Here is a 111932-nt window from a genome sequence, read left to right on the forward strand (position 1 = left end):
GCAAATGCATTTGCAAAGTAAAACAAGATTAGCTGTCTCTAGCGAGCCGGGGATGCTCTAATGGATAATGGGCTGCTTACACCTCCTGTGAACCTGCCACGCCTCCATGCATGCACACTGCAAAGTATTTAACATTAGGGCCACATGGTGTGTGAAATACCTTCTCCTGCACACACCATATTATCATAGAGGCCTTTAATGAATCAAAACGGCAGTTTTGTATCTTCCATCCCATTAGCTACTACTCATGTATACTTTCCATTATTGGCTGTTTTCCAGAGCAAACCATACGATTGCTGATGGATTTCCCATCTTCCAGCCAGCCATTATTTTCCATTCCTTTTGATACGCTATTAAAATCCGCTTGGAGAGATTTGGAACTCGCTCGAGACAGCTAATCCATCACTATGACCACCTTTCCGCCTCTGATTTAGTCAATGATGCGTTCGCTGTGTGATGTGGTGTGTGGTACTAAAGACTGCTTTGAAAACTGACCATTGGTATGTTCAAGGACACTCTAATATCTGCTACAGTTCGTAGATTAGTAGACAGAAAATCAATCGGCTGCTATTTTCATAATCGATTAATCGTCTAAGTAATTTTTCAGACGGAAAAGCCGAACAATTGATGATTCCAGCTTTTTCAATGTGAAATACTTCTACAACTATTGGATGGATTGTACTTAAATTTGTTAGTGATATTAATGTCCTACTAAGGATGAATTGTAAGAACTTGAATTTGGTGAGATTTTACTTTGTCAAAAACTTTTGTTTGCCGGCCTCAGCTGAACTTTCTGTTCAGTGCTAATTAGCAAATATTAGCATGCTAACATGCTAAAACCATGAACGTGGTGAAAATTATACCTGCTAAACATCACAATGTTTGCACTGTGAGCATGTTAGCAGTAGCATTTAGCTCAAACCACTGTGCCTATATGTACCCCCACAGTAAGCGTGGCTGTAGACCTAAAATCTTATGAGTTTAAACCGGGTATTTTGGGTTTTGGGCTGTTGGTTGGACATCATCTTTGACTTTAGTACATTAATCAATATTAAAAATTATCATCATCATCATATCACAGATGGCTGGCAGACATGAACTCTCAGGCCGAGACTTTCAGGTTCTAGGCTGAGACTTTCAGGTTCTAGGCTGAGACTTTAGGGTCCTAGGCCGAGACTTTTGGGTTCTAGGTCGAGACTTTCAGGTTCTAGACTGAGACTTTTAGGTTCTAGGCTGAGACTCTCAGGTTCTATGCCGAGACTTTTAGGTTCTAGGCCAAGACTCTCAGGTTCTAGGCAGAGACTTTCAGGTTCTAGGCCGAGACTTTCAGGTCATAGCCCAAGACTTTCAGGTTCTAGACTGAGACTTTCGGGTTCTAGGTCGAGACTTTCAGGTTCTAGGCCGAGACTTTCAGGTTCTAGGCCAAGACTTTCAGGTTCTAGGCTAAAACTATTAGGTTCTAGGCTGAGACTTTCAGGTTCTAGACTGAGACTTTCAGGTTCTAGGCTAAAACTATTAGGTTCTAGGCTGAGACTTTCAGGTTCTAGGCTGAGACTTTCAGGTTCTAGCCCAAGAATTTCAGGTTCTAGACTGAGACTTTCAGGGTGGCAGTAGCTCAGTCCGTAGGGAGTTGGGCTGGGACCCCATACGGACCAAAGTATGATGGTGGACTGGTAGCTGGAGAGGTACCAGTTGTGAGCATGTGTGTGTAATTTAGGCCTGTGCAATGTGTGTAATAACAACAGAGTGAAAACACTGTCATTTCCTCTTGCAGGATTAATAAAGTATACACTATTATCAAATGGAATCCAAATATAGCCTTGAAAGTAATAAAAATACATTAAAATACTCTGTTTTGGAAAATAGTCAGCAGTGATCCAAACAATACTCTACAACAAGTGGCTGATGACATAAAAAAACCCATCAGTGTGTGTTGTCACACTGAAGTGGTGTATGTCGTGTCTGCTCATGTGGGTAAGTCGGCACACATAGGGTATATAGCTGCCGTATAGGGGAGACAGAGGTGAGGGTAATGCAATTACTCACCGCTGTCAACCCAGTTTTAATGCTGGAACTCTGTATGGATTGATAATGAGTAACACTGCCTATCTCTATCTCTAATTAGACAATCTCTTTATATCCTTCTTTGTGCGTCCCGGTGTCCCTTTTCTACAGAAGCAAGTCACATTTCATTCATCTTCCAGCAGCCTTGGTAACTGCCACAAGGGACAACAAACCATTAATCTGGTGTGAGACGTGGACAGCATAATGGTCTGTCACATTCCTGAGAACACCTACAAGAGCCTCTGCGCGCGATAATTTCTAATGTTTGATTTTAGCCAGAATACCGAACCTTGTTCTGTATTTGTCCTTTTACTCAGAGTTCAGTAGGAACAGTTTGAAGTGTTTGAAATATAAATTTCTGTGTGTAACAGTTCCTGTGTCTACAGGTAGAAACATCTGAGCATTGCTTTGATCTTATATCTACTTTGAGATTAAATGTTTTCTGTGGTTTTCAGAGAGCTTTGAAAAGCTCTCTAAAGAGTCTAATGAAAGATTCAACGAGTAACATCAAGTGTTTTTCGGAGCCTAATCCGTACTAGGGGACTAAAAGTCAGGTTATATCAACCTCTGCTGCATCAATTTTCACATTTATTAAAAAAAAAAGAAATCCCAATGCTTCCCAACTCTATGGAAGTGTCACCCTGATATCGCTTTAAACACAACCCTGTCTCCAAGGAATTAGGTTGATATTTGGCACATTTGCAACAGCATGCACAGTTTGAGAGATAATTTTATGATCAACAAAATTAATTTTTGAGCATGAGACAGAATGTTAATATTGAGCCCAAACCTTGATATTTCCTGAACAAGTGCTTTTTTGTGATCAAATATGTTTAATTATACAATTAACAAACAATACACTGAGACATAAGAAAACATCCCAGGACCAAAAAACGTAGAGAGAGCTCTATATATATATATATATATATATATTAATAATAATAGAAATATAGAGTAGATAGATAGATAGATAGATAGATAGATAATAGAGATACATATACAGTATACCCTGTGTATTGATAGATAGATAGATAGATAGATAGATAGAGAAATATAAGATACTGGTATTGATAGATAGATAATGATAGATGATAGAGATGATAGTAGAAGATATACACGTAAACTGATAGATAGATAGGCAGATAGATAGATGGATAGATAGATAGATAGATATAGATAGATACATAGATGGAGAGCTAGATAGACATATCAACAGATAAATAGACATGTAGATAGATAGAGAGACACATACTTTATTCGAAAGGTTGGTGGTTCAATCCCTGCCCCTGCAGTCATTGTCGAAGTGTCCTTGGGCAAGACACTGAACCCCGAGTTTCCCCCGGTGCTGCGCATCGGAGCGTGAATGTGTGTGAGTGTGTATCTGATGAGCAGGTGGCACCTTGTTCGGCATCCTCGGCCACAGTGTATGAATGTGTGTGAATGGTGAATGTTTCCTGTAGATGTAAAAGCGCTTTGAGTAGTCGTTAAGACTAGAAAAGCGCTATATAAATACAGCACATTTACATTTACATTCATTTCGAAGGAAATTTTGTATGACATCCGAATCTGAACCGGTGCTTTTGTTGCCTAAACCTGCCCACGTTGGAGTCCGGATGTGAACCCTGATCTCAGGTTGAACGTCCTGCAGATGCTGCAGAGCTGCGTCCAGGACCAAGTTGAATCCATTAAAGGGCATTTCCTAATGCTACACACACAGTTGTAACAAACATTCCAGTTGAGTTCACCTTCATTCTGTGCATTGGGGTTTCTTTACAATCTCATGACTCGTCACTAGTGAGTAAAATGTTATTGTAGCTTTGAACGCATCATGGCTACAAAACTGCAAAAACGAGACAGGTTGTAACAAGGCACAGTTCCCTTAAATGTCTCGTTATATTATCTCCAGTAAACGATCCCCAGCGTGGTGTCTCTGCTTCCAAGGATGCTTTAACTACCGAGGCCCCCTCATGGCCTTCTGGCACTTTCTTTTCCCTCAAAACGAGACGCCCTCGCCGACGTTGGCCGCATTCCTCACGCAGGGGTCAGAGGTCAGCCCCACAGCCTTCCCTGATTCATGACAGCCGGTACCCTCTCTAATTCAGAGAGGAGACCTCTTATTTCCAGAGGCTTTAGAGCAACAATGATGTGCCTGTGAGCAAGTCCATCAAGTGTCATGAATCCCCGTCCACTGCTTCCACATTCTCTCACTCACTCACTCTCACGCACGTATTATAAAAAACGAACTCGGCCTGGAGATAACCCCCAAGCTCGCTCGCTGAATTCAATATTCAATCCCACATTTCTTTTGTGACCTGATGCCGTCTGTGTTTTTTCCTGGAGGAAATCTTGATGGACAAATAAAATAAAATAAATCAATAAATGAGTTAATTATTTTTCGCCTGATCCCTGACGTCACTCAGCAAAACATCACCGACCAATATAATGAGGGAATGTTTGCACGTTAACACTCATTTACATCTTATGACATTCTAAAAAAAAAAAAATCTTGAAGCTCTTCCTCCTGCAAACCAGTGCATAATTAAAGGGCTCAAAGCAGGATTTGCATTTTGATTCTCTGACAGAGAGACCAATTAAAAGTCACTGGTGTTGTCCAAGGCTGCAGGGCACAGACAGACTGACACCCTCAGGTAGACATTAACCAACAGCCTTTAAAGCCAAACGACTCCTCTAATGCACCGGTCTGTGATGTTTAAGGCTTTCTAGGAGGTCATTTTGTGATCCAGAGCTTAAATTTACATTTGCTGTTTTCTTTTTATCTCATCCTGCCGCTCTCATTTTATCCTCCGTTACTGTTGTCCAAAAATACTTTCGACATTCCCCACAGAATCCGCCCAGACGTGTAGATTCAGAGCGACAACAACAGGGACAGTGAAATCAGACCAGTGGTTTTTCTTCCAGTGAAGAAAACAAAAAAGTCAACCATCCTTTTTTTTAAAAATCCAGCATGGTTTTTAGCTGCTCTATGTCGAGTTACGACAGAATGCAACCAAGCAAATTACAGTGTAATTATTTTGTACATACTGGGTACATTTTCCAGGACAAGTAGCAGGGAAGAAAACACAAGGTTAGGGAATGGATAGATAGATAAAATAGATAGATAGATAGAAATTTATTGATCCCAATAAAATGGGAAATTACAGTGTTGCAGCAGCAAAGTCAGTCACTTAGCACAGAATATAAAGATAATGAAATACTAGGATACAATATGCAAGCATACAATATACAGTACATGAAATAATAATAGTAATAGGAATAAAATACAAGAACCAATATTTGAATAATACTGGACTTAAATATTACCACGCTGGGAATCATTTATTGGATATAATGTAACGAGACATTTAATGACTTACCATGTAAATGCGTACCTATTTTACTATTACATATCACGATATTGTAACGTGAAGAGACAGAAACAAGACTACAGGGTTTCTACAGTTATTTGCTTTTTGCCAGCTAAGTATATCATGGCTCAACTTTGTTAACTTGCCGGCGGGGATCACTGCGTGACTATGGCAACCACCGTTTTTTTTTTTCTCTCCAATGAACATTTCCAGCAAAAGGAATTACATGAGTGAAAAAGTGAATGAATCCCCTCCTCACCAGCAGTCACTGTAAAAATACAATATTGGCTCACCCACTTCAAAGTTTGATTATCCGGTCTGGAACAATAAACACAGATGTTTGCAAAGATTGACACTTGAGACCTGTCCATCAATTCGTGGCGATCCATCCAATAGTTAGATTATAATAACAGATATTTCAGTCTGGAGTTAACTAATCAACATGGTGTGTAACAGTGCTGATACTGCAATACAATTGGCACTGAACTGTAATTTCCCAACTGGGGATCAATAAAATGTGTAAAATTAAGATGAATTAAAATACTAACATTTTTATCAGTTATTTTTAAAATGCTATATTGTTACAAAAATCCTTTGGAACACATAACATTGGCATTTTTTTGTACTTAGAAAAAGAAAAGTGCACCTTAACTGCCATAACTGTAAAATAGACATGTGGATTTTTGTTGTTGTAATTATAATAAATTCCGGGGAACATTGATGCAGTTTTGGGTTCCAATGAAGGATCCAAATGGGACCAAAACTGTGTCATAGCTGTAAATATTAAAATGAACACGACTGAATATGATGTAGCTGCTTCAGCTTCAGGGTCCTGGTGTTGTGCGTCACTGTCACACTGTCTTGATTGGACACTTGAAGATACAAAGAGACATTGTGTATGTCATTAGTAACACCTGTGCCTTTCCTATTATGACAAGTACAGATGTCTTCTGGGAAAAAAAAAGCCCTTAGTAGAAAAGGTCATGGCTAAGCCTGTTGGTTCTCTGTGTGCACTGGAAGTACTTGCTGCCACTGCTGGGTAATTAAAAAAGTACTTATGGTTAATGTATTTCTGTAGTTCTTAATGCAGCCTGTTTATCAGAGAAGAAGCCATTTCCTCAGAATTGTGATGATTCTAGCTGAAACATTGGACATTTAGGATGCTGTATCATTAATCTGTATCACAGCGATACTTAATTATCCAGATGTTAACCTCTGCTGCCCTTCCTTTTGTCTGTTATCTGAGGAAATCAGAGAAAGTAACAACAACATGGATCCAGGAACACACATTACCGGTCACATTATTCCCCTTTTATAGATGTGTTTTTAAATGCACTGCCATCTCTCAGAATATTAAATTGTGCTTCGGGATGTTTTTCATATGAATATGGCTTAATTAAAAGTGTCTGTTTATTAAATGAACTTGAGGGGGGGAAATCCACCCGTACAACAGCTACAGTACAATAGTGGACTGGGATTTAGAGACAAGGCTGAGCCATCTCCAATTCAAATGTAAATGTGCTGAATGGAGGCTTTTAAATATTATTTTAGTATAGAGAGTGAATGGAACTCAACTCCAGGCCCAGTCATGCATTAAGCGGAGATAATCCAAGCCTGAAAATCAATACAATTGTGAGAAAAGCGTGATTATTTTCTGCCCTGTTTCAATATGTGAGAAAATGTAAATACCCCTAATATTGCCCCACAGCTTCCTTTATGAAAGCATTTTGTGTTAAATGTATTAAAAATCCACAATTCTGTTGTTTGAGATTCTAGATGCCGAAAAAACGTAGCAAAAGAATACAGACGTGAGCCACTCCCTTACCTTCAACATCTCTCAGCAAAACGCAGGAGCTATAGTTTGCTAAAAAATGAGAGAAAACATGTCTGAAAGGGTATAAATCTTTAATCAAACGGTGGTGATGTGCCTTGCCTCCAGCACTCACAGTGCCAAGCTGGAGAGCAGATGCTGAGATCTCAGATCTTGCTTCCCCCAAAACAGGATAAAACCCCTTCTCCAGTACAAATGTGTCATGGGAGCGGCTCTCTGTGCACTAAAGCTGCTGTGTTTTGGGTTCCCTCCTCAGAAACTCCCACAGGGACCCTGTACTATTTCAGCATTTTAAAAAGGGTTAGAAACAGGAGGTACTGAAGCACACAGTTAATCATTTTGCCTCCAGTCAAATATCTAAAACCGTCCTAATATACACATGCAAAAGATTGTTTATTAAGTTTATAGCAAATTGAGCATGAGCTGAATAAGAAAATGACAGGAAATTCATGTGAAGTAGATTTCTTTTACTGATTCAAGTTTTGTTTTGCAAACAGAAAATATACCTCGACACTAGGGTGCTATTTTATACATATCTGCTGTTTTAAAAGACAATTTTCACCCATTTTGATGTATGTAAATCTACGTTGTTGTTCACTGATTACTTCCTGGAATGCTAACCACAAGAGTGTCTCTCTTCTTTAGTAGTTTAGATTACAGGCGTTTTGGCAGTGTATAGATTTTTATGATAAGTGCTGCTGGCAAACCATGCATTACAGCCGCAGTAAAATGAGGAAGTGATTATTTATGAATGAAACACATCAATGGCAGCAAGAGATGGAAGTTTCAGCGAGATAACCATGTGGTGCATTAGACTTTAGCCACGGTTTCATACACTGTAACCAATGCATCAGCGAGTGCTATTTGAATTACCGTATTCACTTAAAGTGTAACACACTGACAATATTCATCACGCATATGGGAAAGTATTTTAGCAAATCAGAGGCACTTAGTCACATTGTGGAGGTTTCACGGAGCTCCAAAGCACTAAAAGATTGCAATCTACACACACTCAGAGGCAGGCAGTTCTTTTTTTTTTCCTGTTGATGTAAAGGCTGGTGTCACTCAAAAAAATGACTACTTACTAAAAGAAAATCTTTGAATATACTCTGCCACACACTCAGGCGTGCTAACACACAATATAACATGTCATCATCTCTCTCTATGAAGTAAAAAATGACTTCAAAGAGGCTGCGTTCTACTCTCTTTGAGTCTTTGCTTTTGCAAAAATCATATGCACACACACTCACAGGAGCAGACATGTACATATTGCATAAGGAAGATGAAAAGAGGAAACACATAGGAAAGACAGGCAGTAGGGATTTTTTCCTCCTAATTATACAAACATGCATATGAATTTGTGCTTTTTGCAAATCATAGTTTGAGGTGGGTAGAAGTCACATACATGGCCCAATCAGCATGCAGTAAAAACAGCAAAGAGAAGCTGCATCAGTATTAGTGTGCACAAACTGAAAGGGCACACTATTTATATCTTCTTTTGTATTTTTGTGTTATGCGTGTGTGCTTAGATGTCATACACCTGTCTATTGGACACCTAAATTTCCTTCTGGATAAATAAAGTATCTCTATCTATCTCTATCTATCTAAATAGTCCAAAAATATTTCAGAAACTATAAAAAACTAAACTGTCAGAGAGTCAATCAGACCAAGGCAAGAGGAGACAGAGGCTGCAGGTGGAACAAGGAAAAGACAAAAAGGAAGTCGTTGAACGTCGGCACCTTAAAGTGAGAAATCCCTCTTTCACACTCTATCAGAGAGAAAAATGAGAGGACGTTTAAAAGAAATGCTGATGAAGACAGAAGAGACAAATGAGGAGCATGAAATGCAATTCATCATTCTGCATGCTCGACTGAAGGTGGAATCAAATATTTTAATTTGGGAGAAAGTTATGGTATATGTGATTGCCAGACAAGCAAACTACTTTGTCAATCTATGGACCATAATGGTGACATGTTATTAGCTATTATTTCCGCTGGTTATAGATTCATTATTATCAGTGATGGAAGGCAAGACGTCAACATCTTTCTGGTGTCCGTCCTTTTTAATATAGCACAATCAAATTCATTATACTCAATCGATCAATCAATCAATTAAAGGCTGGAAGGAAATGCCAACTGGATACAATCAGCTTTACGTTACATTCAATTATTCAAAGCACTGCAATAATAATGTGATATTTCATTGGTCCCACTGGAACATTTGTGTTTCACTTTACGCACACTGAGGTCAAAGTGCAAAGCGAGCATCGAACTGGCACCCTTAAAGCTGGCAGAGTTAGCGCCTTGCTCAAAGACACTCCAGCAAGGTCCAGTCCTGCTAACATGAGGTCCCTATTGTTGTATGTTTAGTTTGCTGGAGTTCTGTAAAGACCAAAAAAGAGAAACATGTGTCTTTCCACCTGCAATGACTGATTTTGGATCAGTTGGTGGCAACAAGCTGTCAGGACAGCATTGGCATATGAAAGTTGATGTGGGGAATGTGCTATTTATTCACACATCCAGTAGATGTAGAGCAACATAATCCTTCATTTGTGTTTCTGGTCACTTGATGAATAAGCATCCAACATGCACTGTCCTTCTAGCTCTGCTTTAGGTCTCCACCAACTACTGGTTGAAATTAGTGGCGCTGAGCCTGAAGCTGAAAAGAAAACCAATATTTGTCGCATTCTCTTTGGGTTGCAGACCCCTGTACTATACAGTTAAAGACAGACACATCGTGCAATGCAATTCTGTTGTCCCCTGTAGTCGATATTATACCTCAGCGGCACAACATGACACAGGGTGTTGGAGACAACATGTACAACAATAATAAAATCACCTGAAACATGTCTTAGGTGAAAGCAGGATTATTAAATTCTGGCCTCAACTCCCTTTAAGCATTTCTCATCTCTCTTAACTCTCCAAGATGCAACTCTGCAGGATTTAACTGAGAAGTGGGAGTCTACCTTCAGTGCAGTTCTGTTTGTCGCTGATTTTCATCTTAATCACTGACCTACGCCAAGCAGAGTGTATTTCACACAGGAATTTATGCAATTACTATATATTCAGTATATGCTGCCAGCCCAGAGAGTGTGACTGTGTGCACATCTGACTAAGCTAATAACCCCCATTCACTGCTCTCAAGAAATCACAGAGCATCCAACGTTTGCTTTCTGAGTCTTAAATGCATAATGAAAAGGGCCAGGCTGGGGCTGTCTCTCGCTGGATGTCTAGCTCGATGAATTATGAACCAGTATCCCTGCAGGATCCCCAGTGGCCACAGATGATTGAGGGCAAAGCTGCCCATCTCAGCTGGTGATGTGGAAGGGCATTTGTATTGTATGAGGGGGGGATGCTGTTATTTGTGTGAAGTGCTGCGTGTCCCGTTGCCCTCTGTGCACCACGTTGGTGTCGAATTATAAGAAGGGTTAAATGGGCTAAAGATTCCTACAGGTGTGAACAGGTGTGACTGTTTGTTTTCAGCGAGGGTAAAAAGAAAGGAGGATTAAAACACGTATTTCATGGTTTTTGAAAATAGAGAAGCGGTGGAGTGAGATGCAGCGAAGATATCAAGCCACTTGATATTAGGTTTATTCAAGGTCACTAATGTCTGACCATTGTGAAGCTGTTCATCCAGTCTTAGGGAGCCAGAGAGCCAACTCTAACAATGATCCTTGAACAAATAATTGCTAATCAGCTGATTGCATTAGAAATAGAACTAATCTTTTTGAAGTTTCAGTCTGGCTTTTAAACTCTCTGTTATGGAAGCTCCAAATGGATGTCTTTCAGCAGCCGACAGAAGAAAAACATCTGTTTTGATCCTTTCAGACCTTTCTGTGGCTTTATTTGACACCACTGATCATAAGATTTCTTTCTGACAGGCTCAAACACCGTGCTACCATGAAACAGCTTTAAATCAGTTTGACTTTCTCTTTTAGGGCTGGAAATTGGAGCTTCTTTCTAGTTAAAAAGCCTCTGCTTCCCCTCTAGGTTCATTTCTCTTACCCTTAGGCCACTTGACTGAAAAACGTAATCTCACCTTTAACTCTTAGCAGATGATACAGCTGTGTCTTCTGTTCCATGTAACAACATAATTGAAACTCACGTTCACTGTATTTATAACCTAAACATCGAATGTCACAGCTTTATGAAGACAAAGTAGGTTTGGAGATTGGATTCTCTATTTCAGTGCGGTTCATATTGTAATACGTTACTTATATAATAACACATTATTTATTCCAGTACCCTATGCACTATGCTACATAATTAAAATAATAACTATCATAATCATAATTTAATTCTGCCTACTTTGCACTCTTCATTGCACTATTGTCTCAACCTGTCTACATTGTTTCAATTTATAGTGAATACATATTGTTTGTTTTGTGAGTTAGCACATTGTGAGCAGTTCTATCCAAAGCTAAATTCCTCGAATTTGTCCTCATACCTGGCATATAAAGCTGATTCTGATTCTGAAAAAAATACTGCTTTCTCCCCTTTTTTTTAGCCATGAGGCTCAAGGAGTGTAACGTGTGTGGGTCGATCCTCCACTTTGGTCTAGACTGAAATATCTCAACAACTGTTTGATGGATTGCCATGGAATCTGGCACTGACATCCATGGGGCTCATAGGATAAATTGTAATTAATTTTAGTCAACCTGACCAGAGCCACCATCAGGTCAAAAATGTAATTTTCCAATACATTGGTTCATGACCAAATACCTGCAAAACTAATGGCATTCCCATTAGCCTCAGCTCAGATTGTGTTTTGTGCTAATTATCTAATTTTAGCATGCTAAACTAAAATGGTGAACATTATACCTGCTAAACCTCAGCGTGATTGCATTTTAAAATGAGATCATATGTTAGCATGCCGATGTTAGCATTTTTCTCAAAGCATTGCTTTGCCTCAATGGGCTCACAGAGCCGCTGGCATGGCTGTGGACTGTTGTTCAAAACTAGTTATTTAAAAAAAAAAAAAGATTTTGTTGCATGTGTACACATTTATAGAGTCATGCTTTCTCCAAACTTGGAAACATTAAGGCATCAGTATCTACCAAAAGGTGTTTGTGTTGCTTTCATCACATCCAATTTGGATCACAGCAACTTTCTGTTCTGCAAAAGGATTTTTACTTGTACCAACCAGTGAATCCGGCGATGCTTCTCTTTCCCTTTCAGGGTCGATATTGATTACTTTTAAAGCACATCTGAGTTTACCCCCGAGCTATGACTCTGACCTTTAAACTACCCATTCAATGCATTGTTGCGTATAGCCTGAGACGTCCTAAAGTCTTGGATAAAGACTTATGTTGGTTGTATCTTCTTTTTTGCTTGTGCTTCTGTGATTTGATTTTATTTCTTATTTCGATTTTTCAGTTTTTACTTTAGTTTAATGATTGCTGAATTCACTATGTCATTCCTTCTTTTATTGTCCCTTCATCTCTCGTATCATGCTGTGTCTTTAATGCGATTTTTTTAAAAACAATAAATACAAAGCAAACTCTCAAAATGTCAGATTTTACACACAGCTCTGCTTCAGTTCGACTCCTACTTAAAGCAGTAATATTTTTTATAGACAGCGTGTGCAAATGTATGACATGGGTGATCAATCAAAAACCATGGCTTTCTTCTTATCTTACTTTTAACATCATTTCCAGGAGCCGGGCTGCAGCCTCCAGGGAAACAAAGCAGAGGGCTCTCAGACATCACAGTGACGCCGCCATGCAACAATAAAAAAAACAATGAGACCATACATGACTCATTGTAAAGATTCCGAGCTAATAAACCGGTCAAAGACCATTTCTATACCACAACAATGCCCCGGCTTTTACAGGGCTCCTTTAGCAAAGGGCCTCCTCAGCTGTACATTATTGATGGGGCCTAAATTGAACACGCCTTTGTTCTTCCATCGATGGACACGAGGCGTGTGTCTCCCCTACATGGAGAGTGGTGGTGAGTGGTGGGGGAGGGGAGGGGAGCAGGGGTGGGTGACTCACCCCCGTCCCATCCTGAAGCAGGAGATTCATCCATCACATTAGGAGGTGCTGCATCAATCATTAACAAGTAGCCCCCTGTTGAAAGGATGATGGACAGCTTGACAAATAAGTTAAGATGAAGCGGGACAAGGTGATGCTGCCCTTTTCTTTTTTGTTTTTACTTTAAAGGCAATTTATTCCAGCCACATCAATGGAATTTACAAATGCAGGCAATGAAATGATTCTGAATGGAAATTGCCATAATTCTAAGTGGAAAGAAATAATGGATAATGGTTTCTCTCTCAAGAGCTTTCAGGGAACTAGCCTAAACTGAACTGGCAAAGAACATTTTCCGTTGCATTCGGGAGTCTGAATGACAATGGGCAGCTCTTCCTATAGAAATGCAAGTGTTTTTTCATGGTGTAACAGCCAGGGGTAACAGATGCATACTCTGATAATGGGAGAATCCTGAGAAATCTTTGAGGGGATTTTAACTGCGATACAGAGAAGGACTCTGGAAGGATCCAATAGGATTATTCCCCCCATTGGAGGATTTGACATTTTAACAGCCTTTATTCTGACTAAGGCTTGCATGAAGACCTAAACTTCTAATCTTTTTATCCTCAGTCAGCATACTTCAGACCTGCACCTACTTGCAATTGTACCTGATGAGCTGAGTAATTAGGCGCTAAAGACATAAACAACAGTATTTAAAGGCTAGTGTAACGTGAAGGGGGTTGGAGAATTAATGGTAGTTAATTTGTTACCTTTAGGTTCGGAGAATGCAGGGCCACGCCTAAACACACCTCTAACACCAACAAACCTACATATACCGTGCTGCGTAGCCAGACTTGCGTCTCTGATTGCTTGACGCAAGAACGGTCGCGTTACCCGCTTTCCCGGTCGTGGATTCGAGCTAGTGGCACTCACCTGGAGTCCGGACGATTTGTAACGGCGCTCTATTCGACCAGGCATGTTTCAGTAACGCCGCAGCTTCTGGATCCCTTCTTTGTCTCAACGGCTGATTGAGGATTGCGGTTTGCGTCGTCATGCTCGCTTTTGCCCGGATCTACTCTCCTCCGTCCTACCGTCACACCCTGCTTCCCTCGGCTGTGTTTTGCTTGGGCTTCAGTTCTTTCCCCTGTTTCATAAAAAAAAATAATAAATCAAAATCAAAATTTTATTTCCCCTTTTTGCACTTTCATTGACTTTGTTAAACCCGTTTACTTTGTTTCAATTTAGGAATACTTTTGTTTTTTTTGGGAAACCCATTGTGGGGGTTCTATCCAAAGCTAAACCCTCAAATTTTGTCCTCATACCTGGCATATAAAGTGATTCTGATTCTGAAAAAAATACTGCTTTTCCCCTTTTTTTAGCCATGAGGCTCAAGGGGAAAAGGTGTGGGGTCGATCCTCCATTTTGGTCTAGACTGAACTATTCAAAACCTTTTTGATGGATTGCCATGGAATCTGGCAGGACTCCATGGGGCTCATAGGAAAAATTGTAATTAATTTTAGTAAACCCGGGACCAGAGCCACCATCAGGTCAAAAATGTAATTTTCAATACATTGGTTCAGGGACCAAACCTGCAAAACTAATGGCTTCCCATTAGCCTCAGCTCAGATGGTTTTGTGTAATTATCTAATTTGCATGGCTAAACAAAAATGGTAAAACATTATACCTGCTAAACCCAGCGGGGTGCATTTTAAAATGAGTTTCTTTATTTTAGCATGCGATGTTAGCATTTTTCTCAAAGCTTTGCTTTGCCTCAATGGGCTCACAGAGCCGCTGGCATGGTGTGGACTGTTGTTCAAAACTATTTATTTAAAAAAAAAAAAAGATTTGTTGCATGTGTACACATTATAGAGTCATGTTTTCTCCAAATTTGGAAACATTAAGGCATCAGTATTACCAAAAGGTGTTTGTGTTGCTTCATCACACCCAAATTTGGATCACAGCAACTTTCTGTTCTGCAAAAGGTTTACTTGTACCAACCAGTGAATCCGGCGAGCTTCTTTTTCCCCTTTTCAGGGTCGATATTGATGTACTTTTAAAGCACATCTGAGTTTACCCCAAAGCTAGACTGACCTTTAAACTACCCTTTCAAGCATTTTTGCGTATAGCCTGAGACGTCCTAAGTCTGGAAAAAGACTTATTTTGGGTTTGTATCTTTTTTTTTGTTTGGTGTTTCTGTAAATTTGATTTTATTTCTTATTTCGATTTTCAGTTTTTACTTAGTTAAGGGTTTCTGAACCTGTATTTCCCTTTTATTGTCCTTCATCTCGAGAGTGTGTTTAATGCGATTTTTTAAACAAAAATCAAAGCAACTCTCAATGTCGATTTTACACACAGCTCGCTTCAGTTCGACTCCACTTAAAGCGTAAATTTTTTATAGCAGCGTTTTGAAAATGTATGAAGGGGATCAATCCAAACCATGCTTTCTTCCCCCCTTTTTACTTTAACATCATTTCAGGAGCCGGGCTGCAGCCTCAGGGAAACAAAAAGCAGAGGGCTTCAGACATCACGTGGCCGCCAGAACAATAAAAAAACAAGAGACCATACAGACTCATGTAAGATTCCGAGCTAATAAAACGGTCAAAGACCATTTCATACCACAACAATGACCGGCTTTTACAGGGCTCCTTAGCAAAGGCTCCTAAAAATGTACATATTGATGGGGCCTAAATGAACCCCGCCTTTTTTTTCCATCGATGGAACGAGCGTGGTCTCCCCACATGGAGAGTGGTGGTGGTGGTGGGGAGGGGAGGGAGCAGGGGGGGTGTTCACCCCCGTCCCATCCTGAAGCAGGGATTATCCATCACAATTGGAGGTGCGCATCAACATTAAAAGTAGCCCTGTTTAAAGGATGGTGGCAGCTTGACAAATAGTTAAGATGAAGCGGGACAAGGTGATGCTGCCCTTTTCTTTTTGTTTTTACTTTAAAGGCAATTTATTCCAGCCACATCAATGGAATTTACAAATGCAGGCAATGAAATGATTCTGAATGGAAATTGCCATAATTCTAAGTGGAAAGAAATAATGGATAATGGTTCTCTCTCAGAGAGCTTTCAGGGAACTAGCCTAAACTGAACTGGCAAAGAACATTTTCCGTTGCATTCAGGGAGTCTGAATGACAATGGGCAGCTCTTCCTATAGAAATGCAAGTGTTTTTTCATGGTGTAACAGCCAGGTGTAACAGATGCATACTCTGATAATGTAGAATCCTGAGAAATCTTTGAGGGGATTTTAACTGCAGATACAGAGAAGGACTCTGGAAGGATCCAATAGGATTATTCCCCCCATTGGAGGGATTTGACATTTTAACAGCCTTTATTCTGACTAAGGCTTGCATGAAGACCTAAACTTCTAATCTTTTTATCCTCAGTCAGCATACTTCAGACCTGCACCTACTTGCAATTGTACCTGATGAGCTGAGTAATTAGGCGCTAAAGACATAAACAACAGTATTTAAAGGCTAGTGTAACGTGAAGGGAGTTGGAGAATTATCACCCAATTCAAGCGCTAGGTAGCATTTTAGCATCTTCACTGGTTTGGCTCACTCTCACCGCTCTCATCAGTATTGTTTTGTCTGTAGCAGGTGGCAGTTTTCAGAGAAAAGTTTAAAAAAAAAACACTCTACACTTCCAGTACAGCAGTGAATGGCAAACAGATGAATTAGCAACTAGCTGGTGAAAGTAAAGCAGCATTTAGCAGCTAAAGAGCCAATATTTCCCTCATGAGTTGCTAGAGACCAAAAACAGAGCTAAAAGAGAGCAAATGATGGGCTTGCATTCATCAGGTGGACAGAAAGGACTTCAAATGAATGCTAATTTTGCTCCATATCTGCTGGATGTGTAAATAAGCAACTGTTTGCTAACAATTTAATTTTTATTTATTTTTTCTGTTATTTAACTGTCAACAAAAAAACTGGGCACTGTAGCTTTTAGCAAATGGAGTAAAAAGTGTATTTGTTGGGGACTTTTTCTAGCCTAATACATATTTGGGCAAAAGTGAATATTAACAGCAGCAGGGCGGTGTTTAGGACTGACTCCAAATACACTACAGTGCCCATATTTATGGTGATGAAGGGAAATATCACCCAGAGCAACAATGTGGCTCATTGATGTTTTGTTAATGAATATTGTCTATGAAACTGAGGAAGAAACCATATCAGGCTTTGGCTACACAGACAGTACTTGTTAATTGGCTCAGTTTATTGTAGGTTATGGTCTTTTTGTGGGATTTGTTGAAAAATATGGAATAATAACTGGGTAATCATAATTAAGTGTTACATGTAAAATTGTTTTATTTCCCAATATGGCTCACTATGTATTGCATTTTTTTAATCATGAGACGAACACAAGGCAATCAGAGTTTGTATATGACGTTTGGTTTCACACGTCTCCCATATCGTATCAAATCACCCAAATGCAAATATTTAAAAAAAGATTAAACTAAATATATCTTTTGTAATTTGCAAGGTGTGTCTCTGTGACTTATATAAACCCAAAGCAAGATGTGGCATGCGGGGGGATCAGGCCATGGTTGATGAGTGGATCGCAGTGAAGAGAGACGAGAGTGTAGTGTGACCAGGTGGAGCTTCATCCCCGCTGGCTCCCAGCTCCCAGCTGCACCAGATCCATCATCAACTCAAGACAAAGATGGATAAGACCAGTGAGGTATCACTCCCACAGAGTGGCCTCACTGGATCCCACAGGGGCCGTCACAGACACGGAAAAAGTTGTCAAAATGTATTGTTGGGGCATCAAAGATAACTAACATTAAATTTAACTAAACTTTCAATATATTGCTCGGATAAACAATCTTCAGCACTTTGTATCGTTGCCAACTTTCCCTGCTGGCTTTGCCAATCAGATCTGGTCAAATCCAAAAAATTGAAACACTGTGCAAAAAAGTACTTTGGTACTAATTTTAAAAGCAGTGACTCAAACTTGTCTGGCTGTCATTCAAATGTTCTTAAAAGTAATTTCATTGTTGGCATTCACAGTCTTTTTTTTATTTTTTACAGTTGCTAGGATACATTTTGATACTAAGGTCACTTTTTCTAAACTCTCGACACAGTTCTCTTCACCAACTTTCACCTCGGCACAGCAGTTCATTTCACATTCAAAATGCACTAAAACTACCAAATCCCTTCATTCATGGCTCGAATCAACTCCTTCGCCCATAACACCAGCAAAGGTTGACAGCCAACACACACACTTTGTCACCTGCAAAACAATGACCTAAAATACAAAAACAAGTATTATCATTCAATGTTGTCTTATTATATTGTCTTTTATTTGAGTAATTCCAAAATGCAATAATTTGTATACACTGCATCTACTGGTACAGATACAATGGGAATGCTAATCTACTCGGTCTTGTGCATTTGGCCACAGGTTCTCATCCACATCACATCTTGTAACATCTAGGGCAGTACACCTAGGAAAGAATCTCCTGGCATGCCTGATCCATCCCTGGCTGCTGATATGTCCAGGCATCCAGCATGCATTGCTTCCAGGAGGGACATTTGATTATGTGGATGGTGGTCATAAACCTTCCACCTTCATGAGGAAAAGAATTCCTCTACGGGGTTGAGGAATGGAGAGTAAGGTGGGAGGAAAAGTGACACCCTTCTGGGATGGGCCGCCTCATTGTCCCATACAATTAGAATGCTGGCTGATTTCTTCTCTCTGCATCTCTTCGCTGAACGAGCACAACCCTTTCATAGAGATCCTGCAGGAATGCATGGAGACGCTCAGTGTTGTGTGGCCTAATTAGTGGTTTTTGTAACAGTAGTCCATCAGTGGATATGGCTGCGCACATTGTGATGTTGGCACCCCCCTGGCCCGGGACATCCACTGGGGTTGTCTTCCCAATCACAATCCTTCCTCGTCGCCGTGTTTTAGCCGAGTTGAAACCCGCCTCACCCACACAGATGAAAATGTGGGGTGCCTTCAATGTGCATGACTCTCTGAAATGAATCAACAAGGCAACATAAGAGTTAGGCTATTGCAGTAGTGTACATGACCTAAAACCTGGACATGTTGGTCCCTGAGATGCCTGACACGTTCAGAGATCCTCTCAAAAGGCACAGTACACAACTGCTTCATCCTGACCTGATGTTTTTTTCAGGACTCAAGAAATAGTTGTTGTGCTTACACTGAATATTTTCAAAAGTAACATCTGCCAAGACTCTGTCGCGAGTCTCAATGAGATTTATGCCGTTGTTTCTGATGACCACATCAACAATGGCTGTTTCCTGCACATCAGTGAACATCCTACTTCTCCCACCTGTGTGAGGTAGCCGTTGAGTCCTGAGCAGAAAAGCTAAAGCAATTGCACACAAGTGGGTTTGCAGCCTTTGCTCTATTCACAGTACTTCTGCAACGTGCAGCTCGGTCGGATGCCATGCGAATACAAGTTATCTGTTAGTTTTCCGGGAAACTCTAACAATAGATGCCACAGTTGAGCGTTGCAGATTTGGCTGCACTCTCTGACCAGCCTCTCTCATCGAGAGACCGTGATTGATTACATGATCAATTCTCATCTGAGACTACAGCTCTTGGTCTTCCTCTTCTTCTGCCACCACGCACATGAATGCCACTCTTCATCCTCTTTCAGACACTTCTCCTTCTCTGGCTGGTTCCATGTTTAGATAGATGGAAAAATGTGCAACTGCTTAAATAGTATGATAAAATGTAAATAGACCAATTGTGCAGGTTGCACTTAGTGCAGTGTTGTGGTGTCTCAGAGTCTTATCAGCACCCAGAGATGACGTGCTAAAGAGGTTTATTGCCTGTGGTAGGAATGATTTCCTGTAGCGGTACGTCACAATACCAAGCTATTCCGAGGTTGTCTCCTTTTGTAATGAAATTGAAAGAGTAACACCTGTGTAGGTGTTCAGCCATAATGAGAATCAGCTGTGGTTGGTCCAAATGTCCACTCATATATCAATATCCAAACACATATTTCATTACATTGCTGTAGAAATGAAGCAAATTGCTGTCCTATTCAGTTTTTTTACTATGTTATTGTTTTGAACAGTTTTGAAAACTGTAGTTTAATATGTGCAAATTGGCCTGTAGGTACTTAGAGTTTTGGCGTTTGTAGTGTTGAATTGAGAAAAGAATGAATGCCATTTGAAAGATGTAGTCATTGAATGCATTTTGTGCCAAAGTAATGATAAATGATCCACAGTTTAGCCCACTGTGTGAGGAGTTTTGAAAAAGGGACCCAAGTATTGAGAAATGTGTCCTAGCAACTGTAAGAAACTATGACTGAACGGCCCTCATTTGAATGTGATTGGCTCTAAGTTTACGCTCTTGAAATATACAAGTCATGTCTTTTTTCCACGGCAACTGATTTACTTTTGAAAATGATTGCTAATCAGAGGCTCAAGCTCTCACGTTCACACATCACACATTGTGCTTCAAGCTACATGCCAATCAAACTGTCTTCATCATAGACTCAGACCTTCTTCCCCTTACTTTGATTATTATTTTTATTTTACATTTGGAATGACCAATGATTGGAAAGAACCTTCCCTTGTTAGACCTTTACGGTCAAGCGAGCACCAGCATAGATAGTTTGTCAAATTTATCCCAGAACACCCCCTGAAGGCTCAACAGTATGTTCTAGTGTTACACATTCACCCTCTCTCACCAGTAATTGGACCAATACTAACTCACACCACACACACACACATACACACCCCACAAACACTGGCTGCACTGATGTTGTATCTACACATGGGCATATGGTGCGTACATATTATATTACATAAACACCAGCTGCTGACTGGGGAAACCTTGTCCAGTTTTTATTGAAATCACAGATAGGATATTTTGGATTTTTTTTCAGCAGGCTTTAGTATCCTCCATTTTGAATTTTCTATAATTTGACATTTTGGGGAATGTGCTTATTTGCTTTCTTGGCTGATAAGCCTATTTAAGTTAGGTGTGTAAGGAGACGGTTAGATTGGGAAAGCGTGGAAAGGTCAGCAGTTAATGGTGGTTCCTAGTAGTTTATCTGACAAATATGACAGTATCATCTCATCTAACTTTCAGCAACAAAACCAATTAGTACTATTTCCTAATATGTTGAAGGATTCCCTCAAGCAAGGCGACAGGAGGAGGAAAAAGAATGGTGTGCTGTTAGTTATTTTTTTGCTTCCTCGAATATGATGTGAACACGACATTACACTTTGCCCACACTTTTCTAGCTTCACTGTCTCATTACGAAAGGTTAATGGAACAACTGGACCTCTAGCGTGACTTTGCCTGCTCAGCAGTCTAGCACAGTCCTACCTTTGTTAGGTTTTTCACATTCACCTGCCTAACCCATCAGCTTTATATATGTATTTTTTTTAGCACATCACATCATCCCATTAGCACGACTCTGACACTGTTTATTCAAAGTCATCATATTCCAAGACTCATGTGCCAGCCCTAAATTACAGCTGGTACATCAATTTTTCATGATTGTGCTGTCTACTAAACCAAATGCATAGCCTACAGACAGACTCATATGCATATTAATTAGAATAGAAATGAGAAGACATTTTTTCTTTCAGCTGAAGACAAAACTGGCCAAAATATTAAGGCCTCACAGACCGAGATTTCCGATCTTTTGCAGAGAATAGTCTGAAATTAACTATGGCAGCTGTGAAGGCTGCTGACAAAGTTGCATGAGAATATGAGTTGACTTTGCTTGATTATGGTAAAATACAAGAAAATATGCACTGTCAAGAGCAACATTATCGACAAAGTGCATTGCACATTTGTAGCAGCTCTTCACTCCTGCTCCCCCACAGCTATTAACATCAAAGAGGGCAAAGCAGCTGGATTCAAAGGTTAATGTCCATACCATTAGAGAGCGACAGAGCAGGCATTTATCCCTGTTGGTTTAATTAAATTACAGCAAACTCATAAATGGGGGATTTATCCCGAACATACAGTTACTGCAGTCCTAATGGAGCACTACCTTTCTAGCTCTAGCTGATTTATCCCCCGCGCGTTTCAAAGTGGCTCGTCTTGTCGTGGAGTTTGTCATGGCCTCCTTAACAGTGCAGGAGCTCGTAATTAGATCATTTGTCAAGCCGGCTGATTGCTTTGCTTGTTGGTTTTATGGCGTACAGGAGGAGACATCTCAATTTTTACAGGGTCACTCAGAAAATCATCGATCTTACCTTCCCATGACGACATAAACTGGAAACATGGGCATTTTCTGAACTTCAGAAAGCTACCCTCAGAGAAATATGATTGTGTTGGGGAGCTATACAACTAATCCAATCCTGGTTCACTCAGAGGTTGTCGTGTAGTATTTTGGATTTTGGATTCCACAAAATGTATAATTAATGGCATGGTGGACAGGTAAACTGTAAACACTACACTACAAGCCCTCAAGAAATTAGATGAAAAAAGAGTGGGGATTAGACACCCTCTAGTGGAGGGTCATTACAAAACATCACTCCACACACCTTTTATCCTCTGTGCTTCCAAATAACATCAAACCTCAAACTGAAGAAAAGCCCTGAAAGTATCACAGGAGACACTGCTATTCATATCGAACAGCGCCACATTTTGCATGATACACATTCCTCCAGAGTCCAGTTATAAAACACCATAGAAGTGCGTGCGTGTGCCAGTTTGATGAATTAATCTTTTTCATTTACTTTAAATTCCCAGATTGAACTGAAGATAACCAAAGCCTTCTTGTATGTGAGGAATTGTTCCATGTGTACTGTGAAATGCACTCTCACATCGGATTACAGTCCACTGCATGCAGGGTCTACTCTCGACTGCAGGTGAGCATCTGCTGTTGGGAGACACAACCTCCTGTTTCACATGTAACACGCTGTAATAATAATTAAAATGCATGTGCGGCATGGACAAATGGCACAAAATACATGTAGCAACAATCATTCACTTTGTGGAAATGTACAAACTTTCTCAGAACAGTTGCCAAAGATTATTCATTTATTACACATGTTAAAATTATCATTAAAACAAGCAAATTCTGCAAAGAAATATCTTAATTTACCTTCTCACTCCCTTGGTATCTTTGCATTTTTATGTGATACCTTTGGATTTGTTTTTAATGTTTCCTTGTAGTCTGTGTGACTGTCACAATGTAAGGCAACACTTTATTTGGTTCTAGACTTTAAATAGTTACATGTATGTTTCTAAATATCAACATGCAACATGTCAGCTCTGGCCTGCACAAATAAGAAATAAATACATAATCTGTGCATCTTGTAAAACCATTAATGTTTGATTAGAAACTGTTACAAGTTGTGCAATGTATTGAATGTGCCATTCATGTTCATGATGTAGATATCCAGTATTAAGAAGTACTTGAATCAAAGAATATTTGCTCACTTTTGTCACTTGTGACAAAAAAAGTATGATAATTAAAATTTTGCTTTGACCTTAGCTGTAAGTTAAAGGAATAGTTTGATATTGTTAAAAAAAGCTCATTTGCTGTCAAGTCGGGAGTTGGAAGAGAAGATCTATGAAAAATATTATGTCTGCATGCAAAACATGTACTGTAGCTCAAGTCTGCAGCCAGTTAACTTATTGTAGCATAAAGACCGGAAACAGAGGGAAACAGATAGTCTAGCTCTGGCCCAAGGTGACACATTTCACCTAACAGCGCATCTAAATCTCACCACATTTTATAACACTTAATTTCTTGTGTGTTTATTTCATATAAAAACCAAAGTGTAAAATTGAAAATTCACCAGTTATGTGCCAGACTATGTCTTGGCAGGATCAGTAACATTCTGGAGAAAGCAAAATAAGAGTATCTCCCAAAATGTTAAACTTCTCATTTAAGATGACGACTGAATGTCTTTCTTTCTTTTCTTTTTACCATGAAGTGCATCGAGATAGGTGGATTAGTCACACTTCACCCTCCGTAACGTCTAAAAGTCTATGAAGGGTCGAAAAGAAACATTAAGTGCTGAAATCGATAGTTGGATTCAGTACAGCAGAGTCCCACACACGTACATTATGCACCTCCACCAGTGTGTGAATGTCACCCCGTCCAACTAATGATGCCATTTAACCTGTGCTGACCTCCATTGATCAACATTAAGGGCCGCTGCTAGCTTAGCCGCTTCAGTTTTTCGTCAAAATGGCTGCCACCCCTATCGCAACAAGGACGGCCACAGCGATTCCCAGGCCAAAAGACGTGCCCTTGCATCCGACTGGCCACCAGACAGCGCTGTGCACAAATGAGAGTGACACCATCATGGTTATGCCATATTCCAGCAGACAACAGAATACATTATGACTGGCTGCAGATAAGAAGAGCTTTTCATTGCTGAAGAAATGTAATTAGCAAAAACTTTGCGAAAGGTTGTTCTCATGGCAGTCGAGTTAATTAATATCACACCCTCATCTTTGGATTGAATGGCTGCAAGGAAGACAGGAAAAGTCAATATTTTATTCCGAGGGATTTATGATATTTGCCAATACATTGAAAAAATAAATTCAATTACAGAGGGAGAGAGAGAAAAAGCAGGAGAGAAATGTCAGATAGTTGTGGTTGTGAGAAAACAAATTGAAGACTGGAATTAGACCTTTTTTTTCTATTTGCAGTTTTTTGTAGTTTCTATGACATCATTTATGTAATCCATGTATTTCAATTTAGTCAATGTTTGGGACGAAATACAACACACACAACACATACGACACAACTTTTTGTATGCACTGTGTATATATAGAATTATTTTCTATTTTTGCTCATTTTATGAAGGCATACTTCTTAACCTATAAGGAAAGTTTCAGACATGATGCTTATTCCCTTTCTTGTCAGGGGTTAGAACAAAAGATACGCTAAATGTGAAGCTACAGCCAGCAGCCAGTTAGCTTAGCTTAGCATAAAGGGCTCTATCCAAAGTGAAAAAAAACAAGATCCACTCATCAGCACCTCTAACACACACTACCTGACGTATTGCATCTTTATTACAGTTTAATCTGTAAAAATAAATCGGTGTCAAAACAACACTGAGGTTTCTATGCAGGAGGTCACTGCTTAGCAATCTCAGGATCACAACAGAACACCAGGAAGTCACCACACCCAGCCAGGAATTAGTTTGACAGTTAGTTTCTTTGCTTCTAGAGATGCTGGTTGTTGGATTTTGTTAGCTTGGAACAGAGCTAGTTGTTTCCCCTTGTTTCCAGTCTGTAGGCTAAGCTAACTAGCTGCAGGCGGTCACTTCATACATGGCTTACACATGTTAGAGTGTTATCTATCTTCTAACTCTCAGCAAGAAAGTGTATTTCCACGCAATACAGAGTGCACATCACAACCACCTAAGTGGTATCTGAGCTATATTTGGCTTGTTCTGCACTGCATTAGCACCCAGTGTGCTGATATATTGTTTGACTCGTTTAACTACTCATTTGCAAAAAGGAAAAGACAAGTAGATCACGTTCTGTATTGGCCTTCATAGCCACAGTGAGCACAGACGGCTTAGTGGTGCTCTCCTGGTCCCTCTCCACTCCTCCTCCGCCTGTTGCATCGCTGTGGATCAAACCGGGGGAAGAGACATGAGCTGATGATCTGGCTGGAATTGGAGATTTCTGCTTGGAATGCATGCGGTGCCTTCCCACCTTGAAGGTGCTGCAGGTGCTGTACTCGCAGAGGCGAGTGACGCAGTGCTGATGGTAGGTGGAGAAGGTCTCACTCTGCTGCTCGATGAAGCAGAACGCGGGGAAGTAGAAGCGGGCCCCGTTTTCCAGCATGGTGCTGAGCTGATCTATAGGAGCACCTCTCAATAAAAGGCAAACCTCACAAGAGCCTCATTTGAACATCACACGGATACATACAGGCAGTGCATTAATGATAGAAAGGAAGGAAGATGAAATCAAGACTAGGGCTCCCTTTGGATTGCACATATTCCAAGGAAGAGAGGAAAACCAATAGACGTGTGTACAAGTTTTTACACTGCTGGTCTGGGAGACAGAACCCCAGCCTTGAAGGACTTGTCACAGGTTACAAAATATAGGATGCTGTTAGTTTTTGTTCACAGAATATAGAGACAAACAGATTAAAGATGGAGGAGTTGGAGGGCTGCGGATTCACCAAGGCCTAGCACCTGTCCAGAAGAACTAAGTACCTGTGGAGAAACAATGAAGTGGAATCCTCAATTTTACAGTCTTTTCAGACAGAGATAGAAATCATCTTTCAGGTTTCTTTCCACGGAGCCATCCACATACTACTGACAGCCAGGCTTTGTATTTATAGACCTGCTTGTTGCAAAAAAGAAAAGCTAACCAAATATCTTAACTAAAAACAACTTTTAAATTGAAGTTGGTTAAGAGTAAATCTCAGATGACTGCAGTACAAAAGCTGTGTACACCGACTTATCCTCCTGCTAGAGTTAGAACCCAACAGTCTTAAACAGGGCAAGTTTTAAACTTGTTTTTAGCCTCTAAACATGTTCAGAATGTCATTAAAAGTCCCCCCCCCATGTGAAGTGATTCCTTCTGAGTGAACACAGGGAATCTGACTGCTGGAGATGTGACAGAAAGGCGTGTTTTGCCTAGTGTGGACTTCACCAGAAAACAGGAAATAAACAGAGGTCTGTGCACTGGCTGAATTAACACAACTATTCTGCCTTTCTGTCACGTCTACAGCAGTCGGATTCACTTTGTCCACTCTGAAGAAATCACGCACGTGGGGAGGCACTGGTAATGACATTTTGAACATGTGTAGAGGCTAAAAACACAGTTAAAACTTGTCCTGTTTGAGTCTGTTGAGTGTAACACGGTGTAGGCAGCACCGATTGGTTAGTTTTTCTCTCTACTGACAAACCTGATTGGTTAGTTTTTCTCTCTACCGACAGACCTCCACATTTACACACAACAGAGCTACAGGTTAGAATTGACCGGAATTCTCCTTTAAATACACATCTACATGAGTGTAATAAGTATAGGTCCAGTTCTGAACCAGCCGAAGAAAAGGCTGCAGGTGCCATGCAATGTTATATAATGGATCTTACTGTGATGTCAGATTGGATGCAGCAACCTGCACGTAGATGTTTTTTCTCAATTTGACACCCAGAGGTGTCAAGACAGGGGGCTTGGTGTAATTTATATCCTGGCAAAGGAAGAGATGGTAAAAACATTATACAAGCAATTACATAAAATCCATAAATTTATGTCAGCGGCAGAAAGAAGTGAGGGCACGTAGTCTGTGGGAGGGGTGTAAGGTGACACCTGGTACCAGGCCATGCTGAGGGTGCCAATGAAGGTCTCATTTTTGATCCTTCAAAGCAGTGGAGGAAGATGACCTACGAGGAAGAAAAGAATCAGATCACACATGGTACCCCAGTAAAATGTAAGAAGAGTAAAGTAAAAATACTTGAGCTCTGCATTGTAGGTGATCGTCCCGATGGGGGGGGGGGGGGGGGGGGGGCGAAACATTGCATCACCCCGCTAATGTTGATTCTTTGGATGTTGGAGAAGTCTGCGAGTATTCCCGTCCCTGGCCCGCTCGTGGTCTGAGGAATTATTTAATGGAAGCATGATTATTTAAGAAATGCTTAAAAATAAATGTTAGCCAATGTCTCTGGCACAGCGGGCCGCAGTGATGAAATCACAGCCAGAAAGTGGAACAGTGTTCTCATTCTCCTCTGAAAATGAGAGTTGTGGGATTGCATGTGTCTGTGTTATATTAGGTCAAAAACAGTGAATTCTCTTTTTTTTCCACTTCTTCTTGGCTGACTGGAAACACTCCGATACCTTTTCAGCTTCTTAAATCCACTCAAACTCTCCCCCCAGCTAAAGGTTGACAAGTCCAACGATCACCATAGGTCATGACTTCAAATCAGGACACTTTAATGAAGCAATACTCACCAAGAAGTTACTCCCATAGGCGTTTCCCTTTTTAATAGGGAAGCTGAATTTGACCACAGGAACTGCCACTGAGGTGTCCAGTGTCCCCCCCCCACAGTCCACATTGTCCTAGATGAGGTTAAAGATCAGTAAGCTCGAGCTGTATCCGGTGTAGATGACCGGGCAGATTTGAATCACCGGGTCGATAAGATGTGTCACACACCACAGCGACATCAGTAAATTCTGATGGCTTTGTTATTGAAAGATTTGCATTCATTTTTAATAGAATCATGCTCATCCAAACCACTGCGCCACATGCAAAATATATTGTGTCTGTGTGAACAAGTAGCATGCACAAGCCTGCAATTTTGTGTTAAAAATACATTTAAAATGACATAAGTGAAATGCATAGTTGCACAAGAAGGACCAAAGTTAATAAAATCATAAATATTGAACTCTTTCTGGCTGTTTCAACGACTACTGTTCTTCTGTACACATTTACCAGTGCAATTAACAAGTATGGTTGCCTTATTAAATATATCTGGAGAAAACTGAAATCAATATGGCCTGCCTAAAGGTCTACATCGGAAATAAAAATTAATGCAATCCAAAACAAATGAGTGAGATTGAAGATCCCGCTTGATATCTGGGAATCTTGACCGGAAATGATGGAGGAGACTGCACGCATGTCAAGTCCAATAAATTTAGATTAAATGCAGCTTAATTCAATTATTGAACAAGGAAGGAAGTGTCTGTCTCTCTGTCTCTCTGAACATTAGAATAACTCATCTTTTATACTTTTCTTCTTGTCCTCACAAATGTCAGTTTATCTATTTCTGTGATACAGTGTTACCTTCAAACCACTCCTTATTTGTAAGACTCTTCTAATAGATGGGTCCATTCCGATCTATTCTCAACTGTGGGATTGGGTTACCTCAAACTAAGCCTTCTGTGGAAGATCCTTAGAACAAATGAAATACAGTTGAAAACCTCCATGCTCAAATATTCCAGCTATAATCTTCCCTGGTCGTCTGGCACACGCTTGGCAGTTGCGTAGATTGTCTGTCGGGCAGCGATACACATGGAGGATGCTGAATAAAGCCATCTCACTTCTCTGCCACCTGTAAACAAGCTGAGGCAAACACACAGATTTCAAACCCCGAAAATCCTCAGAAATCCAGCACAATGCAGAAGAAGTCCAGAGTGGCCTTTTTTTTTAACAACACAGGTCCACATTTAGATGCTGAATCCGTAGCTGTCAACCTAGAAAACTTTGTTTGCCTTGTAGCCTGGGTCTTGCCTTGCTTTGTCTTTTTGGTGGTTTAGGACAAGAGAACAGTAGGATCTTTTATATACGGTAATGATGACCGTTGTGGGGTCGCAGCACTGTTTTAGGATTGGATGGAAAGAGGTTCAATGTCTCTATAGTGGGACCGCCTCAGTTTGCATTAACAATTCACTTTTTGTGGCGGAGGTCCTCTTTTGGAGTCAAATGATGAGCCCCCTTTAAAGTTCCATGCTTAAACAATATCCAAAAGGAGTTTGTGACTTTACATGCCAATGTGAATCCTAACAAAGTAATAGTATGTACTGTATGGTTTCTATTCACCTGGGGCCTCACACATAATAGAGGAAAGAGGAGCTGCTGTCTTCTGATGCATTTGGTGGTTTAATGGGACCTGTGTGACCATTAATGTGACACATTGGCATAAAAGACCTTCAATATGATGGCTTTTGATGCTCCTAATTCTGTGACATGTTAGTCTTTACAAACATGTTAGTCAGATTGACAACCTGACTCACCTTTGTCATGTTTAAGGCTTATAAATTTCTTAGTTTTGGAGTGCAAATAGCATGAAGATGTACGTTAGAATATTTGTGTTTGTAGAGTAGATATTAATAAATTGATAGATAGATAGATAGATAGATAGATAGATAGATAGATAGATAGATAGATAGATAGATATTCATTGATCCCAATAAAATGGGAAATTACAGTGTTACAGCAGCAAAATCAGTACAGCACAGAATATAAATATAAAAAAATACTAGGATAAAATTTACATACATAAAAATATACAGAAATAATAATAGGATAAAATACAAGAACACATATTTGAATGTTTTACAAGTTGAGAACAAAATTTTGGGAAAAACTGCTTAAATAGTAATGACAAAAATGTAGAAAAACCCTTTTGTGCTTTTTGGGGCACTTTTGAAGGGAGGTGAATGTTGGAGTTAACTGAAGAAAACAAATTAAAGGACAGTTGGGAACCGATCTTGTCACAAACACACACACACACACAACACACACACACCACACACAAACAAAACCACACACACACACACAACACACACACACACAAACAAAACCCCACACACCACACACACACACACACACACACCCACACACAACACACCACACACCCCACTCATATTTCCTCAGGTCTTTAAAGAATAGTTTCTTTGCTTGTGACTTCCCTGAATTGGCTTCAGCATTCAAAGCCAAATCCCAGCCCCCTTTCCATTTCAGGAGGAGGGTAGAATCAATTATCACTGATAGTAAACTGAGAAGAGGGATGATAGCATTTATCCCTCTCATTTCAGTTATCAGTGGTCATTGTGGACGCTGAATACACGGCAAAATGACTGTTGAAATGAGGGATTAGGACGATAAAGAGCAGTGAATGCAGCAGAGCCGTGCGGGTCGCACGAACAGCCGCAGAGTCAGACACGTGAGACGCAGCTGCCGCCAAACGGACATTCATACATAGGTCATCAGAAAAGAAAATCAATATGGCAGAAATTGAAAGATTAACTCTGGCCATGGTAAAACGAGCTCTGGCAGTGTTTGGTATTTTGTTCTCTTTCCTGGACGTTGGACACCAACGAGGCCGTGACATTTAGAAAGCTTTCACAGGTATGTGTCAATATCAGAGAGGAATAAGCCAAATTTACTGATTGTAGACAACTCATAATGTAAATGGCAATAAAGCTATTTAAAGAATTAGTTATTATCCACAATACAAGTTTCATTAGGCAGCCAGCCATTAGGAGGTTCTGTTTACAGATATTGAAAAGACTGGCCAAAGCCAGGTTGTGCAAACAAGTCTAAATATAAAATTGCACGCTATATTACAGTTTTTTCTCGACTGCTCATCCATTTTCTCAAAACTGTAAATACAAAACCAAATTCTCCAACTATATTCACAAAACTTCAAACGCAAACAATGCTCTCAGATCATACACACAGCCAGTCAATAGCTAAACACTGCAGAGCATTCATTAGACAGTACCTCAAAAACATAAGAACACAGTGTCCAGGGCACGGAGGTAGTTCCAGAAAGAAATTCATGTAGTAAACACATTTTGCCATGAAAACCAAAAGCATATCACAACTTGTACAGTGAAGATATTGTAACACTGAAAGTAGTGCTGGTCATACACAACAACAATATTGAATGTCTGTATATTGTAGAAGACAGTATTACAGTAGTCCAACTGCAAAAAGACAAAGAAGAAATCAAATAAAATGAAAAGCACATGACAGTACGATAAAATATATTGTGAAACCGCAAAAATCTAAGTCAATGAAACCCTTGCCTCAGCATCATGTGTTTGACCTCTGAACTTGCTCACAGTCTCTAAAATTGGTGTGATCACGTGTGTACAATTTCGAGTCGCCGTGTTGTAGTTGTGTTCAACGATTGTCGCCTGTGTTAACCATTGTTCAACACAAGTGCGCCACAGTGTAAAATGGGTCTTGGCGAGTGAGAATGGGTCCCGAGTGATCGATTCGACCAATGGGTTCGGGCCACTGAGCATTTGGTCCGGAGACGAGGGATTTAGAGTTTTAGCAATTCAGAAAAACTGTGTTACATAGTCGCTGTCATGTATCTCCAAAACGTCAACTTTTGTGATTTGTGAATATGATTTTTTTAAAATAAATGTTTTTTCTTCTTCTAGGAAATCATCAAACCCTTAGCAAGAGAGTGAATAAACATATATATCCTTAAATTTTGAATTTTTTAATTACAAAGTACCCAAATTTACTTCAACCCTTGTAAAAAAATGAAAAAGAATTAATCGCATTTTCTGACATTTTTGTCACTTTTTCAATGTAGTGGGTCCTTTTTGACGTTTTTTCCAACGTTTTTTTATATATGTAATGATGACATTTTCAGCTTATTTTGAAGGCCCATTTTATGTGATGTAAATACTGAAAATGGATCAAATTTGATCCAAGGACAACATGAGGGTTAAAGCTAGAAAAAAGTCCCTATTTTATAACCCAACCATATTTATCAAACTCCATAATGAAACACAAAGCTTTAAACTTTTATCCGGAATAATATGCTTTTTGTTGATTTTAAAAGTGAAGAGGGTTATAATGCTATTAATTATGACTGCAAAACAAAAGCAAACACACAAATAAAATGTGACAATGGTTTATAGTTTGGTTTCCCGCTACTCTACTTTTTTAATTAACCCATATCATAGAATAAAAAAAAATAATTAAAAAAAATCTGTCAAAATGATTAATTTTCAACACAACTGTTGTTCAGGAAGCTTATGTGAAGAACTGAAGACGACGCCTGTTTCAGTGAGGTGTTGGCTAACATCAAGAAAAAGAAAGGGAATATTTCTGATGCAATCTTTTATTACAAGTTCTAAAAGTTAACGTTTTCCCCCATTTTCATCGGAGTGTAAAAGCATCTGTAAACACTGGGATGGACGAAACAATAGATGACAACGAACAACAAGAACGCTGAGGTATTGAAGGCAATAAATACACAACACCTACAACAATAAAAAATACACATTTAATAATGTGTGTACAAAGGAAAGCACACATGCACATGTGCACGCGATCAGTCTGTGTACCCAACATACAACATTCTGCACATACTGTCAGTCACAGATGTCATTATACACAGGTGTTCGTTCATTTAAAGGTGGGGTTCCATCCACCTGAGGCTGTGGTTGTTGGGAGGCGGGACTTCTGCAGGAGGCGAAGTGACAGCAGGAAGAAGGCCGTACTGACCCCGCCCAGTAGGACCACGCCTGAGATCAGACCACTGGTCACCGGGTTTATAGGCGGGGAGGGGTCACCAGATGCTTATGGTGAAAAAAAAACAGAAACAAATAGTTCTTAACATAACCTGAGTTTGATTCTTTTACTTGCAGAAAAAGAAGTGGAACGTCTTTGTTGTTGCCTTAAAGCGGCCATATTCTGCTCATTTTCAGGTTCATAATTGTATTATGAGGTTGTACCAGAACAGGTTTCCATGGTTTCATTTTCAAAAAACACCGTATTGTTGTTGTACTGCAAATTGCTGCAGATCCTGTTTTCACCCTGTGTGTTTAGATCTCTGTGAGTCTCTCTACAGAGTGAGACATCTCACTAGTTTTACAGAGTAAGACATCTCACTTGTTTTGTCTACAGAGTGAGACATCTTACTTGTTTTATCTACAGAGTGAGACATCTCCCTTGTTTTAGCTACAGAGTGAGACATCTCTCTTGTTTTACAGAGTGAGACATCTCACTAGTTTTACAGAGATAGACATCTCACTTGTTTTGTCTACAGAGTGAGACATCTCTCTTGTTTTATCTACAGAGTGAGACATCTCACTTGTTTTATCTACAGAGTGAGACATCTCACTTGTTTTACAGAGATAGACATCTCACTTGTTTTGTCTACAGAGTGAGACATCTCACTTGTTTCATCTACAGAGTGAGACATCTCACTTGTTTTATCTACAGAGTGAGACATCTCTCTTGTTTTATCTACAGAGTGAGACATCTCTCTTGTTTTATCTACAGAGTGAGACATCTCAGAGGTGAGACATCTCCTTGTTATTCATATCTTTTTGTGGGAGCCCTTTTCACAGTGCTCAGTGAGTTCTTCTTTATCTTTTGGTTAATCCATAGCTGGTATCAACAGCTAGGTAACTCTTTCTCCATGGGGATCTGAACACCTATAACAAGACTTGTGACATTTTAAACCTTTTACTGTTTTGTAATACTGCAGAAGGCTACTTACCAAGTTGGGAGTTGTTGACAGGAGTTTCATCTGAAAAATGATTTTAAAAAGTGATCGTTAGACTTATTTTTGAAATACATTTTAACCTCCAATGGCTCTGTGGCTGAGTATTAATGTTTATATCTAAATTTCAAGAAATAGTTCAACATTTTCAGATATATGCTTCTTTTCTTTTTTTGCTGAGAGTTAGATAAGAAGATTGATACCACTCTCATTTCTCCGTTAGTTATGAAGTTGCAACCAGGAGACTGTTAGCTTATCTTAGCATAACAACTGGAAACATTATCGATTATTGATTATGTGAGAGACTATTTGTGTGACCAGGTTTCCCGTCTATTTTAATGCTAAGATCTAAACTGGCCCTCTCCTAATTCTAATTATCTGACAAAAAGCAAAAAAGTCAGTGCTAATACGACACACCTAAATGTAACAGTGCAGTTTTAAACATGTTATGTTAATGGTCCCATGACATGGTGCTCCTTGGATGCTTTTATGTAGACCTTAGTGGTCCCCTGATACTGTATCTGAAGTCTCTTTTATATAGACCTTAGTGGTCCCCTAATACTGTATCTGAAGTCTCTTTCATATAGTCCTTAGTGGTCCCTAATACTGTATCTGAAGTCTCTTTTATATAGACCTTAGTGGTCCCCTAATACTGTGTCTGAAGTCTCTTTTATATAGACCTTAGTGGTCCCCTGATACTGTGTCTGAAGTCTCTTTTATATAGACCTTAGTGGTCCCCTGATACTGTATCTGAAGTCTCTTTTACATAGACCTTAGTGGTCCCCTGATACTGTATCTGAAGTCTCTTTTATATAGGCCTTAGTGGTCCCCTGATACTGTATCTGAAGTCTCTTTTATATAGACCTTAGTGGTCCCCTAATACTGTATCTGAAGTCTCTTTTATATAGACCTTAGTGGTCCCTAATACTGTATCTGAAGTCTCTTTTATATAGACCTTAGTGGTCCCTAATACTGTGTCTGAAGTCTCTTTTATATAGACCTTAGTGGTCCCCTAATACTGGATCTGAAGTCTATTTTTATAGACCTTAGTGGTCCCCTAATACTGTATCTGAAGTCTCTTTTATATAGACCTTAGTGGTCCCTAATACTGTATCTGAAGTCTCTTTTATATAGACCTTAGTGGTCCCTAATACTGTATCTGAAGTCTCTTTTATATAGACCTTAGTGGTCCCTAATACTGTATCTGAAGTATCTTTACATAGACCTTAGTGGTCCCCAATACTGTATTTGAAGTCTCTTTTATATAGACCTTAGTGGTCCCTAATACTGTATCTGAAGTCTCTTTTATATAGACCTTAGTGGTCCCCTAATACTATATTCTGCCCCTTATGACCTCATAAGGAACAAGATTCCAGATCAGCCCTTCTGAGCTTTCATTTTCTAAAAGGCAGAGCAGGATACCCAGGGCTCGGTTTACACCTATCACCATTTCTAGGCACAGGGGGGGCCATAGGCAGGCTGGGGGAACTCATATCAATGTTAAAAAAAAAGCATGCCATTGGACCTTTAACAGTTGCAGTTTGGTTAGGGTTAGGTAAAGATCATTGTTTGGCTTAAAACAAGTGTGTGTGTTACAACTTTAGTAGTCTACATAACACAGAACTATGTCACGTACACTACTAAAGTTGTAACTTAACTAACAAGGAAATGTACGGACATAAGTTAAAATTAGATTCATATAGGACACAAACAGAGGTCTCCTGAGTGAAAGTCTGGTTAGTTTGACCCATAAAGCACCCTGAACATCCTCTGTATGCAAACTCTGTCACTCTTTGTGATTATTTACCTGACTTTCTTTGCTCCCGTCATAATGACGACAGCCAGTAGAGGACGCTGTCAAACTAAACAGTAGTATGGATATTACTGAGCCTTTGGACCGGTTTCCACCTTTTTTTAGTTATGTGCTTTTGTGCTGAGAGTTGGATGATAAAGAAAATCGATGCCACTCTCATGTTTGTCTGTTAAATATAAAGCTACCACCTGTCATTTAGCTTAGCTTAGCATGAATACTTGAAATACGGGGCTTTCATGGCTCTGTTAAATGTAACAAAATCCACTTTCCAGCTCCTCTGAAACTTTGCCAAAACCACAATATGACATTTTTATTCTTTGTGTGTATTTGTATGGATTAATCCAACAAAAGTCTTTATGATAGGCCGACATGATTGGTGGGTGGTATCAATCGTTTTATCTCTCGACAAGAAAGCAAACAATCATATTTCCCAAAATGTCAAACTATTCCTTTAAGATTATTGCTCATGTACCACTCCTGGTGATGATTGGTCCAGCGGTGATGACGGCGTTCCCAGATGCAGCTGGTGGGGGACCAACACCGTCCTCTTCACCCCGCCTGCGCCGTCGCCCACAAATCTACCAATCACATCCTCAGATTACTGTCCTCATCGAGGTCAAGAGGCACAAACTGAGATTCATGATTTTACCACTCACAGGCATGAGCATGATGCAGTCGTCTGCCCGGCAAAGCTTGGTGACGCAGTGCAGGAACACAGTCGACATCTTCTGGTGTCTGTGTTTGACAAAACGGAAAACCTCAAAGGAGAAACGCCCCATCTGACTCTTCCCATTCTCGAAAACTGTCGTCTGTGGGTCTTTGTAGCAGCTGTGTCACAAGAGAACAACACACAGATACACATGCATGCGCACACTGAAAAAGACAGATTTTATCCACCGTAGATTTATGCTTAAGCACCCATTGAGAATAGAAAAAATGTAGCATTCATTTGGGTTAAGCCCTTTGGAGAGCCTGAATAGGTAATGAATCCCTTTTGTGGTTTATCAAGTCATCATCTTGAGGAGAGGGAAAAAGTGAGATTACCCAAAGAAAAGGTCATAGCGGAGTTCATCATTAGGATTCCCTGAGGGGGTTGTGTAACAGTAGTCCATCAAGATGTTCCACCTGCAGGGGGACAAAACTGTCAAATGGCATGCATGATAGAGATCTAACTGCACATGGGAAAGACCAGATCATGGTTTCTCTGCTGCAGACTGGCGCCTTCATGTAGAATAATAACATAATGGCATAATGAATATAGGTAAACCAGAGAAAGGAAGGCCTAAATCTGTAAAAACAATGTTGGGAAGGATGCTGTGATTGATCAAAATATCTACTCTGCTTTACTGGAATTGTTGCAATGGAAAAAATGTCAAACAGCTGAAAATCAGGAGAAAATTTTACATTCAATAGTGAACAATCGGATGTTACCGTTTGTCTAAGTTTGTGGCTTTCACAGCCGCAAATACTCTGGTTTTCAGAGCCAGTCCAGCCATTGGAATAGAGAGAGGTTGATTGTATGTTGAATCCTGTTCAGGAAAAAAAAAAATCAATTTAAAGAGAAAAAGTAAAAAAGGTTTTTTCGAATCGTCACATGAAATGGGGGAATTGAAATCAACGGGTGGACTCAGTCTCAGAATAACTCATAATGAGCTTTAAAATCATAAGGCTGGCAATGTTCTATAGTTTTGCTATTGTTAACAAATCCATTAAAAAGATCAAGAGCAACAGTTTGTTAGTCCATCTCCCAACACTTTCTAACTCTGCCAGCGGTATTGTCATTTTTTTTTACATTTCTTTTAACAGGAGTACATTGTGTTTTGTGTCGGGGACTATTTCCTGCAGCGGATTAATACACATTTGGTGGAATTGAGTCACAACAAACCACAGTGCCCATGCTAGCTGCATTAAAGGAATGTTTAATTCATTGTTGGTTTTGGTCTTTTCATGAAATTTGTTGACAGCAAGAAAAAATATTAAATATCACATATATATCAAATATGTTTCAGTATGCCTCCTAACTGTTGTATACTTTTAAAAATAGTAAACTGATTTATTATAAGAGAACACCAACGTGACTCAATGATTACTGACATTAAAAGACATACCCCCCCAATTAAAAGCTTGCAACAGATATTATTGTACATAAGAGTACGTGTACTCACGTTGTATAGGATCATGTTCAATGTGCTCACAAATGTGCCGTTGCTGTCCTTGACAGACACAGCAGCCGAGGAGCTGTAAATAGATTTAACACAATTATTGAAGTGCTATTATTCCTCTTTTGCGGGTATTCAATCGTGGATTTTAAAAGCAAAGGTTTTGATAATACACTCATTTATTCACGTGGCTGAACATTTAGAGGAAGCCATGCATGTGAATTAGCAACTAAGTCGTTAAGAAAATGCAAGTTCTAAAATAAATAGTCCTCAGAATACCATTGGACACAAACCCACTCAGGCAGTGAGGAGAACAATAGACACATCTTAATTAATTCCTAATTAAATAAACACATCTTAATGTGAGTAACTCCTCAAGGTTAATCTTTTGGACACTAAGGGCAACAACTTACGATGCCAGCTGGGAGTTATTGACCAGGTACTCAAGCGGGTAGCTGCAGCTGAATTTATACAACAAACCGGGAAGGTAGCTGATTACAGCTGGCGGATCAGGGGTGTCGATATAGCCCGAGACATTCCCAATTTGTACCAGGGACATGTTCCCATATGCATTGGCCCCGTAGGCTGTGCTGACCTGCAGAGAGAAACATCTCAGCAACGTCACTTTCCTTTCTCCCAAGTCAATAAACAACATGATGAAATTGCCTTTTGATTCCACCCTGTGCTCGTGTGTGTGTATTCTTTACCACCAGGCTGTTACCGCAGGCCTCCAGAGTGCTGAGACTGATGCTGAACAGCACCGCCGTGGGGAAGGTGTTGTTGTTGATGAAGCCACGGCACTGTGCGTCACTGTGGCGACCGTTCAGGGCCAAATCTGCGTCAGTGTAGCCGGAGAAGAGCACGGGGCAGAAGTTTATCTTCAAGGTGATGGTCTGAACTCCGCAGTACACACTGATGTCCCGCTCTCCTGGAGGAACAGACAGGAGGGGAAACAGAGACTACAGTTACCATAGACCTTTTTAACTTAAAAAGCTGTTAGACCAGTGGTTTGCAATCAAACGGTCTGCAATTTGTATGCACTGCTTCACAATCGTTGATACTCATATTGCAATCTATGCTTATGCATGGGCCACAACAACACAATTAGATGCAGGGACTGAAACCCAGCAGGGAAACTACCTATAACTTAAGATACAGTGGGCTGAGGAAAAAAAAAAAACTTAACATAATAATGATGTAACTTAATCACAAGCACTGCTGCAAAGGTGAGACATGTGAGGCAGAATAAGTCTGATAATCAGCCCTTTTAATATGTGAACTTTCAAATCAATGTGAGACAGCTAACAGAAGCAGCCATAACAAATAGTTTTCTTTTATTTTTAGGATCATGCTGGGTGATATAGTTACTTTTAAGTTTGTTCTTATTGATTGAGGGTTATTTTATTTTGTCTATTCTCTATATCTGATCTGCAGAATCATAGAAGTCTCTACAAAATGTTAACTGATTTGATTTTTTTAAACTTTTTACATTTCATCTGTTCAGGTAGCTGTTCAATTCTTTCTACTGTATGAAACTTGGTAGGAGGACATGATCTCACTGTCCTCAAAAGTTAAACAATTTTACTTAAGGCATTATCAGAAACAACTTGAATTGTACAGAATTCCCTCATTCTGATAACACTCTGTTTGAATTTAGCATTTATAATTGTACATTCACAATTAACAAATGGTTTAAACACATTTAATGTAGTCTTAAGCAGATATAAGGAAATTATTTTCTATTCATTAATGTATTTGTCAAATTTTAATTTTATTTTTAATTCCTTCAATGGTGCATCTACATGATGATGGCATGGAATGTGTAACTAGTCCGTGTGACCACCACGGAAAACAAGGCCAGTGTAAAGTCAATGAGAAGATGACGTAGCATTAGGAGCGATTATGGTAGAGAGTAGTATGAAGCACAAAAATCTGGTTGGTTGGGGGGGGTGGATGAGTCAAACACAGAGCTGTCACCTGGGAGACCGGAGATTGTGTCCCGCGTGGTATGTTTCCTAAAGGCGCTTTCTACTTTTCCTTAACTCATCCGTACCATTCGCCCACATGTCATAACCATGAGCCCCCCCACGACCTTTTCCTTAACTTAAGGGGCCGTGTCTATGTCATGGAAGTCTTCCGTGGGCCCATCACAGAATTTTTTGTAGGGCCGTGTTCATTTCATGGAATTCTGGGTGATCAGGTTGCACAAAGCACTCAATGATGATAACATGATATATCATCCTTGTACTCATATATAACACATTATCTCCATAAGTTTCAAATGTATTCCATTTTTTAACATTGAACTGTACATGCATATAAACTGGTAATACATGTCATGTTAGACACTGAAAGCCCTGCTCATGTGACCCTATCAGATGTTATTCTGCATTTATTAACTGTTCATACACCAGTTACAAATTCTTCATAGGACGAGGAATAATTGTTGAGAAATACAGTAATGAAAACATTACAAATATCCTTATATTTGCTTACAGCTACATTACAGGGTTATACGGTGTTGTGAAACATGCATTAAAAGAAGAAGGCAGTAGAGTGTATGGACTGTAAATTGAAAGCATACTATGTGAAAGTTCTCTCACCAGGAAACCTGCTGTGGTAGCTGGCGTCACAGTTGTATCCATTAAACTGCGTGGAGACCGAAGCGGCGTTACTCATCAGCAGAAAGACAAAGCACATTCGGGTCATTTCAGCACCTGAGAGTGGTTTGCCCGCTGTCATCTTCAGAAGGTCAACATTGCATTAACCACTTTCCTCTGGTACCTGTTAAAAAACAGCACTTATCTCAAAACTAGATGTTCCAAAAACAAGGCTCCCAAAGCCTCGCCTGCTCCCTCGACAGCTGCACGCTCTGACCTCTATCACAGTAGTACAACCTTCTTTCCCCAGGTCCCCTAATCCCTCTTATCCTACTCCCTCTGCCCCTTTTTACCTCAGGCACTCATGTTGGCCCAAAACCTCTATTATCCAACCCCTTTTAAACTGAGATCAACCCTATTTCCAGCTCATTTTATCCCCACTTTTTTCTACACCTGTTTACCTGTTTCCTGCCTTTTCCAAAGTAATTGGACGGACCCCTTCTTCCCCTGGTGTGTGACGAGAGATAAGTTCAACACTGTGCCGTGCAGTTTTAGGTGGAATCGAGGCCCTGAACTGAACACAACGTCAGCCCTACGTGTATGTGTTGTGTGTGCATAGATGAGAAAGATAGAGGGACTCATTATCCAAACGCTTGACAAAACCCCCGCTGCAGTGCAGAACATGGGAAACTCCGTCAGATCTGAATGGCCTGGGCAAATCTTTTGACAGCGCCCAGAAACCTGAGCGTATTCAGCAGGTTCCCACTCATCTCTCCTCGGTCTGATCTCCGTCTATCAACTCACACAAACGGTGGGCCTCAGCGGGGGGGGGCCCAGTCAGGGAATTAAGCTGTCATCGGCTGCTGCTGCGGCCCGCATTCACATGAACATAAAACTCTCCTCACGGTCTGATGCAGGGCTGTGTGTGGGTAATTGTGATGCAAAAGGCATCACTTTGAGTAAAGGCATTCAGTGGAGGGTAAAGCTCCAGCACAGTGTGTTCAGTGCTGCAGAAGGTAAAAGGTTTGTAATAACCCACTCACTTTTTATTTTACTGCAGTCCATCTAGCAAAGCAAGAGTTGCATTAATACGTTGAACTGGATTTCTTTGACCTTTAAGCTCATTTATACAAAGAGGTTTAATGAGTGATGTTGGAGTCTTAGGCAATATTTTTCTTACTGTTAATAAATCCTATGAAAAGACCAAAACCACATCCAACTTTCAGTTTCTTTGTCCATGGCACTCTGTCCAAGCATTATTGGTTCTTACAGAAGACATTCATCTTTAAAAACAGGTCACAAAAGTGTAAGTGAAGTTACTAATAAAAAAGAACCACTAGTACACCTGGGCACTGGAGTTTAAATTAGTTTAAATGCATTTGTTGGGACTATTTTCATTGTGCATTATTACATTGTGCAGCGGGAAATAAAGATTCATGCCCTGTGTTATAGCTCTGTGTCAGAATATATTGAACTCCAGATGACTCTGATTAGTTCAGAGCAAAAAACAATCCCATCTATCCCAGCAGTGCATCCAACATGGCCTTGGTGATCTCAGACTTTTCATCATGGTCAACATGTGTGCAGTGCATGTATTTTTGTATCTAACAGTCTGGTTTTCCTGACAATGAGTATCACGGCCTCACAGGACTGCTGGCATGGCTGTAGAGCCCTTGGTGGAAGGGTGAAGGTTGGAATACTACAATGCTTTGTTCAGGTTAGGAAAAGAGTTGCAAACGATTAAAACTAACTAATATACGGAAAGACTTGGGCTGAAACAGTACAATAAGCCTTTTTCACAGAAGACCTTTTGTCACAGAGGAACTCAGGTGTAAATAATAAAAATGAATGATGGCTGAATTATATTTAGCTGCTTCCGTTTCAGGGACCTGACGTGCATGCCGGTGTTTCCGTCCACCTGTTTTTATGTACACGTTCAATTTGCACATTAAAACCCTGAGAGAGGAGCAAACGGAAAGTGAAAAACAGACTTAAATGAATCATGACGCACATGAAGCATGTGACGTCACTCAAGCTTCCACTGAAGAGACATATGATGAGACTGTAACTTTCCTCGAATTAACACATGAAACACTCAGAATTGTCATATTGCCTTCATGTCTTCCCTGTTGTTATGAATATTTTGAGGGCTGAACGGCCTTCTTTTAATTACGTCATTTTGTTGCATCTTAGAAGTAGTGGATGCAATCGCACAACACTTTTTCTGGAAATTTGTCTTAAATTATGCACTAAATTTGGATGGAAACTTCTGTCATGGCTTATTTGGACACTTGACTACCATTGTCAGTGTTAGTAGTAACTATTATGTTTTTCACACTATGAGAAGTCTGTGAAAAGGGGCTATTATTCCAGTGTAGAAATACTCAATGTTTTTTTGGGGCTCTGGGCAAAATAGATTGCCTATTATATGCCAGAACATGTGTGGGTATGTGTGTGTGTGTGTGTGTGGGGGGGGGGGGGCTCACAGTTTATTTTGCCCCGGGCTTCCCTGCGGCTGATCTGGCCATGTGCATCTTTTTCTAACTTGTTTTTATTTTAAATCTGTGTTCCATTTATTAAGTAGAAACAATATACTGGGAATTCTTTCAGGAAAAAAAACAATAAGGATATTGTTCATGTCGGGGCAGTATATGCTTGGATTCAGTTTAGTTTTCAGTTGAGTAACACAGTTCAATGAAAGGACGAAAGCACTAATCATGTAAAGGTACAATACAATGATAATAGGAAGTAGGATGGGATGAGATGACATAAATAAACAATATGTAAAATACATCCCCATATGCTTTACACATATAAATAAAGTCTGGTGGTTAAAAGCAAGTGACAAGTTTATCCAACACCAATGCAGACATGTAATCTGAAAAAGGTGTGAGATACAGGATATGAGATGATAGAATGAGATAAATACTGTAGATGATTGAAAACTATATAACTATTAATAGTCATAGCATAATGACTGTATGGTTCCTTGACATCTGTAACAAGTCTAGTATGGATGTGTTATTATTTAATCTGCCATAGATAGATGGTAAAGAAAAAAGAAGAAAGGGAAGAAAAGAAACAAAAACAGTGTAAATGTGTGTATGTATGAATGTATGCATCTGTGTCTATGATGTGGAAATTAGTAAATCATAAGATTTTGTATTTATTAAAGGATAAAAGTAGAGAAAGTCGGACCTGATAAGTTGTTTATGAACTTCTTCCTACTCCTTTTTGAACATGGAAATTCTTTGTTTGAATGACTTTCAATCATTTTGGAAGATCGTGCTGAGAAGTACATGACCTTATTTATCTGTCATTTTAATGATATATATGCATGCATGAATGCATGTATGTGTATTTTTTATTTTAATGTTTTGCATGCTTAAATAAACTACTACTGAAAAATAGCTAGTAGAGGTAGGGTTTTCCCCTCCAGATCCCTGATACAGTTGCACTCATCAAATGCACCTGTGTGTCACTCGGGTGTAGACACATCGCGTGGCATCAGTGTCACACTCCGATCCGGACTTGAAGGCGTACACACCACTTCTCCCTCTGCAAGACGGAGAACACACACAGCTGGCTGCAGTGTTCGTTTTTTTCACTTCCTGCTCACCCAGTTCTGACACCAGGCCTGAAATGCTGCGAAAGACATCCCCCAGTGCCCCCTATTAAACCCCAAAAATTTTTGGGCCCGGGGGGGTTTTTTTTTTAAAAAAAAAAAAAATTTTGAAAGGGGGGGGTTCCCCCCCCAAAAAAAAAGGGATAATAAAAAAATTTTTAAAAAACCCCCCTTTTTAAAAATTTAAATTTAAATTTTTTTTAAAAAAAAATTTAAAAAAAAAAAGGGGGGGGAAAAAAAAAAACCCGGGAAAAAAAAAAGGGGGGGTTTTTTGGGGAAAAAAAAAAAAAAATTTTTTAAAAAGGGGTTTTTTTGGGGAAAAAATTTTTAAATTGTGGGGGTTTAAGTTTTTAAAAAAAGGGGAAAAAAAAAAGGCCCAAAAAGGAAAAAATTTTTTTTTTTTTTTTTTGGGTTTTTTAAAAATTTTTTTTTTTTTAAAAAAAAATTTTTTGGTTTTTTTTTTTTTAAAATTTTTTTTTTTTTAAAAAAGGGCCTTTGTTTTTTTAAATTTAAAAAATTTTTTTTTTTTGGAATTTAAAAAAAAACCATGAATGTTTTTTGGGGTTTTTTTTTTTAATGTTTTTTAAAAAAATTAAAAAAATTTTTTGGGGGCCCCCCCCCTTTTTTTTCCCCCCGGGGGGGGTTTTTTGGGGGTTTCCCCCAAAAAAAAAAAACCCCCCCCTTTTTTAAGGCGGAAAACCCCCCTGGTTTGGGGTTTTGTTTTTTCCCCCCCCTTTTAAAAGGGGGAAAAGGGGAAAGAAAAGGGGCCTTAAGGAAACCTTTTTTGGGGGAAAAAAACCCCCCCCCCTTTTTTTACAAATCCCACCCCCAAAATTTCCTATGTAGTCATTGTATAGTCCCATTCTCCGAGATATGGGTGAAATCATACCCTTGTTGGGTGTAAAAACATCTCACAAAAAACCTAAAACAAAGGGTCAAAGTCTTGGGGTATCCATTTAATTTTTTTTTCAATTAAAAATTTTTTCATAAACCCCCCTGTTTCTTTTCATTTAAATCAAAAGAAAAAAACCTTAAGAAGCCCCACTTATTTTACCTTTTTTGAAGCATTTTCCCCTGGGTAAATTTTTATAAACACCATTGTGCAATCCCCCTGAGTGTTGAGAATGCTTCCTGCAGGTTGTTGCGCTCAGAGACTTTTAATGGCTCAGGACCAACCGCCACACTTAGACTTGTCTGATAGAACCGTCTCTATCTGATCCTCCTGAAACATCCAGACTCAACAAACAGTCATCTTAATAAGCGCAATCTGGTCTGCCTCGCCAAAGCCGTGAGAGTGACAGCTGTAATCTGACGCTGGCAGGGAAAGTGAAGCCATCATAGGCCTTGCTGCAATTTGATCTTCAGTGAGCAATGTGACAGAAACCTCATTTTTTACCTCAGCAACATGGCAATTTTCCAATGTACTTAGGTTAAAAAGATTGTTTATGTGCCGCCCCAGATGACAATTGTAGTACAGATTATTAGATGCAGATTATTAAAAGAACAAGGGTTGTTTCTCAAGTTGTTTTCTTCTGAAATTGAAAATACATAAACCTGTTGTTTTTTGAGAGTTTTTCTTGAGGTTTCTGTCTGCATCTTTCGGTGGGCTGGAAACCTGCGAAAATCCCCAGGTGAGAAAGGAAAGCAACGGGCATGGCTTACTGTGTTTGTATGAAACCTGACGCCGTATTAAGAGAACAAGTGAGGAGCACTGCTTTTCTTTAACATGACCTTGTCGAGGATGTCAGTCAGAGGCTATTTTTGTATTTCACACAGTTCATGCAACCACATGCACGCACTGAGGAATTCATGATTAGATGCATTGTAATGCAGATCTCTCTGTTTAATTGTAATAACACAAAATGTAAATTAACATAAAGTAATACACTGAATTAGTTGATAGGTTGTAAAACTGAACTGGGTTAACATTAGTGATCAAGCAGAAAGATGTGGCCTAGTTATTGTGAAAAATCCAAGGAAGAATCAGAATCACTTTAATTGGCCAAGTAACCTTTTGCATGCAAAGAATTTGACTCTGGTTTAGCGCATATCTCTCAAAACAGAAAGAAGAGGGCAGTTAAATGAGAACAATGAATAGAATATTAAAGGCAAGTATGTATGCACAACAATGTTGCAACTGTCAGAGATATAGTCTTAGTCAGAGAGAGAAGACAGTACTGGGCCACATGTCAGTCTTTTCATAAAGTGTACATCATATTTTCACTGACAGTCCCTGGACTGGGACACAGGACTGCCGATAACAGTACTGAGATGATAAGAACTGGACGGGTTTTCAATTCCTAATGTTTGACTGGATTATTTACTATACGCTGTTGCCGTATCAGTTTCATTAAAACATGACACATGAAGGTTTGATACAGAATCCATGAGTGAGCTGCATGATGGACTTCATGTTTGGAGATGATGGTGGCACTGTGCCGCCCCCCTGTGCTCACAGTGTCACACTGCAGAGTAGCTGCAGGGCTGAAAAGTAACTAAATACATTTGCTAAAGTGGGCTACTGTAGTAAAGTACAAGTATTTCCATTTTATGCTGCTTTATACTTTGTCTCTGCTACTCTTTGGGGGTCAATATTCTACTTTTTACCACACTACATCTAGCCTGTCTGACAGCTAAAGTTACTTAGTCGATCCAAATTACTAACACAAAATACTAATAATTTATAAATGATGATGTATTATTATAGATTCACAATTACCCCCACCTTTAACACTTTAACATGTAAGGGATGCTTACATATTAATGCATTACCCATCCGTAGTTATAATCCAATGGGTCAGAAATTGGCCCATACTTTCATTTTTTTAAGTATATTTTGATGCTAAAACTTTTGTATATTTACATAAGTTATTTTGAATGCCAGATGGAGTAGCATCTGAGAACTTTCTCCTCCACTGGTTTCCAGTTAAATTGAGTGATAAGTAAGTTGTTATTGCGTTTTAAATGTTTAACACAACTAACTTTATTGTGTTGCTGAAATAAGTGATGGATGAATCTAACGTAAAAGAAAGATTTTTTTGACATTCAGTCAGCCTTCCATTTTGGCTTTCATCACATTTTGAAGTACCACTGCTTTGCTTTAATTTCCTACACTACACACTTCATTGTGCACTTCTTAACTTTTTAACCTTATGCAGAAAAAGCATCAGTAGAACAGAACTTTACAGTTAAATAAAAAGAGAAATGCGGTCCTGACAGACTAAAATATCTGTGTACAGTGTCAAACGGGTGTTATTTAGACCTTCACTAAATCTAAAAGGAGCCAATATTAATATTCATTTGTACAAAAATTTTCAAAAAAAAGTTAAAAAGTGCTTCATGTGAGAACACACCAAGTCAGAACAATCAAGTAACAGATGAGATGATTGGGAGATTACAAATACAATTGATCAATATGACCCACATTGATCAAAATTTAAAAGATACAAGGGAACAGAAAGACCACTAACACCAAAACCATGCCTATAGACTCATATGCATAAGAAATCTTAATCAATACACTTAATTAAAAACTCAACACATGCTTGTTTAGTTCTCCACACATTTATTATGTTGTAAAACGTCTCTGTGTAGCCTCATCAGAAGAATGTTGTAGACATTTTAAGTCAGTTTTTTTTTGGTGACAAACGATGTAAATGACACAATACACATGACACTTGACTGTTAATTTATGGTAAATGTCTTTTTATAGCCAAAGGTTTTATTGTTATTAATATTATTACTACTAGTATTATTATTGCTATCTTTATACTATCTTTTTTTCTCTCTACACTGTATTTTTTATTGCTGAAAACTGCTGCTGAAAGTCTTAGTGTAAGCCTAAGTCTAAGTCTTAGTCTAAGTTTTAGTCTTTGTCTAAGTCTAAGTCTAATAAAACAATGAATTATGTCAAGCCTGTTGCAGCCTGCTATTACTTCCCTATGTCCACTCGTAAATCAATACAGGCTTCATCCAGGCCTCTGGCACTCCTGTGACTGAGCATTCCCCCCCCCCCCCCCCAGCTGGCCTGCGGTCAGTTGACATAGCGTAGGCCTACGTGTAGCCTACACCTGCACCACAGCAGATCTAACAGGGGACTCAGCGGTGTAACATCTGATTGAGGCTCTGCAGGGGCGGTGTGTGTTGTGTGTGTGTAGCCTTTTTACAGTAGAGCAGACCCGCCATTTCCCTCCCTGGTGGTCTTTTTTTTCTTTCATAGCGTTTTAAAGCGGAGCAGCGGCGGCAGCGGCGGCAGCGGCAAGAGGAGGGGAGGAGAAGAAGAAGCGGCGGCGGCGGCGGGCGGCGGCGACGACTGGCGGAGCGGCGGAGGCAGGCAGGCAGGCAGGCAGGCAGGAGGAGAGACGCAGGGATCCGGTGTGCCACATCGGGATGAGAGCGAGAAACAGACCCGGGTCGGATGAGTCAGCGAGTGGACCCTGCAATCACGGCATCCCTGAAATTTGAACGAAGCCGAGCGGTGCAACAAAAAAGAAACAAACTAACATTTTTTGACTGTTGTTGTTGTCAGATTCCGCTTCTTTTTATTCCGCCCTCCCCTGGCCCGCGTCTGTCATAGCCTAGTTTTGATTTTTTTTTCTTCTAACATTACCAAGGTGGGAAAAGGTGGGGGTCCATTAAGGTTGCGGAGGAGGTGGAGGTTTTATTTTCTTTCTTTATTCAAAGCCCGAAGATAAACCCAGAATTGCAAAGTCTTTTGTTGCATTCAGTGTGTGAAGATGTCGGGGCAGAGCATTACGGACAGGATAACTGCAGCCCAGCACAGTGTAACGGGATCCGCCGTGTCGAAAACAGTATGCAAGGCCACCACTCACGAAGTAATGGGTCCGAAAAAGAAACATTTGGACTGTGAGTATCTTCTTCTTTTTTTTTTTTTAACCAGCACACAAGTGTTAAATCACCACAGGCTCCCCCCCAACGGAAACACCGCTTTAACTGGCTGAGTTATGGCGGTGGAGGAGCTACAAGGCCTCAAAGCCTCAGGCTAGGCTAAATGCTAATGCTTGTTCATGTCAGGGAGATTATATTATTATACCGTCGAGCTCAGGTCTTGTTGACAAAGTGCTACACGTGATTAAGAAGGGTTTAAAGGGGTAGCAGCCTTTTATTAATGATTTACACGTGATTTCCTATTCATTTATTGTCCCAACTAGCTGTCAAACTAGCTTGTCTAGCTGTCTGGTTTTGTTCACCCCTTTCTGTAGTCATTCTCACGTCTAACGTTACTCATGGGGCTATAGCTTGAGTGTTTAGCCTACATAGCAACAATCAGTATACATGTTTTTTTGACTAGTATTTAACGGGAACACTTTTAAAATCAGTGGGGCCCTGCCACTCACAGGCCTTGAAACTAACATCTAACGTTACAGGAATCCAATTTCATCTCCCATCTCCCATCTTGGTGCACCTGCAGTAGGAAAAGTGTCTGTCTAAGGCTACATGGTAAACTGATTTGAGTACTTGTGTCATAACCTGCTGTGTCTCATGGTCGGGTCATGATGCTTCACACACTAAAATAAAATCACAGTTTGTGAGTTTCCTTCTGTCTTTACTCAGAACATCCAACACACTTCTGCACCTGATGTAAGCATCTTGTGGTCATTAGGCTGATGCACTCACAGTCAGAGGAGTCACTATGCGTCTATCTCTGTGCTTACAGATGCAGTGAAAGATTTTCTGCATATTGATCTGCTCTTGCAAATGCATGATATCATTAATGAATGTGGTTTTTGCGAAGGTCCTGCGTCGTCACAAGAGCTCAGTAGCAGTCCAGGAAAAGGGTTCAGGCTGTATCTTCAGACTCCTCGTAATGGTCTGTGGAATGAAATAGAGTCAAAGTCTGATTTCTTAATTGGTATAGGCTAAATAGTGACTTGTGGTGAATATTTTGGCTTCATGTTAAACGTTGCAGGTTCCACACCTGTTGTGCTGCTCAGGTGCCTCCCTGAGGGGACATGAGTAAAAAGTTGGCAGAGTGACACAGTGATGTTGGCTCGTTTCAACCAAGCCAGCTATCCAACGTGACTGACATTCCTCACGATGCAACTGAACTGAAGTGTATAATGTGTGTAGATAATAACACGTTGGCCTCTTGTTTAATTTTTTTTTGGATTCTTTGTGTCAGCTATTGTTTTCTCATACCCCCTTCTGACAGAATAGAAACTGTTTTCGTATAATTACAAAATGTATTATAAGTCTAGTCTTTTTAGGCCTTTAGAAGAGCGTTGAAGGGATGATATTCTACTGTAAATGAGGGGAGAGAGAGATAGGGTACAATCAGAGTTTAGAGAAATTATTGAAGTATAGGAATGCACAAATATGGATGGATAGCTTGAAATATTTTGATAATATTCGGGCCGATACGCGCATGAGTTTCTTTCCTTTAACTATAAGCGTGTTGAATGTTGTTTAAATATAAGCAGTTGTGCAAGAAGAACTTGTTCTAGAATTGGCAAAATCTTGATTTAAATCAGGAAAATTACTACAGAACAATAAATCTTTTTTTTTCTTCTTTTTTTGACTCAAATATGAATATCAGCCATAAACAATTTGTATTGTTTGGGCTGTACTACTACCTGCATTGAGTCCCAGCCTTAGGCATGTTTAAGGTTGGAGAGTAATTCAGTGTTATTGTAACAACTTTAAGTAGAATCCAGGGCAACGAACAATTATGTTTTTTTTTTTTTTTAAATAATCTGACAAAAGCTTTCTCAAGTAAGTAATTAATTAATAACTTGGTCTTGGAGAATATTAAAAGTGATGTCTTTAAATGCTTGATTCTGGCTGACCATGAGTCCAAAACCTAAAGATATTCAGGTTACACAAGGGAACAAGGGAATTTGGCATTTTTGCGTGAAAAATAACTTTGACGATTAACTGATTGCTTAGATTTTAGTGTCAATAAGGTACCAGATTTTTGATACAATACCAAAATAGTATTTGCTTGTTACTTTGGGAAATATTTAAACACATTATATACCCACATTTTACAAACTTTTTTTTATTTTACAAAGAAGCCAAAGTTCTCATGTTAAAAGTCTAAATTATGGCTGCACGATATGAGGGAAATATGTGATAGATTTGTTGAATATTGCGATAATGATATTTGTTTTGATATTTTATAAATTTTTTAATATGAATTAATTTATGAAATAAACAGACTGAAGTATACTCAGTTCCCCAGTTTGGCAGCTTTCAGTATTCTGCTAAAATTCAACAAATGTTTTATTGAATTTAAGACGAAAAAAGGAAATCCTTTCCAACATTCTTTTATTGAGCAAATTTAACATTGAATTGAATAAAGAAAAGCTATAGTGCGTAGTTTCTGTCGCCCCCATGAGGAATTCTAAGTAATGACAACTAAACTGTCCGCACGTCCATATGATACAAGTCTACATGATCGACCCCCCCCCCCCACACACACACACATGCACATGCACAGTAGCTGGTAGCCAAGGAGGACACAAAGCTTAAAACCACATGATGGACTCTTCAGAAGACGTCATTATCTTCACTTGAGTTTCTGTGCTGGAAAGTCAAAGGACGACACCAGTTTCTGAACATAGTTATACTGAGAAATCCAGAGAGAGTTGTGTGGCGCTGATAGTCTTTTTAAGCTTTGTAGCAACTCATTTGGCAATGGCTTGAATGTTTGAATGGTGATTAACACACTGTTTAGCAGCAGCATCATGACTGTTACATTTTTGTCCCATGAATGAATCAGATTAGAAATGATTAATGTCAACCACTGTGAATATATAGTGGGCTGATTGTAACATGACGGAGCTGTCACTGTTATTCCTCCCCCATATTCCCCCTCCGCCTCCTCCTCCCTCCTACTCGTCTCCTCTCCGTCATCTTCTTCTGGGCAGTTGAGCCACCCATGGTAGCTGCTGCTGCTGCTGCTGCTTCTCTGGAAGGTTATCCTGTCCTACTTAAAGTCCCCCGCCTTTTGAAAAGTCAAATATAGGACAAAAAGGGAGGCCCAATTACCCCGTCAGTCTGATCCCTGCTGTGAATGGCAGGGTCATTAGCACTTTGACTAACATCATTCAACCAGTACATGGATGTAGGATGAACATGTATAGTTAACATCTTAATGCCCCTGCACTTTATATTGGTGTGTTAAAAGGATGTATTGTTGCCATTAACAATGAAAATTAATGATATAAGTTTCTTCTTTGGCCGCAGGGATCCCTGATTGCATTAAGAAAGCTTTGCTGGTTATTATGCTGATTTTTTTTTGTCCAAAACCATTTTACTCAGTGTGTTAGAATGGCATAATTATTACAGTATTATAACTCAGGTAGGCCTATATAGTGTAGTTAGCTGCCACTAACATTTAATTATTAACAATTAATCTGATTATTTGTTTAATTAGTCGATCAGTCATTTATGAAACTGGGGACACAGGTAAATTTGGGGGATTTTATATAGACGGGTTCAAATTTTACAATTACGGTACATACAAATTACACATGTGGGTTTTTCAACCCTTGAACGATTAATCGATAATCAAAATAGTTTCAGATTAATACTCTGTCGATCAACTCATGGACTCGTCATAATACGAATATATTCTAGCCTGCACTTGTGGTGTTTTTGCATCAGTTAATTCTAAATATTTGATGGGGGAAGCACAGTCTATTGAAGATGAGCTGTTTGACTTGTTTCATTTTGATGGGCTTGTTTTGCAGATGGATTGTTAATTAGAGATGTTCCGATACCATTTTTTACTTCCCGATACCGATTCCGATACTTGTGCTGTGGGTATCGGCCGATACCGAGTACCCGTACCAGTGTGTTTAAAAAAAAAAAAAAAAAAAAGACTGTTATAATATTATCATTGTGGTAAGGCCTGGCTCAGGTTTAACACTTTTTAAAACGTGAATTAATACAGCAAATGGAAGCCATATATTTTTAAATAGAACAGTATAAAAATGTAAAACAACATGAACGTTGGACTTGGGGATTTTCCACTTTACTAGAACCCCCTCAATTGATTCGGCAATTAATGTGCCAGTGTGTGACCCTCGGGACTCGGTGGGGTGCAGCTTCGCACTTCGAGGGGTAACGTTGACTCTCTGTCCACCCAGTGGGACGTTAAACTCAGCAAAGACACGGGGCACACGTCGGAGCGCCACATGTCCGTGGTAAAGCTGTCTGCATGCACGTCTTTGCCCAAGCATACACGAAACGTGTCCCTAACTGTCTCGTATAATTTGGGTAGCGCAGTTTCGGAGATATATTTACAACCTGGCAAACCGTACCTTGGCTTCTAATGCTCCGTTAAGCGGCGAAATCCCAAATTTTCGACAACAGACAGGGGTTGGTAATCCAGTACAATAAACTCCCAAACTTTGTTGGTTATCGTTGTTGCTTTTTGGCTGTCTTTGGGGAATGTATCTCGTCGCTGGAAGGCAGTTTCCAGAGTTTGCTGCTGCACTTCGTCCTTTTTCCCCCCCTGGCTTTCGTAAATTCGTTGTGCTCTTTAGCGTGACGCGTCTTCAAATGTTTAATTAAGTTGCTGCTGTTGAAGTTTGCAACACTCGTGCCACCCCTTGAAATTGCTTCTTTGCATATGTTGCATGTTGCCGTCTTACCGGTGGGAACATCCACGGTAAAGTACTGCCAACCTGCCGACATGATGCGCTAATGCTAGCTTGTTTTAAGGAGGCGTTAGGCGATCAATTCTTCTTCGCCCCTCTAAAACAGCAGCGCAACTATTTTAAGAGTGGCGAAGAAGAACTGTGTCCGAGCTAACGGAGCTAACCAGTAAATAGATTCCTATTTTTAATAGTTTATGTGGTATCGGATCGGTGCCTGTACTCCAGTACTCGCCGATACCGATGCCAGCATTTTCGGCAGTATCGGAGGCATTTCCGATACTGGTATCGGAATCGGAACATCTCTATTGTTAATATAATAATAATGGCTTACAGTTATATAGCACTTTATCAAAGACACTCAAAGTGCTCGGGGCGGGGGGCGCTACTCTCTACCAGCACCAATGTGTAGTAGCACCCACCTGATGATGCACGGCAGCCTTACGGCGCCACACGCTCATCACACATCACTACATCCAGTACCTTACGATGATGAGCTCAACCACCTGATCTTATGAACTTCCGATTGCTTTCAGATCTGATCCACTGCACCAACGAGATGAACGTGAATATCCCCCAGCTGGCTGATTCGCTGTTCGAGAGGACCACCAACACCAGCTGGGTGGTGGTGTTCAAGTCACTCATCACCACACACCACCTCATGGTCTACGGCAACGAGGTGACACACGCTTCAGCAGACACAAGCAGATAATTTGAGCATTAAAGTATTACTAATTAATAGTGTGGTGGTGTTGTGTCTAACCACTACCCCCCCCACATCCCTTACAGCGTTTTGTCCAGTACCTGGCTTCAAGGAATACACTATTCAACCTCAGTAATTTTTTGGACAAAAGTGGGTTACAAGGTAAAAATTTGATTCCTAAGATATGAACCATTTATATATGTTAAAAAAAGAAGGAGAAAAAAAAAAAAAGTATTTTTTTCTTGTTTTCCGTTCCAGGTTATGACATGTCCACATTTATCAGGAGGTATAGTCGATACCTGAATGAGAAAGCCGTTTCATACAGACAGGTCGCCTTTGACTTCACAAAAGTTAAACGCGGGTAAGTATGTATTATTATTATTATTATTATTATTATTATTATTATTATTATTATTATTATGAAATATTTAAATATAAAGAAAATCAATCGTTCAATCAAAATAAGTTGATTGTCGAAATATTTTTTTTTAATTAAAACTATTTTGATAATCAAATAATCATTTTAGACATTTTATTAAGCAAAAATGCCAAAACGTGTTTGAGTTCCAGCTCCTCAGACATGAGGATTTTGTGCTTTTTTTTGTCATATATGATAGCAAACTGATTTCATTTGGGCTTAGACTGTTGGTCAGACAGAACAAGACGTCTCAAGACGTCCCATTACTCTGTGGGACATTGTAGGAAGGTTAAGTCAGTCTGCTATCATGTTGTTGCTCAACCATCTCTTTGTCCTCTCTCCTCGGTCCTCCGACTCTCCATGTGTCCACACAGAGTGGACGGCGTGATGAGGACAATGAACACAGAGAAGCTGCTCAAGACTATCCCCATTATTCAGAACCAGATGGATGCCCTCCTCGATTTCAATGTGAGTTTAAGGTGAAGCCCCCCCGTAGCTCTGCAGCCTGTGTAGTAAGAAGCTGCTCGCCTGGAGTGTGCAGGTCTCGCTGCGGCTGCTGCAAACAAATGCGTGATTGTAGTTCACATATACGGGCTATGTTTTGTCTACGTCGACAAATCGCTGTGGAGAAGCTGTAAGATAAATGATTGCCTTCCCCTCAGGTCAATGCCAACGAGCTGACTAATGGAGTCATCAACGCAGCCTTCATGCTCCTCTTCAAAGACTCCATCAGGCTCTTCGCTGCGTATAACGAAGGCATTATCAACCTGCTTGGTAAGACCACTTTCACTTTTAACCTTCGCTTCTCTTCACGGTTTTCCCAATATGTTTTGATCCGTCATTCAATTTCTGTTTTTCCCCACCAAATAGAGAAATACTTTGACATGAAGAAGACTCAGTGTAAAGAAGGTTTGGACATTTACAAGAAGTTTCTCACCCGGATGACGCGGATATCCGAGTTCCTCAAAGTAGCGGAGGTAAATCACACTGCGTAATTGTTGTTTTGTCCCAGATGCATGCACCAGCTGTCACGTGCGTCTTAATGCTGCAGAGACACAATTGTAACTTGGTTTTCTTTGTCTCTGTCTAACAGCAGGTGGGCATTGATCGAGGAGACATCCCAGACCTTTCACAGGTAAGAACCGTTCCTTCAAAGCAATCTGAAAACACAGAGATTTCACTGTTAATAGAAAGTCTTTCCTTGCTCTCTTTCTCCTATTTCCAGCTCTAACTACTAGGGCTGGGAGAAAAAATGGATACAGCATAGCATCGCAATATTTTCAGTGGCAATACTGTATCGATACACAGACGCCAAGTATGGATCTTTTCTTATATGAGCGTTGGTCAGTTTGTCCCATTTTGCAGCAATAAAATTGAAGATGAACAAACAGGGAAAGTTTCTTTTTAGATAAAACAAATGTTGACAAAGTTTTCTTTTAGGGACGTCATTTGAAATTGGGAAAAATTAGAAGTTAGAAATTCTAGTATATCGCAGAATATTGCAATATGTTTAAAATCGCAATAATATATTGTGGCATAAGTATCGTGATGATAACATATCGGGAGGAATCTGGTGATCCCCCCCCACTAACTGCCCTTTTGTCATCAGCGTTGTCTACAACGTCAAACGAGTGTAGTACACCTACCTACACACACACACACACACACCAACAAATATTCTTTAAAATAAGACACTTTGCATGATTTCCTTCTCAAGCGCATGTTTGCCAGAGGAGGTGGTCTTCCTCTTCTTCTGCTTCTCCTCCTTTTCTTCTTGCCCTTCTTTTTCTTCTTCTTGTTCTTCTTGTTCTTTCTTCTTCTTCTTACTTCTACAGCAAATAAAGGTGTTGTCCACACTAAGTGTTTTAGAGTAATCACTGTAATTGCAATACACTCAGCAAATCAGCTGTTTGATGTTTCCTATTTAAAAGTAAACTGCACAAACTGTTGTGTTTCAGGGTCCAATTTTACAATATATTTCTCCAGAGAACTGCAGCTAAAATCACATTCCCCCTTTGACTGTCACCACCTTTATATTCTGTATTTTCCCCTTATTTTTCCACTAGTTCACAGTTTGTGTAAGTACTATCATTTCACTCTTCTTCTATGTCTGTGAATTGCTTCAGTGTTGTCTTTTTGCATGCCTCTGCTCTGACTCTGTCTCCTACATCGTGGTGAAAACCAGTTGAAGGAAAAAACACTCGCTGTGGTAAATTCTGTTCACTTTGGTCACGTTGTTGAGGCTTTGAACCAGTGTAGCTCATCTACTGTCAAGTGGCTGCCCCGTTGTGCTTAGACACGGCCGGTTCAACAACGCCCAGGTTGTTGGAGGTGCCGTGGTGCTGTACGTCATCCCACACAGATGTTGCTCTCATCCAAAGTAGCGTTTTTGGCTGGAATGCAGTCATTGATCAGTGGTGGGTAACCAAAAGCCCAAACTTGGTAGTTTTAGCTTACCTTTTGTTGAGCAAAATTGAACCTCCTAATCAATGACATAGATTGGTTGTCCGGTGTGTATTCGTGGTGTGTGATGTTTGCTGCTCTGTCTTGGTTGCCCACCACTGTCGTTTATGGTTTTGATGTCCATGCAAACTACATTTTTTTTGTGTGTCAGGAACTTGCTGACTGTGTGTTTTCTGTCACGGCAGGCTCCCAGTAGCCTTCTCGAAGCTCTGGAGCAGCACTTGGCGTCTTTAGAGGGCAAGAAGGTCAAAGACTCCACTGCAGCCAGCAGGTTCATTAATCCTCCCATCCTCCCAAGATATCAAGTTTTTATTGTGGTTGAGCTGTATTTTGTCAATCAGTCCAGCTTTATTCGTATAGCAAATTCAAAGTGCTTTACAGATCTACTGACAAGATGATCATAAGACAGACAGTACAAATGTAAACAGCAAAGCAGTTTAAGGCTTGAGAGATAAAAAATGGAAATGTGATAATAAAACGAAATGATGCACAAATCAATTAATCTAGAGTGGATCTGTGTCTTTTTCCTGCAGGGCCAGCACTCTATCAAATGCTGTGTCATCACTGGCCAGCACGGGGATGTCTTTCACTAAAGTGGATGAGCGGGAGAAGCAGGCAGCTCTCGAAGAGGAGCAGGCTCGACTGAAAGCTCTGAAGGTGGCTTTGCTGTTTTCAAAAAACAAAGCTTAACTATGAGCGCGCATTGATGTTGCCTGTATGTTTGAATGAAAGTTTCACTCTCACTCAGGAACAGAGGCTCAAAGAGCTTTCCAAGAGGCCCTCCTTTGCCACCACTGATACATCACCGATCTCCACCACTGGGGGCACTATTAGCACAGCACCAGCCATCGACCTCTTCTCTACACCCAGCTGCTCTAACGGGTACGGCATTCATCTACAGCATATCCCCTCTTTGGTTATGAGATATGTTTTCAGTTTGTTTTTGAACTATTTTATACCCATTCTGAAAGTTTTTAGTCCCTTAGCCTCCATCCACTTGTGATTATAGCTGCTTAACGGTTAGAATATTCATTTTACTGAAAGTCTGAAAGAGTCACATGTATATTTTTATATACATATGAGCCCTGTGACTCTACCTGTGTTTACCATTTTCCATAACAAAAACTGTGAAAACTAATTTTTCAGAAGTGTGCAAGCAAAACACAACAGTTAAAAAAAATCAACTAAGTTTGAAAAGGGAATAAATAGTGAAGACAAAACCCATTTTAACGTTGTTTGTATCTCTGTAAATGCAGCAGTAGCGTGTCTTTTCGACTAGTGGAATTGCCTTTTGAATTAGGTCTTTCTTTTTCTGTCTGCAGTGCAGTGAAGATGGAGAGTGACCTTTTTGATCTGCAGTCAGGGTTCCAGCCCTCAATGCAATCAGCTTCAACAGGGCTTCCAGTGGCAACAGCGTGGTCAGGTATCTTCAACACCTCCAACCAACGCCTGTGTTTCTGGACTTGGACCTTTTCTGCATGCTCTCCCTTCTCTTGTTGTTGTCTGACTCTTCCTCTCCACTCTATTCTGTCTTTGTCTTTTCTCTGTCTCTCTTTCCTCTGCCTGCCTAGATCCTTTCACCTCTGCTGAAGCTGGAGATGAATCCATGCCAAACCTTAACCCTTTCCTCTCAAAACTCGTTGTCGATGCCACTCACTTACCTGTCGTGTCTTCAGACGGTGTTAGCTTTTCCTCTAGGACACCTGGTCATGAAATGTTTGGTGGTAACGACTCATTTTGTTTCTCTTTAAATGTCTTGTCACTCTTGCTCATTTCTCTGTTGTCACTTATAAGCATGACTAGCTTGCATGTTTACTGTGCTGAATGTTGATTCTCTGTCTGTGCAAATCTAAATGATCTTCTTTTGTCTTTTTGTACAAAGGTCCTCATTGCAGTTTATACCAATCTCAGTTATGTTGTATTTTAGTGAGAACACCTCCTAATGAATCAACTAGTATCTTTCATGTCCCACTGTAGAGGCCATACGCCCATTTTGCTTTACAGTTACCTTTCATCCTCTTTTAGTGAACCGTTTGGTGTTGCATTGTAATACAAACATGCCATAGAGCTTTTAAGTTGAAACTTGTTCTTTTACCAACCTTATTTTTGATTCTCCAGATCGTTACAATCCCTTTATTGACACAAACTCATCCGTTTCAACCAATTACAAACGCACAGTGCGGATAGAACACTCCATCTCAGGTACTATGATGGCTCACCATCTCAGCCTATGTTTCCTAAACCCTGGCAAACATAGGATCCTATGCAATTCCCCAGAGGGCTCTTATTTTAATAGACATGGTAGAAATGTGGTCATAACTAAACTAATATCAAAGGAAAAGCCTGACAATTTGGGAAATACACTTATACATGGCTGCCGGCACCAAAACTGGTTCTGGCCCATGTGTGGCTGCCAAATCTAAACCATATTAGGTATTGTAGATACAGGTCGGGGGCACGTTCAATCTCAGAACGGTGTGCACCACTTTGCTACGGTATCTGGGTTCAATGACATGTTTCCTCTGAACAGTGTGAAAACGGCATGAAACTTGATTTAAAGTATGTTTTCTCTTGGTTGGTGGGTGTGTTAGAGGTGTTACCCAATCAGTAGTCTTGCATTGCACAGCGCTGCGGAGGAGGGTCTGGCTAGTCCACGCAACATTCTGGCATGGGAGAAAAACGTGCTCTGGTTTATTGGCATTTCTTTAAACCAATCACAGTTGTCTTGGGCAGGGCTCAACCCTGGACGCAGCAACGGTGCCGCTGCAAAACAGCCTCGGGAAGGAACTTGTTTTTGTGGAAAAAGTGTATGTTCAGTAGTTTTAGTCGTGCAACAAAAAGCTCAGATTGGACAGATAGTCTAGCTAGCTGTCTGGATTTGCCCTGCAGAGATCTGAGGACCAGGTAACCATAGTCCTCAGATTGGACAGATAGTCTAGCTAGCTGTCTGGATTTGCCCTGCAGAGATCTGAGGACCAGGTAACCATAGTCCTCAGATTGGACAGATAGTCTAGCTAGCTGTCTGGATTTACCCTGCAGAGATCTGAGGACCAGGTAACCCTAGTCCTCAGATTGGACAGATAGTCTAGCTAGCTGTCTGGATTTACCCTGCAGAGATCTGAGGACCAGGTAACCATAGTCCTCAGATTGGACAGATAGTCTAGCTAGCTGTCTGGATTCACCCTGCAGACATCTGAGGACCAGGTAACCCTAGTCCTCAGATTGGACAGATAGTCTAGCTAGCTGTCTGGATTTACCCTGCAGAGATCTGAGGACCAGGTAACCCTAGTCCTCAGATTGGACAGATAGTCTAGCTAGCTGTCTGGATTTACCCTGCAGAGATCTGAGGACCAGGTAACCATAGTCCTCAGATTGGACAGATAGTCTAGCTAGCTGTCTGGATTTACCCTGCAGAGATCTGAGGACCAGGTAACCATAGTCCTCAGAAACCCAGTTTTTTATATCTAGAGTTTGTGTTGTGTTGCTGTGTTGTCTTGTTAGAAATAATATGAAACCAAAATGGAGAAATTTACTTAATAATACTTTAAATTTGTTACGTGATGGCACCCCCTATTTGAACATTAATTAGTTGGAATACCATTCCCTGTCTACGTACTGTAGATGTTTGTGTAAAGCTGCAACGTACGGCACATTTGGTTACCTTTGGACAGAGCCAGGCTAGCTGTTTCCATTTTTCATGCTAAGCTAAGCTAAGCTAAGTGGCTGTTGTCTAGACATGAGAGTGGTATTGATCTCCATTTTCATCTCTTAGAAGGAAAGCAAATAAGCATATTTCCCAAAATGTCAAACTACTCCTTTGATCCTTCCCTCTTGGTTGCTACAATACTGTTGTGCATTATCATAACCCTCTACAACACTTTGACTTTACTTAAAACACCCAGAATTGTTAGACATGTTAGCCATCTTTTTTCTGCCTGTATTGCTGTCATTTCCCACCTGTATCTCTGGCCGGGCGTTGAAATGCCTTTTCCTTTTGCTCTCTCTCTTCCTCTCTCTCTGTCTCTTTTGTCTTCCTCTTCCTGCTTCCTGTGGCGTGTCAGACTCCTTCTGTGGTCCAGTGTCCATTGCCCAGCACCTCCCACACCAGGCTCCCTTCCCCACTGAGCCCTCTACTGTAGCAGGTCTATTCAGAGGTACAGAAGGCTCTCTCCAGCACATTCAGCAATAGATCGATGCTAGTTTTCTATCCTGCCGAGAAAGTGGTGGTATGCAGCTCTCTGTTCAAGTAACCAGTGATTGATAAATGGACACTGTACTGACAAGGGCCAGTGCAGAAACCAAAAGGCCAGGTTAGATTTCAGAGTAATTTTACTTCATGTAACCTCTGTAACTGCAGCTGTCGTCTCTCTTATCTCTTATGAAGGATACTCGACGCCACAGGCTCCTCCACAACAGTCAGCAGGGGGACTCCAAGTGGACTTTGAGTCCGTTTTTGGAGCCAAGGCCGCAGGCAGCAACATCCTCAATTCTGATGGTGAGCATTTTGTGTTTACATATTACATAAGTAGGGCTGCACGATTTGGAGAAAAAGTCATATTGCAATTTACTATGCTGCCCTTACAATTGCGATATAATGTAATCATGAGATTACTAAACAAAAATGAAATAACTTTAACTTATTTATTATTTTAAAGAATGTCGTATGCCCTTATAAACGATGACATTGAAGATGGGTGTAATATAATAACTAGTGATTAAGTAACAAAATGTACGGGAATGGAGAGATATTTCCTTCTTTATAGAGCTGTGTAGATTGAATTATTACTTTATGTTATCACTATTATTATTACTTCAGCTTAGTGCTCTGAAACCCACTACACTTCTGACACTCACGTGACAAAGTGTCCCCTGTGGAAATTACACCCTAGGGTGTTACAATGTGGAGACGTGGAGTGCGCACAGTATCAAGCCCACCTTTTTGTTTACTCATATCGCATAATGTTTGCGGTTATGTAATCTCACAGTGACATTGCGATTAGATGAATCATGCAGCCCTACATATTCATATAAGTGAACATACAATAACTGCAATAGGTTTCTGTGTTTTAGTAAGCTAGACGTGTTTGCAGATGATGAATCAAAATCATTTATAATGGCCGATTTATAAAAATATATATCAGAATCATCCATAATGACAAATAAATTATTCAGATAAATAAATATCTAAAAAAAATGTCCCTGTTGGCAACAATGATTTTTTTTTTTTTTGTTCCCTAAACTAATATCATCCTTTCTTCAGTCTCTGTACTAACTCTCTGATTTCTAAATTGTGTTTGTATTATTGTATTATTTTTGTATTTTGTTCAAAGGACATTAAGTTTCTTATCTTAAGTTTGTATTTTTATACATTTTATTTATCAGACCTTTAATATATTTTGATGTTCCTCTGTTCTGTTGGGACAATAAAACAAATTATTACCATATTATTTTAGTGAGAACTCATAAGTAACTACAAATAACTAATGTTAGGGAAATCTGTTTATGTTTTAAAACGTGTTTCTGGACTTCGGCCAATATATCAGCATATCAGATTTTAAATGACCAAATATTCGTATCGGTATCGGTGGGGCTCTAGTAGTTACAGCAGAGCGCTGGATCTCGTCCAGATGTCAGATTCAGGTGAAGCGGCGGCAACGCTCGGCCGTGTCTTCAGAGTCCCCAGTACAAGTACAGACTGTCTTCTCTCCACTGCTTAGCAACACCTGTCAGCATCTGCCAGCAGCACACACGTGCAATATGCCACCGTGCCCAATCTCAACCATTGTTATGTTGCAGACACAACGTGATTTAGGGTATTACTGAATCCAAAACACCTTCCAGAGTACATTTTGACATCTCATGGTGGCACTTACATGTGTCTCATTTATTTTAAAACAAACTCTGGCTTTGGTAACATCTAGTTCTTCACTTCACATTTAACTTAAGTTAACATAAGTCACTTATTTAGGAAGTCTATTAAACGAAAGCAAGATTATAATCCTTAACGAAAACAAATGAAATATCAAAAGCTAGGTGGGAAAAAAACATTGTCGTAAACTGAAATAAAAACGAGGCATTCCGAAAAATCTAACCAAAACTGTAATGTGTCTTTGCAAAACTAACCATTAAAACCAAACTGAGCTTCAAAACAAAAAGTCACAACAAAATAAAAACAAACTAATAAAAAATGCAAACCTATAATACCTTGGACCAAAGCCAGACGTAATGTAATGTATAGAAAAAAGATCCTGAAACACAGGAACTGCATCAGAGTTTCTCTCCCCACTCACAGAATTGCTTTGGTCTTGAAGAAGAAATATGAGACTAATTCCCTTTTTAAGACCGATGCAGTTTAGCATTAGTGTTACTAGTTCTTATCACAGCAGAAGACTGAGCAGTAATATTTACAGTTGTGTACACGGTGTATTGAGGGGCGTTCACCATCTCTCTCTCCCCTCATTTCATGTCATCTCTCACTGCCGGCTATCTACTATAATAAATAAAAATAATACTGAACAATACAACTCCAATCACAGATAAAAACCATCCATCATTTGTGTTGTAAAATCTTTTCAAATGAACATTTGTACCTTTTTGTATGTGCAAAACGTGTCTTATCTCAGCGTGTGTTGTCAGATATTTCTGGGGGCATCCTGAAACCGACTCTCGCCGGCTCCAACCAGGCGCCCGGTCAGCTGCCAGATAAGCTGGTGTCGGATGACCTCGACTCCTCCCTGGCCAACCTTGTCGGCAGTGAGTGTGATGCCTTGCCTTTCAGCTGCTCTAATTAAAGCGCGTGTTCATTAAGGCACAAGAATGACAACGTTTTTGCAGATAGACATCTACCCCATGAATTTGTCTTTCTTTTTTTTTTTTTTTTTAGACCTCGGCATCGGGAACGGCATGATGAAAAAGTAAGTGATGGGTCAGCGCTCTGTGGCTTACACACACACACACCACACACACACCACAACAACACACACACACACACACACACACACACACACACACACACCATACACTGCTGCACAAAAAAAGGCAGCGGCTTTGTGCTTTCAGGGCAGTTACAAGCTGGTGCTAACAACTGTCTTAATCTGCAGTGACATGCACTGGAGCCAGCCGGGGGAGAAGAGGATGACCGGCGGCACCAACTGGCAGCCCAAAGCAGCACCGAGCACGACCTGGAACCCTGTTTCCATGGTGACACGCCGGTTTTTAACTGTAGTGCTGCTGCTGATTTCTGCTCCTGTTGTATTACTCTCTTACTTTCACCGCCAGATAACTGGAGATGCTGTAATGTTACGCTGCTTCATTGTTTTTGAGGTCGTTTGTGTTCTTACTGGCCTGCTTGTGTCTCTTCAGCCAACGTCAGTCATGGCCTTCCCTGCCACCACGCCCACAAGCATGATGGGATACGGCATGGTCAGTATTGTGGCAAATACACAGTCTGTGTAGCTTCTCTTCAGTCCTTTTCTGTTTTGAATTCAAAAAATGAATCACATATAACATTCTGAATGTTGCTAAAACACTTCATATCAGATAATTGCCTTATGTTTTAATTAACCCAAATTAAGTGAATACACCTAATTTGGGTCAAGTAAGCCATTGTTTTGCGGTTATTATGAATATTATCTTAAAGTTTTATGAATAAAATAAACGGTGGAGGATTCTCAATAGTTTTTATTAAAAGCACACTCCACTTATAAATATTTACTGGCAGGCACATGGGTTTTCTTAATTATTTATTTTTGGATTTGGAAGTGAAAATAAACACACGTCTTGAGATGCAAATGTGATTAATCTTCTTCATATTGATTTACAGTACAAGGTTTATTAGTCAAGTATGCCGCTTGAAAATGTCTGTTTTTGGTGAGATGAGACAAGTATTCAAATTAAACTGTAATTATTGTCTTTAGCCGTTTTTAGTTTAACTAAAAAAGCCGAACTTTACTGCTGCCTCATAAATGTGGTTGTTTTTAAATGTACTATTATAATAATATAATATTGGGATTTTGAACTATTGGGACAAAGCGAGCAATTTCAATATGTAATCTTTGGCTCTGTGGAATTCTCACTGTTTTCTGACATTACATACCAAATGATGAATCAATAAATCTGAAAAGTGATCATCAGATTAACCAAGAGTAAAAATAATCTCAAATTGGAGGCCTAAACACATACACATTCTACACAGAGTGGCTTTAAATTTGCAAAGCAAATGACTGAAATACTCCATCACTGGAATGACTCGTTCTCCTCTCTGTGCAACATGCTGCAGCCTCCACAAATGGGCTCTATGGGGATGATGAATCCACCCACCATGATGTACTCCCAGCCGGTGATGAGGCCACCCAACCCCTTTGGCTCCGTGTCGAGTGCTCAGGTGGGTGCACAGCCGTCCGACCACGCCGCCGAGCGGACGCACAATGAAGTCAGTATCTATTTGCGCAGTTATCAGGTTGAGTAAATAGGTGTATCCATAGTGCTGTGACGTGTTCCATAATTCCTCACTATGTGAGCTTTGTTGTTAGTGTGAATACTGCTGACGATGATGACAGTTTTTACAATAGACCCTTCACTCCCATGAACTGAAAGGGGACAAAACTGTGAATCGTCTCCCTTGTTGTGACTCCCCTGTCCCCCCCCCCCAACAACTCCTTTTTCTTAACCCTTCTTCTATTCATCACAGCCTCCCCAAACTAATATCATCCTTCCTTCCGTCTCTGTACTGACTCTCTGACTTCTCCTCTGGTCCTCCTACTTCCTGTATTTCTTCCTGGAATAGCCCTCCGCAGCCTCTAGTCCTTCCAGCCAGAGTCCTCTCCGAGCCCCTGGACAGGACCCGTTTGCACACCTCTCTCTCAAGGATTTCTTGTAGAGCGTCTCTTTAGGTACAGCATGCTCTATGCTAGCGGGTGCACCTGCATGTGTTGCATGCCCAGTAGAGATGTTCCGATACTATATTTTACTTCCCGACTACAGTGGATGTTGCTAGCGTTGTATATGCTAAAGGTCATACAGACAATGAATACTATCAAACTTGTTTTTATTTTCAAGTTTGATAGTCAGTCATAATGAAATAAAAACCATAAGTGAATCTAGGAATAAATACCAATTCCCTTTTTTAAACCTGCTAAAGTGCAGCCACAGTTTAGTAAAGTAAAAGCAACTGAACTGGGAATCTCTAAGCCCTGGAAGTCTCTGGGATCTGAAGAGTCGATGTGATTCAGTATCCCTCTGTGGACCGGACCTCGTCATGACCAAGACACCTTCTGGTAATGTCACTTTGATCAATGACAAGTTGTCATAATCAAGACAACTCAAACTTGTCATGACAAAAACACACTGACACTTAATGACAGAAGTCATTTATGACTGGTTTATAAAGTTTATGACACGTAAATGACAGTGTCATGTCATGATTATGTCAATACTGTCAAGTAAAGTGTTACCAATTGTTCTTGCCAGGAGGCTGCGGTCTCCTATGGTGGCAGCACAGCACACTGTTTGACAGCGGTTCGATCTGCTCGTCAACAGTGTGATGTTAGTCAGAGCTAACGTTAGCAAAAACAGGGTGAAACATGCTTTAAAGTAGTTTTTCTCTGCGCTAACTCCCGTAGTATCGGAGCGGTGCATTGACTCACCGATACCAGCATGTTAGGCAGTATCGGAGGTATTTCTTATAATGGTATTGGAACAACTCTAATATTCTACCCTTTTTGTTTCTTTTTTATCTTTCCATACTTATTGCCTTCTCTGATTAGACACTACATGCATTTCTCTGTTTCTGACCCTTTGTTCTTCCACTGTCATCACGTATTGCTCAAACCTGTTTCCTGTGAACCTTGTAGCCGTTGAATTAAGTTATTATTATTATTATTATTATTATTATTGTTCGCTAGGATTTGTCCTTCTAAGTGTCAAGCTTTCTGTACTCACACAGCATACAGTATATGTATATACTTCCAGCTTGTAATGATAAAGAGGGCCATGTTGACATCTAAATTCGTAGTCCTAGTTAACCCTCGTGTTGTCTTCCCGCCAACCTGGAAATCTTTTTTTTTTTTTTCTGATTCAAAATTTAAAATGAAAAACCTTTTTATCAAGGTTTATGGTTTTCTTTTTCTACCCTTTTGTGGCAATGTTGTTGTCACTTTTTCAACGTTTGTCGACTTTTCCTGAGCCTTTGGAAATTTTCGCGTTTTTTTTCCCCCCAAGTTTTGAAAGTCTTTTTTTTTTTTTTTTTTTTTTACATTTGTCATTTTTTTTTTTACATTTCTTTGACATTTTTGTCATTTTATTTGACACTTTTCACATTTTAGTCACTTTTATTGACATGTTTCAATTGTTTTTTCTCCAAATGCTATGAATTTAACAAAAAACACCCAAATTCTATGAAAGTAGTGAACTGAATATATATTTAACTTGTGAGGAGCGTTGTTGGGAACCACCCATGTTACTTTTTTGGAAAATTTGTTTGAAAGAAACCCAAATCTCTGATATAGAAACTTTTTGGAAAGGGGTCAAATTTGACCCGAAGACACCAGGAGGGTTAAAGGAACGGGCCACAGATATAGTCAGGAGTAAGTTTCTCATTTTGAACTGCAGACTGTAGAGTTTGCCAGCTGAAATGAAAACTGACAGATTTTATCCAGCCAGCGCAGTTTAATTCATTCAGACCGTTTTGTGTTTGAAAGGCTTAAAAGAGCATGGCCTGCCAACGAGCAGCCCCATTAACACCACGTCAACGCAGGGGGACACTGCTGTTCTGGGGACGGGTTTAGCGAACAGTCAATTGACAAATGAATTATTTGATCTGTTTCTGTTCACGGTGTAGCCAGACTAACCATCGCGGTCTGTTGCCTTTCTTGCAGATGCAGTTCATGTAATTTGAAGAAATGTGTCTCTCGGAAGACGAAGCACTTAGCAGCAAAGCGTTGTCCTCGTTGCAGTCTAACTCTTCAGAAAAACATTCACACACACACCCTCCTCCCCCCCCCTCTCCCCCCCTCCCCCCAAACACAGACATGTCAAGAACACAATGGTGCAAACGACTGTCCAAAACCATGGCAACCATGTCCAAACGGCGATAGCTCACACCCATTATTCTATAACTTGTCCGAGACGTCGAGTGATGCTGCTGTCTAAACCCCCCCCCCCCCCCCCTAAAGAAGATTCCTTATCCATTTTACAGTGTCATCTGTAAAGATAGATATGGGTGCTGAGAAACTTTGATGTTATGTATTTGGAAATACTGTGGTTGGATGTCAAGGCTTGACGTTCCGCGAAGGAGGAGCGTGGTCCTTCCCTTTCTTGATCCGACCGTCAGTCATCCACTCCCTACAGTTATTTAACTGTCACTAAGTAGTGATGCTAATGGCGTTTACACCTGTTTAGTTTTTGTCTTTTTTACCGTGTTTACAGTAGACATTCCTTGTGTGTTGTTTGTATTTATTTATGATTATTGGTTTAAGATGGGGGGGGGAAATAATGTAAAATCTACAGTACATCGAACACCTGTGGGAGTGCTTCAGCATTAAACAAGGATCTCAGACTATCATTAAGAGGTAGAGTTAAAAATAGCTATTATATAAATTACACCTATTAAGCGGAATGATAGAGCACTAAATATTCTACGAGTTTTGTGTTAAACTTTTTTACTAGATGAAAGATTTCACCATCTCCATTGTAATTAAAGGGCAGGGGTTAGAGTATGAGTCAGTTACCAGTATATAGTCGATTCTGTGCCTAGGGTTTTTTGCAGTGGATCAGTTTCCTGTCTAGTTGAAAAACACTTAATCCACGAATCTGAAGCGCCGCACCGGGTGGTGGGCTCCATTTGCTTTAAGCTTGGCATGCCGTTGACTCACTGACCGTATTCAAGGCTGCCTTTACTCTGAATGTGAAAGAGTTGTCTTCATGTTGCACACATCTTTCCCCACTGCAGTTCCTCAGTGGGAGTGGGTGGGTTGGTGGGTGGGGGGGGTTCTAGAGGATGCGGGTGTGTCTGCTTGTTGGTTAGCTGTCGCCACGCTAACGGGGAAAAAGGGTCACAGATTCGATGTAAATTAATGTACAAAAGATCCAGAGGACCAGGGCGGAGTGGAGGAGCGCTGTTGATCGGCGCTCTGTGTATATACAAACTGACTGTTCTTTGAGTTCAAAAGTGAAAGATGTATGAAATATGAAAGCAATTCAATCAAATTTGACTCTACCTAAGTTTGATTCAGGATATTCTCTGCGTTTGTCTCCGCAGATATTTTCTTTATGTAATTAGAACGTGTAGCAGACAACGACTGAAGTCTTTACTTTCTTTTACAAATAAAGAGCAGCTTCCACAAACCGCTGTACAGTTTATGTATTTCTTTTATCACAGTGAACGTTAAATCTTTGGAATGTTGACTGTTTACACTGGCATACAGCAAGACGGTAAAGAAAATAGGAATACTTTTATAATTTATAGGAAATTTATAAACCAGTAATGTTTACACTTGTTACCATTATACAACATGCAAAGTAGACTAATTTGAAATACTGTAAATACATGGTCCTGCATAAGAGACCTTTTGCCATTGTACAGTATGTGTTGCTGGATCAAACCATGTCATTTGATATTCTTCTTCAGTGGTGCAGATCACTATATTCCTAGACCAAGATACAATTCTCAAGACCCTGGGGCAGTTGCGGTTCATAATCCAACCTGGAGAAAGAGAGAGAGAGGTCTCATAATTGTATTGTTTTTCTTATTTCTTTTTCTGTCCTGCAAAAAATGGAAAAGTTCCCCTGGTGCGACAAAAAAAACTGTAATTTTTGGGGTTTGAAAAATCAGATTTTAAAAAACATCAAGAAAAGTTAAAAGGGGACGCACAATTTGTAGAGCCCCAAGGTTATGCTTTAAAAGTTTGTTTTGTCGACAAAACCCCCCCCCAAAAAAAAAAAATATTTCAATTTACTATTTTAAATACAGGTGAAAAGTGGGCCTTAAATCAAAAATTTTGGAAAAGCTAAAAAAAAAGGAAATTTTTTTGGTTTATCATTTTTTTTTTTTTAAAAACGTCAAAAAGTTGTTGATTAATCGGACCCCTTATTGTTCCCCTTTTCTACTCTTACCCCCTCGTTTATAATAATCGACTTGGGGTAATAATCAAAAGAAGGAAAATGTTTCTTCATTTTAAACCCCATAAAAGGCAAAACTTTTGTCCTGAAATGAAAAAGGGGTTCACATTGCCTTTATGCATTATGTGATAAAAACCCAAAAAATGTTTTAAAGTTTTTTTTTTTTAACATTTTTTGTAAGGGGAAAGGGCCCAGCTTTTTTGGGAAATTCCCCACATTTCCCCAACGGGGGAAATTTCAAAGTTGCTTTACAAAAAAAAATTAAAATAATAAAAGTTTAAATTGCAGAAAAAGAAATTAAACTTTAAAGAGCATTTTAAAAACAGTTAAATTTTTAATAAAAAGCAGATAAAATACCCGGGTTTTTAAGCTCCCCAGTAGGGGAAAAGTTTTAAAAGGGCCCCCCCCCCCCCCCCACACACCCTATTGGATCGCAATAAACCATTTTTTTTGTTGACCAATAAGGTTGCTCTATAAGGCAGAACCATATGTCAGTCTGGTTCCCAGCGTTTTGGTTGTCTGTTTTAGGTCTGATCAGCACCAAACGAGGAGGGAACCCGAACCACGCTAGTCCTCGCTGCATTCCTGGATAGGACAAAAACGGACTCTGGTATATTGACATTTCTTTAAACCAATCCCAATCGTCGTGGGCGGTGCTAAGCTATGGTGGCGCTGCAAAACAGCCTCGGGAAGGAACTTGTTTGTGGTACGGGTGTGTAGATTCAACAGTTGTTTTAGTTGTGCAACAGAAAACTCAGATTGAACAGATAGTAGGGGTGGGGGAAAAAATGGATACAGCATAGTATCACAATAATTTCAGTGGCAATACTGTATCAATACACAGGCGCCAAGTATCAATCTTTTATTATATATGTGTTGGTCAGTTTGTCCCAGTTTGCAGCAATATGAAGTGAGATGGACAAACAGAGAAATACCTCTGTTTAGATGAAACAGATGTTGACAAAGTTTCCTTTTGGGGACGTCATTTGAAATTTGGAAAAATTACAAGTTGGAAAAAAGGTTATAAATTGCAATATATCCCAGAATATTGCAATATGTTTGAAATCGTAATCGTATTGTATTGTGGCGTAAGTATCGTGATGATATCGTATCGGGAGGCGTCTGGTGATTCCCACCCCTAACAGATAGTCTGGCTAGCTGTCTGGATTTACCCTGCAGAGATCTGAGGACCAGGTAACCTAGTCCTCAGATGGACAGATAGTCTAGCTAGCTGTCTGGAATTACCCTGCAGAGATCTGAGGACCAGGTAACCATAGTCCTCAGATTGGACAGATAGTCTAGCTAGCTGTCTGGATTTACCTGCAGAGATCTGAGGACAGGTAAACCAATAGTCCTCAGATTGGAAGATAGTCTAGCTAGCTGTCTGGAATTACCTGCAGAGATCTGAGGACCAGGTAACCATAGTCCTCAGATTGGACAGATAGTCTAGCTAGCTGTCTGGATTTACCTGCAGAGATCTGAGGACAGGTAACCATAGTCCTCAGATTGGACAGATAGTCTAGCTAGCTGTCTGGATTCACCCTGCAGAGATCTGAGGACCAGGTAACCATAGTCCTCAGATTGGACAGATAGTCTAGCTAGCTGTCTGGATTTACCCTGCAGAGATCTGAGGACCAGGTAACCATAGTCCTCAGATTGGACAGATAGTCTAGCTAGCTGTCTGGATTAACCATGCAGAGATCTGAGGAGACACATGTCCTACATCCTCCGCTTTCTTTGTGTTGGAATTTTAGTCTCCGGTGGATTTCTGAGGTGGAAATCCAGACAGCTAGCTAGACTATCTGTCCAATCTGAGGACTATGGTTACCTGGTCCTCAGATCTCTGCAGGGTAAATCCAGACAGCTAGCTAGACTATCTGTCCAATCGGAGTTCAACCCATGCATCTTTGAGGCAAGGCCTGCCCTTTAAGTGCATACACACTCTCTTATTGGCCAGGCGTCCATGCTTACACTGTGGAGGAACGTCTGGCAAAGCGAGACTACCATGAGAATACTGCCTCCCTTTATAGTAGTCTCCAAACTTATTATTTGTACTGTGAGCATGTTATTACTGTTTGAAATACGTCACGGTCTGCTGGTCTGCCTGTGAGGACGTCCACACCCTTTTGGCAAACACACTAAAAACCGAGCACGCCTGCTGGACATCACTTGACACTACAGCACAGATAACATACCTCACTGAGACAAGTATTCACTACTCCGCTGTTGAAGCACATGTCACGTCCTTCACACACAAACACACACACAGAGGGAGAGTCCGCCCCCTCTCCCCCCTCTCCTCAGCTCCTGTCCTGTGGAGGATCCAAACACTTCTTCTCCTACTTTACCTGTTTTCTGTTGTAACCGACACATCAGGATGGGAGTTACAGGAGCGGTTTCCAACAAGCCTGCAGGCGTCCTGTAAGGTAGGCAACACACTCTGAATCAATAACGGGACACTTGGGTCTTCTTTTTTGCTGGCATTATATCATAGGTTATTCATACCCACACTGTAAGTGTGGGCTATCAAAATAAACCAGAAAATGTTATGAGTCGCATAATTTCACTTTTTCTAACCTTTACTTTTGACAATCCATTGCTAGAACTTATGTAAAAACAACTCTAACTACACTTATTTTTAAGGTATAAGATTGGACTGGACACTGGTAAAGAGTGCAATCTGCTCTCACTAACAACATGTAACCAGTGTGGAGTGTACACAGTACAATTACGCTAGGATCGAAGTACAAATTTGAAGTACTTTACTTGAGGCTTTTCTTTTCATGCCCCTTTCTACTTCTACTCCACTATATTTCAGAGGGAAATGTTGTACTTTTTACTTCACTACATTAATCTGACAGCTTTACTTTACAAATTAATTTATTAAACTAATTGATTTTTGAGCGCATGTAAAATGTGATGGTTTATTCCAAATTAAACAGGACTTTAACTTGTAACAGAGCATTTTTACAGTGTGGCATTAGTAGGCTATACACTTTTACTTAAGTAAAGGATCTGAACACTTCTTCCACCACTGAATGTAACTCTAGGAAACAACTTGAATGTAGTTTACTAAACAGAGAAAACAACTTGACAAGAAAACATCTCCAGCAGCTTGTTCACTTTTAACTCCGAATCTGCAGCCACACAAAGACATGTACATGTACACGTTGTACTGGTTTACTTTCATTTACATTCATTAGTATTGTTTAACAAAGACAAAGCGTTGTGGTTTTTCAAAGAATAAAATACTCCGACAGTCTGTGAATTTTTCTTTCTATGGAGTTTTTACCTGTGGTGAACAATCACTTCCCTAAATGAACTAGTTAAAGGAGTACACAGGGTATATTTTAATACTTAATGGTGTAGACGCAGTGGTGGAAGAAGAACTCATATTCTTTACTCAAGTAAAAGTACAGTAAGTATTACCAGAGAAAAATGTGCAAAAAGTAGTTGTTCTTCAGTATTGTTATTATTCATGACATTTTTAGATATTTAACACTGATGCATTAATGAATGAGCAGTTTGTACAGGGGCTCCCAACCTAGGGGTGAGGCCCCTTCAAAAGGTCACAAGATACATCCGAGCGGCTGTGCGATGATTAAGTTCTGATAAACAAATTATTTTACGTCCCTAATCTTTGCTTTTTTAATGAAATATTATATAATTTGACCTCTTTGGGCCTCAAACTGTTACTTAAATGAAACCATACGTGTGAGCTCACTGAGCTCATAAATCATAAATCACCCCAAGTGGTAAAGGGTTTAAAGGTGCCCTGCCACATCTGTACCTTAGTTACCGTGGTTACCTTGTTTCCAGTCATTCTAGCGTGGTATAGAAAGCCCGCAGGAAGACTCAGCTCCATTTGGGCCAGTTCTCATTAATATTCAACCAGCTAAGCTACTTGCCTCTGATTGGCTAACAGCTAACCAATGAGAGCCTCGCTATCAGCATCCTTTACCCAGCTCATGAATATTAATGAGCTCAGGCAACATGACGTCAGACTGACCAGCTGTTGTGATTGGTCGGATTTCTCCTCTTATTTTTTTTCAGTGGCTAGAGCTTTCACATTCACCACATAACACATACACACACACACACACACACACACACACACACCCCACACACACACACACACACACACACACACACACGTATGGACCTGACATATATAAATATGCAAGTAAAAACGGTTTTGTGTGGCAGGGCACCTTTAAGTTAAAAGGTTTGGGACACTGGTTTATGTTTTAACAATGCGTTGTATTACATAAGCTCATCATATGTTTTAAATGCAAAGTTAATTTGTAAAGTAACTAGCTGTCAAATAATGTAGAGGGGTAAAATAATACAATATGTTCCACTGAAATGTGGTGTAGTAGAAGTATAAAGTGAAATAAATAGATATACTCGAGTAAAGTACCTCAACATTTGACTGAAGTGGAGATGCCACTCAACTTTCCACCCCTGTTTCTGACAGATACAGAAGCTACAGCTGTTCACTTTACATCATTTGGTGGAATTGTCGGATCGGCTTCCAGTATTTCGGATTTAAACGGGCGATGCTGCATTCACTGTCCTTAACGAGAAGCCCGTTGTACTGCATGGACTCCACAGCTGTAAAATGGCTGGGCAGGAATAGCATGCTGTAATTGTGCACCCATATTTTTTAAACCAACTCACCAAAAAAACAGAAGATTGTCTGCCCATGTACTTTTTACCCTTGTAATTAATTGATATCAATATGCAATGATGTACTCATCATGGTTGTGAAATATAGGAACACAGTCACAACGGTGTGGGATTTGACATTGGATTTGCCCGGCAGGGACGGACCCAGCTGGTGGCTGCTCCCTGCTCGCCGAGCGTAGACCCCCTGAGAGAAGCAGGAGGGGTGGGTGGGTGGGTGGGGGGGGGAGGAGGAACCATGATTGACCTGAGCCACTTGACGGAGGAGGAGCAGGGGGCGATAATGACGGTGCTGAGGAGGGACGCCGAGCTGAAGAAAGCCGAGGAGGAGAGAATCAGGTAGAAGCTAGGGCTGCAGTGCATGAGGACATATCTAATTGCAATTACTTTGACTGATATTGAGAGATATGTATACATATATACATATATCACTATTGTCATTATTGTAATTTTCATTGAAAAAAATTATAAACTGTATAAATATATATAATATTAAAATTAAAAAACTTTAAAAGATTATAGTGTGATTTATGCAAGGATCTCTACCAAACAAAGACTGTTTTCCTAATAATTTAGGATATGATTTATGGGCTGGGGCGTCTTCTGCAGCACCTTAATACTTAACTCAGAATTGTTTGACACATTTTTTGCCTGTAATATATATTGCATACATTGCCCCCCCCCATTGCGATTTGAATATTGCACTAGTCCATATTGCGATTTCGATGAAATTGCAATTAATTGTGCAGCCCTAGTAGAAATACATCAGCGAAAACAAATCAGCGTCTGCCATCTTTAGATTGCGTTTTAGGCCGGTAAAGGTTTCAAATGTCATCCAACTCGGCTTATTTTACAGGAGCAGAAATGTTTTGGCTGACATTTAAGCTCACGTCATGTTGTTCAGCTAATGTAATTTTAATGATTCGATAAGTACTCCTTAGTTCTTCCAACGGCTGTTTTTTTGTGACAAGAGGCCTTTGTGGGACAGGAAAACTAATACTTCTGTCGCCATAATAGAATAACACAATTACAGCTTGGCCAAATACAGACGTCGCCTTGATCACTGAGACGCCTCAATGGGAGATGGGCAATTAGATTACACCCAAGACGAACGTTAACACATGGGGGAGAGGATCATGTTGTTCTGACAAACAAGAATAGGAACCCTTAAAGGCCTCAATGATGAGAGACACCTCAGCTGTGAAGAGGGTGGTTCCTGATGCTGCCTCCGGTCAGCTTGGAAATAAAGAGAAAGGTTAGACTCGAATTTGAAGTCAGCTGTTCCTAAGATCTCCATTGCACCTTTGGGAGGGGTCAACCATTCCTCTCGGTGTATATTCAAGGCTTGTTAAGACAAACAAAGGCCCAGTAGGATTTCTGATCCCTCCCATGTGCAGATACAAAAGGAATCTTCTTAACCAATAAAACTGCAGTCGTGCATGGAAACGTCACAAAATCCCATCTTTGAAGATTCCATTTTACAAGAGTCAAGAATGTCATGATACAATGGGCTTTTCATTGGGAGTTTAATTGATTTCACCCAGGAAGCTATTTTTTTTTGTCAGCGGGAGGCTGAATGCTCGCTGTGTCTCGGTCGATCTGGTGTAAAAGGATTAGGCCACCAGTCTGTAATAATGTGCTACCCTTGTTTTCACATGACTGCCGTGCTTCTCCGTGTAGAGGGAAGATGAGTTGAAGCGCTCGCTTCTTTTTGATTCAATTTCAACTTGATGGGAATGTTTTCTGAATTCCTTCCTCTAAATAGATCATGTGCAACTGTTATGTAAAGCTGGTGTTGCGCTATGAAGTGGAGTAGAAGGCTGAATCTAAAAGTAGATGATGAAAGTAAATACTTAAAGTGACAATAAATAACTTTTACATTTCACTTTCCCAAACTGACTCAATGACATGTCTCAGGAGATCAAAGAAAAGAAAAGGAAAGTTGAACAAGGTTGAAAACAGGATAAAACAAGCAGTAACAAATGAAATAAAATCAACTCCAAGACAAAATTATATATGGTCAGATTCACCATTTAGTGCAGCTGATACAAGTACATCTTGTTTATACTGCGTATATATACAGTACATACGCTTTTTATCAATGTTTTTAACTTTTTCTTACGTTTTTGTCCTATTTTTCAACACTTTTGATGCTTTTTTTCTACGTTTGTCCCTTTTTTTTTTACGTTTGACACTACGTAACACTAACTTTATAACTTTAGTTTTACAGTTTTTGGGGGAATTTATGGTCAATAAACCTCATTTATAAGAAATTATACCTAATGTTTGAATTAGAAAAGCAGAAAATATGAATTATTTAGACTAAAATTAAAAGGAATGGATGTTGATGGATAATCACAGACTGGAATATGTCAACTTTTACTCAAGACTATTTCAAAACCACTTAATTTTTTTTTTTTTTCAAATGCTATAAAATTGAATAAGACGCCCCAAAATGAATGAAAGTAGAGATTTGTACTTGCCAAAGAGCGTTGTGTGGAATCAATCATGTTATTTTGGGGAATTAAAAAGAACACTGATATAGGACAACATGAGGACAACATGAGGGTTAAGCATTTGTACATGTCACTTTTGTGTTTCCCCTCCAGGAAACTGGAGAGGATTTTGGACAGCGGATCGCAGCCAGACACCGAGCGGAAGTACCGGACTGGAGAGTGGTTTTACGAGGCCAAGTCTCGCAGACACATGGACAAGATCCACGGCTCGGAGATCATCCTGGCCTCCATGAACAAGAGGAAAGCTGCTTTAGGTGTGTTCATTCTACGCTCTTGACACATGTTCTAGCTCCATTTGTGACCCCAGCACTCTTCAGATTTAGTTTCTGTGCCTGTTATCCAGCCGCCTAACTAGCACAAGTATAGTGGTGCTCATAAGTTTATGGACCCATGCTAAAGTTGACTAAAAGGAGGAATAAAAAAACAAAACATCTTTTGGATATTCATCTTAATGACTTAATTAAAAAAATAAGAAAAAAACAACCATTAAGGACAACAGTTTTCTTTGTGAACGAATAATGTATTGTGAATAAATAAATGTTCTTCCTTAAAATACAGGATGCATAAGTATACACCCCCCCATGTTAAATTCACATAGAGGCAGGCACATTTTTTTTTTTTTTTTAAGCCCGTTATTCATGGACTTTGGCATTAAAACAGCCCCAAATCATCACATACCCTTCACCATACATAGAGATAGGCATGGTGTTATTTCAGTTAGCTTAATAGCTGGCTTTATTTGCATTGAGAGATGATTTAATGGAAAGTTCCCCATGCCAGTCTCTAGATATGATGAAGTGTATGGGGGGGGGGGGATATCAGGATGCATAGTATCCTAATCCATGAAATAACTGGCCTTTAATAATAAAAATGTGCCTGCCTCTATGGGAATTTAACATAGGGGGGTGTATACTTATGCCCCCTGTATTTTAAGGAACAATATTTATTTATTCACAATACATTATTTGTTCACAAATAAAATAGGTGTCCTTAAAGGTTGGATTTTTCGTAATTTTCTTAATGAAGGCATTCAAATTAATTTCTGAAAAGATGATTTTTTTATTCCTCTTTTTAGTCAACTTTAGCATGGGTTCATGAACTTATGAGCAGCAGTGTATGTATTCCACATATCCTGAGGGGTCTTCTGTCTGCCTTGAAAGATGACATGTTTAATGTTGAAATCCAACCTTTCCTACGGCTACCATGCCAACAGTGCCGAGGCCTACGCACCGTGGACTTATTATATTACAGAAGAAAGCAATACCAATATTGGATTTAAACAATGATTTCACTGCTGAGAAACAGTTGACAACTGCAGGATCACAAAAACACGTTGGAGGAGAGTCACATACAGCAGACTAGGGAAAAAAATCAACCTTACAAACCAACCAAACACATAAAACTTGATATTTTGATTGCATTGTGTTTTTGTTAACTCCCTAATCTCTTTCTACTTTTTTTCTCAACTTTCTGCTGCAGATGGTTCCTTAAGAATTGAAAGATCCAAGACGCCCGGCAGTCGAGGATCAGACAACGTCGCTCCACCAAAACCTGCCAGATCTTTGGAACCAGGACAACAGCAGGACATCAAGTACACAATCCTTTCATCTGTCTGTCTTTTACCGTTTCATTTTCTCATTGTTTAGCCTGCCACGGTGTTGACTGAAAGAGCACGCCAGCGTTTTTTAGATGACATTAAATAACTCGACCAGTGTGAAATATTGGACTAGCTCCTCTCTCTCTTTCTCCCTTGGTCAGTGTATAACTGTAGTTTGGTGTGTGTGTGTGTGTGTTGTGTGTGCGTGTGTGTGGTGTCTTGTGACTCAGCCTCTGTAAACATAGGTGTTGCTGACAGGGAACATGTCTTGTTTTATAGCCCAGCAGCAGCTACTGCTCAGAACACTGCAGGATGTGGTCTGACATATTAAAGGATTAGCAGACCGACAGTTTGGCAAAGTATTTAACTCAATAGTCGCTCTGGGCATGACTGAAAAATGAGAAGTGTCTGTTTATATTACTGGGGTGGTTATTTCTGGAATGAAAGGATCAGGATGTAGCAATCAGGTTGTATAAGATGAAATACCAGGAGTTTTTTTTTTAAATTCAAAGTAACTGGATTATTGTGACATTATGAATACTTTTACAGTGCAACTAACTGGGGTAAAAGACTCTTACTAAGATAGTAACAGCTGAGACACATTTAACATTTTATTACAAGTTGGGTCAATATTTGATGTTTCCAAGCCTTTGTGCTCATGTACACATTTCCTAAGCACACGATAGACTCAGAAATGTAACTGCCCTAACTCTATTTGCAGAATGCTAACACACCTCACAACTAAATGACGGAATAGGTGGATTTCCAATGACTCCCAAACAATTCAAACCACTGTTGCATTTACAGTGCTGCGTCAAATGGGCAATTTTCAGAAAATTGAGTGAAGATAATTACGTCTTGTGAATAGTCCATCATGTTTGTGTGGGTGGGGTATGGGGGGGGGGGGGGGGGCGGATTGTGGAAGGCTTGTATTATGTGTGACAATTTTGTTGTCATTACTTAGAATGGGGGGAGACAGAAACTATGCACTATAGCTTTAAGGTTTGCTTTCCTGTTATGATTCAGACGCAAAATTCCAAAATTTATCTCATAGTTTCGTCTCATACTTTTGTTGAGGTTGGGTAGACATTCTTCTTTTCGTTCTTTAGGAGTCAGCAAGCCCCAGTCATGCACACTACAGGAATATTTGAGAAAAAAAAAGGCACACCATGTTAAACACTTTATCTGATGCTTTGTGTTTCTTTTAAATTCATCTTTTCTAACTAAATATTTCAATGTTTTACCCCTACAGCGATGCAGAAAAAGAGAATCTAAATTCAGTAGTCCGCTCTCCAAGAAGGGTAGGCATATGTGTTACAAAATCAGCCTCTTCTCTGTCAAATGTTTTATTCTCTCTGGTGCAACCTTGTAACAGTCATATTGTAGCTATTGTAATATAATTGCGTTGTAATGTAACATTCATCATATTCTTTTTCCTTCAAGCCGAGGCACAACCCTTTCAACCGCCCTTCCCTTATTGTTGTTGAGCCACCTGGAAATAATGATGACATGTCAACCAGTCAAGACCAGGTGTCACCTGAGACAGGTTGGGATTGTAACACATGAAAAGACATTTGTGAGGCTGTGAATTGAGATTCACCACACACAAAAAAATCAATGTGCCAACTTATAGCGGCTTCTTTTGTTGCTTCCCCTCAGAGATCATATCTCCAGTGAAGAGCCAGCCAGCAGAGGCCAGTCACACGTCAGGGGGCTCCCTCACATCCGAGGGCTCCTCTGTAGGTTTCAGGCCGGTGCCAAAGAAGAGGACATTTCTATCAAGACGTACATCCAGTCAGTCAGAAAGCAACAGCCTGGCGTTGGACGCTCAGGGAGGGTCAGCGGGGATCGTTCCTGCCACAAGACTGAGCCTCCAGCGAGGGTCCAGTGACAGCTCGAACCAGTCCTACCTGAAGGGCCGAGATGAAATACCTCAGAAAAGCATTGTTCCTAATCAAGTGTCTCAGTCTGCTCAGCCATTCAGACCTCTAGATAAAAACTCCCAGCATACACTACATGATGTATCTCTGGTTTTGTCTAATTCCAGTCTGGAGAGAGAAAATACCCCAAGAGACAGGTCAGTGGACGCTTCCCCCCGCAACGCCGACCCCAACATTTTAATTCAACTCTCTGATCCTTCCACAGCAACTCACCACCTACATCATTTCAGACCAGCCACTTTTGGCCGGAGTGATGCGTCCATTGGCAGAGAGATCCCAAAGAAGGGCGATGCACGAGAGGATCAGACACGAAGAGAACGTGCAGCGGTGAACACCGGCAGCATTCAGGATCCAGACAACAGCAGTGTGGGAACAGCAGGGAGGCAGGAAGAGCTGAGTCTGCCCCAAAGCACTGTTGGTGAGTTCAGTGACAATAAATCAAGAAATACCTCTACTTACTATCCTTCAGCCCCCCCCTATCACCATGGCAGCTGATGCACACACCACAGAAATGCCATCTTAGTAGGTGGGAAGCAGCAATAAATAATAAAGGAAACAGACACTTATTCATATTGTTTTCAGGGAATAAAACATTAGTGTAACCTCTCACTGCAGTAGCTTTAAAGGTAGATCCAGAGCTGAAGGTGACAAGGCTCATTGACTGGAGTCGTCGTGAAATTTGCAGTACTTGCAATACCTTTGGGATCTTTTAAACTTTCATCTATCTTGATTAAGTTCATTTTTTCCAATATCTTGTTTCTTAACAACCTGTAAAGCTAATGGCAGTCCCATCAAGTTATACATTGTGTTAATTACCAGTTAGCTAGCTTGCACTGTAAACTAAATTGTTGAAAATGGTATAAACATTATACCTTCTTAACATCAGCATGTTACCATTGTTATTGTGAGCATGTTAGCAGTGAGCATTATAGAATTCAGATGTTAGCATTTGGCTTACATTGTAGCTAGCATGGCTGTCTCTTGGAAGATAAACCTGCTGCAGAACAGCCCGTAGTAGCTTTCTGACTATTTTTTGACACGTATTTCATTCTAAATTCATATCTTTGTTTTCAGATCCACATCCTCCAGAATCTTATGATCTCAACTTCATTGATACGTCTGATGAGCAAACGCAGAAGAAATCCAATCAGAAACACGCATTTCAGTTATCCACTCAGACCGCCAGTCCCACCGGTGATGAGGAGGACTCCATTGCCAAGGTGCTGGACTGGTTCTGCCGCAGCACAGACAGCATTGATTCCCTAAGGACAGACAACGGTCCTATGGCGACAAAGAGCTCCGACAAACATGTAGAAATCAGCAATATAAGACGTGAAGCTTCATTACGAAAAGATGCTGGGGATATTATAAGTGATTGGACAAATGAAACCCTTGAGATGAGGAGGAATAACTTACAAACACAGAACAATGAGGTTAAAGAGTTAAGAGCAACAGGCCGAGGAACACAAGAAGAGGTGAAGAAGGATACCAGAGAAAGAATGCTGTCACAGGAAGTTAAAGATGGTAATGATGAAGGCCAACCGCCCCAAATCACTCATCTTAAGTCATTCTGGGAGAAAAGCAACCCGGGACCTAAAATACTCATCAGCAAGTCAATCATGCCCAGCCACAACAAACAAAAACCCGTTCACCTCTCGGTGGAGAAAGACGAGGAAACAGTAAACAAACCCCACAGGGCACCTGCCATGCCCGCTGTGTCCGGAGTATACAACAGGGAGGGGATTTATGATAAGTTCACTTCAAATCATCAGGAAAAGAAGGAAAACAGAAAGATACTGCAGACAATGTTCAACCAAATAATAAACAGGAGGTAGACAGTCGGGGGATGAATACTTTAACTCAGAGGAACAATAATGACCCAACATACAACTTAGATTATTTAAAGTCAGCGGCCAGTCCCCAAATATCTGACAGAAGAGGTTCAGAGACTGAGATTTTAAGTGTAACCAGACTTAGTACACCCATCCAGTCCAGTCCACAACCAGACAGTATCTCCCAATCCAGAGAAACCTCACTGCAAAACGAACTGTCCAAGAACATTCCTTTGTCTCAGCTGGATACAGATCCAGACTCTGAGAAGCTCCACATGTCCAGAAACCACCCATATATGGACTACAAGCAAGGCGGGAATGATATCCAAATCACCCCTAAAACACAAATGCGTAGAGGTTCAAGTGAAGAGGGGAAGAGAATGGACAGTGAAGATAAAAGTGTGCTATTGAGCATGTCTCCCAAACGAAAGAGGACACGACTAATAAAGACCGAATGACACACTCAAACAGGCAAGGTTTGCCACATCAAGAAAGTGTTGCAGAGAAGATAAAGCAGCTCAAATCTTTTTGGGAGACGGAGAGGAACAAATCCCCGTTTTACACCAGCAAACCTAAAGCTCTCGGGGAAGGTAAAGTCGCTCGTGCTGCGAATCAAGCAAAACTGAATAAAAGATATACGAAGTCCGAGTACGACCTGACGTCAATCGGAAATGATTCCGGCAGCGATGAGGAAGACTCTGATAGAAATCATCACAATTACAATGTTCTTCCTTTTAATCAGAGACTAGACAAGATGTCCCCTAGCCTGGGCACAAGCCGAATACAATTTAACACTTTGCGGGAGTTCTGGGACGAGGCCACGTCAGATACCAAGGGATCATTTTCCTTCGACAAACCCAAAAGCCCCAAACGGAAAGAGCCCATAGGTGCCCAGCTTTCATCTCAGGAGTTAAAGTGCGCTGACCCTGAGGTGTACAGCGTGACAGAGAAAACAAGACCACCCATCGTGAAATCATCTCCACCTCCTCAGAATCGATCGAAGTCGCCTCATGACCGACCGCTGGGGTCGAGGGCAGCAAACGAGGGCAAAAGCAACCAGTTTAATTATACAGCTGAGTCCAGAAGGAGCTCCAAAGACTCTAGTAGAGAGGAGAAATCCACCAAACAGCCGAGCAGTTCAGGAAAAGAGGCCCGTTCTCCAAAGAGCAGAAAAGACAGCTTTAGCAATTCGAGCAGTCGTGGAAAGTCAATGCGTCGCGCCACCAGCATGTTCTCTCTGAGCGTCCCCGATGAAAAGGAGCTTAAAATGGATGTGAGCCCCATCCAGTCCCAGAGCAGGAAGCAGAGGCAGAACGTGGAAAAAGGCGCCTCGCAGAGGAGATCGTCAGAGGAACCGGAGCCTCTGGCTCCTCGTGCGCGGGCGTGCGTTCCCAGAGACTACCGCTATTACCTGGGTATGACGGACGAGACCAGCGTCCACACCTCCCTCGCCCCGCCAGCGAAGGACCAGGGGTCCGAAGGGAGGTCTGCCTATGAGTTTGACCTGGGTGGGCCGATGAGGGCCAGCACGCCGGTGAACTCAGAGGAGCGTTACGGCAGGAGGGGCAGCAAGGCCAGTCAGCGCCCTCCGTGGGCGAACTACAGCAGTTCAGACGCAGGTCAGGAGTCATCGGTGAGCAGCACGTCAGAAACCTGGTCCAGGAACGGCTCAAACCGTAAGCAACAACTTTTACATACATACACACCTAATATGAATACCTAATATTTTACATAATATGAAAACTGAAGCTGGCCTTGGAAAGAGTCAGATAACTGTTGATATTTAGTTTAAAGAGATAGTAAAATTGTTCCTGAGTTGTCTGAATTTTTCATATGGGTTTGTGCTAAATTGTTTTATACAAAGACTTTTATTTTTTTACATAATAATATATACATGTTTTTAAATTGTTAAATATAATTGTTTCTATGGAGATTCTTATTAAGCCCCTTAAGGTTTTTTTGGCAATTGTCCATCTCATCTTTTTGTAAAACACATAACATTGTTTTAATGTTTTTGTTGTGAAAATAAAATAAGTAATTAAATAAATAAATTGAATTTGGTATTTTTGATAGGTAATATTAATAATAGCTCAGTTTTATGTAGATAGATATTTTACAACAATGTTTTGGTAACTAGATTTTTTCTTTTTACAAAAAGCAGAAACTGAGATTAATTTTAGGGAAAAATAACGGAATCAAAACAACTTTTTTCAAAGCAGGGAGTAAATGTTGAGAGCAAAAGAAGTTTACGTAAAATATGAATCAAAATTTTCTTCAGTTCCTACAGTGAACATTTAGCAGCAAGAACAAATGTTTTCAACTTTCAAAATTTCATGTAATTCTTACAACGCGTTGAACATTTTAGTGAAAATAAAGCTGTTTTTAGTACTTCTCCTTTCTGTTTGCAGACTGGTGGACGATTATTGCCACATGTGTTTTATACAGCAGTATCCTTGATATCATGTCCGTGTCAAATTATCTGTGTTGGCTGAAGCAGATCTCTGTAAACAGTGTGTGTGTGTGTGTGTGTGTGTGTGTGTTGTAGCAGGGATCAGCTGCCCATGTTGACTTTGTGGGCCGGCCGCTACGTCACTCTCACTTCACACCACAAAGATAGAGACGTGTTTCACCAGCTTAGAATTTAGGAAGCTAGTTTCATTGGCTTTGAAGCAGGAGCTGTACCCATACATCCTCAAACAATTACACACCATTTCCAAAGGTCACTAAACTGCATATTTAATGTGCTTTTGGTTATTACTGACGGTATTTTGCTAATGAGAATCAATTCCAACTCAAAAATGTGCCAAAAAGGCCAAATTGTAAGACTTATATCTGACAATATACACTATATATTACAAAAGTACCATTCATTATCTCCATTATATTTCAGTTTCACTTGCAGAACAAGCCATTTAACCCTCATGTTGTCCTCGGGTCAAAATGACCCGTTTTCCTATATCAGTGTTCTTTTTAATTCCCCAAAATAACATGATTGATTCCACCCAACGCTCTTTGGCAAGTACACATCTCTACTTTCATTCATTTTGGGGCGTCTTATTCAATTTTATAGCATTTGAAAAACATGGTTGGTTTTGAAATAGTATTGAGTAAAAGTTGACATATTCCAGTCTGATTATCCATCAACATCCATTCCTTTAATTTTAGTCTAAATAATTCCTAGTTTCTGCTTTTCTAACTCAAACAATAGGTATCATTTCTTATAAATGAAGTTTATTGACCATAAAGTGTTGAAAAAAGGGACAAAACCGCAAGAAAAAGTTAAAAACATAGACAAAAAGTGTCAACAAAATGACCCGTTTTCCTATATCAATGTTCTTTTTAATTCCCCAAAATAACATGATTGATTCCACACAACGCTCTTTGGCAAGTACAAATCTCTACTTTCATTCATTTTGGGGCGTCTTATTCAATTTTATAGCATTTGAAAATATTGAAGTGGTTTTTAAAAAGTGTAAAAGTAGAGTAAAAGTTGACATATTCCAGTCTGTGATTATCCATCAACATACATTCCTTTAATTATAGTCTAAATAATTCTTAATTTCTGCTTTTCTAACTCAAACATTAGATATAATTTCCTATGAATGAGGTTTATTGAACATAAATTCCAAAAAGAACTGTAAAATTTAAGTTAATAAGTTAGTGTTAGGTAGTTTTAAAAAGCGTTGAAAAAAGGGACAAAAACGTAAGAAAAGTTAAAACAGTGATTAAAGTCCTACAAAAGTGTTAATTTTTTTGACGGGAAGACAACACGAGGGTTAATGATGTCACATTGTTCTCTGTGATATTGTGACAGTTTCTGACATTTATAGAACAAACGATTTATTGATTCATTGAGAAATCGCTGCATATTAATCAAACACGGGAACATTGTCAGATGCAGCCCCATTTACAAGTATAGACAGACAAGTTATGTACGCAATAAACTTGCTTAAGTAAAATAATCTCTGCATTCAAATCAGATTACAGCTCAAAATAACGTTGTCCTCTGTTAAGCATACGTCTGTGCAGTATCATTGTCTGTTGTTTCATCAACCAATCTGAGCACGAAAAACTGGCACTATCATAAGCAAACAAACTCTGAAATGATTACATATTTTTCTTTCCAATCTGTACTGTAGGCGAGAATGACGGCGACGGCCCGAGCCTTGTAAGGAAAGCGCTGAGGCGAGCAGAGGCACGGCCGAAAAATCTGGCTAAAAGTATGGAGGACATCACAGCGTCCTTATCACCACGTGAGTCCGCAACATCCGAGTCAGATTGTCCAAATGCACACATCATTTTGGGAGACTTTGAATTATTTTGATTTGTTTCTCACAGGACAAGAAAGAAGGCAAGACCCAACTGCTGACATGAGACGCGTTAGTGATGGTAAAAAAAAAAAGCTTGATTCTTTTTATGATGGATATCTTTGCAAGCAATTTAGTGAAGAATTGATATATTCTGCTTCCCAATCAACCGCTCTTTAGTTTCATCCATCCCGTCGCCCTCCTCCTCCTTATTTTCGGATCCGGAGCACCTGAAGAAGATGAGCAAATCGGTCCCTTCGTTCTTACAGAAGGAGGTAAAACCACCCCTGCATCTTTTAGTCCAGTAGGTCAAATCCTGCTCTGCATCCCTGTGCACACGGCTTTCCGTGCCTGCTGTCTGTGTTTTAGGACGCTGGCAGAGACACTGACTCCACCTGCGAGGACAGTGACCCCCCAGGAAGACTAATGATGGGCAGATCTTTGAATAATCTCACCGGCTCCTCTGGCATGGCGTCTTTGTCTTCTGTATGTCCACACACAGCAGCATGCACCGCTAATGAGCACGCCTAACACTCAGACACCGCTCTCTTCCACTGCGCTACCCGTTGGCTTTTAAGCTTCAGTTGTGATTGACATCCATAACTTGTTATTGTTAGGACGTTATGTCATGTCTCATAAAAGTTTCAAACTCCCATCCCCATCAGACTCATGGTTGTACCAGATGGTCAAGCAAAACCATTAAAAGAGTACTCCACCCATTTAGCGTCACACTCCTAAAATAGATTTTCAATGTGAATTTGAAGAAGAAAAATAAACTGATGCAGAACCGGAGTCTTTTTTTTATTAACCACATTAACCACATTACAGCTTGACTGCTGACTGGTCAGACATCCAGGGGGGTAGCACAAAATTCTGGGCCCTGTAGAAAGGCATTCTCTACGGGCCCCTTGCGTCCACAGCTGTTCATTCTAGCATCTTTTTGGGCCCTTCTTACATGAGGGCCCTGGGTACTCAGTCCCATTCCCACCCCCAGTCTGACACCCCTGGTAGCGGCTAATGTTGCCTCACACATAACCTTCCGAGGTCTGGTAAGATCACTCCTTCCTAACTGTGATTTCATTTTCAACCGTGAAGTCTTCAGCGTCAACCGACACTGACGTCATTTAAAACAATGTATCATATTTCATACAGGCTTCATACAAAAGCCTGTGTACAACGTAATTCATTTATAGTAAGTAAAGTAAGTGAGTCAAATTTATATCTAGAGCAGATTTAAAACCCAGCTTAAGTTGACCAAAGTGCTGTATAAAGAAGCGTTAAGGTGCTGTATAAAAGAAAGTTGAAATGTAAAAATACAAAGTTGAAATAAAGCACACAAAAAGCATCCCAACAACAAGCAGCAAGTTCCAAATACAGAATTATGTAGTAGACCTTCCTAAGACCCAACAGACTCAGATGTATAAAATTAAAATTTGAGTTCTCCGTCCATGTCCTCTATCTCCAGGAGAGGCATTCAATTTTCAGAAAAAACAACATTTTCCCATTAAAAAATGTACTTAATAATTACAGTTATGATTGATGATGTAAATTGTTTGCGTACCTGCACCTTCAACCTAGATTTAGTTGTAATTAAACTTTGTAGTGTTCACTACTTAGTCTTTCATGTTTTGTTAAAAAAACATAAGTACTACAAAATCCCATTAGTTGTTTGTAATAATCAGTTTAAGTATGCAGTGCACAGATCATATTGAGCAGGATAACTAAGGATTTTAAGTTTCTTTATGGGAGGGGCAAGGTCATTGGAACAGTTCTGTGCTGACGCAATGCAAAGGCTCATGGGAAAAAAATATAAGTTCTGAATGGTTTCTGTCCTAGGTCAAGTGTGTTTGAAAAATATTCTGTCACAGTTTTTTTTGGTATTGCATTTATGTTACATAAATGTGTTTTTCTACAGTTGTTGTCGCACCGTGACTGAGAATGTGGGGGGAGGGGGGGGGGGGGGGTGGTAGCCAGTGAGGTACAGCATGTTCACTCTCAGAGCCATGTTGAAAACTATAGTTTATGCATTGTCATCCTATCTGTTTTCCTGGAACCAATGTATTAAATACATTGATCTTAAAACTATACTGTTATAAAGAAAAACATATATTTATAAGAATGACTTCTTCCTATAGTTGTGATAAGTAGGCTTAATGTTTTATATTTATTCTATTAACACAAAAGTTATACTTAAAACTTATATTAACTAAAGTTTTTTTGTAATGAGTACTAGTCTACTGCATCAACAGTGATGATACGACTTGACCTGTTGTGTAAAAACTTAGACGGTGTATGGGTTTCCAACGGGTTTCCACGCAAAGTTCTAGAAAAGACAACTCATTTGGGATAACAGTGTGTTTGTGTCTGCTCCTAGCTGAGTGGAAGTGTGCTGACCATGTACAGCGGGGACTTTGGGAATGTGGAGGTTCAGGGAAACATCAAGTTCTCCATCAACTACATCCAGAAGCTCCGAGAGTTTCACATCTTTGTGGTGGAGTGCCAAGACCTGGCTGCCGTGGACCCGAAGAGGGGCCGCTCAGATCCGTAAGCACATGGAATTCCACCTTAACAGTTTTTCATGTATTTCAGCATTTAGGTCAACAGTACCTTGTTTATCTTCATATGTATTTCTTTTTACTGTTTAACTACGTTCTAACATAACTCAAGTTAAGGAAACACCTCTCCAAAATTAGACGTGGATAATGTGTGTACATGTATTTACTTCTATGGGAGTACACCTGGTAGCACATTTGGGTTTCTCAAAACTGGGATGAGGGTGGAAGCCAGGATACGATGATGATATGTTGACATGCACGTGATACGATATTACATGATATGTTGACATGCACATACATTTTGGGATTAGGATACTCGAAAAACCTGATAACTGTAAGACTACTATTACCCATGTTACTGTGTAATTATGACCAATAATATTTGGTCTTGTGTTGCATTGTGTTTTCTCAATGGTCTCAGAATTATTCCAATGCCTTTTTCTACTTCATATAAAATACTATATACTGTAATACAGCAAAACTGTAAATGTGAAGGGTTACGTTTTATGATGATAACTATTGGCGGGTAATTTATTTTAGTTTTCCAGTTTTTCGGTTGTTGGCACTTGAGTCTGGAAATTAATTTTGGCCACTGATATGGTATCATATACTGAAGTTGTTCTTAAGGTTGCTATTTTTTCCTTTTTAAGGTATGTCAAAAGCTACCTGGTTCCTGACAAAGCTAATCTGGGAAAGAGGAAAACATCTGTAAAAAAGAAGACACTAAATCCAACGTTCAACGAGATCCTCAGAGTAAGAATCCATAGATATCATGCCTGCAGTAATACACAAACACAGACACTTTCCCACACTGTAATGCTTAATACTTGGCATGCATCATAATCAACAAAGAAAAGCAGAACGCACTTCCCTGTCTTTACAGTATCGAGTTCGCATGGAGTACCTCAGAACCCAGACACTCATTCTCTCCGTTTGGCATCACGACACCTTTGGCAGGAACAGTTTCCTGGGCGAGGTGGAGGTGGACCTCTCTAAGTGGGACTTTGACCACACCCAGATGAACTACTTAGCACTGAAAGCAAGGGTAAGGAGGACAAAAAGCACACACAGGCTTGCTTTATCCACAGCAGTTGTTTTCTCATCAAATAACAGCGGCGTTATCTAAGAATGTGGGCAACCTTCCCGGAGTCTATTTGAGCTGGCAATATCACATGCACTGTAGTTACTGCATAACAGTTCAGTTCAATTCATGACAAGAGTTATCTCGAGACACTTTAAAGATAGAGTAGGTCTAGAACGCACTAGACCAAATAATTTACAGGGACCCAACAGTTCTAGTAGTTCCCTCCAGAGGAAGTAACAGTGCGACAGTGGCGAGGAAAAACTCCTTTTAGGAAGAAACCTGGGACAAACCCAGGATCTTGGTAGGTGGAGTCTGACGGGGCTGGTTGGGGTTGAAATGAAGAGTGGCAATAACAGTCACAGTAAGAGATAATGGAAAAGTGACTAAAAGTAGTAATTTGTAGTAGTTCATGGCATAGCGGGGCACTGCACGGTGCTACAAGGCACAGCAGGACGTAGCAGGTCTTAGAAGGGTTCCACAGAGCGTAGCAGGACGTAGCAGGGTTCCACAGAGCGTAGCAGGACGTAGCAGGGTTCCACAGAGCGTAGCAGGACATAGTAGGGTACCGCAGAGCGTAGCAGGACGTAGCAGGGTACCGCAGAGTGTAGCAGGACGTAGCAGGGTACCGCAGAGCGTAGCAGGACGTAGCAGGGTTCCACAGAGCATAGCAGGACGTAGCAGGGTTCCACAGAGCGTAGCAGGACATAGTAGGGTACCGCAGAGCGTAGCAGGACGTAGCAGGGTACCGCAGAGCGTAGCAGGACGTAGCAGGGTTCCACAGAGCATAGCAGGATGGAGCAGGGTTCCACAGAGCGTAGCAGGGTGGAGCAGGGTACCGCAGAGCGTAGCAGGGTACCGCAGAGCGTATCAGGGTGTAGCAGGGCACCGCAGAGCGTAGCAGGATGTAGCACGGTACCGCAGAGCGTAGCAGGACGTAGCAGGGTACCACAGAGTGTAGCAGGACGTAGCAGGGTACCACAGAGCGTAGCAGGTCGTAGCAGGGTTCCACAGAGCGTAGCAGGACGCAGCAGGACACCGCAGAGCGTATCAGGGTGTAGCAGGGTACCGCAGAGTGTAGCAGGGTGTAGCAGGGGACCGCAGAGCGTAGCAGGGAATCGCAGGACGTGTAGCAGGACCACGCCGACAGCTGCAAACATGATCTTGGAGCCTCCCTGATCAAAGGAAACATGCTGGGGGGGAAAAGACTATAATGACTCCGTGGAATGTCCCCCAGAGCTAGGTTAGTAACAGGCATTTCTGGGACATAGATGCACATAAATGGAAAGATAAAGGAGAGAGGAGCTCAGGATGTAACCTGTACACAAAGGAATGTTTGAGCTTCATGATTGGTTTTGGATCCTCTATTTATGTAATTTCTTCTCTGTCATCCATTTCAGGCTGCACCCACTCTAGCGCCATCACATGGTCGAGGAGAGATGAGACTAGCCGTGCGTTTCCTGCCACAGATCATCCACAGCGAAGGTCTGCACACAAAAACAGGCTTTGCTTTTTGATGTTCATTTCAGTTATCCACAGTCAAACCCTTCCTATGGACAAGGTTCTTGAAATAATCTGTATATTTTTTCATTTCTTCTTTAAAGGATTAATTAAGGCGGGTCCAAACACCGGAGAGATTCACATTTGGGTGAAAGAATGCAAAAACCTGCCACTAATCAGGGCCACCATCGACCCATATGTCAAGTGGTATGCACATAACATTTATCTTAACTTAAAACAATAGTTTGGCATTTTGGGAATCACTCTTATTTGCTTTTTTTGCCCAGAGTTAAATGAGAAGATTGATACCACTCAAATCTGTCTGTTAAATATGTATCCGCAGCCAGCGGACAGTTAGCTTAGGTTAGCACAAAGACAGGAAACAGCTAACCTGGCTCTGTCTACACGTAAATAAATCACTAGTCTATAACCTCGACTTTCCACTTCTGGGATTCTTGGGCTTTCACTCCTTTAGGCTGGATATCCATTGCCTTGGGCTTCCTTTGTGTTGGCATTTTAAACGCTGGTGGATTTATGAAGCAGATGTTTTTTAATTTGTATAAAAACAGCAGCCTAAAAATTTTAATTTACAATTTTACAGTGGGACATGTGCTGGACTATTTCCCTCCTGGTGTCTACACTTAACTTCCTGTTTAACAACTAATTGTAGTTTCATTTGTACGGGATTAGACCAACCAGATGTAGCATGATAGTTAGTGATCTCCAGAGGTCCTGGTTGGTTGATTTTGTTTTTTGTGAGGTTAGCCTCATATAGTTTCCGGGGACAGTCCCCGGTTTTGGTGACCTGTCCCCGGCTGGATCTGTCCCCGGAAATGTCCCCGGTTTTCACTGTGACTGACAGACCCGAAATTAGAATGAAAGAAAGAAAACACTGACCAAACGGAGCCGATAGTCGCTCCAGACAGCCAGAGCAAGCGCTGCTCAGAGCTCAGAGAGGTTTTATAAGCCGTGTTTTACGATGCTTAAATCACTGATAATTTTGCGGACTTTTATGTTTTAAAAAGGATCTTAATCTTTAACAGGAAGGTCGACCTCCTTAGAAATCCTTTCCATAATGTTGTCAGACACTTAGCATATTAATCTGAGTCTGTCAGCAGCAAAACGAGCACTTTAATGAACATAAATGCAAGCTGGACATTTATTCTACTAACTTCTATTGTAGCTTGTTTCTCTGCTGCCGACTGCAGCGATCTCGTTTAATTCTACAGCCCCTAACGAGAACACTTCCTGGTCTAGTGTCCCCGTTTTAAGTTTTACAAAAATAAAAAGATGACGTGTTTTGGATGTATATACTTTTCTGAGCTGAAAATGTCCCCGGGTTTTGTCTTAGAAATCTGGTCACCCTATCATACAGATCTTCTCATCTAACTCTCAGCAAGAAAGCGGTAAAGCAAAATCTAAAAATGAATCCCTAATCAAAAAGTTTTCATGTTTTCTGCTGTATCAGTCAACTTAGTTCTTCTTCCCTCCTCATCTCAAGCTTTGTGCTGCCGGACACGAGCAGGAAGAGTCGCCAGAAGACCCGTGTGCTGCGGAGGACCGTAGACCCGGTGTTTAACCACACGATGGTGTACGACGGCATCAAGCAGGCTGACCTATCAGAAGCCTGCGTGGAGCTCACTGTGTGGGACCGAGACCGGCTAGCCAGCCACCTGCTGGGGGGCCTCAGGCTTGGTGCTGGGACAGGTACTGATGAGATCCATCTCAATTCTAAATACTCAAACTGATGACAAACCGGACTCATGTAATGCTAGTGATCATCAGCTGGAGCATCGCATTGTTTCATTATCATTAAAAAACTGCACTTTCTGCAGAAAATGGGGTGTAATATAAAAACTATTATTATGAACTTCAGAAATGTGTCAGGCAGCGTGGGGGGGGGGGGGGGGGGGGGGGGGGTTGAAACCAGGGTTGTTTCATTGTGACAATTTGTCACTTCTTTCCTACTTATTATACATTGATCTATATGTATATAGAGAGAGAGATTTCTATTCAGAGGATCGTCTGTCAGATGGTGAAGTCTAAATGTTGTACATCAGGTCAATGTTCATCCAGCATCCGCCTGAATTAAGGGCTGCAACTTGCAATGATTTTTCTATTATCGGTTAATGGAGCCATTACTATCTCAATTTATCGGTTGGCCAGCAAACTGTAAAAGAGTAGGAAAAAATACCTGCCACCGTTTCCTAAATCCTAAGGTGACCTCTTTAAACTGTGTGTAGCAGAAATATTACAATGTAGAATATTAGTTACAGGTAATGTCATGCATTCAGAATTGCAGTGAACAAAATTTACAAAAGTTATCATTAGGCAGAACAATGACCCAGTCAATGAAATGTTATTATGTGTTACATTATTAGATTGACAATACAGCTGCATCAATGCACATGTAGCATTTAACCTGTGGTATCAGCCCCCTCCAAAGTTAGAAGATACATCTGAGGGGTTGTGAGATGATTTATGGGGATGATTTCAGGCTCAAAATCTACTTATGAGAAGTGTAATGCTTGTGCCTTTAACCCTTGTGTTGTCCTCAGGTCAAATTTGACAGGTTTACAAAAACTTTCTATATCAGAAAAGAATGTTGAAAAAAGTGACAAATGTTGAAAAAAAACCTACAAAAAAGCAGGAAAAACATGATTTTTTTTAAACACTGAAAAAGAGACCAAAAAAATCGGAAAAAGTGACAAAAAACATCAAAAACACTGTAAAAAGTGACAAAGAAATTGTTTTAAAAAAGTGTCAAAAATAGGACTAAAATAGACAAAAACATTGAGAAAAGTGTAGAAAAAGAACGACAAAATGTTGAAATTTCAACCCGGAAAAACACAAAGTTGCAGGTTGACGGGAAGACAAGACGAGGGTTAACGCTTGTTTGTGTCTCTGTGTCTCCACAGGCAGAAGTTATGGAGCGCTGGTGGACTGGATGGACTCTACTCCCTATGAGGCCGCCCTGTGGGAGCGCATGATGGCCACCCCCAATGAATGGGTGGAGGACTCACTCCCATTAAGATTCCTAAACTCTACAAAAACTGGTTTCAAATAAGTCAAAGTCTACCAAACTGCCATAGTACAGAGACAAACATATATTCGAGAGGTGAAAACAGAGTGATAGTAACAGTGTTAAAGATTTAAATTCAGTCAGGTAAAGCTTTCAGAGGATTTTCGATGAAAAATAAAGATGTGACTGTAGTTTTAACCTCAAGGAAATAATATTTAGTTTCCACCCAAGAGGAAACAAACCCCATTGGAGATTGAGTTGTGTATAAATCCAGACACTGGAACAACTGGGAGCTATTGTTCAAGAAGAAAAGCAGAAATTCAACACCTGCTTTGACACCTGCTGGACTACAGTTTGGGTTAGCTTTTGCCATTTCAAGGGTTTTTTCAAACAAGAATGTCACTGGACAAAAGAAAGCACTGAGGCACACAGGGAAATGTAATCAAGAAATCATCCATCATTCATGGTACAGTAAACCCCAAATAAAAACATTTAAAAACTAACAAAATTAAAACCAAGCAAGTCGGGCAGACCATTAGTTAGGCTTTAATTCATATCCACACATACATGGGGATAATACTCACACTTGTACCAGGATCTAGTTTCTATTATTTCACACTATATGCAACATTTCTAAGGTCCATCATTTTGTTAGTTGCTCCCAATATGCAACGCACCCATTACTCCCTAAATATCTCATGTGCCAAATAATCAAGATCTAATCTCAGTTATCACTTTGCAAGGCTAATATTAACCAACATGTAATGGCAAACATGGTTACAATAAAAAAAATGTGCTACAACCTGGTGCAACGCATCTTTCCCACTGTCCCTGCATGAATAAAATGACATTACTTATAATTAAGCGGTTGTATCTTCTGAAATCCTTGCTCTTCAAACTAACTCTTATTTAGACAGTATTGTTATAAATCTCATTTGAAGTATAGTATACAGTATGTAACACCAGATGAACTGTTCCCCTAATCAGATTGAAAAGAAGTTGGATTAAAGAAAATAACTTTCAGTGTTTTGTTTTTTTATCGTTTTGTGAATTCTGATGAATGTCTGAAGTAGGCCGGGATAATGTAACTGCACATATGGAAATACAAAGAGCTAGAAAAACTCAAATTGGACAGAAATTCCAGCTAGATCCACCAGAAAAGACTTGCTATTAATGAAACTTTATTGATGGATATAAATTAAAATGTCCAAAAAATTAATTACACACGGATGACATATAACTTTCGAGACAAACAGTCCAGTGTGTTCAATGCAGTACAGTGCATTATATTTGCCTTTTCTATTATTTAACCCTTGTATTGTCTTCATTTTCGGGACCCTCTCGCATCCCTTGGGTCAAATTTACCCGTGACTTATTTGGGGTTTTGAAAACAATTCTGAAATAAAATTTTACTTTATAATCTATTAATAAATATTGTCCTTATCTCAATTTCAAACAGTTGAGATAACATATACGTTTAGGGAATGCAATCAGTCTCTACTAGAACACAATTAAAAATGGAAGTGGGGTTTGATTTTTGGCATGAAGTAGTACTTCATGTTAAAAATCCACTATGGAAACAACATAAGTGGTCATATCCAGAATAACTTTCTGAATTGAGTCAGGAATACATGTTTATCACAGAAAATACGGTAAAGCCATTGATTTTCAGGTAGAAAAATGTGTACCATTTTTCTTTTTGTAAAATTTGAAATGGGTTACTTTGACCCGAATACCATGCAAGGGTTAAATATGTGTTTGTAATTCAAAACAGGCAAGGACGGAACAGTTTATAGGGACAGTGTCCTTTAGGGGCCCAAGTAATTATAACGGGAGCAAAGCAGAAAGTATGGTGACAACGTATAAGAACCTCAGATTCTGCATAAGGATGTAGGTTAGGGGGGGGTGCGTAGGTTAAACAAGCACAAGACTTTCACCCAGGACACGGGTTACCATTTAAACATCAAGTTTTTCAACCAAACTGAGCGATGTCACGTTGTGTGTCACATGCAAAGCCAGAAGTAACGTCTGATTTGAACCCAAACCACATTATTTTTTATTATATTACAAAAGATGCCACCATTGATTGCATACTACAACACACTCTGACAACATGATTAAAAACACGTCAATGCAGATGATGTGATTTATAATGGTTACATAGTTTCAAGCCTAGACTACTGCTGAACACCTTGTTATATTGCTGTTTGTAAAATGGAAAATAGTAGAATAGTGTGATATTTCTATTGTTTCTCATTACTTGTATTACGGTCTCTGCAGCAGAGCGGTGATACTTTAAGATGATGGTTAGACTGGTAGTTTGGGAGATAGGCGAAGGGACTCCGCTCTCACTCGGGGTGTTACTGGAGGAGTGCTTTTCTCCGTTTGATGAACAACACAAAGTACACACCCATGACGACAAGGAGAATGGTTAGGATCACGATGCAGACGATCACAGCCACCACGGGGCTGCTGTAGTTGGCATCAGACGGCATACCTGTGGAAGCAAGGACAGAAGAAAGGCATGCACATTTTACACCGGGTTAGGATTCATGGGTAAATTAAATAATTAATGTTGCTAATGACTGAGAAAACAACGACCAAGAAGAACCAAGATTCTTACCTAGAGAAGCCGAGAAAGTTTGAGCCTCATCTGAAAAAATGTTAAAAAAACAATTATTGTCAATCATTGAAGTGATTCAGTTTTTGTGTCAAATTAACTCTTTTAATTAGTAATTTCACAGTTTGGGAAATGGGCTTATTATGCTTTCCTGCCAAGAGTTCGATGTGAAATTGATACTACTCTGATGTGTGTATGATAAGTTAAAGATGGAGCTGTATGATAGGTTAAAGATGGAGCTAACACCAGTAGCTATAGCTTAGCATAAAGACTGGAAACAGGAGGAAACAGCTAGCCTGGCTCCGTCCAATCGACGTAACAGCACCTCTAAATTGCAAAATTAACATGTTAGCCATATTTTCAAAGTGTAAATATTACAATGTTCCCATTTCTAGTCATTGTGCTATGCTAAGCTAAGCTAACTGGCTGCTGGCAGTAGCTTCAGATAGCAAACAGACTTGAGATTAGTAGTGATTCTTTGATCTAACTCTTGGCAAGAATGCAATAAGCGCATTTTCCAAAATGTCTACCAATAACTACTACTAACTAATTCTCTTACAAAAGATAAATGAGGAAAGATGGTCATTATATATTTTTCGAATAGGCTATAATATAGTATAATCTAATTCGTTCAGTTTATTGTCATATATGAAGTTATTCATCATGTCTAAAGAAGAATCCAATCAGATTGAATTAACCAAGCAAATCAACATTTTTAGGCTGATGGATAGGATGGTTTAAAAAATAAGATATTTTAGTTTATTGAATTTTGCCCTAAAGACGCACCACTGCTTAGTTTTCCCACAACGATGGCAGGCGAGGTGACCGTTCCGTTGCCAATCACATCTGCGACCTCTCTCTTTCTCCTTCTTTTGGCACTACAGGTCTGTTCAAAACGGATGAAAAACGATCAAAACTCTGATGTAAGCACATAGTTGGGCTGGCCTAATACTAGGACTCTTAAAGGAACTGGGGTGTCTACTCACAGGCATTAACGCACGACACGAGGCCACCTCACAGAGCCGGGTGACGCAGTGCAGGTAGAAAGTAGAAACTGTCTGATTTTTGTGCTCCACAAATCTGAAGGCCTCGAAGGAGAAGGATGCTTTCTGAGACATCCCATTGACATCCAACTTAGTCTGTGGGTCCCGTTGACACCTAATGTGAAAAGAAGACATGTGATGTGACTGGACATGTGGAAGCACTAAGAGCCAGCTTGGAGTCTTAAACGTATTCTATACTGTGGTTACTCATAGGAGACTCACCCTACAAAAAGGTCATAAAAGGTGGTGGCCATGGGATATGGATTTGTTGATGCGTAGCATCTGTCCAGCAGCACGTTGAACCTTTGAGTAGGACAGAAAAATGGAAATTAATTATGTGTTCTAATTTATGTAACTTTACGTTTTAATGTAAACCTCCAACACCTAAATACCTTTCTGTTAGGTTGGTAGCTTTAACTGAAACATAAATCTTGGTCTTCAGGTTTAGTCCTGTTTGCGGGATGGTAAGGATCTTTGTGTAAGCGCTATCCTGTCCACAGAAAAACAAAATGAAGTTACTTAATGTTAAAAAAACATTCGTTCAAAATCATTAATTCCAAAAGCTAGAGCAGTTCTTACTTCGTAGAGCTGCATGCTCAGTGTAGTGATGAAGCTTCCGTTGTTGTCTCTTATGGCAAGACTCGTACCTGATCTGTTTTGGATGTAAAGAAACTTGGATGAAAATGTAGTTCAGTCATGCTTTCTCCACATGCAGCACAAGTGTTACTCATGACATACTCACACGGCCAATTGAGTGTTGTTCAGGAGATACTGCATTGGGTAGAAGCAGGAAAACATGTACTTGATCTGCTGGCGATAGGTGATCATACCCGCAGAGGGGTCTACGGAGTTAACAATGCCAGAGATGTTGACGTACTGGACGTTGGAGAAGTCCGCAAACGCCCCACTTCCAACCTGAGTGGTTATCTTTGAAAAAGAAAAAGAAAAAGAAACAAGCTCTGATTAATTCTTCAATGCAGGAATTCAAGATATAATCCTTCTACACTCCTTGGTTTTCATATAATGATATTTAATCCTATAAGAATGCACCAAAATCAAACTTTTACCACATTGCAAATCTTTTTAACTGCCATAGCATGAGATCTTCTAACAAATCCGATAGACAAAGTGCCTCAGTTGCTACACCAAGTTGTTAAAGCTTGTGTGATGAATACCTTAAAGTTATTATTGCAGGATGAGACAGCACTTTCATTCAGGGGGAATCTGAATTTTAGGACAGGTGGAGTCATGTTCCAGTCAGCTTTCCCAAAACACTCAGGTGTATTGAACTGATTGTTGAGGACCATCATTGACTCATTGTAAAGAGCATTGTACATAGGGCAGATGTAGATGCTCAGGTCCATAAACTGAGTGCCACAGACCACAGTTATGTCCGTATTTCCTGAGAGAGATTAAAAAGAAGATGTAAATCAAAGTGCAATGGAGGTGTGAAAATAGCAGTTAATATGTTATGTATTAAATCCCACAAACTTGGAGGTCTGTTTGTATCGCTAAGAATGCAAGCATCGGGCATCTGGGCCTTGGTCCTTAAAATGAGTCCAAGCTGGCACACAAGGAAGATCAGCCTCATTGTTCCGAGTTTGGACCTGTGGGAAAACCGCCAAACAATTGGAACCAAGAGATCTTTTGTCAGAAGAAAGTCCTTTAAAAGAAACCTTGACCTTCCTGAACATTAAGGAAGAGCCTACAATGGCAATGGAGTTACTCAAGCCCGTTATGCAACATACAGTAAGCAGCAACTTGAAAAAAAATGGAAACACCTGCTTCAAACTGGGCTGTGTTTCATGATTTATGCATTGTTTCCGGAAAAAAAAAAAAAATCTTAAAAACATTGATGTGAAATCACCATTATTCTTCAATGAAGTTGCATCTTTGAAAGCTTCTTAGACACAATGATGAGTATCATACAAACTATTAGCTGTACTTTCACACAAACATGTCCTGTGTTTTGCATGTCAAGTACATTTAAAAAAAGTTCATTATAGATCACATGAAGAGTAAAATGATTTCTCATTTGTCAAGTTTAAGTCAAAGACACAAATGAACAGCATTGATGATATAGTAAGAAACTTCGAAACAGCATTTTACAGGCGATATTATTTTACTAATGTATGGTTATCATAAACAAACATAGCCTACAGCACGAGACATCCAGGAAAAGGGTGATAAAGTTATTTCAGGGACTCACCTGCAGGTCTTCATGTTCTGTCCTTCTATCGGCCAATCCCTCCATTTATACCGTGGCTCCCACAGGGGTGTGTTGGACAGACAAAAGTGGAACATGAGCTGGGCTTTGAACAATTTTTCAGAATATTCTTTTACGTCATTTTGAAATCAAATAACAATAACAATTCATCTAAAATAAGCCTTTTTTTCACACAGTTCAACACGTCACCAGTTAACCTTCTTCTGATTGTAACCTGGATCATTTTAAGCTTTTTTGAAGCCAGTTCTCCACAAGGCAATGTACTAATATGTAATAACATTAACAAATGTTTGTTTCCATACATATACATGTAAAAAGTTAAATTTGTCAATTGTCAATTGTATTGACATACAATAATGGTAAAAGCTGATTTTTGATCAGCCTTTACCATCATTATATTACTGTACATTATGGTTTAATTACATATACATATAAAAAGTTAAATATGCCTTAAAAAATGTGTTTTTTTTAAGTCATTCACTGCTTTGTGGAAATATAAATTCTGCATTTTTACATTTTATTCAACATACAATAATGGTGAATGGTTATTTAAAGGCAGATATAGGAAACGCAAGGCATTTATTTCTTAAGAGATGAATGAATTAGCTATAGCCAATAATTTGTTTCATGGATGTACTTAAGATGATTTGCATAAAACATAGTGTACTTACAGTATATCATGTGTACTGTACTGGAATAAAGATGTTTACCGTCAGATTGATTCTGACTTTATCGCCACATTTACGGTACAGCAGTCAGCTTTAAACTTCCAGTAATGCATTAGCAATATAAAAATATTATTTTATACGTTGGGCAGTTTTAGGTATTGGCTGATAATGACACTTGATTGGTGTCTTGGGAGTGGGCAGGGAGAGCGTTGCATAGGAAACCATAATGTATACACACAAACAGTATTTTATTTTTCTTAGGACTATGAAAGAGCAGGGTCAGTGATCACCTATGTCCTATTTAGCGATGTTATGATATGATAAAAGTGTCATTGTTGCTCTTTCGTGCGCAAGTTCTGTAATGGATCAGTTTTTGTTGTGGCCTCAGGCTGTAAATAGAATCACTCTGGGTTCTGTTTTGTGCGGTCTGAGAATAAAAGACACACCTATCTGAGAGAACTCCAAAGTCTTTTGTGAAGCCTGATGATAGGAATGGGACCTCTGAAAAACTCGGGTCCCCAAAGGACACCACAATACACCAGGAGGATACAGCCTTAAAAAAGGTGCTTGTTAGATTACTTTAGTCCTATCCGATGTCAAATAATCTCCCCTTTGTTGTCTAAATAAGCATTTGTCTGCAAGCCATGCCCTCAGTGTTACTGAGGGCACATATGTTCAGAACCTAGATCCAGAAGCAGTAGATGTGCTAACCCTTGGGAAATAATGACATTAACCTGGTACACTGCTGTGGCAGATTTAGGTCAGGAGCCATCAACCTGAGCACAAGGGTTTTGTGTTAAAAGGTCACAGACCCGATAGATGCCATGCTTCTATCCAATTGCAAAACAACTTTTAAGCAAACTTGTTTTTATTCCGCAAAATGTTTCCACATCCCATTTAGCAGATCAACTGTTTTTTTTTTCCGACAAAAAACACCTGAAGCAAACTCTTTTGCACAATTGGAAAGTCCTTATTTTATCAAAAAGTAAAGTTTTCATAGCCATTCATACAAAAAAGTCAATGACTTAATTAATGAATTTGTGAGGTGTTGGTAGGCAGATTGTGTGACCACTGAACCATACCAAGCTTGCTGTTTCCCTATTTTCAGACTTTCTGCTATGCTAAGCTAATCTAATGAGCTGCAGCTTTGTATGTAAAGGACAGACATGATAGAGGTGAAAGGCAATAATTGGACGTGAAAGGGAATTTTTACCCAACTCTAATGTTGTGTGTACTGTTTTTCCCGGACAACCATAATGCGGGATTAACAAAGTAAACATTAGAAAAGAAGGCTCTGTGTGTGTATATCCCTAATTGTTAAACTTTAATAAGTCTTTATAACCAGCACAGAACAGCTCGATTTGTGCTGTACATCCTATTTATTGATTGTAAGTATTAATCTTGCAAATGCGGAAGTGCCTTAAACCTGCATTCTATCTGAATTTCAGCAGGGGGCGACATGTGTGGTTACAAAAGGAGGTTGGTTTCTGAAGAAGTCTGTGAGAAAGTGACCCACTTCTCACTTGATTTATTACATCAGTCAACCATTTCATAATGAGTTTATGGTCTCAATCGCTAGTTTTAAGTCTTCTGCAACGCAGAATGATGTTCATTTTTTGAATTATGGTCTCGTTGATTTTAAAACAAGGTTGGGAGTTTAGGAGCTGCACAGCGCTGGGGACAAAGGTCACCTTCCTCCTCGCGGTCTTACAGCTTTGACAGTGGAGTCTGCGCCTTAAGTGGAACCATTTGAACTTTGAAAACATGACGTGATGAATCACTTAGGATCTTGCAGGCGGTCTTCAGGGTCTACTGTCCGCATAGGGCGGAGTAAGCTCTCAGAGGGTGTCCAATAATTCTGGAACAGACTTGGACAGTTTGTTGTGAGCAGGTCCTCTTTTGAAGACTAATATAAAACCAACAAGTGAAGGAAAAGGTTATCACACTTTCAATAAATGAGAAGTAGAATGTGATTAGGATATCCTTCCTTACATCAAATGATCTTAGTTTCCTGAGCGGGTAATGACACTGATTTCCTCATTTCCTCAGAATTTCCTCTGTGTTGGACAAAAACTTCAGCTGTTTGTTTAAAGATCGTCTCGAGGTACTCTTCCGTCTCGTCTAAAATTGGCACATCCGCAACGAGGATGACTGCGCCCGTAATGGCAAACTCGACGATGGATAGCAGATCTCCACAAACCAATGGGTGACGTCACACATGCACTGTCCATTGATATACAGTCTATGGTCCCGTTTGACTCACAGGGTAAAGTCTGGGTGAGCTCTGTGGGCTGATCTGGAATCTTACCTCCCCTTTCTCTGCTTTGCCCACCCAGAGAATTTGGACCACCCATGAGAGAGAGGGACATCATGGCTTTCAAACGAGCAAAGTGGCAGTTGGTCAAGGCCACACCCCCAGCCACCACCTTGCCCCCCATACTAAAGGCACATACTAAGGAAAGCTCCTTGAGGGACTGGCTCTAGTGGCTGTAATTCTGTACCAAGGCTGAATTTTGGGAAAGAGACTTCAGATACAGTCTTAGGGGACCACCAAGGCCTACATAAAAGAGACTTTAGATACAGTCTTAGGGACTACTAAGGCCTATATAAAAGAGACTTCAGATACAGTATTAGGGGACCACTAAGATCTATATAAAAGAGACTTCAGATACAGTATTAGGGGACCACTAAGGTCTAGATAAAAGAGACTTCAGATACAGTATTAGGGGACCCTAAGGTCTATATAAAAGAGACTTCAGATACAATATTAGGGGACCACTAAGATCTATATAAAAGAGACTTCAGATACAATATTAGGGGACCAATAAGATCTATATAAAAGAGACTTCAGATACATATTAGGGGACCACTAAGGTCTATATAAAAGAGACTTCAGATACAGTATTAGGGACCACTAAGGTCTATATAAAAGAGACTTCAGATACAGTATTAGGGGACCACTAAGGTCTATATAAAAGAGACTTCAGATACAGTATTAGGGGACCACTAAGGTCTATATAAAAGAGACTTCAGATACAGTATTAGGGACCACTAAGGTCTATATAAAAGAGACTTCAGATACAGTATTAGGGGACCAATAAGATCTATGTAAAAGAGACCTCAGATACAGTATTAAGGACCACTAAGGCCTATATAAAGAGACCTCAGATATAGTATTAGAGGACCACTAAGGTATATATAAGCATTCAAAGAGCACCATGTCATGGGACCTTTAACATCCTAAAAGCCTTAATATGATTATGACATTAGAAGTTACATTCTTTTAGGAAATGTGGGTGTAGGTAAGGAAAAAGTGTAACTGTGCTCGCATCAAACGTGAGTATGCTTAAATAGACAATCAGTGGTGCTCTGTACAATATATGTGTAAGATGGATTAGATAATCATTGGTGCTCTTTGCAAATATGAGTTTAAGCTTGTTTAGATCATTATCCTTACTGTTAACACATGATGAGCTGGTATTTAGGCAAGATGACGGACATAGGTTGTGTAATAACAGTCATGATTGTTGTTATGTGAGAAGTAGTGTAAGAGTTACGTGACTTGTAGGTACTTTCCTCCCTATGGGAGCGAATGAAGAACCATTGGACCGGGAGAGACCAGAGGCATGGACATGCTTGAGCACCACCATGGAGCCAAAAGGATCTGGCCCCAGAAAACCAACAGGAGAAAAGCATCAACTGTCTAGAATAGGGGAACTACACACTTTCTGTGGAGCCTGAGAGTGAAGCAGAACACGTCCACAGATGTCAATCCTGTACTCATCTTTACTTTATTGCTTTGGAATAAATACTGTATATATTGAATGAGAAAAGTTGAAAAGACTTGATGCTTTTCTCTGAGTACAAGAACACGACAAAACAAATGCCTCTACAGAGGTTTAAATTAAAACAACAATGATTTATGTTTACATTATGTTTCTACATTTTATTTGTATACATTGTGGTTATATCTATCTATCTTGTATCTATGTTGTATCTATCTTTTAGGATCTTATCTTAGGCTCCATGTTTTGTCTTGCATCTTTACAGGGTCAACCAGAAAGTATCATATTATTTAATTTAACCTTACAATAGATCCGTTAACAACAGCTTTTGTAAGTAGACCATGCTGTACTGTGAGTCACTCTATCATATATATGACACCTGAGCAGTATCATATATCACGTAATGATGTAGGGGCCCTTTAAAAAAAAAAAAAAAAATCAGGACACAGTTTTTGCACTGTAAATGGAAAACCAAAACCAGGGTTGGTTATAAAACTTGATAATCTGTGACCCATCCCAACGGTTGTTTTTTGGAGATCCACCCTATTCTCAGTATTTGGTGTTGCAGATCATCTTTTTGTGGGATAAACTTGCATTTTTAGTGTCCTTGATGCCACTATAATCACATTTTAACCCTGCGCTTGTGGTGAAGTTCAGCTTTTCGGTTCCCCTTGTTGCAAAGAATTATACAGTACTTATACTCATCTTCAATGGTGGAAGAAGTACTCCATTACAAGCCATGCACCCAAAAGCTTCAAGACGTATTGCTCCCAGTAGAGCCAAATTAGCCCTCTTATAGTTTAGTTTATGCAGTATTATGGGATTACTATGACTGATTACTATGACTCATTACTATTTTAATCTTATAATTGGTCCAAGTGAAGCTAAATAGGGCCCAATAGCCGACAGCGGCAAAGGCCCTATTAAAACTGAAATAATACTTCCTTCTTTCTTTTGTTTCCTGTCAAAGGAATTGCCTTTTTGAGGGGCTTAACATACTAAAAAACTCAACATATTCTTGCATCAAGTCTGGTGAAAATGTATGTATTTTAAAGGTTTTGGGCAAACTTAAAAAATTGAGCCCCTGCAGTACGTTTAACGTAGACAAATGAAACATGGTACACATATGTAGCATGTCAAGACGTACAAAAAAAAAACCTCATTGGAGCCACACCCTACCCCCAACAGGACGTCCGCCATTTCGAATTGAAAGTTCGAAATTAGTGCCATTTTGGCCACATGTCGTACTTTAACATACTCCTCCTAGAGATGTAATCCGATCAACTTCAAATTTGGTCTGTGCCATCGTAGGGCCTTAAAGATGAAACATTATTAAAAGAAAAACTGTTCGTCATAGGGCATGGCTGTGGGGGGGGGGGGCATTTTGTGCGTTTTGCCATTGAAACAGAAAGTGGATGTAACTTTAGTCTACATTGTGCAATTGGCTCCTGGACCCTGAGGACAAACAAAGGCCAATATTTACTTAAAGACACAGCACCCCTAGTGGCAACAGGAAGTAGGCATTTTATTTCTTCTATTTTTGTTATTTCCACTAACCCCAAGGGTCTGTCCGAGGTTTCTGCCTAAAAGGAAGTTTTTCCTCGCCACTGTCGCACTGTTGCTTGCTCTGGAGGGAACTACTAGAACTGTTGGGTCCTTGTAAACTCTGGAGTGTGGTCTAGACCTACTCTATCTGTAAAGTGTCTCGAGATAACTCTTGTTATGAATTGATACCATAAATGAAACTGAAATTGAATTGAAATTAAAAGTCATGGTGCTTTACTTTGAAGAACTCCTCCTAGAGATTTCATCACATCAACTTAAAATACGGTCTGTGTCATCTGAAGAATCAACGATGAAAAGTTATTAAAAGCAAAACTTTTCGCACGATGGCATGGCATGGCGGCAATTTTGAGCATTTATCGATTAACAAAGAATTTGCAGAAATTTTTCTCGATTGACAAGGGTCCAGGCCAGAGGCAGGTATAGGCAAAAATTGTCTTTTGGACAGGAATATTGTCCTTTTACAGCATCATTGGTTTCAGAAATTATGCAAATATTAAGTACTTAATAAATTAAGCTCTGTGTAGTTTTCAAAGTACTCATTTGTGCTGTAAGAAATGAAACAGTGAGTTACATTAGTATGTGGATCAGATAGCTGTTGATTTATAAAATTATAACTACGAACTCAGTTTACTGTGAATACTCTATTACTTCAAACTACAATGATTAGATCAGTCACAGACATTTCCCCTCTGATAGAAGACGTTTATCACAGTAAAAATGCATGCCATTATGTTGCGGGTTTTAAATTGGCAAATTAATTTGCTAACAATGATCTGTGTCAGCTCCAATAACGGTGTCATGGATGACATCGTGTACCTCTCCGTATATACTGTGTTTTATTTAAGTTGTATTCATTTAGAGAGACGATGTAGACAACAAATGCCTTCTTTTTTCTCATTTATTTTACTTATTCATGAGTATTCAGGTTAACAGAAAGTAGCTGGAAGTTCACAGGGGCGTTGGTTCCTCTTGGCCACATAAAATAGACCAGTGCTGATGTGTGTGTTGAAGTTTAGAGCAGAAGTTTTTAGCAGGTCAGCGTGAGTTAGAGTTTCTTGGGCATTCGTGCATCCGATAAGCACACATGTAGAAGATACCTAGAAGAGAACAATCACATTACCGAGAACAGAATTAAAACATGAGAACGAGGCACATCGATGTGTTTTTTGATTAGTTAATCTGTTAGGATGCATACCTGAGAAGAATGTGAGCACCACTGCCACCCAGCCCATTATATAGGACCAGGAGAATCGCCAGCTGCCATAGCGTTTGCCATAGTAGTTCACTGTCACTCCTGTGTAGACAGCCATGGCCAGTAACACAAAGAAGCCTGTACAGGAGATACAATCATGAGGTGTGACTGAAAAGGTCTTTACTACATCCCAATGACTTGCATGTAGAGTAGCAATGATGGAGGAGCTTACTCACAGGAGATGAAGAACAGAATGCCGGCTGCAAATGTCTTGTCAAACCCGTCAAAGGAGGAGTAGTGGATGAAGGCCATGACACCGATCACAATGCCGATGAAACAAGCCAGCAGGGAAAGAATCATAAAGGCCCGGGTGGCATCCCAGTACGCTGTGGGTGGCAAGGGAGAGGAGACGAGGATAAAGACAGGGACCTGAGAAACCAGACTGAAAAGTACATCAGTTCTAAATTAAGACTTCTGTGTTTATCTATTCTATACACACAGTTCATGTCATTTATACATTTTTACAGTTATTTATGCTTTTCGTCATCAACAGGAGACAGATCTAGCTTGCCATCTAGTGTTTGGGAATTGATTTGCACCAGATTTGATGAATTAAACCTATAATAGATCCTTGAAAATTAGATATTTTAACCTACAATATGTACTATAATACACTCAGAAATACACTCACAAAATAACTTATATAAACTTCTATTTAGAAATCTCTTAAAGCAGCACCTACGCATTTTTTTAAAGAAATATTCTGAAAATATTTAAATGACGTTTTTGCATTTGAATCTCAGCCATATTTTACCAAACACAGCCCCAAAAGGAAGTAACCCTCAGCCCACTAATACATATAAATGAGGACGTGCCTGTGCACATGCACATGGAAGACACCCAGCGAGTCTTACCAATACTGTCTGTGTGTGTCATGCATTTCCCAGGCACACAGTACCGCCACAGGCCCTGGTGCATGTAATTGCTGGAGTGACGGTACTGCATCCAGTAGTCAGTTGCAGTAGAGACAATGAGTAGTATGTTCCCGATTCCGGCACAGAACAACCCTCCTCCCATGAAGCTGTACATCCTGCCGAAAAAGCACTGACTGACACAAAGAGAGAAAACCTAGCAGGTCAGGACCTCGTCAAACATCTGGCGCCGGCTTTACCAATTAGAGCAGGCACTTCTTGTTACAGAGCATGGGGATACACTGAATATGAATAAAACAACACCTAAATACATTCAGCAGGATGCCACAAATGTTATACTGGAGCTTGACATGTCTGATTATAGAAACAGTATTCATCAGGCAATTACACTGGGGGAATTTACATGTTGGACATGCAGCCAGCTCAGTCAGACATGTCATTAACCTGTCAGACTGACAGGTGGGTGTATTTTTAAAGTTTTACAAACCCACACAAAAAAAATTTAAATTCTACTTAAGAACACCAGGTTTCCAAAGATACCAAACATGTAACGCTGAACTATGGGAAAAAGTGGTTTAAATGATGCACAACTGATCTAGAAGAATTATTTTATTTGATTCAATGCCACATTCATAAAAACATGGTTTCTTGCGTTTTAAAAGTTTATAAAAAGTGGAATTTCCTCTCAATTAATGTTAGGGACATTTAGCGTTCCACTACCAACTGTAGGAATGAATAAGATGACATTTTTTCTATTTAAAAATACCAAATATTGAGCACAAATACACCATTTCACACAATATGTTTTGATTTTAACGACCTACCTTTATCTTTCTCCCCTCAGAAAAAGTCAGAGATTCCAATATTTTGGGTTTGTCAAAGCACCGTGGAGCCCAATATTGCGCAGTACAGGCAGGAAAGTTTTGTTTGTGCGTAGGAAACCAAGCGGACAAACGGGCTGACGGAACAATGGAGCACGCTGAGCCCCAACCAATCACAGAGGATGAGTTTTGTGTTTTAGGGAATCTGCTGAAAATACAAAACTGATAAAGCGCCGCGCACATCTCGGTAATACTGATGACACAAGGCTTTTAATTCAAAATGCTGCACAGCCACACAGTAAACCCATGGCCTCCAATAGGCTTACCAATAGCCATTGCTGGAAAAGATAATTTAACAGAGATTATTTTAAAATGTAAAAACTCATTTTGAATTGTGTTTCAGTTGACGTGTTTGGGGTAAATCCTTAAGTCTAGTATGCTGATGGAAATGCATTATTATTTTCAGGTCAGTACCAACTTGTATACAGATATTTATAATTTATGTTGTGCAATGTGCTCATTTACATAAAATCAATCTTTGTTGGCATAAATGATGAAGATGCTACAGCAACTCAAGGTTAATTCCTTAATGTTACATTTAGTCTCGGATTTTCATTAAGTTCCTGTTGTTTAGTTGGCACACAGCAAGTCCGGTGCAATTGATGTAATTACAGATGAAAAACTGCTGAGACATTTATCAAATGAAACGCATGTAATAGTGACCTTGAACACAGCCAACGACATAAATTAACAGGCCATGATGCGTACAGTTAACTCTCGCAGGACAGGGTATGAGGATCTGCATGGTGGACGGCTAATAGAGTTGTGGGTCTGGACAGTTTGGGTGAAATTGCTGCAATAAAGAGGGATTTATTTTTGTTGCAGCATCTTGTAAAGAGAGAGTTATGGCTGAGAAATGAGTCTCATTTTGATGGTGTAGCACACTTAGTGTCGTTGGAGTCGGAAACAACAGTGGGATCACAACTAATGTTACTTTGCACAGATGCCAAACTAGTAAATTATGGAATTTTACAATCTTACATTAAGCACTTTTTCACATTTACCACACAGGTTATAATCCAATTTTTGCACTGTTCAATCTCTCACTTGTCTGTTTGGGTAAATGAGCTTTTTGCATAATTTTATCACATTGTCCTGCTGCTCTTGTGTTTGGCAATCTTATCAATAAGATGTTTGACATCCTGTTGAATTGTAGTGGAATAGAAGTGTAAACTAGCGTGAAAATTACTCAGGTAAAGTACAAGTACGTGTGTACATGTACTTGAGAATGCAGGTTACTTAGTTATTTTCCACCACTGAATTGAGGTGAAATGTGATTTGTAGGTTGTAAATAATACCACAGCGGACAAAGAGGTTGTGTTCTCTGTA

At 40.0% G+C, this 111932-nt stretch overlaps 5 protein-coding genes across 23 annotated transcripts; 2 read left to right on the plus strand and 3 right to left on the minus strand.

Annotated features, from left to right (window-relative positions):
* Positions 1–32895: 32895 nt before the first annotated feature.
* On the minus strand, positions 32896–41054 carry zpld1b (zona pellucida-like domain containing 1b). The gene is made up of 10 exons (XM_032509808.1): positions 40709–41054; positions 38813–39033; positions 38519–38700; positions 38112–38184; positions 37378–37475; positions 36991–37071; positions 36603–36774; positions 36419–36524; positions 34131–34160; positions 32896–33204 (listed from the first exon to the last, which is right to left on the minus strand). The coding sequence occupies exons 1-10, from the start codon at positions 40845–40847 to the stop codon at positions 33032–33034; spliced, it is 1275 nt and encodes a 424-aa protein (XP_032365699.1). The 5' UTR covers positions 40848–41054; the 3' UTR covers positions 32896–33031.
* Positions 41055–48386: 7332 nt separating this feature from the next.
* Positions 48387–74772, plus strand: picalmb (phosphatidylinositol binding clathrin assembly protein b). Of its 17 annotated transcripts, none has more exons than XM_032503617.1 (24): positions 48387–49196; positions 54490–54632; positions 54743–54818; positions 54915–55017; positions 55449–55542; positions 55737–55848; positions 55945–56051; positions 56168–56209; positions 57141–57152; positions 57723–57808; positions 58071–58194; positions 58292–58419; positions 58860–58960; positions 59109–59261; positions 59656–59739; positions 61599–61691; positions 61922–62032; positions 64174–64290; positions 64421–64451; positions 64638–64737; positions 64900–64959; positions 65816–65968; positions 66323–66428; positions 68412–68443. In XM_032503617.1, exons 1-23 carry the CDS (start codon positions 49067–49069, stop codon positions 66413–66415), a joined length of 2253 nt encoding a protein of 750 aa, XP_032359508.1. In that variant the 5' UTR covers positions 48387–49066; the 3' UTR covers positions 66416–66428; positions 68412–68443. The 17 variants fall into 17 exon arrangements, 15 of the variants coding, with proteins under 15 accessions (XP_032359508.1, XP_032359545.1, XP_032359557.1 ...); XR_004327456.1 differs by lacking the exon at positions 66323–66428 and adding an exon at positions 74741–74772 and having other exon boundaries at positions 48388–49196; positions 58286–58419; positions 68412–68522; XR_004327459.1 differs by lacking the exon at positions 66323–66428 and adding an exon at positions 74741–74772 and having other exon boundaries at positions 48388–49196; positions 58286–58419; positions 65816–65920; positions 68412–68522.
* On the plus strand, positions 72818–96698 carry sytl2b (synaptotagmin-like 2b). Its single transcript, XM_032509687.1, has 20 exons — positions 72818–73079; positions 75479–75678; positions 77949–78109; positions 79335–79446; positions 80705–80753; positions 80896–80998; positions 81112–81810; positions 82467–83224; positions 83625–84900; positions 87364–87477; positions 87563–87613; positions 87712–87806; positions 87901–88017; positions 89906–90075; positions 90737–90839; positions 90970–91131; positions 92568–92652; positions 92772–92874; positions 94169–94374; positions 95586–96698. Exons 2-20 carry the CDS (start codon positions 75578–75580, stop codon positions 95732–95734), a joined length of 4614 nt encoding a protein of 1537 aa, XP_032365578.1. The 5' UTR covers positions 72818–73079; positions 75479–75577; the 3' UTR covers positions 95735–96698.
* A 27-nt stretch (positions 96699–96725) lies between these two features.
* LOC116672110 (zona pellucida-like domain-containing protein 1) lies at positions 96726–101566 on the minus strand. Its single transcript, XM_032503748.1, has 11 exons — positions 101562–101566; positions 100844–100959; positions 100528–100754; positions 100095–100279; positions 99932–100004; positions 99745–99842; positions 99575–99655; positions 99296–99467; positions 99096–99195; positions 98313–98342; positions 96726–98186 (listed from the first exon to the last, which is right to left on the minus strand). Exons 2-11 carry the CDS (start codon positions 100941–100943, stop codon positions 98050–98052), a joined length of 1203 nt encoding a protein of 400 aa, XP_032359639.1. The 5' UTR covers positions 100944–100959; positions 101562–101566; the 3' UTR covers positions 96726–98049.
* A 7052-nt stretch (positions 101567–108618) lies between these two features.
* Positions 108619–110749, minus strand: lim2.3 (lens intrinsic membrane protein 2.3). Of its 3 annotated transcripts, XM_032503771.1 has the most exons (6): positions 110547–110749; positions 109802–109898; positions 109705–109747; positions 109027–109176; positions 108794–108928; positions 108619–108695 (listed from the first exon to the last, which is right to left on the minus strand). In XM_032503771.1, the coding sequence occupies exons 2-6, from the start codon at positions 109877–109879 to the stop codon at positions 108634–108636; spliced, it is 468 nt and encodes a 155-aa protein (XP_032359662.1). In that variant the 5' UTR covers positions 109880–109898; positions 110547–110749; the 3' UTR covers positions 108619–108633. The 3 variants fall into 3 exon arrangements, with proteins under 3 accessions (XP_032359662.1, XP_032359657.1, XP_032359652.1); XM_032503766.1 differs by having other exon boundaries at positions 109705–109898; XM_032503761.1 differs by lacking the exon at positions 108619–108695 and having other exon boundaries at positions 108696–108928; positions 109705–109898.
* Positions 110750–111932: the final 1183 nt, after the last annotated feature.

The sequence above is a fragment of the Etheostoma spectabile genome, chromosome 3 (genome assembly GCF_008692095.1).
Source record: "Etheostoma spectabile isolate EspeVRDwgs_2016 chromosome 3, UIUC_Espe_1.0, whole genome shotgun sequence".
Taxonomy (NCBI): domain Eukaryota; kingdom Metazoa; phylum Chordata; class Actinopteri; order Perciformes; family Percidae; genus Etheostoma; species Etheostoma spectabile.

Excerpts from the sequence above, each read along its gene's own strand:
- lim2.3 (XM_032503761.1), bottom strand. The coding sequence starts at position 109,879 with ATGTACAGCTTCATGGGAGGAGGGTTGTTCTGTGCCGGAATCGGGAAC. Across the intron at positions 109,177-109,704 it reads GACACACACAGACAGTATTG|CGTACTGGGATGCCACCCGG; the intron begins GTAAGACTCGCT and ends TGCCACCCACAG. Across the intron at positions 108,929-109,026 it reads CATTCTGTTCTTCATCTCCT|GCTTCTTTGTGTTACTGGCC; the intron begins GTGAGTAAGCTC and ends TCTCCTGTACAG.
- zpld1b (XM_032509808.1), bottom strand. The coding sequence starts at position 40,847 with ATGACAGCGGGCAAACCACTCTCAGGTGCTGAAATGACCCGAATGTGC. Across the intron at positions 37,072-37,377 it reads GCCACAAACTTAGACAAACG|GTGGAACATCTTGATGGACT; the intron begins GTAACATCCGAT and ends GTCCCCCTGCAG. Across the intron at positions 36,525-36,602 it reads ACTGCATCATGCTCATGCCT|ATTTGTGGGCGACGGCGCAG; the intron begins GTGAGTGGTAAA and ends TGTGATTGGTAG.
- picalmb (XM_032503608.1), top strand. The coding sequence starts at position 49,067 with ATGTCGGGGCAGAGCATTACGGACAGGATAACTGCAGCCCAGCACAGT. Across the intron at positions 58,195-58,285 it reads CTCGACTGAAAGCTCTGAAG|GAACAGAGGCTCAAAGAGCT; the intron begins GTGGCTTTGCTG and ends ACTCTCACTCAG. Across the intron at positions 61,692-61,921 it reads TGTAGCAGGTCTATTCAGAG|GATACTCGACGCCACAGGCT; the intron begins GTACAGAAGGCT and ends TCTCTTATGAAG.
- sytl2b (XM_032509687.1), top strand. The coding sequence starts at position 75,578 with ATGATTGACCTGAGCCACTTGACGGAGGAGGAGCAGGGGGCGATAATG. Across the intron at positions 75,679-77,948 it reads GCCGAGGAGGAGAGAATCAG|GAAACTGGAGAGGATTTTGG; the intron begins GTAGAAGCTAGG and ends TTTCCCCTCCAG. Across the intron at positions 79,447-80,704 it reads GGACAACAGCAGGACATCAA|CGATGCAGAAAAAGAGAATC; the intron begins GTACACAATCCT and ends TTACCCCTACAG.
- LOC116672110 (XM_032503748.1), bottom strand. The coding sequence starts at position 100,943 with ATGAGGCTGATCTTCCTTGTGTGCCAGCTTGGACTCATTTTAAGGACC. Across the intron at positions 99,843-99,931 it reads TGAGCATGCAGCTCTACGAA|GATAGCGCTTACACAAAGAT; the intron begins GTAAGAACTGCT and ends TTCTGTGGACAG. Across the intron at positions 99,468-99,574 it reads TTTTATGACCTTTTTGTAGG|GTGTCAACGGGACCCACAGA; the intron begins GTGAGTCTCCTA and ends TTTTCACATTAG.